The 144,179-nt window shown below is 38.1% G+C and overlaps 7 protein-coding genes, 1 long non-coding RNA gene and 2 pseudogenes across 22 annotated transcripts; 5 read left to right on the forward strand and 5 right to left on the reverse strand.

Moving 5' to 3' along the window:
- The first annotated feature begins 6,424 nt into the window (after positions 1-6,424).
- On the forward strand, positions 6,425-8,196 carry LOC143881060 (protein JINGUBANG-like; annotated as a pseudogene).
- A 6,514-nt stretch (positions 8,197-14,710) lies between these two features.
- Positions 14,711-33,303, forward strand: LOC143881061 (glycosyltransferase-like At2g41451). Of its 2 annotated transcripts, none has more exons than XM_077384046.1 (11): positions 14,711-15,047; positions 22,763-22,912; positions 23,019-23,071; positions 26,890-26,998; positions 27,353-27,487; positions 27,615-27,659; positions 29,692-29,879; positions 30,044-30,185; positions 32,286-32,332; positions 32,746-32,833; positions 32,939-33,303. In XM_077384046.1, exons 1-11 carry the CDS (start codon positions 14,727-14,729, stop codon positions 33,236-33,238), a joined length of 1,578 nt encoding a protein of 525 aa, XP_077240161.1. In that variant the 5' UTR covers positions 14,711-14,726; the 3' UTR covers positions 33,239-33,303. The 2 variants fall into 2 exon arrangements, with proteins under 2 accessions (XP_077240161.1, XP_077240162.1); XM_077384047.1 differs by lacking the exon at positions 14,711-15,047 and adding an exon at positions 18,343-18,647.
- A 3,012-nt stretch (positions 33,304-36,315) lies between these two features.
- Positions 36,316-57,300, reverse strand: LOC143882102 (uncharacterized). Of its 7 annotated transcripts, none has more exons than XM_077385508.1 (9): positions 57,053-57,300; positions 46,228-46,299; positions 46,066-46,140; positions 42,363-42,443; positions 41,119-41,188; positions 40,945-41,036; positions 36,830-36,871; positions 36,656-36,736; positions 36,316-36,573 (listed from the first exon to the last, which is right to left on the reverse strand). In XM_077385508.1, exons 2-9 carry the CDS (start codon positions 46,249-46,251, stop codon positions 36,502-36,504), a joined length of 537 nt encoding a protein of 178 aa, XP_077241623.1. In that variant the 5' UTR covers positions 46,252-46,299; positions 57,053-57,300; the 3' UTR covers positions 36,316-36,501. The 7 variants fall into 7 exon arrangements, with proteins under 7 accessions (XP_077241623.1, XP_077241619.1, XP_077241620.1 ...); XM_077385504.1 differs by lacking the exon at positions 57,053-57,300 and adding an exon at positions 46,474-46,631; XM_077385505.1 differs by lacking the exon at positions 57,053-57,300 and adding an exon at positions 46,474-46,618 and having other exon boundaries at positions 46,228-46,302.
- A 4,065-nt stretch (positions 57,301-61,365) lies between these two features.
- Positions 61,366-75,571, forward strand: LOC143880627 (uncharacterized; annotated as a pseudogene). Its single transcript, XR_013251769.1, has 10 exons — positions 61,366-61,515; positions 61,602-61,661; positions 62,101-62,205; positions 62,738-62,822; positions 73,608-73,786; positions 74,047-74,130; positions 74,209-74,304; positions 74,411-74,461; positions 74,923-74,983; positions 75,199-75,571. The product of XR_013251769.1 is annotated as an uncharacterized LOC143880627 (transcript).
- On the reverse strand, positions 65,943-67,317 carry LOC143882104 (uncharacterized). The gene is made up of 3 exons (XR_013252109.1): positions 66,669-67,317; positions 66,346-66,576; positions 65,943-66,261 (listed from the first exon to the last, which is right to left on the reverse strand). It is a non-coding gene; the product is annotated as an uncharacterized LOC143882104 (long non-coding RNA).
- On the reverse strand, positions 67,320-68,717 carry LOC143882101 (uncharacterized). Its single transcript, XM_077385503.1, has 2 exons — positions 68,166-68,717; positions 67,320-68,075 (listed from the first exon to the last, which is right to left on the reverse strand). The coding sequence occupies exons 1-2, from the start codon at positions 68,523-68,525 to the stop codon at positions 67,494-67,496; spliced, it is 942 nt and encodes a 313-aa protein (XP_077241618.1). The 5' UTR covers positions 68,526-68,717; the 3' UTR covers positions 67,320-67,493.
- A 2,500-nt stretch (positions 75,572-78,071) lies between the features above and the next one.
- On the reverse strand, positions 78,072-81,039 carry LOC143880628 (uncharacterized). The gene is made up of 4 exons (XM_077383610.1): positions 81,021-81,039; positions 79,988-80,276; positions 79,093-79,900; positions 78,072-78,986 (listed from the first exon to the last, which is right to left on the reverse strand). Exons 1-4 carry the CDS (start codon positions 81,037-81,039, stop codon positions 78,072-78,074), a joined length of 2,031 nt encoding a protein of 676 aa, XP_077239725.1.
- Positions 81,040-81,519: 480 nt separating this feature from the next.
- On the reverse strand, positions 81,520-87,068 carry EMB3131 (Pentatricopeptide repeat (PPR-like) superfamily protein). Of its 2 annotated transcripts, none has more exons than XM_077385513.1 (2): positions 84,397-87,068; positions 81,520-83,449 (listed from the first exon to the last, which is right to left on the reverse strand). In XM_077385513.1, the coding sequence occupies exon 1, from the start codon at positions 86,576-86,578 to the stop codon at positions 84,410-84,412; it is 2,169 nt and encodes a 722-aa protein (XP_077241628.1). In that variant the 5' UTR covers positions 86,579-87,068; the 3' UTR covers positions 81,520-83,449; positions 84,397-84,409. The 2 variants fall into 2 exon arrangements, with proteins under 2 accessions (XP_077241628.1, XP_077241627.1); XM_077385512.1 differs by lacking the exon at positions 81,520-83,449 and having other exon boundaries at positions 84,196-86,656; positions 86,812-87,067.
- A 2,028-nt stretch (positions 87,069-89,096) lies between these two features.
- LOC143881063 (alpha-galactosidase 1-like) lies at positions 89,097-95,247 on the forward strand. 2 transcript variants are annotated; one of them, XM_077384049.1, is made up of 15 exons: positions 89,097-89,301; positions 90,332-90,390; positions 90,729-90,785; positions 90,875-90,909; positions 91,900-92,003; positions 92,267-92,342; positions 92,769-92,827; positions 92,912-92,977; positions 93,067-93,150; positions 93,256-93,320; positions 94,029-94,111; positions 94,212-94,302; positions 94,545-94,594; positions 94,680-94,863; positions 94,972-95,247. In XM_077384049.1, the coding sequence occupies exons 1-14, from the start codon at positions 89,174-89,176 to the stop codon at positions 94,857-94,859; spliced, it is 1,137 nt and encodes a 378-aa protein (XP_077240164.1). In that variant the 5' UTR covers positions 89,097-89,173; the 3' UTR covers positions 94,860-94,863; positions 94,972-95,247. The 2 variants fall into 2 exon arrangements, with proteins under 2 accessions (XP_077240164.1, XP_077240163.1); XM_077384048.1 differs by having other exon boundaries at positions 89,099-89,301; positions 94,680-94,820.
- A 4,453-nt stretch (positions 95,248-99,700) lies between these two features.
- LOC143881064 (uncharacterized) lies at positions 99,701-143,889 on the forward strand. Of its 5 annotated transcripts, XR_013251848.1 has the most exons (13): positions 99,701-100,111; positions 111,548-111,635; positions 123,573-123,664; positions 123,805-123,923; positions 136,507-136,622; positions 137,008-137,135; positions 137,234-137,320; positions 142,435-142,495; positions 142,606-142,646; positions 142,759-142,879; positions 143,312-143,397; positions 143,470-143,532; positions 143,632-143,889. XR_013251848.1 is itself a non-coding variant. In XM_077384052.1 (12 exons), exons 1-11 carry the CDS (start codon positions 99,759-99,761, stop codon positions 143,369-143,371), a joined length of 1,266 nt encoding a protein of 421 aa, XP_077240167.1. In that variant the 5' UTR covers positions 99,701-99,758; the 3' UTR covers positions 143,372-143,397; positions 143,632-143,889. The 5 variants fall into 5 exon arrangements, 3 of the variants coding, with proteins under 3 accessions (XP_077240167.1, XP_077240166.1, XP_077240165.1); XR_013251847.1 differs by having other exon boundaries at positions 143,312-143,532; XM_077384052.1 differs by lacking the exon at positions 143,470-143,532.
- The last annotated feature ends 290 nt before the right edge of the window (positions 143,890-144,179 follow it).

Raw genomic sequence — 144,179 nt, forward strand, 5'->3', positions numbered from 1 at the left:
CACATTCAAATGTACAGTATGGCAATAGGTTCTCAGGCTCTTTGATCTTCAATGGGTCTTTATCCAATCCTTTAAAGATCACTTGGAGGGCTGGTAGGTTAGACTTTTAGAGGAAAAGGATGAATCTCTTGGATGCTTATTCCTTTTACAGTTAATTGGGGGATTACGAAGGAGAAATATTGCTGATTTTTTTAGCATAAAATGAACACTCATAATGGAAAGTTTGGGAAGATCAGAGGTAACCTTTGTTGCTAGGCCATTTTGAGAAAAGATTTGAAGGGATATTCCGTTCAAAATCTGCATCAGAAGTGGAAGGAGTTTGTTTTGGATAGAATGGTGAAAAAAAAGAAAGATGAAAACCTCCGGGCCCATGTTCATATTTCGAATATCAAAGAAATTTTCATGATAGGGACTTTCTTCTGACCTAATTATTCCTAAATATTCTATTTCAACGAACCACTCTTACCAGAATTATGGATATTACAATGAGGAATATCAACCCCATTAATGATCTCAAACCAAACTTTTATGGTGCTCCTATAGGCAATTTGTGCTTGACCAGCATAGGCACGGTGTTCAAAGATTAGTTTGGGAAATCTCCTTTCCTTTTCTGGTGCAAGTGGTTGGAAGACTAACAATGCTGAATCTAGGGCATTGTTTACCGAGCTTAGATTGTTTGCTCGCCAGTTTCAAGGCTCTCTTGAAGTGGAAGGGGACTCTAGGAACTTGATTTCGTGGGCGACAATGAAGTCAGTTGGCCCATGGAGACTTGCTAGAGTCATCAACACCTTGATTTCGTGGGCGACAATTAAATTTTGGTTTTTGTTTCGGTTTCAGTCACCACAGAAATGGAAATATTTCAGTTTTGGCTGAAAATTTCGGTGGACATCCTGTGAAATCACATAAACGTATAGAAACATACGTAAATGATAGAATTTTATGATGGAACTTTAGGAAATGCTAGAATAATCACAAATACACACTTATAAACCATCACATCCATGTTAAAAAAAGGGCGGTCCAGTGCACGAGGCTCCCGCCATTGCGGTATCTGGGGAGGGCCAGATGTACGCAGCCTTAACCGTGCTTTGCAGAGAGGCTGTTTCCGTGACTTGAACCTGTGACCACCAGGTCACAATGGAACAACCATCTATGTTACAAATAGAAAAAAAAAAAAAAAAACTAAGAAAGAAAGGTAGATGTAAAACTTGGGGCCTCTTTGGATACCACCAATGTCGGTCTTTATCTGCAAATAAGGCTATTTTCATGTTTAAGTCATATTTTGCAAATGGAACATTAATGACTCCTTGGAAGCCGTAGCTATATAATGTAAAGATAGATGTAAAAATATTATTACTATAACCATCATATTTCGAAAATGGAACATTAAGGACTCTTTGGAAGCCGTAGCTACATGAATGGCACATTCTTGTTTTGATCTGCTATTTTAATTTAAGTGAATTTAGTTTCACTTTGATTGATTTACCTCAGTCTTTCATAGTCTATTTTCCCTTCCAAAAAATATACTATTTTCACATGTTCTTGACCCAAAAAATTTTATTTCTATTTTTTTACCTCAGTCTTGCACAATCAATTTTCCTTCCAAATAATATACTAGTTTCACATATTATTGACCCCAATAAGTTTGATATCTATCTTCCCTGTTTCCCACAGTTGCTGATACTGAAATTGGTCAATTCCTTACTGACAGGTATTACTGTTTGGTGGTTCCATTGAGCCTTCCTGTCATTGTGGTTGCTGTATACTTCCATTGGCTCAGCATGAAACTCTTCAAACATGCATGAATTTACTTTCTTCACGCCTGAAGAATTGTACTCTACTTTGTAAGTTAATCATACTATTTTTTTTTTGTGCCTGTTCCTTCTTAGGCTGCTGTAAACCTTTTGAGATCTTTTGAGTATTGCTAAGTACAAAAGCACTGTAAGTCTACACTCAAGAGACTCATTTTTGCACCTGGAAACCAATGACTTGATCTGGCCCTGAGATGTGGTCCTTTACATTTCTGAAATTATCTGAAAGTTTACGCATGCATGGCTACACTGATTTTTCTTTACTGTGAATAAAATTTCCTGATGTCTGGTAACCCATCTTTTTATTAAATGATTTTACAGGTATTATGTTTCACCAAGAAAAAATGACAAAAAGCAGGGCTGAGTTTTTTTAATTCTTGGGAAAAAATTCAATGAAAAATTATCACCTTAGCCAAAGATGCCTATAGCTAAAGATGCCTTAAGAGGCTGTTTGGTTCTAGGATAAAACTCTTCATGGAAAAAAATTCCCATGGGAAAGGATATTCCGTAGGAAAAAAAGTTCCAGGTTTCAGCAGCTTTAAAAGAGGCTTAGTGCCAAAGATTTTTAAACTTTGCTTCAAAGAAACATAGTGCCCACAAATAGTAGCCTAGGGACTGACTGCATTTTTAAAAACAGAGGGGGATGTTAAAGGATGTTAATAATTTGGGATTTGATAGGGACTTTCCCATAAAGGGATTTTGCAGCTGGCTGTTGCATGAGGAGGAGCCACCTCAGATGAATTAAATGAATAAGACAAAATCTGTTGAAAAGTGAGCTTATTGAGCTGCTCTCTCATGCAACAGCTAGCCACGAAATGGCTTCCTGCGAAAGTCGCTCATAATTTAATTCCCCCAAAACTATCTGTTGCAAATAAAGTGTTTAATTAAGCACTAACATAAGAATGGTTTAAAACTACCCTTTATATTGTAAATGAGAGGGCATCTATTCAAGTTACTATCATCATCATATAAAATTCCTAATCAGAACCATGTTCCATCATCATCATCTCCCCTAACTAGTTAGGCATTGACCTAACCCTAGAGGTTAGATGCTTGTACATGATTAATTCTATTGTTTACAGGCAATATTTTACTTGTTTAGATTATCCACATATAATGGATACAATGTATGTAGGATCTAGGAGGAAATGGATAGTTACACAAACATTGAAAATAGGATCCGAAGTATACTTAAAATAGGATCCGTCTGATGAGTGATCCAAACGGACCGTGACCCATAGATCCGATATGAATTAGGTCATTAGAAATTCCTATTTAGAATTTGGGTTTTGTGCGTAGGGGTGTAAACGAGCCGAGCCGAGCTTGGCCAGGCTCGGCTCGGCTCGGGCTCGGCTCGCGAGCCTTACCGAGCTCAGGTTATATTAAGTTCACACCCCTCATCTTTCCTGGACAGCCCTATCTAGTGTAATTTGACTACTTTTTTTACACTATGGGGGGTGGTCCAAGTAACAAATGGGGTTCCAAAAATGAAGTGACATATTTTGCCTCCCCCTTTCACTCCCTAGATAACCCTTTTAGTGTATATATTAATATATAATATATATATTTAAATATATTAAATTCTTAACGAGCCTTAACGAACCGAGCCAAGTTGAGCCTGGCCTAAATCGGGCTCGGCTCGTTAAGCTTAACGAGCCTGGCAAGCCGGCTCGGCTCGTCTCGTTAAGGATTCGAGCCTAGCTCGAGCCGAGCTCGAGCGAGCTTCCGAGCCCGAGCCAAAATTGACACCCTTATTTGTGCGCCTTAACTTAAACAACATAAATTGTGCTTCTTCCATATTTTCTTCTTTGTTTAAGCTTATTATGCCCTTTTAAAGTTTGGAATAATCATATGAATGATCACCTCGCCACCGCACACACGTCACTAGTTGGATCCATTGATCTAGTGGGCCACAGCTAGCCTGATCACATTGTCCTAATACGTTGATAAACAACTTGATTAAAAAGAGATTTGCTAGGGTCCATCGCAAAAGGCACCAACTCATCTCATCTTTCATTATTTAAACCGCTGTCAAAGGTTATTTTAGTTCCCAAAAAGCTCTTAGAAGCCAATTATGAGAGAAAAAACAAACTGATTTGTACAATTACATGGTAGTGCCAATATCAGTAGCGTTTTTTTTAAAGACACTTAAAGATTCCAAAAAATGTTCTCTTAATCAGGGTGTTTAATTAATCAATTGCTTAGGATCATCTAATTACAATCGGACAGAAGGCGAGCCAGACTAATGGTGGTTCCAGACAAAGCCTATCAACCAGAAAGTGCCATCTATATATTCCTCCTGGTATTGGTCTAGAATTTATTAATAAATTTAGCTTTTCCATGACATTATTTGAATGCTCAATATTTTTAGGGGTTTTTTCAAATGAAGTCTTCTACTTTGCTTTATTTGCAAAAAGAGTATTTTAGTTCCACAATTTGCAAATAGAGTCATCACTTTTGGGTTGATTTTGCAAATCAGGTCATACCATCAATTCATGACCAAAATACTCAATTGTAGATTTTTTTTTTAACTCTTAAGAAGCCCAAAATGTCGTTGCATCTGAAAAGATGAAATTTATCTTTTAAAAAGACCTGATGCTCACGGATATGCTTTGATAAGGAAGGTCACACCGAGTCAACTCAAACCCATGCATCTGGTTTGGCCCGTCAATTTGCCTTATGTTTTTATGGGGTGGAGCCCATGTATAGGGTAGGTTATGTTGTGATAGGCTGGGCTCATTTTTTATGCATAGGCCAAGAATGCTATGATTGGGTACGTCCCATGATCTCCACCAGAGCCCATGTATAGAGTAGCGCCTGTAATTTTTGTCTTTTCATGTATAAGAATGCTGGTATATACAAAAGGAATTTTGGTCTTTTTATAAGGTAGTTTGTCTTTTTAAATACAAAGACATTTTGGTCTTTTATGAGTAAAGAAATCTACCATTGGCATTTTGGTCACAAACAAATGGCATGACCTGATTTGCAAAATTCATTCAAACGTTACGCCTCTATTTGCAAAGTGTCGAACAAGAAGACTCTTTTAGCAAATAAAACAAAGTAGATGTCTTCTTTTGCAAAAACCCCATATTTTTATATTTTCTTTGTTTGCTCCTTGTACAAGTCAAAATTCATTCTCCTATGTGTGAGAAGCGGTCATAAGAAGAAGGTAGAGGGTGTACAGGCGGTGGCATCACCAATGAGGACAGGTGATCGCTACTGAACTAGGCACCGTAACAGAGCAACGAGACAAAATTACAAAAATACCCAAAGGATGCAAGCACCTCTCCATTAAAAAAATACCTAAAATCAATTACAAAACATTAATTTTAGGGATTTGCTAGGGTCCATGGCAGAAGGCATTTCTCAGACCGGTTGTTGCATGAGGGCAGCCACATAGGCTCAGATTTTGGCTTATTCATTCATCTTAGGTGGCTGCTCTCTCATGAAACAAAATGGCTTGTGAGATGGTCCCTAGGCAAATCCCTTAATTCTATTATTTGATTAATAAGGTTTTGGGGTGGGTTCTATTGTTATTTTGAATATCTATCAAATTGTGAGAAGCATTGCCATTTTCCATGAGTTTATCATAAATAGGTTAATGTTATCAGCACAACCATATTTTGATATTTGCACAAACCTAGCTGTCTTTTCTTCTTTAATTGGGTATTGAGAACTTTTTAATGTAATGACCTTTTGACAGCTCTTTAAATACCAAAAGACAAGATGGTTTGTGAAAATATCAGAATATGGTTGTGCTGATATCATTTCCCCAGAAATATTGTCATTATCTTGTACTGATAAGGGGCCTTCAACTTGAAAATATGACCTTTATTTAATCACAGCAAAATTAAATTTCAAAGATACATGTGGAGAATAGGGAAATTTTATTGGAATTTAAAATAGGCTACTGATATTTGCACTAACGTGTTTTGATAATTGCACTAACCCATATTGTCTTTTACTATTTAAACAGCTGTCAAAAGTTATTACAACTCCCAAAAAGCCCTCAGAAACCAATTAAAAATAAAAGACAAGCCGAGTTTGTGCAATTATTAAACATAGCAGTGCCAATATAGAAATATAGCTTATTTGCTAAATGGATCTCCTTCCCCTCACCACTTTTCATCTAGTTGTAGAACCAGTGGGTCTAGACTACCAAGATTGTAATTTGTTGGCCCATCTATGGACGGTCTAGATCCTCCGATCATACAGCCAAATGTACGATGATGATGATGATGAACATTTTTTTTTATCAGTCCAAAAAATGATATAAGGGCAATTCAGTCATATCCCAAAAGGGGTGTATATAACTAATTCAGCACTTAGCCTTTGACAGCTTAATATTCCTCCATAAAAAAGTTTGTGGTCCCCACCAAAAGCCCTTATTTTCAATGTAGCCGTTGCTCCTCTCCCAATTTAAATATTGTTTTTGAAGTGATATATTCTCCCCCTTTTCTTCCCTGTGGCAGCCCACTACAGTGTATTTATAAATTATAACTACTTTTTACACTACACCCGGTGGCCCAAGTAAGAAAGAGGAGCGAATATATCATTTCCTTTTTTAAATAAACAAACACAGACATGAAGAAAACCTCTCTTGATGATGCGCTCCTACCCACCAAGACCATTTTCATTATTTCTCACCAATTCTCTCCAACGGCCTTCTCTGTTTTTTTTTTCTATTTCGTCTTCTTATCTTTGTCTCTAACCCATACCCAGTATTTCCGGGCTTTGTTACAACAACCCACATAAGAATAGCCATCTCCCTTCTTCTCACTCTTCAAAGAAACAAAAACCCATTTGCAAAATCCCCAAAATGGTCTACTCAAAGAAGAACTCTTCTAGTCTAGAACTCACATTATCATTCCCATTGCTCTCCAAAACTAGTATGAAAAGCAGCGACTCTGATGACAGTCCTACTTCGCATCGAATCGTTTCTGATGATACAAGTAAGCAACTTTCTGACACGCCTGGTGCTTCGTACCGGTCTCTGGCGGTTTTATCTGGCCATGTGGGATCTGTCTCTTGCTTGGCACTCTGCGGCGAATTTGTCCTAAGCGCGTCCCAAGGTAAGGACATTATAGTGTGGCAACAGCCCGACCTTCGCCAATTTGCCAAATTTGGTCAGGGGATGGTGTGGTGAAGGCCTTAGTGACAGTTGGAAACAAGGTCTTCACCGCGCATCAAGATAGTCGGATTAGAGTTTGGAAGGTTTCGAGGAGCTGTGAGAATATATTTAGGCTTATAGCCACATTGCCCACTACAAAGGACTACTTGGGCAAATTCATGAAGCAAAGCAATTATGTCCAAACTCGGCGGAACCATAGGAGGTTATGGATCGAGCATGCGGATAGTATCTCGTGCTTGGCTGTCTATAATGGCTTGATATATTCGGGGTCGTGGGATAAGACTTTGAAGGTGTGGAGGATTTCTGATCTTAAGTGTTTAGAGTCTATACGGGCGCACGATGATGCGATAAATGGGTTGGTCGCACACAAGGGGATGGTTTATTCGGTGTCTGCGGATGGGAAGATTAAGGTTTGGGGTAAGGGAAAGAGTTCACATTGTCTAAGGGGGGTGTTGGAGGGACACAAAGATGTGTCACTTAATTCAGTGATTGTTTGTGAGGATGGGAGGTGGGTTTATGTGGGTGGTTCAGATGGGTGTTTGATGGGTTGGGAAGGAGATGGGGTACTTGAAACATGGAGGTTGGTTTGTGATTTAAGGGCACATAAGATGGCTGTGTTGTGTTTGTGTTCTACGGGGGAGTTTGTGTGTAGTGGTTCAGCTGATAAGAGCGTTGGAATATGGAAGAGAGAGGCTTGTGGTGGGCTTTCTAGTGTTGGGGTAATAAGGGGGCATGAGGCACCGATAAAGTGCTTGCAAGCCTCATCTTATAATGTTGGAGGTGGGTTCTTGCTCTATAGTGGGGGTCTTGATAGGAGCTTAAGGGTTTGGTGGGTGCCCAAGGAGTACTATTCTATGGATAAAGAGGGAAGCAATAAAACAGAGTTGGCAGAGAAAACATGTATCATGCTATGTTAGGGGTTTTCATGTTTGGTGTCTAATTTAAGGTTTGAAAGGGTAAAATGCATTTTTCAAGCATTTGATATCCTATTAAATTGATTTCAGAGTTGGATTCTTTGTCTAGATACTAGTGTTTTGAGTGTCTAAAGAGTTTTTTTGGTGTAAAGAAATGACGCAGCACAAAAATTGCTGGTCTATAAGAAAATATGTGATTGGTGTAGTACTCTTATTTTGAAAATTCATTTGATTTTTTGCAAATGCTGTAATTGGGGTGTTGGGGGTTCCATTCAATAAGAAAAATAGTACTTTGAATGTAAGATTGTTGTTTTGATGCATTGTAATTGTCTTTCTAGTGATGTGCTTCTGCGTGCAAGTCGCATTGTTCTACAAGTATAAGCAGTTTTCTTTCCTCCATTGCTTTCATGAAAATCCCATTTTACAGCTCTAACCATGATTAGAGATTTACATGAAATTCAGAACAGTGATTATTGTTTTTGAAGAGTTTTCTTTTTCTTTTCTTTTTATAAAAAGAGAAGGCAGACCAAATTGCTACTGGTCTAAGAACAAATGTTACTAGTGTATAATTAACAGTAATTATGGTGTTTGAACTTTGAAGAGAGTTTTTTTTTTGGTAAGAGAGAGAAGGCATCACAAAGTACTATACTGGTCTAAGAGAGTGTCTAATTCTTTTTTTTTTTATGACATGGGGTATCCCCACGCCATTTAGGGCAGGACTAAACCCTACGGATGCACGCAATCACCCGAAAATTACTTGCATCTCAATGCTTCCAATCAGAAATTGTTGCGTTTTTCTTAAGACTGTTGTTCTACAAGGATAACCAGTTACTTGCCTCCCTATTTCTTGCATGAAATCCCTTTTTACAGCTCTAAAGGTGATTATCATGTAGTTTTGAACTTAAGAACCCAAGAAGCAGCTATCCTGCCAAAGAAATAATCTTCAATAATAAAAACAAACTTGTATTTGAACTCTCTCAAGAAACAAAAGGAAACTTGTGCTTGACCCATCTGCAGAAAGCTTGCATCCATCTCAAGAAACATAAGGAAAAGGGATACCAACAATAGTATCTTGCAGAAACCGTGTCTTGCAACTTGAGGGACCACCTGATTTTTAGCCTAGTTGAATTCTTTTAGAAAGGGAGGTTTCATATGTATTGATCTAGAAAGGAATTAGGAAGACAGATTACTAAGTCTGCAGAAAAAGAACATTAATTTAACAAAAAGTTGGCCAAAGAACCACCGTCCTAAATAAAAAGAAAAGAGAAAAAGATGGTCCAGTTTGAAAGCATAGGCTGTGGAGTCTAAAGAAAGTATATAAACTTCAAAGAAAACTGAAATCTAATATTATCTCCTTTTCTCTTTTCCCCTGTTTCAATGACTGATTAGATCGAAGCAGTGCTTTTGACCCATAAAAAGTGAAAAAAATGCTAATTGTTGTAAAGGAGAAATAAACAATGGATTGGATGTTTTTATACTGCGTAGTACGTACTAATGAACATTGACTTGCGATCAACAAATACTTTGTGACTGTTAAAAGAGGTAATTTGGATCATTGGATGATAAGGAGATCTTGCTTAGATTGCTGGATAAAAACAATTGTAATTTAACATGTATTCCTTGAGCTTTGTTTTGTACCTTTCAAAGTTTGCTTTGTTTTGTACCTTTCAAAGTTTGCTTTGTGTTCAGGATTAGGTTTGTGGTTCACAACTAACATATGAACCTGGTTCGTTTGGGATAGGCTTCTTTGGTTTGCTTCGGTTGATTTATTGTAGAAAACTGAGAAATCTTTAATCTCATAAAATAGGATCAAACATGATGTGAAACAAACATCACGAAGAGATGCATGAAACACAATCACACAAAGCAAGAATATTAGATTTACGTGGTTTGGTAGTGTGCCTACGTCCACGGGAGAAGAGTTCCTCTATTTCAGTTTACGGTTACAAAAGTATCCTTCTTGTCTCCCGTCGCACACATAAGTCCGTCAGGGTGAATGCAAGACATTTGCACAACATTTACTCTGACTCCATATTTGAGTGCAGTTTGCGAATCCAGTCCAATCTTTAAATCCCTATATTTATATGATCTTGGCTGTAAATCATATCTTTTACTTAATCTTCACATGTAGTAGAAGCCCTTGCATTGCCTTTGCCTATGCATAATGTGACGAACCATATAAATCTCTTGTATTCTCCATTGGTGCTTTCATTTGATTTCTCCATTTACTTGGATTTTCATCGAACTCTAGATTGTTGTTTTTACAACAGAAACCATTTCACAATTTGATTTGAGTGAATCGATATCTGAAACTATCTAAAACAGAGAACCCAAAATAATATGACACTAACACTAAGGAGCCACTGTATGAGAATTCAAAGCGTTCTCTCTGAGGCGCGTGTGGTGTTAGATCTATCATCTTCCCCATCAAGATCTTTACTTCTAATTTACTAATTATCATGATGGATTATACAAATCATAACTATTTATTCCATTAATGACAACTCAACTGACGTCACTTTATGTTCGATGTCTAAAGTGAATCACAATCATGACATCATGCTAGCAAAGTTCTATGGGTTATCCAATTTTTAAATTGAACATAATCAAGAATGGATGATTAATTCATAAAATTCATTTCAATGAGGGAGACAGTCATTTAAATATGATATAATTGGAAGAATTGCTAATAAGTGTTTGCTTATAACCTATAAACCATGACATTAAATTGATCATGACCTTAAGTTCTCTTAGACATTAGTGTGGCCTTCCACTCAATTTTAGCTATATGTATGAGAAATGTCAAAGGATGATATTGCTCATTATTATGTACTTGTAATGGAGTATGATTTTTATCTGCAACTTAGACAGTTAGATAAGCTTCATAGAGAAACATAACATGATTGTTATTTGCATTGATGTAGAATATTTCATAGTAGAGAAGTCCTCGTATATTATGTTCTTGTTGATATGCAAGAGACAAAACTACGCTACTTTATCTAGTATTTTTAGGGAATGTGCAAGTTTGGGAATTGTGAGTTTCAGATTTCTGGTTAGTTTTGCTTCTGATTTGTGATATAGTAATCATGTTCACGTGAGGAAATAGAATTTGAGATTGATAAGAATACGGTAGAAATATAATGAAGCATCCATAGAGGCATCTTCTCCATTTCTCATAATGTAGCAATTGTAAAGAGATCTAGAGGTTAAGTGTTTCTTGGAGAGTGCTCTATAAAATACAATGAGCACGATATTAATCAACAAAGGGGCTTTGGAATCTCTTCTCTCAATAGTTGAATGGTAACAAATGGTCCTCTCATTTAAACAATTGAAGCTTCTAACAGACAATGGCCCAAGGATCAACACTAGTAGTTGACAGGGACAAGGACTACCTCATAATGTTGATCTGCATTGTCTTGAGTAGGGCTGCAACAGGGTTGGGTTGAGCCGGGCTTTTCAAAACCCTAGCCCAACCCTAGATACCATTATCTTAGCCCTGACCCTAGTAAGGGCCTAAGAAACCTCAACCCAATGCCCGCCCTGCAGGACTCAGCCCAGCCCTGGCCCGCCCTGATTGGCCCTGATTGGGTCGGGTCGGGTCGAGCCGGCCCGGCCTGGCCCTGATTGACCCTAGTGGAAGGGTCAATTTTTGCTTACGCCATCCTTTTTTGCGTAAGTCAATTCTTGAGTATTTCTTAAGTTGGTAGCATTAGATCTGTTATTCTGATGATAGTTTCTTTTAAATTCATTCCATGTTTAAATGAAGGTAGCATACACATTCAAAAGAAGGGACTTATTTTTTCTAAAGATTTCTGCAACATCAGGTGAATTAATGAATAAGACAATTTGCTAAAAAATCAACCTGTGTGGCTGCTTTCACATGCAGAAGACAAACACATTAAAATAAAAACAAAGCAAACACAGAGAAATTAATGTCAAAGCCAGACAAAGTGTAAACAGGGCCGGGTCAGGGCGGGTCAGAAATAAAGTGTAATCAGGGCCGGGTTGGGCTGGCCCACGGCATCAACCCTGAGCCTGACCTGACCCTGACTCAAGGCCTAAAAAATGAACCCAAGCCAGCCCTCAGGGCTGGAAAATCCAGCCCAGGCCCTATTTGGGCTCAGGGCAGGTCAGGGCTCTCAGGGCCAAACTTGCACCCCTTTGAGGTTGAAATCCCTATATTATGTAAAAAATATATATTGGGATTAGTGACTTGTTTCCATGCAAGTAAGGACTCTTGTACTTTCTAAGAAAATTGAGAGAGAGAGAGAGAGAGAGAGAGAGAGAGAGAGAGAGAGAGAGAGAGAGTGTGTGTGTGTGTGTTTGGAGCATTTTTAAAATAAAGGGATTCTCTTGTTGCTTCCTAGTTAGGCTATGAGAGAGAGACTTAGGTTTAGAAAAACCTAAATATATAAGGTATTGCATACCTTATGTAATGTGAGGAGAAGATATAGAGAGCTTTTTATGTGGAGAAGAGAACAACTATAGTTTTCTCTTGGACATGAGAATAGTTTGGGTTTGATCTTCGGGTTGTGAACATTGAGTGCATAAGGATTGATTGGCGATTATCTCTGTATAATCTCTTGTACTTGTTCCTTGTAGTGGAAGATGGTTTCAATGTCAAATCGCGTATAGTTATGTCTTCATCGTGAGGGTTGTAGTTATTTTACTTTGTCCGCAGTGTATGAGTCGTGTAGATCTTAGTAGGCTTGATGAAATGTTCAACAAAGTGGTATCAAAGTTGTGGTTGGAGGTATCATTGGCAAACAATGATCAAGGGTAGTAGAGTTTTGAAAGCTTGTCGGTGGTAATAGCATGAGTTGAAGTTTCATGGAGTGTAATCAGGACATAACCTTCTTTTTAGATCTCCGTGTGGTTTAGTTTTGATTTTGGAGTTGGGTGGATCGATCAAAGAATGTACAGGTTGATTAAGAGAAAAAAAAACGAGCAAAATCCGATTGGATTTTTATAACTTCTTGTTGGATTATACTTTCTCTAACCGATCAGAGCATCACTTGACTGGTTGGAAAGTGTATAGTTCAGTGGCTAGGCGTTGCTCTGATTGGACAAGTAGAATCAAAGTTGAGCCTTTTGCTTTCAAAGTTTGTGGATTTATCTAGGATTCATATGAAATGACATCAAGTGGATCAATTTTGAAATTCAAAATTGAAAATTGTGATGGACAATGATAAGTTTTGGGAATTTCCACTAAACTTGAGGATTTACAAAGAGAATCAATGGTGCTTATATAGAGCACTTACATGATGAACATAGAAAGAAGATCCTGGTAAACATGGAAAGAGATAATACAAGAACATTCTAATTTAACCTAGTTACTAATTTAATCTAGGTGTCTAATCTAGCAAGGTTCCTTCTTTAACCAACTTGCCTAATCTTCCACCATGATGATCCAACGGTGTGATTTTAACCCAATCCAACCGTTGGATCCCACATTCTAACATTAAGGTAGTTTTACCTGTGGCAAAGGGGATTGGAAAACATTCTTGTTTAACATGAGTATCATTAAACTTTCCCCTTCTTTCGTGTTTCTAACATAGATGTTCGGTTCCTCATAAATAAAAGCTACTGACATTGGCACTACCATGCTTTGATAATTGCACTAACTCATCTTGTCTTTTCTTTTTAATTGGCTGTTAAGAGCTTTTTGGGCATTTTAATAACCTCTGACAGCTGGTGAGTTGGTGCAATTATCAAAACACGGCAGTGCCAATATCACAGAGGCCTAAATAAATATAAGTGAAAATTGGAAAAATGTCATCAGTACAACCATGTTTTAATATTTGCACAAACCCAGCTAGTGGTGTCAACGGGTCCACTTTGGATCGGATCCCCCAATGTCTTGGTCACGATCCATTCAAATTTCTTATTAGTCGTATCGAATCCAGAGTGCTGTTGGATCCTACTTCCTATGTCTCAATCACGGTCCATTTCAAATCGGACCATCCTAATAGGTCCGACATACATTTTACACCGTTAAAATTCTCAAAAGAGGGCAAATACGAACATATCAGTAGCTGTGAGGGTGAGCCACAACGGCCGCCATGCAATGGGCTAGGGACTTAGGGTCAAAGGTTATAGAAGTAAGAGAAGAGGGTGACTCAAGACTTGAGAGAGATGAATAAAAAAGATACTGAAAATGGGAATCGTTAAAAAATAAATAAATAACCATTGGCTTATTTTTACTAAAATACCCCTAAAATAATACTTTACAATTATAAAAAATTAAGGCCAACATAGGGATTTTGCTAGGAACCATCCCAGAATGCATTTCGCTGATGGTCTGTTGCATGAGAGAGCAACCACATAGGCTCACTTTTCAACACTTCTGTCTTTATCCATGATGTGTCAGCTCTCTCATGCAACAGGCCGTCCACGAAATGCCTTCTATGATGGTACCTAGTAGATACCTAAAACTTATTTTACTTTCTCAGTCGAATTAAAAAAGTTACCGAAATGATGTGGATCCAATCAAGAGCCCTTTTATGGCTGTTTATACAAGGGCTCCCTTGCATTTAACATTACTCTTGGTATAATAAATTCAGGTTTAGCATTTTCCTATGATTGTGTCCCCAAATGTGTCCATTGGATTCTGGTAATATGTCTAGATTTTGTGCATTTAAGTTCGGATTTGGATGATCCATCGGGTTCTCTCGGTTGACCCACTAAACCAGGTGTCAAAGGGTTATTACATATTTCAAAAAAGTTCTTAGGAAAGGATAACGAAAATATCAAAATATGATTCTGCTGATGTCATTTCTCAATTTTAAAACTTTACCTCCATTTCAGATTACACATTTAAAAATATATACACTCTCTCTCTCTCCCCGCTCACATTCTTCTTCTTCTTCCATGGCGGGTAGACTCTCTCTCTCCTATCATAGCTTGGCTTCGAGGCTTCTCCTCTTTCTAACCGTTGTTCCTCTGAGCCTAGCTGCCTTAGCCTTCCTCCTTCAATGGCGTGGGAGTCTCGACGATCCCTCTCGTTGGCCCGCAGACAATCACCAATTCCCCGCCAAGGGAGACAGCCCTTTAAGCGCAACCCCCCTCAATTCCTCCTCTTCTTCTTCTTCTTCTTCTTCGTCCTTGGATTGCTTGGATTTTCTAGGTCGAAGCTCCTCACCTTACTATCAGGGATGGAAGTTCGATTTCAATGCCAATCTGCACCCCAGGGTAAGCTTCTACCTCTTCTTTTAGAAATTTAACTTTATTTTTTTTATGGATTTTGTTACTAACCCAGCTTGGTTCTTAACGTGATTGATCTCCTTAGAGGGAAGGTCAGCCTCTTGACCTGCTTCCAAGGAAGGGTCGGCCCTCCTCTGTGCGCAAATATATACTTTCTTGAATAAATTTATTCATCCGTTGTTTTGAAAAAAGACTACTCACATGTTATTTATAGAAAACTCACTTGACCACTTCCTCCGAATCTGCTACCCAATCCGTATGTTATGCCCATGTCCCTCGATTTTTTTATGACATTGGGGTATCCCCACCCCATTTTTAGGGCAATGTCCCTTGATTTCTTAATTGACTGAACAAAAAATACTAGATTGGGGTAATGAATGGAGTCTATCTTTTGCTAAAAAGATGAAAACTTCATCTTCCAAGAGCTCACAAATTCAGGTCTCCATCCATTCTTGGATAGATTAAGGGTAATTATAAACAAGCTAATGCCTAAGACATCAATATGCAACTTGAATGTAAATCTGTCAAATTAAAAAGAAAGAAAGAAGAAAGTATAAAGTTACTTTTATTATGAATTTTGACCTTAAGGCATAGTTTTTTTTCCCCAATTATTAATTGTTCATGATTTTTATGTTATTTTATAACATTTTAAAGAAAATTGCAAATTGGTTTCGATCATTTTGTTCGAAAAATGATCGAAATGAATAATCTAGGGAATTTAGCATCTTTCTATTTTTAGCTTGATTAATTTAACATCTTCCTATTTTTAGATAATTTTTGGAAAAGAATAATCTAGGGAACCAAGGTTCTATAATAATAATAATAGAGAATTGCTAGCGTCCATCATTGTCTCCATTCACGAGGTGGCTGGTCGAGACTCTGAATTGCAACAGACCAGCCGCGAAAAGCCTTTTGCGATGGAGCTTAGCAAATCCCATATAATAATAATAATAATAATAATAATAATAAATTGATGGGAAGACGATCCAACCGCTCACCTTCATCCCTCCAGATTTATGGTAAAATATGCATCACATCTTAACATTATGGGGCCCATATGTTGCATTAGATTGGATAATGCATAATTAAACAATTAAGAGCTGACTAGAGAAACATCATCATATGTTCATTTTTCCTTGTTTATCTCAAACAAACCATGGGGAACATTTTCCTTCCTTATTAAGGTAACAGCAAGTCTCCTTTTGAACTTTAACAAATGGAAAGTGCTACAAAGAGGATCGGAGTTGGGATTTCTTCCTTATGGTCATCCTCGGGCCCCGCACGCACTGCTACAAGCGTGATCGGGTCCGTTGATCAGGTTGGTAAACACAAGTTCAGCTGACTGTCGCTGGCCCCACCTTGATCGGGTAGTCCTAAACTTTTGTTCTGTTAGGCCTCATTTCAGATTAGGCTAAGAGAAGACAAGTCATTGATTTTTTGTAGGCGTTGATCTTATAGATGTGATGAATGTACCGCGTGAATCACAACCATGCATTTCCTAATGATGTTCACCAGATCAACGGTCTCAATTACACATGTACATTCAATGTGAGGCTCTGATCCTATCGGATGATTCGATCCTTCAATCAAGAATGATGAGAAAGAGTTTTTAAAATCTTTGACAGTTTGCACCGTTAGATCTTCATATTGATCATGGATTTCGACTAAGTTGCCTCTGATGGCCCACACTATAAATAGGCTAGACCTCATCATGCATGATCAAAAGTCTAGGATCATCGGACGAGGATGGGGCCTTATGATGGCACCCACAATCAGTTCACATGATCTTAAACGAACCACGGCCTAAAACAAAGAAGGCTGTTTGTTTTGGATTTTGAGAACCGGTTGTGAGTCCAAAAATAATTATTAGACTCAAAATTAAACGTAAGTTTGACGCCAATAATCAGTTTTGGACTCAGTAATTGGTTCTCAAAATCCCATTCTTTTGTTGGATTTAGATAAAAAGTTGCGAGTCGAAAACTGATTATTGGACTCAAAGTTAAAAGTAAATTTGTGTCCAAGAATCAAAATGTATCTACAAGAATCAAAACTTATTTATGGTACAAGGCATTCCTATTTTCTACTCATATTGGCACTACCATGTTTTGATAATTGCACTAACTCTTGTCTTTTCTGTTTTAATTGGCTTTTGAGAGCGTTTTGGGCATTGTAATAAGTAATAACCTTTGACAGCTGATGAGTTGGTTTAATTATCAAAACACATGGCAGTGCCAATATCAGTAGCCCATATAAATATCATTTAAAATTGAAAAATGTTATCTGCACAAACATGTTTTGATATTGGGATTTGCTAGGGACCATCGTAGAAGGCCTTTCATGGGCAGGCTTTGCATGAGAGAGCAACTACATAGGCTCACTATTCAACACATTTTGTCTTATATCTAAGGTGGCTGCTCTCTCTCATGCAACAACCTAACCTTGAAATGCCTTCTGATGGTCCCTAGCATATCCTTACGCAGTGTTAGGTTGCATAAAAGCTCGGCAGCCATCCAAATTTGGCTTGGATTTGAAATGTTATTCCATGTTTGGTTGCTAAAATAGCATTGGACTCTCCTTTAGCTCCCTTGAATGTCTCCTATGCAAAAATTGCATTCCTGCCGAGGTGAATTTCTTGTCCCCTTCTTATAACTTTTAAACAAAACTCTTATAAAAGCCAAGAATTTTACTTGAATTTTTTAGAGAATGATGCGCTCTCTCTTCCTCCCTCCCTCTTCGCCTTTTCTGGTCTCCTTATATTCGTGATGACACACTCTGCTTATTCTTCTACACGCCAAGTACATGCTGGGCAAACACGCACTTCTCCCTTTTCACTTCTTATTCTACTACTCTTTGAGCCGCATATAAACATATGCTTCAATCATGGTTTTAAATTTTGGCCGAAATCTTTCGGTTGAAACTGAAACTGAAATTTTGGTGGAAATTTTGGTCTAAATGTTGGGAAATTGAATTTTTTAAAATATACAGTACTGTTCCCAAATTTTAGTAATTTCGGCTGAAATTTCGGATATGATAAAATATTACTTTTTTTTTCTATTATAAGATTTAGGCCGAAACTGGGACCGGGACCGAAATTTTAAACCATGCCTTTTTAATATCTGCACAAATCCAGATTGAAAAAGGTTATAACATTTCCCAAAAAGCTCTCAAGAGCCAATTAAAGAAGAAAATATAGCAAAAACATCAAAATATGATTGTGCTGACTTGTAAGTTGTAACTTCACCTCCCTAGAAAATTCCGTCTCAAGGAGAAAAATATACTCTCTCTCTCTCTCTCATGGCCTCACCTTCACAGAGCTTATCGAGGGTGCTACTAGTTCTAACAGTTCTTCCTCTGTCCCTAGCTACCTTGTCCTTCCTGCTTCAATGGCGTGGGGTTCTTGATGATCTTTCCTCAGCCAATAACCAATTCCCTGCCATTGGAAATAACCCTTTAAGCACAACCCACCTCTATTCCTCCTCCTCTTCTTCTTCATCTGATTGCTTGGAGATTCTATGCCAAAGCTCTTTGCCTTCCTTTCCTTACTCTCGAGCACGGAATTTCGATTTTGATGCCAATCTTCACCCCAGGGTGAGTATTTAGTTTTATCTCTTCATTTAGAAATCTAACTCTAATTTTTATAGATTTTTTTGGACATTTTAATATCAAGGAGTGGTGTGTTTTGAACCCAGTTAGCTCCGGTACCATGTGAAACAACCAATTACTCCAAAAGCTTAAGCTGTTAAGAGTTGGTGATTTTCATCATTTATACTTCAACATAGCAGATTTTCCCATGAATTGGAGAGGCTTGGGGATGTGAATTACGGTCCCGAATGGGAGCCTGCCTAGGTATGGGACTAGGCGGGACCATAGTTAGCAAAATGTCATTAGGCAAAACAAAACAAAAAAAGATGTGGGGAAAATTTGAGTTTAATACGGTATTGGTTCAAAAAAGCATAGTAAAAAAATATAAACACAAAAGAAAATCGATTAAAATTTTGTAATTTACAAAATATAGTGGGCATAAAGTTGACCGAAAATGCATTTAATACATGTAAAATGCAGTTTAAATGTGTTTTAAACATGTTTAAAACGTTTTTTTAACAAAAAAGGAGTTTTTTTTTTCACCGTAAAAGTTTTAAATGGAGTGTTAAATGGCACACCAATAAAACGCGTCTTTAAAAAAATGGTGTTTTGCTAACTATGGGTGGGACCCGGCTTGGTATGGGACACGTTTAAAAGAACTTAGCCTAATGTGTTCCATCAGTTCTAGAGCTTTTGGCTTATTGGTTAGGTCCCTAACATTTGGTACCAGGAGCAGTGACCACTTCCCTTGTTCGAGTCACAAACGGGGTGACCCAGGACTACTTGGAAAGGCTGCCTGGTAAAAAAGCCAGAGTGAAGTTGCCACAGAGTGGGCCACCACGGAAGGGGCAACTTGTGGAAAGGGCTACCTGGAAGAAAGGCCAAAGTGAAAGCCATCACAGATTCACAAAGTGGGCCACCGAGGATAACAGATGCAGATTTTCCCATGAATTGGAAAGACTTGAGATTTGGGTTATCTTAAGAAATGTTGACAGCTTATGCTTCTTCTTTTCTTTTTCTTTTTTTTGCCTTTATAAGTATATATTGTGATTAGCTTTTATTTTCTTTTTCTTCTCATTTGTAGTTTTTGGTAATGAGAAGTTATTTGATTAGAAGTAATAATGCAAACATTTTCAAGAAACTTCAGACTTCATTTATTTTTTCCTATATTTATGGGTTAATCTGTGTTGGATTTCCCATGTTTTGGGAATGAAATAGGATTTGGAGATTCGTCTTCTGTTTATAAATGCTTGATGATGTACTGCATTTCATTTAGTATATAATTTTTATATTTCTTTTCTTAAAAAAGTATATTGTTATTTGAGAAATTATATGGTGCCCGAGAGTGAAGTCCATTGTAGGCGGTACAACAGAAGTATCGCCCTTGATATCAAGGAGGGTACGGCCTACATTGGACTTCATGCTCGGGCACCATATAAAATCTCATTCTTATTTAGTTTAGTTTTTCTTTTTTTATTTTTCATTTGGATTTAGTTGTAAATTATTTTATTACAAATAATGATACACGGTTTTATTACAATGGCGGGAGCCTCGTGCACCAGGCTGCTCTTTTTTTATATATATATATGTGGCTGATCTTGTTGCTCTCTGGGTGTATTTTCCATGTATTGGTGTTGTTACAAACCTAAATCGATTCACAACGGATTGATCTTCTTAGAGGGAAGATCAGCCTCTTGACCTACTTCGAGGGAAGGGTCGGTCGTTCTTCCTTCATGAGCAAAAACACAGTTTCTAGAATAATTTCTTCATTCAATAATCCTTCCAATTACAATCAAAGCAATATATAGTGGACTCTCTAGCTACTAATAAATCAGGAAACAAACCTACCAAATAGGAAATTACTTTTCACGTCCTTGACCTTCTAAATAAAAACATCATCCTACTAATTTGACTCTTTATTAATAGCAACATCAATCCTAATAGCAACTTACTAACTTTATTCTCCTAATTAATCGCATCAACCAATTCAAATTGAAACCTCATAATATTGTCATTTCTAACGTGGCTTTCCCATCTTAGGCATTTTGCCCTTCACGTAAGATTCCACAGGCCTTGAAATCAACCTTGTCCCCAAGGTCGAAGATCACACGATGACCGTTTGAGGAGATGTTCTTGTGCAAGACTTTCCAAAATTCTGCTCTTCTCCTTTTCTTTTTCTTTCGTCCTCCCTTTCTTCTTCTTTCATCTTACGATTAGTCGTCATTCTGTATGTTGTCATCAATGGTTTAGACAACTCCATTTTCAAACCGATCTCATCGTGCCGTTCATCAAAGCTCCTTCATTGTGTTTTTTTTTTTTTTTTGAAATATTTGGATGTTAACGCACGGATGGCTGTGGGTGAGAATATTTTCAATGGCATTGGATAGTTTGAGAGGAACTGTTCTGCGACATCCTTTCTTTTGTGGCTTTTTCGCCTTTTCTTCTATATGATTTTTTTGCTATTCTTCTTTTCTCCCCTTTTTCTATTTCTTCTTTTCTTTTTCATCACACAAGCCTTCCCGACGATACTCTCGACTTCTTCAAACATGGGGTCTCTTCTATCTTCACGTCAAATGAGAGTGCCATCTTGTTAAAGTTGACATTCATAGAAGTTAGATGCCTTTTTATCTCCCTCAATGACCTATGATTTGTGGACACGGACACAGATGTCGCGTGTTGACACAGTCACGGGTGTCGGACACGGTGAACCCCCAAAATTTAGAAACAGGGACACGGCTAAAATAGAAAGTATATATATGATACAACAATAAATATTAGTTTGAGAAGAGCTAAAAAGAGTTTATAATAAAAGAGGTAAACACAATATGCAATAATAAAATAAAATGTCACACTTGACAACAAAAACGTGTCCACACAGCCAAATTAAGTCTAACACTTATAGCAATACATTTAAAAGTGTCGAAAGGAGTGTCGACACCGGTGGACACGCGTGTCGTGTCGGACACGGCAGGACACGTGTGTCGGCAATAAATTCGAGGTGTCGGCTAAATCATAGTCAATGACTCATCCCGCTTAGGGGCGGAGCCTGGAATTTATGGATCGTGCCGCTCTGATACCAATTATTACGAACCGAATCGGATCGCAACGGATTGATCTTCTTAGAGGAAAGATCAGCCTTTTGACCCACTTCAAGGGAAGGGTCGGTCCTCCTTTTGCAAAAAAACACAATTTCTAGAATAATTTCTTCATTCAATAATCCTTCCGGTTACAATCAAAGGAATATATATTGGACTCTCTAGCTACCAATAAATCATGAAACAAACCTACCAAATAGGAAATTGCTTTTCATGTCCTTGAGCTTCTAAATAAAAACATCATCCTACTAATTTGACTCTTAATTAATAACAACATCAATCTTAACAGCACCTTACCAACTTAATTCTCCTAATCAATTGCAGCAACCAATTCAAGCTGAAACCTCCTAATATTATCATATCCAACATGGCTTTCCCATCTTAGGCGTTTTCCCTTGCACGTAACAGGTGTGAGAAAGGAATTGGGTTATGTCTAGAAATGATAGATGATGTATGCGACAGCTTGTGTTTTAATTTTATTTTATTTTGTCTGCGTAGTGTTTTAGCTTTCTGTTTTGAGTTTGGTTTGCAATAATGATGTAGTTTTTCAGCTTGCTCTCTGTCGAGTCGAATTGGATTTCTGTATGGGCTGGAGTGGATTGGGGTCAGGATATTTGTGTTCTCCTAGAAATACTCTGTTTATATTTTTTATCTTACTTTATATGTTCTTTTTAATTTTTCTTATCTGTAACTATCGCACATTTGGGTTGAATCAACTTAGAACTGGTGGATGGCTGTTCGTGAATTTCTTATTTTTCAAGTTATCCTTTTTTGTTTGGGCTTGTCAGTGTCTTCTGATATATATCTTCTGATTTAAAAACAAATAACATGTCAACTGTCTTCTCAAAATACCGTTAACATTTTATTTGTTTTCCAATATGAACCATGAAGGCATATTTAGTTCTTTGAACTTAGCCATGCCTCATGATTTTGTATAAACTTCACATATTCTATTTTTAATTGCTTTCTTTCTGCATGACCTGTGTGCTAATGTCCCTGGTGACTAATTATGATGCTAACAAGCAGATATGCATTACGACAAGCACTTCAGCTGGTTTGGAGCAGATTCTACCATGGATCTTTTACCATAAGTCCATTGGTGTTGCCACCTTCTTTTTGTTTGTTGAAGGGAAGGCCGCGTCTTCCAGTGTATCAGCAGTCCTAGAAGGCATTCCCGTGAGTTGTTTTTTAACCTTTTCTTTTCCCTATTTCTTTTTCAAGAGCTTGTAGTACCATCTTTTTGTGTTCTGAATAAGGTATTGTTTCCAAACTTCTTTGGCAGGGAGTGAAAGTAATTTATAGAACCAGAGAGCTAGAGGAGAAACAGGCTAAAAGGTGAGTTCATTCTGTGAGTTGGATGGTGGATCTTGTTTGCTAAAGAAACTAACCTGAGAGCATTTTTAAGTTCTTTCTCTTAGGTTGCAAATATTGTTGATAGGCATACAACATGGTGTCAGATATTTTGAACATTGGATACGCAGAATTCCTACATTTCTGGACTGTTTGAAGTTTGAACAGGGCTTTCTGAAATATATGTAGTTGTATGTAAAAGCAATTTATAAGATCCGTGAAAATTTATCTAGAATTAATTATATTATAAAAACATTGACCACAGACTCATAAGTAACCTTGTATGAGTTTGGCTTGTCGCATTATTGATTATTCTTGTATTGACTGAAGAGAAGTAGCAATTGTAGGACCGTTTCATAGTAGCAAGGATAAAAATTTGAAAGACATTGGTTTTCAATTCTCATTAGTCTTTATTGCTATCCCTATAGGTCTTGTACAATCAAAATCCACCGAATCAAGTTGTGATGAGATAAAAATTTGATTAAAAGAAGTATTCCTAAATTGCATTTTAGTACCATCCAATGCCATATTTTCCTTCAACTCAAGCTTACCATTAAGTGGACTCACTGCATTTAGGAAAATGGTTTGTGGAGTAGTGCTGCTCTTAGTTTCAAAACTCCCGTGGGTCGTTGTTGGCTAGCCCGAGTCGACTCCTTTTTAGCTTGGCGCGTTCTTGTTTGATTCCACATTTCCATTGACTCACCCGAGCATAGTTTTAAAACTCCCCCGCATCATCGTTGGCTCCCCGAGTCGAGTCTATTTTCCCTTTGCTACGTTTTGCATTTTGCCGTCGCGTTCTTCTTTTTTCCCTACAGGCAATAAAAACTCCTTTGACTCTCCCGAGTTATGACCACGACAACCGAGTACTCAACCGCGCCAACCAAGTACTCTACCGCATCGTGCCGTTTTGACCCGCATCTGCATTTTGAAACAATGGTGCTGTGTATCATGTGATGTAGGAGCTTTCCCTTTCCTATATGCAACATTCAAGGTTTGAAGAAAGAAGAGAGAAAAGAGAAGAAGAAAGAAGAAACGAAAATCAAAATTGGAGGTTTCTTTGGTTTTAAGAGTACATAGAATTGTTTTTAGAAGTCTTAAATGAAGCGTATTTAAACAATTTGAAATTTGTCACTTAAGTCTTGAAAAGGGAGTTGGAAATGGTGTAACTTGCATTTTTAGAAGTCTTCAAGGAGGGAAACGTCAGGGGTTTTGAATAACTCACTTCAGTGAAAGGAAATGCCCCATGTCACATAAGTCTTAAATGTGGGATACGTCAGGGGTTTTGAATAACTCACTTAAGTGAAAGGAAGTGGCCCATGTCACGTAAGTCTTGAAAAGGGGGTTGAAATTTGTGTAACTTGCATTTTGAGTTAACAAGTTGTGAATATGGTGGAGAAACCAAGTTGTTACTTTTTTATGGGAATCATCCTAGGGCCCATATTTTAATTTTAAGTGTATTTTAAGTACTAGAAGGGGTACCTTGGTCTTTTCCTACAAATATCACTTGGTTTCTTTGAGTTATGAGGGAATTAAATAGGCCCCACACTTGTAATTCTAAGTGGGGAGGGTTTTAAGTCATTAGAGGGTATTTTAGTCCAAAAGTGTTTGGTTTTTATTAGGGTTTTAGAACTTTTTAGTTCTCTCTTTTTTTTTTTTAGAAAATCTTTGAATCAAAATGCTTGTCTTGTAACATATTGATCTTTTGAGGCAATAAGAAACCAAGACAATCTATCATTGAGGGAAAACCAAAAGAATCGAGAGGGGTTAAGCACAAATGTAATTATTAACATAAAATTAGCATATATATGCTTAGCAAGTTTGACGATCTTTGTCTTTTATTTGGATTTCTAAAAAGTTATTTACTTGGCTCGTTAAGGCACTACTGCCCCAAAACCAAAAGTGAGCGAAACTGAGGAACCTATGATGTGTCTTGTAGTTGTTTGATTACCTGACTACCTACTTCTGATCAACAATGATATGCTCGAGTTCATCTGTTTGATGAAGTGTCCCATCCTGATCAGTGATTCCCCTTTTGATCAGATTGTTGTGTCCAATTTCATATTTCAAAAGAGGTCAACGAGATGGCAAATATTTTGGCTAGTAATCGGTTTCGTTTGATTGCTTATGCGAGTGGGCTTGTTTCAACCCTTACTTGGCACCAGGAATTTCGCTGATAGCTAAGTTATATATTTCGTTTCGTTTAGGCCGAAACGGGCAAAAATTTCGGTTTCAGTTCGGAAACCGGAACGAAATCCGGTCAGAATTTTTTTTGTTCCGTTTCGGTCTGTTTTGGCCCGTTTCGGCCGAAATTGTCTGAAAAGGCAGAAAAATTTTAAAAATTACTGGAATGCCATTATAGCCATTGGGACTATTTTTGGACGAGTCTACCCTCATTTTATGACTGTTTATGACCGTTTTATAGCCATTGGAAGGGTATTTTCCGTCTTTTCTCATCCACAAGCATTCACACCACTATATATACCCCATTAACCATTGTTTTTCCACACTTTTGTCTTTCACCCTTCTCTTACAAACTTCATTTACACACTTTCCCACCAACTAAGATCTACTCTAATCTTTTTTCAAGCTCTTCAAGCTTCTCTAATTTTCTAACAATTTCTTTTTTTTTTCTTTTTTTGCATTTTTCATATTTTTAACTATTAAAAAAAAAATTCCCTTTGGAAAGCAGAAAGAAAAGTTTCGACTGAAACATGGAACGAAACGGCCGATACACCGAAGCGTTCCGTTCCGGTCACCAAAACAAAACGGCGAATGAAACGTATTTTACAACCTAGGCTGATAGCGTTATTGCTTATTGTTACCTTTCATGTCATCTGCATTTTTTTAAATTTCTAACGGAATCTTATTTCGTTATGACGTAGTTATACAACTATCTGCTGATTTGTGTATGCATTTAAAGTAAGATGAAGCATGGTTTTAAATTTCTACCGAAATCAACACTGAAATCAACCCGAAATGACCGAAATTTTCTATTTTCATCCTCACCGAATTGCATACTGAGGCACTAACACATACTAAAATCAAAACCTAGTGTATATGTGTTGCATAATTATACTTATATGAATTGCATGTGAAATCTGGTGCATATATTATGTATAAATATTTATATAAATTATATGTGAAATGTGGTATGTATTGAATTATCAGACATACGCGGCAACACATGTCACTAGGCATTCGATGTTTTCAAACCATAATAGGTGGTTTTGTTTTTTTAGGTGATGATTTTTAGTGTGTGTTTGTTCTTATTCTAGCACTTCCCGAGGTTCAATCTTAAATGCTAATAAATTCCTTATGTTTCCATCATTTTTCATGATTTTACAAGAATTTCACCAAAATTGCTATTCAAAACCGGCATCTTTCCATTTCAATTACGATCCAAACGCATACCAAAACCAAAACCAAACTGAAACCGAAACTTTGACATGAAACGGCCTGAAAGTTTTAGGCAGAGATATTAAATGTTCAATGCTGTAGAATTACGCTACCCACTTAGGTTTTTCACGGACCCATGTTTAATAATTTAAAAAATAGATCATTTTATTTTTCTAGGCATATTAAATTTTTCCATGGCACTGGAAATTTATCATTAACTAGATCACTGGTGTACATCATGACTGATCTGGTACTTATTCATCTGAAAATGTCTTCTAAATCCGACGAAATTCATAAATGGGATTGCAGTCTCATTGACTAAAACCAACTTGTGGCACTTAAATTAGTTGTTATTATGAACTTTTATGCATGTGCTGATATGTTTTTTTTTTTTTCTGGATCTGCAGCCGAATATGGAACGAGACTTGGCTATCAAGCTTCTTTTACAAGCCATGCAATTATAAACTCTTTGTCAAACAATCGCTTAATATGGAGATGGCTATTGTCATGGCACGGGTGCGAATAATTCTTTTATCGTTCATGACATTCGATTGTTTTCTTTATATATGTCAATAAATTTAAACCTTCTTTCTGTTGCTGGCATACTGCACTACACTGCCAGCAAGGGTTTCAGTTTTCTTGTCCTCACAGTTTGATAGTGTAGGCGAAATTTGTCTAAATTGACTTGGTTTATAATTTTTTTTCGCATAGAGCTATTCCACCAGGATATGCTTATCCCTGCTCTTGAAAGTTGAAATATGGCTTTATATGATTTTTCAGAGCTATTAATAAGTTTGTTATATCATTAAAAAAAAATCATTGTAGATATTCTTATTTTGAAACATGAATAGGGTGTTACTTGTTTCACAGGATGCAGGCATGGAATGGATCATCCATATTGACACTGATGAGCTAATTCATCCGGCAGGTGCTCGGGAGTACTCTTTAAGGCAATTGCTCCTGGATGTTCCTGGCAATGTTGATATGGCTATTTTTCCAAATTATGTGAGTGAAACAACTAGTTTACTTGATACCATTTCCCGCAAAAAAAAAAAAAAAAAGATAAAAAAACTAGTTTACCCGAGAACATTTTTGTTTTTAGCAGATCCAGTGACACATTATCATGTTTCAGGAGAGTAGTGTTGAACGAGATGATATAAAAGAACCATTTAGTGAGGTAAATGATCTCATGCTGTTTTCTCATCAACGTTTTTGGTAAAGAATCCGAATTTTGAAGTCTGAAATGGATGATATTTGGAAAATTGCTTTCCAGTTTTTGTTCCCCTTCATATGTGCCATTATGACTGCTATTCAAATCCCTTGAAATTGTTTGCGCACCAAGTTATTTTGGTTTGAGAGTTTTTTTAATGAACGAACTAGTTTCTTCATTCTAAATTGCAAATTGCAATGTCAAAGGGGAAATGGTAGATAGTGCACTTTTGGGGAGCGATGGTACCCACCTGACATGATATAGAACTTCCTTTATAGTGTCGCAAGTCCCATTGACTTCATAAAGTACAACAGTGCATTATGCTCCCCTTTATTGTCATTGTATCATCATCTTGTTGACCATTGTCATTATGCTCCCCTCATCATTTAGCCCAAGGAGTGTGTATGAAATGGTAATAAAAGGTGGCGATATGTATATTTTTAATAAAGTACTTGACTTAATTTGAGTTATTGTAAACCTATAAGAACTTAGGTTTTCAACAATGTTAAATTGCAGAGTTAAAGGTTTGCCAATGGAATAGGGATAGAAAGGTGTTAGTGAGAGAAACATCTAATATGAGATATGTTGGCACAGAAAACTCTCAAAGTTCAGATAGTTTGTATACATTTGTTGTTTGAATATCTACAGAATTGGATTTATTAATTCTCTATATTATTAAATTAGTTGCTTCCTTTGGATACTTCTGATCTATGACTCTATTCATTGTGAAACGTGCGATGTTACTCCTTTGATGGATGCATGGAGATGGGGTAACAAGCATATTTTATCACTGGGGGTTTTCAGAATTTTGCATAGAGTTCTATGGAAGCAAGCAAAGATTGCCTTGGTTGGAACCTGAAGGACTAATTATGAATGTTGACGTATGGATGATTTTTTCTTATTCCCGCCCAGTTTTGCAAGAATATGTAGACCAAGAATAACCTTGACATAATCTTGTAGACACCTAAAACAAGACTTATTGCTTCTTTTGCGTTCTTTGCATTTCTAGAATTTGGAATAAAGGCAATAGAGGAGGCATTAAAGGTAGAAGTTAAATGGTGCAAGAGTGGAATTCTTCCATCACCAACATTATCCCTGCCTCTAAAATCTCGCATAATCTAGAAAGAAGCCATTCTTATCCTTCTGCTGGTTGAACACCACTTCTTTGACTTTCTCGATGCTTAGAGAAAGGGCTTTCAAGTATTCTACATTGGTTTGCAAGGAAAACCTCATAAATCCATAAGCGAGTCTTCCACTCCATAGGGAACTGGAATGGAAAGAAATTAAGTCATTTCCTTTGTTCGTTTTTTGGGAAGATGCCAATCTTTTGTGAAAGTGCCCCCACCCACAGTCTGACCAAGAACCTCCTTTCTTGATTCTGACCTCAGCCCTAAACATTGACTGCCGCTGTCAAAGACTCGAACCTGTCTGCACCTCGGAGTGTGAGACTTAAGTCATCTACCCATAGAAGAGCTATTGACAATTGTTCAAGGAAGAAGTTATATGTGAAACTTAATAGAAACATACATGTATCCCAGACAACTGAAAGTTATGTCCTGTGGCTAATGGTAAGTACAATGCATTAAACAAATACAAATCCACTATTCTTTCTTGCTAAGTGTTGATTTTCACTACTTGGATAGAAGAAAGCCTGTTTATTTTGAAAACTTCTACTTGCTGTACTCATTTCTACTAAACACCATTTCAAGATTTTCAAGATTTGTCTTATAAGTGCATGTATTCTATCCATGGTTTTAAATTTCGGCAAAATACCGAAATTTAGGATTTCGATTGGGACCGACAATGAAAGTACATAAAACTGAAATTTCAGGATTTTTTCTGAAATTTACTTTTTTCCTAAATTTCGGCCTAAATTTTGGCACAATATTGAAATTTGTTTTTTTTTTAACTGAAATTTCGGTTTCAGCTATGTCCGAGACCAAAACTGAAATTTTAAACCTTGATTCTATCTGTCTCAGTCTAATATCTGTTCCAATAGGTCTCAATGTTCAAGAAGAATTATGATCATCTTGCGAAGGATACATACTTTGGCCTGTATAAGGAAGCAACTCGCGGTAACCCAAACTACTTCATGACTTATGGAAATGGGAAATCTGCTGCTCGTATTCAAGATCATCTTCGCCCTAATGGAGCGCACAGATGGCACAACTATATGAAGCCTCCAAAGTAGGATATTTCAGTCTTAATTATATTAAAGTTACATGCTTAGGATTGTGTTTCATAGTCTGTTCTATTTCATTAATAAGTGTTTATTTATTTGAAACTAGTTAGTTTAGCATCTGTGCACTATAAACAGCATTTCTAATTATAAGACACGGTATCCTTGATAGTGAGATCAAATTGGAGGAGGCTGCAGTCCTACACTACACATACTCTAAATTTTCGGATTTGACTTCAAGACGTGATCGGTGTGTCTGCAAACCTACAAAGGAGGATGTCAAAAGATGCTTCATTTTGGATTTTGACAGAGCTGTGAGTGTTAATGCTTATATATAATTCCATTATCCTCTCTCTCTCTCTCTCACACACACACACACACACACCTATATTTAGAAATGACGGCAAGTATTTATATATAACTTCCTGTTTTACTGAAATGGTTAGGGTCAAACTTTGGCATCAATAAATAGGAATTGGATGCAGAAATTTCTTAGCAAATTAATTTTAATCTTTGTAAGATAACCTGTAAGTGTTGTATCAAATGCAGTTTGAAGCTTTGAATAGTAGTTCCAATCCGAAATAAGAATGAACTTGTGATATGCATTAATAGAGGGAAGAATACATGCTGTTTACTGAACGTAGTTATAATAAGGGCATCAAATGTGATAGAGCATATGGTCCTAGCACTTGAAACTCTTTCTAGTCTCTTTCATTCATGATGCCCCCTTCAAATCTCCAATTGTTCATATCGGATACGTCAGCATGATATCTTCATAGGAAACGTGTTGTCATTTATTTGTTGCACATCTCATTTGCTCAGGCATGGCTGTTTTAAGTGTCAAGCCTTCACATATTTTTTCCTTTTAGCTCTCTCTCTCTCTCTCTCTCTCTCTCTCTCTCTCTAAGGTGCTAGCTTAAGTATGCAGAGCGGATGAAGAAAGGCAAATTTCCAGGATTGTGCATTGATATAAGGTGCCATCTAATTCTAAAGTATTGGTGGAGGGTATGAAGATAGTCCTGCGAAATATTATATCCAATAATCAATCAGCTTTTATACAAGAAAGGCAAATTCTGGATTGTTTAATGATAGCTAACGAGCTGGTGGATCATGTCCTTAAGAATGGAGACATGGGAATAGTATGCAAGCTAGATATGGAAAAAGCCTATGACCAAGTGGAATGGGACTGCTAGGATTATTTGCTCGGTAGAATGGGGTTTGGTAGCTGTTGGAGAGCTTGGATGAGGAGATGTGTATCCTCTACGTGGTTTTCGATTCTTGTTAATGGAACTCCTAAAGGCATCTTCAACTCTTCCAGAGGTCTGAGACACGGTGATCGTCTCTCTCCTTTCTTATTTGTAATTGTGGCCGGTACATATAGTAGGATGATAGAAAAAAAAGGAAGAAATTGGGGCTGATAGAAGGGTTTAGAATTGGGATGTTCATTTGGGATGGGAGCCAGGCCATGTGGGAGCACCTTGATTGATTAGCTGTTCATCTTTGACTGAAGTGTACTTATAACTTCTATTAATGCCTAAAAAGCTAAAAAAAAAAGACTCCTTCCTGTTGGGAAGTCCGATCGAATGATCCTAAGCCCATTAACCATCAATCCTCATTTTTGTTTACGCCAAGAAAAGCTAAACCATTGATTTTTTTAATCCTTTATCCTACACACAGGATGTTCATTTGGGATGAGAGCCAGGCCATGTGGGCTGTTTAATTATACTCTACAAGATCAATGGTCTCAATTTCACATACATGTCAACCCATGGGGCCCAAAAAATTGCCTTTCCCATTTATTGTGAAAGTGACATTTTGCGTAATCGTACATTCTTTATTTCATTCTTTCATGTGCTTTCTGGAATCCAAATTTTCCTTATACCATTGCTCAAAGAGCGGATCCGCTCTTATTACCATATATTTGCCCAATTTCTTCTCATAATTTTCCCTTTATCTTGGACTTCTATAATGGAAAAATCTAATTTTAAAGTAACTTAGCCAACTGAGTTGCAGTCTAGTATGAAATCTCTTGCTCAAGCACAAACACTGCACACCTAGTATGGTTCTTTTCATTCTTTGGACCTGATGAATAAGCTGAAGTTCTTTCATGAACTTCGCTGTTTCACCCATTTACTATGTATACTTGATTCCTTCATTCTGACCAAGCATATCCATTCTCCGACTCAGAGTGATTGGTAGAATCTTTCATTACCATATCATCACGAGCAGATATTAATTATATTTAATGTGCTTCTGCTGCCTACATATAGAAATGACATCTGCATTTGCTAACAGAATGAATCTTAATATACTTGCTATTTTCTCGATGAAATGCAATCCACTGTTTCATGTTTTCTTCAAATGTTTACTTCCCTTTATCAATTGCTTTAATTAACTGAGCATTTGTACTACAGGCATACATAATTGCTTCAACTGGTACAGAAGAGGAAATGCTGCGCTGGTAATAATCAACTGCATAGACTATATTTCTCTCTAGTGCCATGGGATCTATAAAATGGGTATTTAATGTGTGATTTTCCGGTCTCTCGTTTGCTGGTTAAAACCATAGCTTGTTATTGCCTTTTGGTTCCTGGTGTCTTGGGAAAAAAGTCAGTCTAGTGTGTCAGTGTTTGATAAAATAGTGATTCAATGTCTTGTGCCTTATTTTCTACTCTTTAAGATCATCGATTGTTTCCGCGTTGTGGTTCCTGGTGGCATGGGAAAAAAATCTGAATCTTTCTATTTTTGCTTGGGCACCTTCACTTTGGTTCATAATAACTCAAGTTTGAAGCTTGATGACCATGGATATTATGGAGACAAAAGTAGTCCATGTTTCTTGTTTTGTTTGCTCACATCTTCTATGTGCTTCTGCAGGTACCGTGAACACGTTGTATGGACAGATAAAGAACTAAACATCAAGCTTCTCAGGAAGGGCATCTTGACCCGTATATATGCTCCAATGGTAACTTTCAGTACTTGAATAACTTAAAAATAAAATTAAAACTGCCCAAATATTCTTTCATCAAGTGCCCGTGTCTATGCTCATCAACTATCTGTTCTCCCACAGGCCATAGTTCGAGGTTTTAGGGAGTCTGGCATTTTCAGTTCTGCAATTGCTTCTGCGCACACACTCTCAAAGGAGAACTTTTTATCATCCATTGAACAAAACCCGCAAACCAGCAATTCATCCGAAATCCCTAGTGCTAGAGCCAGCGGATCCGAATCACTTCTTTCAAAGAGTAAAGAGAACAGCAGCTACAGATCTCAGGCAGCTTCAAGGAAGGTCTTGGAGATTGGTGATGCTACTCAGAAAGCAATTCCACCATTGTCTCCTCCAGGAATGAGCGACATTCGCATGACAACATGATAAGCTTTATTTCATGATTGCCATTTCTGGTTCAAACTTAGTTATAAATTCAGTTTTGTTCGCCATTTCGTTTCGGTATTTCAGTCGTTTTGTTCGGTATTTCATTTGAAACTATTCGTTCCGCTACGACGGCCAAAAAAATTTTATAGTTAAAAATATGAAAAAAAAATCCAAAAAATCAGAAATTGTTAAAAATTGGAACAATACAATCAATCATAACATCAAGGTTGTAAAGATCCAACATTTACTTAAAGGAAAATCATTATCAGCAAATGCCTTTGTTGATCAGTGGCCAGATAAGAAAAAATTTTATAGACCAAATTATGAGATTTTTTTTATCAGACTTTTGGGATTTTATAATGTTTGGACATGATAGAGTTTATAAATTTTTAAAATTGAAAAAATACCGCATCGTTTGGAAGATAAGATTTGATCCAGTCCAAATTTTTTTCAAATTTTGTACTAGAACTGAAAGTTGACTTTTTATCCTTTTAGAATTGGGTCTTGAAACTATTTTTAATAAATCCAAATGAGGGGTATTTCCTTACTTAAATGTAAATACTAAGAAGAGGAAAGAAATTGAGAAGAGACAAGAAAAGTAGGAAAAAACAACAACTAAAATAGAGTATTTTCAAACGAAATGGCGAAATTCGCCATTTCATCTGGATTTCTTCCGAAATTAATGAAATGTACTAAAATCTGTTGGAAAAATATTGAGGGTACTGTTGTTGATAGAAAACAGAAACTTGTTGCTTCAAGGCGTGATATCACTTTCCTTAAGACAAGATTCGCCCCCACTAATAGTGTGCAAAGGGGATCCACGAATTGCCTCCAAGATACAATGAAGCCTAGTAGGGAAGCCCTATTAATGTTTGATGACGCGTAGCACTAGCGGAATCAAACCCGAAATGCCGTTCCGAAATTTCAAGCCTTAGAGAAATTTCTAGATAATGTTTCTGTAGAAAAACAGTATCTAGAACAGTAAACAAAAGAAAAACAGTATGTAGAAATACTTGGGGATTTTGTAGGAGTGTAGAAGAGAGTGTAAAGTCTGTCAGAATTGTCAATTCGTTTTCATATCTTAAATGACCGAATTCTGCACATTTTGTAGACCACTGGTGTCTTTTCAGTGTGAAAAACACCTCTACAGGGCACCTTTCAAGAATGTTTGAAATCTGATCGTTAGATCGCACCTATTGAAATTGAACGGTCCTGATCGATCCTAGAGGTGACTGTTGGTTTGAGTAAAACCTCTCTCCAACCCAGTCATCGTTAGATCAACCATCTATGGTGTGGATCGCACCCCCGTGGCACTTGACCGTTGGGGGAAGGGACACAACCCATTTGATCACACTCTTTGACCATTGGATTTATGGGCCCGTTAGGCCGACCATTAGGCCCGAACCGAAGCCCAACCCAACCGAACCATTCGGCTTGATGGGCCTACGAACCATTTGACCCATCCATCCGACCGGTCCACCTTCATCTTGATCCAACGGTGCTGCGTACGTGCGAAGTGCAAAGTGCGCCTAAAAGAGCGCCCTATAGCCCATTGCCCACGCCGCGCTCGAGCGTGGGAGAACGGTGCGTTGCACCGTCCCGCGGGTCCAACCATGGGTTCAACCCAATGTGCAATCAAACAAGTAATAGAAAAGTGTAGTGCTTTATAAGCCATTCTCTTTCTTTTCTCTCATCTGGTACGGGACTATCTTTTTAACTACACTTCTACGTCCTTTTGTAAAAGCAAATCTTTCCAAGAAAACATTTTCTTTTTCCCAAACGCTTTTGATAAAACATTTTTCAAAACACTAAAACATGCAAAATACATGATTTTGAAAATCCAAAATCACTAACAAAATCCAGAGTGAAATGCCAAATATAGCCATTCTGTTCTGGATTTCAGTTCGGAACAAAATATTTCGTCCCACGGATTTAATAACTCAGGGTTCAAATTGTTTGAAAGTGCAGATTTCATAGTCTGTTTACAGTGAAGAATAAGGAGAGAACTCTTCTGGTATCTATGTGAATTCTTCCCGTTCATTACCCAAGCACCGGTGTACATTTTCAAGTTATGTGATAGTTGAGGGAGTGGAGTTGGATTCTCAGTACGTGATCCTCAAATTGAAAATCTTTGCCTGTTTCATTATTTCATGTATAGAAAACCAGAAGGGTAATGTTGTTTCTTTTACCACGCACTGATGACTCTTATGTAATGACAAAGTCCCATTTTTCATTTCGAAATCTCTGTTAACGTGCGAGAGAAGGATGCTAATGATGTGGGTTGTGGTTGTAATCTGAGTTCTCAGAGGAATTAAAGGTCATTTGTAGAAAAATCAAAGGTGTATGAATCTAGCTATAAGTTGAAATTAGAGATAATGAGGTGTATTAAGGATCATATAGAGGAATTATCTAGTTATACGTTTGTGCTTGGTGTACAGATGCGTGATCTGATCGGTGTAAGTACTCATCTAGCTTAGGTATTGCATTTGATCGAATGATCTAGACAGTCAGATCATTGCACTCATTCTTGGGCCATTTTTTTAGAATGTTACATCTAACTTTGATCTTTTTAGTTTTTGTTGGTGGGTCTTATAACTAATGGTGGCTAGATTTCTTATTTTAATTACTGTTTTTATGGCATTTTGGGTTGTCAGGATCTTCCAATCAGAACCGTTGTTGGGCTATGGACAATCCACAGTGGGGCCTACTTGATGGAAGATCTAGATGGACCATCCAACCATTCATTTATCAAGTTTAAATGGTCTGCACTACAGTATGATTAGCACCAAAGTATTCCTCTTTAGGATATTTATAAAAAATTAAGCATCCAATCAGAAATGCAAAATAAGAAGCAATGAAAAGTAAGGGGTGCTCAGCAACCATTCTAAGCAGGGCTTCTCTCATTTTGTGGCTTGCAAAATCCAAAGCTTCTCCTTGATTCTCATTCTTCAATCAAGAATCAGGAATTGTGTTCTGTAAACTTATGCCCAAAACTCAATTTTCATATTTTTTGAGTTGAATGATGTTTCGTTGTAAATAAAATAGATTCTAGATTTCGGAGAGTTCGAGCAAATGAGTAGGGGTCAAGAAAATTACTAGATCAGGTAGTGCTTCCAAGTAGCAACCTTGAGGTTGTTGGTTCAGCCCCAACTAACATACCAAGTAAATTAGAAGCTAAACTGTTCTTATAGACATTTACCGAAAAAATGGAGCTCAGATTAAGCACAGATGAAGTCGAAAAATGGAGCTCAAATTAAGCACGCTTAGAGGGCCTCCTCTATAAGTTTTTCCGTAAGCGCCTTGGAGAGACCCATTACACTATCAGCTGCCCCCACCTGTAAAACCATTAATTACCATATTTGTTAGCAGGGTCATTAACAGCTATGCGCAAGTTTGAGGAAGGGACATGTAACTAACCACTGCTTCCACAAAGGGTAACGTCAACGGATGTTCAAGCAGTAAACCACCAGCAACGTTGAGAACAACTCCCTCCTCGATCTAAGCACAAGCAGCATATAATACCCCTTCATCAATGGATAAAAGAACTATGTATAGCGAGAACAAGCATTTTTTTTTCTCTTTTGTAATTACCATATTGTCAATGACTTCATCTGGTATGTCATGGAAATAGACCTGCAAAGTATCACAATAAGATTACTCCAAAGTCATACATAATGCATACACTAGAGAAATTAGAATAGCCAGTAGATAACTGAGTTGCAATTTGTCATAATCAATAAATGGTTTATTTGGGAATGAAGGTCACTGGGAAAGCATGGAGGTTCTATATGCTTTGTTCTCTAAAATCAGAGTTACAATTTAAATCTTATGGTGAAATTACACAGGCACGAAAAACTATTTATGGTTTAACCAGAATCCACTTTAAGAAAATTGTACATCAACGCATAAATTACCCAAAAATTGATTGACATGGACTATAAATGGTTTCCAAGTTAATTTTAGTAAGGTTGACCTAAGGCTGGAATTGCAGGTAAACAAAGACTTCTCCAGGCAATCAGTTCACCATACATGAGTAAATTTGATGACTACATCCACCTAGACCTAATCATCAAAATAACAATATTTCTATCTATTTAGTCAATTATAACAACAAAAATGTAAAATTTTCTCCCATGTAATAATTCAACAAGTAGATTTGTTTTTGTTCATACGGTGGCTAGCCAACGCTCACAGAAATTGCAGTCTACTAGCTGGAAGCAATGTTCAAGAAACCCCGAATCAGCTATGGGCTGGACAGAGACGACTTTGTTTAGCTACACTCCGGGTATCAAGTCCTTACTCCAGTCTCTTATCAAATCAGCAATTTTTCATTGACTTCACCTACTAGTTGTCAATAACTCAAACTCCATCTTTTGAGCCAAGACAGTCAATGTGCACTAAGTCACAAATATCATTCTCAGGATTTTCCGTTTGACAGTTTAAGCTTGGAGGAATCTGCTTGGCTGGAATCTCCTTTTTCTGAGGAGGAAATTAGGAAAGCTTTGTTCTCTCTAGCGAAAGATAAAGCTCCTGGTCCAGATGGTTTCTGTTTGGCCTTTTTTCAACTATGTTGGGAAGCTGTTAGATCTGACTTACTAAGATTTTTCCATGAATTCTTTGAGGGAGTAGTTCTTGACAAAGGGACAGGTGCTACTTTTATTTCCCTAATTCCAAAGATCGAAGGGGCGTCAAAAGTTTCGGATTTTCGTCCGATTAGTTTGGTGGGTAGCCTGTACAAAGTTCTTGCCAAGGTTTTGGCGGATCGTCTCAAAGTGGTTTTACCATCAATTATTTCGGACTGTCAAAGCGCTTTCATAAGTAAGAGGCAAATTCTTGATTGCTCTTTGATAGCTAATGAAGCTATCGATTATTACAGAAGGAATGGGGAAGGAGGGATTCTATGCAAGCTTGATATGGAGAAGGCCTATGACAGGGTGGACTGGGGAGCTTTAGATTATCTGTTGGGTCGAATGGGCTTTGGTGGCCGTTGGAGATGGTGGATCCGAAATTGCTTAGCGTCTGTTTGGTTCTCTGTTCTGATCAACGGCTCTGCCAAAGGTTTCTTCAAATCGACTAGAGGTTTGAGGCAGGGGGACCCATTGTCTCCATTTCTTTTTGTGATAGTAGCAGAATCCCTTTGCAGATTGATGAAAAAAGGAAGTGAGTTGGGTCTCTTCGAAGGGTTTCTAATAGGCAACAATAGGGTAGAAGTATCGATTCTTCAATTTGCGGACGATACTCTCCTGTTTTGCCCTCCGGTTGTCTCCCAGATTCTAAATCTTAAAGCAATCTTAAGGTGTTATGAGATGGTCTCGGGCCAAAGATCTAATTTTACGAAATTCAGGCTGTATGCGATCAATGTTCCCGAATGTGACGCTTCCTCCTTTGCAGGTATCCTGGGTTGTGCCTTCGATTTTCTTCCAGCCTCTTATCTTGGCCTTCCGCTAGGAGTGGGAAGACCAAACAAAAATTTATGGATCCCCATTATTCACAGAATTGAGCGAAGATTGGACACCTGGAAGCGTAACTTGGTATCCAAAGGTGGTAGGTTGGTTCTCATAAAGGCAGTTTTATCAAATATTCCGATATATTTTCTCTCTCTTTCTAAATGTCCTGTGAGTGTAGCTCAGAGAATTGAGCAAATCCAGAGAAGATTTTTGTGGGGAGGATCGGGCTCATCAAAAGGGATTCCTTTGGTTAAATGGAGTGCGATTTGTCTCCCTATAAAAAATGGAGGATTGGGTCTTAGGAGGATTCAAGGTTTTAACAAGGCTCTATTGGGAAAGTGGCTTTGGAGGTTTGGCGAAGAACAGTCTTCTTTGTGGGTTAGAGTTATTGGAAGTAAGTATGGGTTCTCAAGGTGCTCTGCTGACAATTATAAATTCAAAGGTGTCTCGGTGTGGAGGGATATTTTGAAGGTGGAGGTTCTTTTTACGAAAGGCATTCGTTTCAAAGTCTATGTGGGGGATAGGATTTGTTTTTTGCTGGATCCTTGGTGTTCGGCTGTGCCTCTCAAGGAGCTTTTTCCTGAGTTATTTATGGTGTCGTCTCAGAAAGGGGCATGGGTCAAGGACTGCTTTGAAAGAGTGAATGCGAAAGTGGTTTGGACTCCCAAGTTTAGAAGAGCATTTTTTGATAGAGAATTAAATTATCCTCAAGGATTCCTATCTCTATTAGAAGCTTGCTACATCAAGAAAGCGGGCGCAGATAGACGAATATGGATTTGGAACCCTTCTGGCTTCTTTTCAATTAAAACTTTTTATCATCACATGATTTTTAGTATAGCGGAGCCTTTATCTTCCTCAATATGGAAGTTCTATTGTCCGCCGAGAGTTGCTTTCTTTGGGTGGTCAGTTTGCAGTGGTCGTATTCAGACAATGGATTTTTTGAGGAAGCGTGGAATGTGGTTGGTAGATCATTGTCCTCTCTGCTTATCTGATGGCGAATCAATAGATCACCTTTTCATCCATTGCAAGGTAGCTAGAGGCATTTGGGGTCTCATTTTCACTCGTTTTGGGGTCTGTTGGGTCCCATCCAAATCTATGGATGACTTCATCAGGAGTTGGGAGTGGAATCCATGGAGAAAGAAAGGCAGGATCCTCTGGAAGATGTGCCTTCTGGCTACGTGGTGGTTCTTGTGGAAAGAGAGGAATGCGCGAGTCTTTGAAGGAGAGGCTAGGTCTCCCTATTGGATTTATGTAAAGCTGATAGCTGCTGTTATATCTTGGGCTCGGAGCCTCCCTTTGTTTCGTTTTGTTTCAGCTTTTGACCTTTGGGAAGGATGGGCAATCATCTGTAAGGAAGGGGTCAGCAAAGTGAAAATCATCCAATATTGGCAACCTCCTTCAGATGGGCTAATGAAGCTTAACTTCGATGGTTCGTCCCTTGGTAACCCTGGAGAAGCAGGAATTGGGGGTTTATGTAGAAATGAAAAAGGGAAAGTTCTTTGGGCTAACTTGGGTCCTATCGGAGTAGCAGATTCAAATGAAGCAGAGGTCAGAGCTGTCCATAGCGGGATCAAGTATTTGGATAGATCGGCTTTTGACAAAATTATAGTGGAAGGGGATTCCTTAAATGTAATTCGCTGGCTTTCGGGTAAAGCGATTCCCCCTTGGAGATTTTTGCCTTTTTTCAAGGAGATTGAGGATCTGGTTCAGGGTTCTTCTATTGTGTTTGACCATGTTAGGAGATCAGCCAATGCTGAACCAGATTCCCTAGCCAGGGGAGGTGTTTTTAGGGCAGTTTTAGAGTGTTTTGATCATCTTCCTCCTTGACTTATTGTAATTTTTCTCTTCTCTTTGTTTCTCTTCAGGACCATCTCGGTTCTGTTTTTTAATAAAAAACTGCCTTATTCAAAAAAAATCATTCTCAGAATTTTCTCAACAAGGGAAAATCTCGGGATATATTAAATTTGTATTATTTTCTTGGGTTTATATTGGGAAAAAAGATAAAAATAAAATTATTTAAAAATAAATAAAAATATATAAATTAAGAAAAAAAATATCGTCAAAATACCGTAAAATTATCATGATATTATCATCGTAAATGAAAATATTGCTATATTTTTAAAATTCTTGGGATTATTTCGGGATTTTGTCTTTTTATCAAAATGTCGCAATAAAATCGCTATATTTTGAAAATATCGGAGATATTTTCAACATAAATTGTGTGTTGGTTGCACTGAAATGAGTATGACCAAAGATTACCTCAACAGTATCTGTCCCTCCTCTTCGGGTGCCTGTCTTGAGGTTGGTAACAAGTACTGATCCCACTGTTGATACATGCCCCCCAGAATAGCCTGCAAACAATGTCGGAGTATTACAACTTGCCGTATACCCAACCAACCCTTGTAACAGAAAAGAGAAACCCATTAAACGAACCTTTGATGAATTGGCGTGCTTCTTCCTTGCTGGATGGCTTTTCTTTGATTTCCCCCTCATGTACCACCACCTAAAATTCAATTATATTCTAGTACTAAGATACGACATCAAATAAGCTTGATTTCTTCCAAAAAAACTAAATCAGCATCCATGAATATGTTTACTATCACAGTCAAATATGTTTACAAGACAAAAAGATACCCAATATGTGTAAGATCATATAACTACAGTTTTTGAACACAGATCTGTTAATTCAGACAACATAGAATGTGAATTATTGTAGTTGAACTTATTTTAATCAATTTGCTGATATTGGTAATAACATTTTGAAACCCAAATTCCATATATGTTCAAGCAACTACATTTTAATATTAAAATATTTCTATAATAAAAACATAAAGGGGCTTTTGCAAAAGAAGTCTTCTACTTTGCTTTATTTGCAAAAATAGTATTCTAGTTTCACAATTTGCAAATAGAGTCATCACATTCACATTTGAGTAAATTTTGCAAAGCAGGTCATGTCATGGCCAATTTGTGACCAAAATATCCACGGTGGATTGTTTTTTACTCAAAAAGACCAGACTGTCCTTACATGTAAAAGACGAAAATTACCCAATAAAAAGACCAAAATACTCGTGATGCTCATTAATATGTTTTGATCGGGTGGGTCCCACCAACTCAACTCAACTCAAACTCATGCATCGAGTTGGGCCTACCATTTCACCTCGTGTTTTGATGGGGTAGGCCCCACGATCTACACCCGAGCCCATGCATAGGGTGGGGCCCACCATTTTACACCTCAAGTTTTGATGGGGTGGGCCCATTTTTCCACCCATACATAGCATGGGCCAAGAATGCTAGTATATATAGAAATAATATTCCCACACCCTTGATTCAAAATTCATCGTGAGTATTTTGGTCACAAAGGGATGGCATGGCCTGATTTGCAAAATTCACTGAAATGTGATGACTATTTGCAAATTGTGAAACTAAAAGACTATTTTTGCAAATAAAGCAACGTAGAAGACTTCTTTTGCAAAAACCCCAAACATAAATTAACCATAGTGATTTTTGCATATAGAAAATCCTCTGGGTATATAAAACGTACTATAATATTTACAAGATCAAACATGCATCTGAGACAAGTACGCCACAACAATTTTTAAGAAAATGAAGCATCCTCATTATTATACTCGAAACACCATTGGTAGAACTGGGGATAACAATAAGGAATTGAGGATTACTATGTCAGCTGTAATCAAGAGTGTTGGTTCAGCATCCATCTTGTAATCAATGGTCCGGAGCCTCGAAATGATGGCATCTGCCTAAAATGAAATTTCCATGAAACTGAAGTAAATAATTTAAAATCAAAATCACACATAATGCAATTAAGACAAACAAACTATGGAGTCACAAACTAAAGACGTTGGAAGCACTAAAGAGATTGAACAACAACCGTTGGCACATATTTAACAATGAAGACTAGAAGAGTTAGAATTTAGGTATATTAATGCTATGCGTGAATGAAACTAAGGGATAGATAAGCTTGACAACGGGCAACAAATAATACATCATACAGGCTGGCTTTAAAAAACCATCCCCACTTTCTTAGTCTTACAGTGCTGTAGAATCTATCTTTCAAAATAATGGAAAATGGAGGATGGTTAAGAAACCAACCTTTAGAATCCCTAGTTTAATGGGTAGAGCCGTGGAGTCAATGAGAAACTCACAGATATTACAAAAATTTGTCCAACTCAATCATTTACTTGATTTTCCATAAAATTGAAGTCGGGACTTGGTGCCCAGCAAAACCAAGTTGATATAGCTGGCTTGAATTCAACCATGTTAATCTTTTTTTTTTTTTTGAAATGGATGTTAATCTTTTTTTATTAAATGAAAAACCAAAGTTATCATTAACATTGCCAAAAAGGGAACTGCAACTATTCAAGTTTGAATGTGTGCAATCAAGTTCCCGAGATATTAAGAAATAGACCTGCAATGCATGTCCAGGTACATCCCACTATGCAATGTTTTGAAAATAGGAATCGAATCATAAATCGTAATTGGGGTTGATTAGCATCGAAACGGAAATCGTAAGATTCATTTAGATTTACATATATAGGGAAAACTGTTCCAGCACTCGAGTGCAAAAAACAGGGCGGGCCTACATTTTTGGTGTGATCCAAAGCATTCATTTGAAAGGCCATTACCTAGATAGGGTGTCCTCAAAAAATCAGATCCATAGGATCATCCTAACCCATCCAAAAGTGGAGGGAAAAAATAGGCAGATTTGTGAACAAACAGTGTCTGTCCATTTTTCCTTCCACTTTTGGATGGGTTAGGATTCTTGCCGAAGGCCGCAAAAGTCCGTTGGACTTCATGTTCTCCACCTTCGACTTCTTCTTAATCCTCGCTGGACACGGCAAGCCACTTGATAGTGGTAGGAGTAGCCACACACAGCACTGCGGATATTGGCACACCAGACTGGGAGACGCCAGCTGCTAGAGAAGAGGCGGACATCTCAGGGGGACATCGCTAGGGGTGGTTATTCGGTTATAACCGAACCGAAATAACCGAAATTTGATAACCGAAATAATTTCGGTTACCGAAACCGAACCGATTAAAAATTCGGTTATTCGGTTATAACTGAATAAACTGAATAACTGAATAGTGGGAAAAAAAGAGGGAAAATGCAAAATCTTGGTTTTGATCGGAGGGCTAGGATCATCCAATCGAAATGATTTTTGGAGCACAACCTAATTAAGTTGTGATCAATCAAATGGACGGTTTTGATCATCATTTGGAGTGCCCGTATCACACTTTTTTTTGAAAAAATAATGATTTTTATCATTATTTCGGTTATTTCGGTTAACCGAATTGTTTTTTGAGATAACCGAAACCGAAACCGAAAACCGAAATTTGGCATCCATGAAAACCGAAACCGAACCGATTGATCTTCCAACCGAACCGAAATAACCGAACGAATTCGGTTCGGTCGGTTATTTCGGTTAAACCCGAATAATGAACAGCCCTGGACATCGCGTCGCTAACCTTAGCTTGAACCTGAGATCCCCTGTCAGATCCCGACTCCGAAGTCCCAGACACGCCCGACACCATGACGAAAAGAGGAAGGCCTCGGAACAAGAAAGTGACCAACTGACGAGGATGAGAGCAAAAGACCACCTTGTTTGTACCTATTTTCATATTAATAAATTTTCGTTACCTTCCAAAAAAAAAAGAGCAAAAGACCACATGAAACCCCATCAAGCAGCGCACTCAGAGTAGTGAAAGACCAACTGCAACAGGATTAGAAGCGGAAATGAAAGGATGACATGGGAGAGCCAGACCCCTGCCGACCGACTCAACGAACCGGATCGCAGCGCTCCTGTTCCCTTCTTCCAATCGATGACACGTGGACTCCACTCACTTCCACCATAACTACACACTGTCAACACTAGTCATTACGTCACAATTGCACGAAGGCCGAGGCACGGACTCTTAAGTAGCGTACATGAGCACGCTCAAATGCTCTAAATCCCACGAAACCCGCCAATCACAATAAATTACGAAAACAAAAGGTGAAGCGTCCTCTACACGCTCCCTTATGGACCTCTTGACGAACACGTCCATGAACGGAAAGAATCAGCTAAGGAGTCCCCACATCTGGTCGGCGGCTGTCGAAAAGACATCGCCCAATTCACATAGTCTACTTCAACCCGTACTAGCTCAAAGAAGTGGGGAGGGGGGTATTATGTTGAGAGTAAAATATAGCAACCGACCAGATGACGACACGTGGCATTGGACCCATAGAAGCGGAAAGCCCCTGGATCTCCACACAGGGAGAGATATCCTTGATGTCAAGACCCGCGGCCGGATGGAATCACCCGGGTCCCGTCATCCTCGCGAGGAAAAGCAAGCCCTCGGTTGGCTGGGACCCTATTGCCTCCAGCCGAGTGCCTGACCCTTAGTAGGGGAGATCCCATCACCATCATCCAACAGATCGTCCGCCAGATCACTAGCACATCGCCACCTTGGAGCACGTCGGGTCAACAACACATGCCCGTACACTAACAACATGAGACCTCTCATTGCCCGCCAACTCACTAGCATGAGCACTCCCTAGGGTAGATGTCCCATCTGGCACCTGCTCAAGTTAAGGATATTGCCAGAACTTTTCAATCGCCCTCATTCCTTGTACCAACCACCGCCAATAGCCATACCACATCCCAAAAGCCTCCAATCACCCTCATCCCATAGTGGTCGTGCATTGACAGATATTGGCACCCTTTTATCAACGATTAATACGGCGCCAACCCCGTCACATCGTGCTCTGGAATATGAAACCCCCGTCTATAAAAGGGAACCCTCCACCTCAAACCCAACGTAACACACAGATTTTAGTGCTAAGTTATCATTCTATTTGCTTCTATCTGACTTGAGTGTCGAAGGGTTACCCCAGAGTTTCACACTCCGGGTGCCCCTAACCGTTTGTCTGGGTGCAAGCTACAGGTTAGAGCAACCTCCCTACCATCGAGATAAGATAGAGGGAGGGACCCAGCACATCTTAGCCCTTTGTGCACTCCCCGGGATTTGAGCAGCAACAAAAAGGTGATAAGGATAGAAATCCTAACTACAAAATCTAGCTTAGTTTCTTAATCAATCCAAACTACCTAGTCTACAAAAACCGAATCCAACGGTCAAGGTTTCCTTACAATCAATGGTCAAGATCTCACCTACTCTAACAATAAGTACCCTGCTACTTACAAGTTACAATATAAAAAAGGGTTTGCATAATTGTATTCATTGGGACATGTTGATTTAACAATGAGTAAAGAAGCCCTTTGCCCATTCAAAAAAAAAAAAAAAGCAATATAAGACATTACATAAAGAAAAAATCAAAGATTTCATTAAAATTGTTCAATTCTTAAAGAGAAAGGATGCATATACCTTTGCCTCCGCGAGAACCATTACCAATTCGTCGGGTTTATCCCTTCGAATTTCCTTCTCATCTATGTCTGCAGTCTAAATCAGACATTGCAGTGCATGAGTCCAGTTAGAAAAAAGCTTGATAAAATGTTTGAAAGAAGATGAGAAAAAAACAAACATAACCATGATTGTGAACTCATATCCCATTTCAGATAAAATGTTTCGACGAGCCACTGATGAAGATCCCAGGATTATCTACTAATCATCAAAACAAAAAAAAAAACAGATTCAAAAGAAATGTGTTGAGGAATCAAAAATGGAAACAAAGTATTCATTGGAAATACAGAAAGACAAGAGATAAGATGAAAATTGTACTCATGTCTCACTAGTCTCGTCTCGTGTTATAAACCCTAGGTTCCTGTATTTTACCTTGAAAGAAGAGGAAGAGGAAGAGGAAGACGGATTAGAGGGCATTCTCCCCTTGGATTTTGTTTGCCTTATCTCTCTTTCTTTGTCTCTGCTTGAAACTGCTTCACTGCTAGATATTAGATGGGAATTTCTGGCCTACGATAGGGTGTGTCATTATTAAAAAGGGGATCATACCGCTTTTTGGCCCTTTTCAATAGGGTGCAACTTGGGTCAGTCTCAACCCGAACCCGGATTCGACCCCATTTTGGCTCGGGTCGGGTTGCCATTTCCTCAGGTTGGGTTAGGGTTAGGGTTAGGCCTTGGCAACTTGACCCAACCCGAACCCGACCTCCATCCTCTAATTTTATCTTGATTTTCTTTGGGTAATTAGATTTTTCTGTTTTACGCAAGAAGAACCCGACTCAACCCGACCTAATTTCAAGTTAGATGGGTTGGGTTAGGGTTGAGAGATTTAGAGGCGGCTTGGGTTAGGGTTGACCATCCTCAATCCAAGGCTCGGATTGGGTTGGGTTGGGTAATGGTTGAGGGAATGCTATCTCAGGTTGGGTTAGGGTTGGCCTCGACACAATCCAACCCAACCCATGCTGCACGCCTGCTTTTCATTGTGTTCTCTGTCTTTGGAGATTAGATGTTGTTTCGATGACTGCATTCTTAAGTACCCTACTACTATTATTATTATAAAGACACTCCTTTTGGGGAGTGGGGACTCAAAATGAAGAAAGGAGTGTCGTTATTAAAATGGGGACTGCATATAGCAATTCCCTTCTTAGTTTTCTTCTTTTTTTTCTTTTTCCTTTGTCTTTGGAGATTTTAGATGCTCAAAATAAAATAGTCCCTGAAAAGGCCACGTTAAAAATTAGGCATTACTCATACAAGAAAATATGGATTGGCACTGCCATGTTTTGATAATTGCACTAACAAATCTTGTCTTTTATTATTCAAACGACTGTCATAGTTATCACGGTTCCCAAAAAGCTCTCAGAAGCCTACAAAAAAGAAAAGACAAGCCGAGTTTGTGCAATTATTAAAACATGGTAGTGCCAATACAAGTAGCCTTTTTTTAATTGGCTGTTCTTAGTGGTTTGGGAATTATAACGATATCAATAGCTAATTGGAAAAGGACAAAACGAAGGAGTGCCATTATTGAAAAGGGGAGTGACACTATTGAATGTTAGTCATCGCCAAATCAATAACGTTTTGTTCTTATTATGATGTTTCCTGCCCCTCTATGGCTCTATCTCTCATTTACATTTTGATTAGCAAGCTTTTCTTGATCAAATGTTCCAACTACTTACCTATGTCTTTTTATTCTCACAAGAAATCTCTTCACAACTTCTCTAGTCTCGCCACTGCTTTGTGAAGATTATAAATAGCGACATAAAGGACATAGATAGATGAGAAGCATGACTTGGCCCGAGCACATGATTTCAGCATGATCTAGACCCTTCATTTGAGGAAACCTAGTTTGGAGATCACATTAACTTAAAAACACTCCCTGCGCTTCTCATAATATCATTCCCAAAAAAAAACAATAGAAGGTAACTTGCATGCATGGGCTCAGAGCTTTAACTGTTATATCTGAACCTCTCTAATTCCTTGAAGAAAATATAAAGGAATTGGAGAATGAGATGAGGGGACAAGACAAAGACAAGACAGAATGAAAAGGCCATCAGTGAAAATTTATGTAGTTAAAGGTAATAGGATGCCAACCAAGAGAGTTAGAAAAGTTCAAATAAAAATCAAAACATGCAAGCTTAATATACTGGGAAAAGTTCAGTTTACAGAATCCTGCATAGTGATAATATTCATGTGTTGATTAATCAAATACAAGCAAATCACCAAGCAAAAAGTATCTAAAACTTCAAAAAACACAACCATCAGAAGCAAATCATAATCTGACTCACCATCTTCTATAGATTCTACTCAGACACCGTTGTTCGGAGAGGCAGAACACTTTCAACTTCATTAAGGCGGGAACTCCTCTCAGCAACAACCTTTGACATTCCAAACATCTGAAATAGGCCCAGAATATCCAATAAAAAACAAATGAATTTAAGCCAGTCTGGAAAGAAGATGCATATAAAATAGCATATCGTGTATGGATTCTTGTGGGTGGCAAGTTACTACTAACCTTTTGAATGGTCTTCTGAAAGCATGTTTTGTGTTCATCCATAGAAGCATGAACAAATTCATCCATGTGATCCCTCAAGTCGGCCAAGAAACTGTTGTCCTCAGATTTCTTCTTTCGACAAGAAGTTACGGTGGCAGTTGACACAGATGATGGTTGAACTACAGATTGAGTTTTCTGGGACTCCATCCTATTAGCACTTTCTGTATCCTACCAGAAAGACATGATGCCAATATAAAGCCTATTATCATCATACCAATATAAAATGTGAAATTTTAACTAGTTATATAGCTAGGTAACATAGAACAAACACATTTATCAGTGTCAAAGATGGACCAGAGGAGTCAGAACACACAACACTAGAAGCCCAGTTGAGACACACATACAATTTGTGGACAAACTGTGTCTGTTCATTTTTCCCTCCATATTTGGATGGGTTAGGATGATCCTATGAATCTGATTTTTTGTGGACACCCTTTGTGGGTAAGGGCCTTTCAAATGAATGGCTTGGATCACCCCAAACAATATGGGCCCCCACTGTTTTTAGCTCGACCAAGTAAATAAGCTTATCTGCTTGACCGAGTAGATAAGCTTCTCTACTCGACCGAGTACGGTCACTTATCTACTCCCTACCTTAAAAATACAGTTGGGGCCACATTGTTTGGGAGATCCAAAGCATTCATTTGATGCGCCCTCACATAGATAGAGTGTGCCCAAAAAATCAGCTCGATAGGATCATCCTAACCCTATGAACTGTGGGGGCAAAAAATGGACAGATTTGTGCAGGTTTATACACGTCCATTTTTTCACCATATCGGGCTCTCTACTATTCTCTACTATTTTCTCTTTGAAACCCCAAGTAGTTTTATTGGGGTTTTGAATTTAATTTCAAAATTTATGATTTCTATTCTAGTACAGCTACAACATAATTGCTATCGCAGCAGGTTCAATCTCAAAACTTGTATTTAGTAACATGGCTTCAACGAATCATGTCCATGGAAATCTTGGCAGAAATTGAGGAAATATTGATCAAGGTTTTGAAGGAAACTCCTTTGCGAGTCCTTTGGCAAATTTTGGTGTATCTTGTTCTTCGTTGATGGTTTGAGTTGTAGCTTGATGGGGGTTTTCTTTTTTTTGAATGATATGGTTTTTTTTCTCTTTTATCTCTTTGTTTGTTTGGCTCTCTGTATAGGCTTTGCCTCTTATCTTTTTACTGCACTTACTTGTTTGGAAAAAAAAAAAAAACATAATAAATGGTTTTTATTGGATTTCTCAAAGAAATGGCTTTTGAACACATTACTGATAATCTATGATTTGGCCAACACTTCGAATTTATTGCTGACTCACATGTCCGACACGACTCGCGTGTCCAAATGTGTCGACTTTCCTTTGGACACTTTTACTTGTATTGCTGAAAGTGTTATGTGGGTGTGTTGACATGTTTTTGTACCGTGTCAAGTGTGACATTCTGTTTTTTAATTGAATATTGTGTTTACCTCATTTAGACAACTCATATCCATGTCGAAACTGGACACGGGAATCCATATCCACAAATCATGATTACATATACTTTCTATTTTAGCCGTGTCCCCGTTTCTAAAGTTTGGGGGTTTGCCGTGTCCGTGTCGACATGCGACACTCGTGTCCGTGTCCACAAATCATAGCTAATAATGCTCTTATGAACTTTCAAGAAGATGATATGCTTATTAGGATAATACTTTGACAAATGGTTCTGATGTATATCCACGGCATGGTTTTAAATTTCGACCGAAATCCGAAATACTGAAATTTCGGATTTTGGTTGAAACTGAGACCAAAATTTCACGAAATTTCGAGTTTACCAGATATAATAAAATTTTACTTTTTTCCTATTACCGGATTTCGGCCGAAATTTTGGTTTCCGCCAAGGCCGAAATTGGGACCGAAACCGAAATTTAAAACCATGATCCATGGAGGATTTATGACGGTATGGATCTCTACTCCGAATGCCTCGATCGGTGGAAACAACTCTCCATAGTTATCAATTTTAAACTTGAAGACAATCTGCCAGGTTATCAATTTTCCGGAATTGCATTTTCTCCACCTAGGAGGGAATTGATATAGCGCAAATCCAGTCATTACTTCTATGAATTGGTTAAGATGGCCTTTGACGGAGAAAATCATTAATATTGGTGACTTATTTTAATATTCGGAATTTTTTTGGGTTTATAAACTCTATGTTAGAATTATATTCAAAATAGTCTTTTTGGTTTGTTTAAAGTTGGAAAGTGTCTTTAATTGTGAGTCATGTGACAAAGTTTTGGAGTAATAAAGGCCAGGTGTAATTTTCTTTTGAATGATAATAATGGTCAGGTAGTCAACATGAAGTTTATGGAAGTAGTTTTATCTTTTTTCTCTATTATTTTCTCTTTGAAACAACACCATACACTGCTCTTCTTCTTGTCTTTTATTGAGGTATGTTTTCCCCGCGTCACCCCCCGACCCCACGGTGTAAATATTGTCAGGTTCTGGGTCTCCTACCCTCCTCAGTTATGTTTTCCAGCAGTAGTACTGTGCCCGACCCACCCCGCAGCGGCCCACCCCTTGGGGATGCTGAAAGCGTGTCTACATAAGGAGAGTGATAATCCACATATATAGCCCAGGAATCTTCTCTCCCTTTCCGATATGGGATCTTACAATACACCCCCTTTGTGGCTCAGCGTCTTCGCTGGCACCTCCCCCTTCCTCGGGGTCCACTCCCTCGCTGGCTCACCGTACCGCGGGAGGTCCAGCTCTAATACCATTATGTCACACCCTGACCCCACTCTAAATATTGTTCGGTTCTGGGTCTCCTACCCTCGATTTTGTTTTCCAGCAACACTACTGTGTCGGGCCCACCCCACAGGGCCCCACACCTTGGGGATGCTGAAAACACCTTTACACAGGGAAAGAGAGAATCCACTTATATAGCCCTGCAATCTTCTCTCCCTTTCCAATGTGGGATCTTACGCCCCTCTTCTTAGAATATAAAACAAAGCTTTTGTGACGTCGTCTTCTATACGAAGTCTACCTAAAAAAGCAGAGAGATGGTAGTGTTCGTGAGGGGGAAAAAGAGAGATGGTTATCTCACTCTCTGCCTTCTGATGAGCACAACCCTGTGAAGGGCTTCTCTGGCTACCCGTCCACCCTCAAGCTTCCTTCCATTTTGGGGTCTTGGTTTAGTAAGGTCCTGCTCTTGCCACTTAAGCTTGGATGCAGTGATATGATGGAAAACATCACGGGAGAAAGAGGAACAAAAGTTCGGAGAGACGAGAAGAACTGGAAAAAAGGTGGAGTTCATTTTCAGCATTTAGGCTCCATTTCCTTTGAAGTAGAGGCGCAAAGCAAAATTTTGCGTTGAAAGAAACGGAGCCTTAAGAAAAATTGCGAGACAAACACATGTAAGTTGGTGGACATGCTGTAAAAGGGGCCTGGGATTTTTATTTCCCATAAATGTGCATCTACATATGCTGGTATTGTCATCCACTTTATGTATCATGGGTCTTGCATTTGTTATCAGTTGTACAAACCAATGGAAAAAATCCTGAACAGTTGTATATATATATATATATCGGAAAAGTGACCGTACTCGGTCGAGTAGATAAGCTTATCTACTCGGTCAAGCTAAAAACAATGGGGGCCCACATTGTTTGGGTCATCCAAGACATTCATTTCAAAGGCCCTTACCTACAAAGGGTGTCCACAAAAAATCAGATTCATAGGATCATCCTAACCCATCCAAATGTGGAGGGAAAAATGGGGAAAAATGGATAGACACAGTTTGTCCACAAATTGTTTGTGTGTCTCAACTGGGCTTCTAGTGTTGTCATGTTGTGTGTTCTGACTCCTCTGGTCCATCTTTGACACTGATAAATGTGTTTGTTCTATGTTACCTAGCTTTATAACTAGTTAAAATTTCACATTTTATGTTGGTATGATGATAATAGGCTTTATATTGGCATCATGTCTTTCTGGTAGGATACAGAAAGTGCTAATAGGATGGAGTCCCAGAAAACTCAATCTGTAGTTCAACCATCATCTGTGTCAACTGCCACTGTAACTTCTTGTCGAAAGAAGAAATCTGAGGACAGCAGTTTCTTGGCCGACTTGAGGGATCACATCGATGAATTTGTTCATGCTTCTATGGATGAACACAAAACATGCTTTCAGAAGACCATTCAAAAGGTTAGTAGTAACTTGCCACCCACAAGAACCCATACATGAGATGCTATTTATATGCATCTTCTTTCCAGACTGGCTTAAATTCATTTGTTTTTTATTGGATATTCTGGGCCTATTTCAGATGTTTGGAATGTCAAAGGTTGTTGCTGAGAGGAGTTCCCGCCTTAATGAAGTTGAAAGTGTTCTGCCTCTCCGAACAACGGTGTCTGAGTAGAATCTATAGAAGATGGTGAGTCAGATTATGATTTGCTTGTGATGGTTGTGTTTTTTGAAGTTTTAGATACTTTTTGCTTGGTGATTTGCTTGTATTTGATTAATCAACACATGAATATTATCACTATGCAGGATTCTGTAAACTGAACTTTTCCCAGTATATTAAGCTTGCATGTTTTGATTTTTATTTGAACTTTTCTAACTCTCTTGCTTGGCATCCTATTACCTTTAACTACATAAATTTTCACTGGTGGCCTTTTCATTCTGTCTTGTCCTGTCCCCTCGTCTCATTCTCCAATTCCTTTATATTTTCTTCAAGGAATTAGAGAGGTTCAGATATAACAGTTAAAGCTCTGAGCCCATGGATGCAAGTTGATGGGCCCTATCACATTACATGATTCCAACACTAAAACTTGTATTTATTAACATGGCTTCAACGAATCACTTATATATTACATAAGTGATGCAAGTGATGGGCCCTATCACATTACATGATTCCAACACTCCCCTCAAGTTGGAGTATGGACATCACTAATACCCAGCATGGAACAAATAAATACTCTCTGACTTCGACTAATTGCTTTGGTGAAAATATTGGCGCTTGATAGAGTCAAGAGGGGTAATTGACAAAAATAAAAAATAAAGCAGAGATGGAGATTGTAATGAAAATCATAAGGAGAGACTCACCTTCACCATATGTTAACATCGGAGAGAAGCATTTACAAAGACTAAATTACCATTATTAAAGGGGAAACAATAATATGGACAAAACACACGCAACTCATACATAGCAGATGTACATAACACATGACAACAGTCCCCCAAGCTGGGCTATACAAATTGAACATGCCCAGCTTGATACTTGTATCCTAAAGAAGAGAAGACCCTACAACTTTAATAAAGATATCAGCCAACTAATGTGATGATGCAACATAAAAAAGCACCAAGGATCCATCACATATCTACTCCCTGACTAAGTGGACATCCACTTCAATGTGCTTCGTTTGCCCATGAAGGATTAAGTCAGATGCAATACGGATAGTTTGCATCCCAACATTCCAGTATCCTTCAGGAGATCAATGGCATACTTCCATGGCAGAAAGAAACCTTTACTAGATTGAGAAACACCACGACCCGGAAAGAACTTCATGTTGCTTAAGTCTTTAGCTTCAAAAATCCTGCCAAGATCCCATTTCACATGGATGACAAAGGTGATATCCTACCCAGTGAGAATAATGGCATCAACATACTAGAAGAATTGCCCAACCAAATTTGATAAAGTAAAAACAGTTATGATTCGACTGAAATTCGTGAAATCACAAGTCACGCATCACTTTTGAAACAATGAAACCATGCTCGTGGTGACTACTTCAAACCATACATAGACTTATGAAGGTAAGAAACCTTCCAATCCTCCTCTTAAAGTAGAGAGCTAGGTGGAGGAATCATATACACCTCCTATGTGAGGGTCTCATGCAAGAAAGAATTCTTTACATCAAATTGGTGAAGAGCCCAACTCTGGTCGGAAGTAATTGAAAGGATCCGAATTGATGCCAACTATGCCACAAGAGCAAAAGAGGCATTGTAGTCAAGACCATATTTCTAGGCTAGGCCACAGGCAATGAGGTGTGCCTTTTACCTGTCAACAGTGCTATCAGAGTGATGCTTCACTGCAAAGAACCATCAAGACCCCACATGTTTCTTTCCAAGAGGAAGAGAAACCAGATCCCACGTATGATTGTGATAAGGGCCCCCATCTCCTCAATAACAACTCCCTTCCATGCAGGATGACTTAGAGTAGCATGAGCGATACGTGGAATAGATATAAAATCAATAGATGTGAGAAAGCCTTTGTAAGACGGAGAAATGGTATGATAAAACACAGAGTTGGCAAGAGGATGTGCAGTAACACACTGGTCCACTCCATTGTGAAGAGCAATAGGAAAATCAAGGTCAAATACACATTGGAGCCCTCCCATTGCAAAGAGCAATAAGCAATGAAGGTCGACACAACAGGAAGACAACCATATAGCAATATGCAAATCAAGCTCAGATACACATTGGCAACCCCCCCCCCCCCCCCCAACACGCGCGTGCGCGCACACACACACAGCGAAGAGCAATAGGAAAGTCAAGGTCATACACAATAAGAAGATCAACATGAGGGTCGGTATAAGGAATGGGAATCAGGTAAAGAATGTGAGATACCTAAAGGAGCTACCTTCACGGAGGAGTGAGGGAGAATCATGAGAGAGGAATGCTAATTCTGTCTAGCGAATATAAGTAATGAGCTCCCGAAATGGAGGTGCGATTCTTAGTGCTGGAGATGGAACTGGAGCAATAATATAAGTAACGGGCAGACACATAGGTAAATCACTCTCAGGCATAGGAAGATTAGATCCGTGCAAAACATAAGGTGTGTACTCATGAACAGTAACATCCATGGTGGTATAAAACTGATGAGAACAAGGATCAAAACACCAATAGACCTGAAAAAGCTAGAGTATCCAACAAAGAAACAACAGACATCAGTATCATCAAGCTTGTGCTAGTAAGACGAAGGTCATGGACAAAACACACATTCAAGGACACGAGGTTCAACCAAAAAACAATGATCAAGAGCTTGCAGGGTTTGAAAGGGAGTATGACCCTGTAAGGTACGAGAGAGAGTGATTAATCAGGTAACATGTCATAAGAAGATCCATTGACCAAAAAGAATTTGGAACATGCATACCATATAACAAATACCGAGTAGCATCTATAAGATACGTATTCTTACACTCAACTGCCCCATTCTGTTAGGGGGTGTATGGGACAAGAAAATTGATAAGCAAACTCGTGCTCCTGAAAGAAATAAACAAAGGAACGAAAGATGTACTCACCTCCGTTGTCATATCGGAGTGGCTTGATAAGGCCCTCCATACTAAGACAGAATTACGGCATAAAACATTTGAAAAATAAAAAATATCTCACCCTTAGATTTCATAATATACACCCTAGTAATACGAGAATGACGTCAGTTTCCACCTATTTCCCAGGGATGCACGATTTTAGTGACAACCAAACGGACCTGAGAGAAAAATAAAACTCTCCGATGGCATTTCTTTATACTATTGCCTATTAGGCAGCACCACCAAGAAATCACTATTACTAACAACATAAAAGGGTTAAGCGTAACACTAAATAATCCACGGATGAAAAGCTCCACCCACCCAAGAGAGCTTCAATCTCTGTGTGTGTGAATAACAGAAAAGTAAAATCAATCCCTTTTTGTTCCAGATAAGACTATAGCCATCCCGATTCTCGAAAAGACTACACTCCCTTATGTTGCTTCCATTGAAATTAAGCTTCAATGATTTCAGATAATGAATGTCAAGCCGGGGAGAAGAACCAACTTGTGTGAAACTCTCACCAATTGGAAATTACTTGATGCTAGCTTAAAGAACTCCTTTGAGAAACAACAAATAATTGCCAAGAGATGTCCACTCAAATCAATGTTCCCTCCTATCCCTTGCTATTCATAAATAAAAAAAATAAAAGAGATACAGTGTTTTCCTTGCTACCCAAGTCATCAAATGAAAATAGGAAAGGCCAAAGGAAAATTTTCACAATGTGATCCTTTGAGTTAGAGGGAGATGGGTTAGCCCCAAAAGTGAACCCATCAAGGATAACCCAATCCCTCATCTCATCACACAGTTTAAGCACTAATGTCCAAATAATGGGTGCATCAATCGTAAAATCATATAATCTAATAGATAGGACCCTTAACCTATATCACAAAGGCATCAACCAAATCTTTGTGGGTCACAAAGAATTCAACATTTGATTCTAAATTGATATCAAGGGATTGAGTATTTATTCAACACATAAAAGATTACATGCATGAAGATAGTAATATATTCTCTTCTGAGCATTCACAATAAGGCATACATGAAAGCAGAAAGAGTTCTATTTATCGCAAGGATCTCATCATAGATTGTCACTAAAAATAAGAACAAAAATCATAACAAAAAGAAATTCCAATGATAGATTATGTACCTTCTGAGAAGAGGAGAAAGGGATTGCAGGAGAAAGCCAATGTCTCGGTAAGCTAAGCTTCAAGAGGAATTTGGGGTGTAAATATCAAATTATAAGTCGGTTTGGCAGTCTTGACTCTTGAGTTTGAGTTGGCCTTTTGAACTTTCACGGAAAGAACATTCCAGAGTCTTGTAGGGTTGAGAAAACAGGGGAATTTTTCGGCTTTGGAGAAGAGGATTCCACGCAGGAAGTCATTTTCTAGGGAAAGAAAAAAAATTCCAATAAAATTTTTCCTTGCTGACAAATGATAATATATGTTTGTTATTTCATCAAAATATTATGGGTATTCTTGTTATGAAAAGATAATTATTCACGATTTGCTAGGGAGTTTCGCTTTAAGGCATTTCACGGCTGGTTGTTGCATGAGAGAGCAGCCACACAAGATCACTTTTTAGCCCGATGAGGCAATTGAAGTTTTGATGCATGTTGTTACTAAAAATTTGTAGGGAAAAATATAGTTACACCCCTCAACTTTCTGACAAATTCAACAATTACCCTATAGTTTCAAACTCAACGACTAGATCCCCTGACTTTTTAATGTGTAGAAGGTAGACCCCCTCTCGAAACACTATCATTCTATCAATGCTAATTAAGATCTATCTCGGTCGACTAGAGAACCTTCTCTATTCCGCCGACCAAAAACATAGTGGGCTCACATTGTTGGGATGATCCAAAGTATTCATTTGATGGGCCGTGACATAGATAGGGTTTGCCCAACAAATCAGCTCCATAGAATCATCCTAACCCTTCGATCTGTGGACGAACCATCAACTGAGGGGGTCTACCTTACACAAATTGAAACCAATGGGGGTCTACTTGTAACTTTTTAGACATTAGGTGTTAAGTTGAATGTGTCAGAAACCGCAAGGGGTCTAAGTGTATTTTTCCCATGAAAATACTTCCAATTTAGAAAACAATGTCAACAAACAGATGATAAAACCAACTCAGAATATGCTATCCTGATTACACATAAGGACATGTTTGCCAATCATGAAAAGCCCTTGAAAACCTGGGAAAATACTCAAATTGAGTAATTTTTCTCATACTCTCACCACTCCCACCGTCTAGAATCTTTTCCCGCTCCCTCATTCTTAGCTCCTCTTTTGCAATTGGGACCACCAATATAACAAAAATCAAGTTATATTCGAATGGGATTTGCTAAGCAATTTTGCGGAAAGCCATTTTGTAGCTCACTTTTGCAGGAGGAAACAGCCACACATGCTCACTTATTAGAGGATTTTGTCACAATCATTTAAGGCATATGAGGTGGCTGTTGTCTCCTGCAAAAGTGAGCCGCAAAATGGATTTCCGCAAAATTGGCAATGAGCTGGGTGTTTTTTTTTATGAACGACCAGATCAACGGATTTGATTACCTTAGAAACAAAAATAATTAAAAGGGAAATTTTAATTTATTTATAAAATGTGAATAAAAAGTTGATTCCGATTGGGGCGAAATTAGATTACCATCTCTTGAGGCAGGAAACTGATTCCAGAAGGTGTTATCAACCGCATTTGACTAGACTTATATGTCTACAAGTTGAGATCAACGGACTCAATCACGTACACGTGGCAAATGTGGCCCCCAAAAAATGGTTGAGGTCTTCATGGTCGGTAGGGTGCGCCATTTTCTTACCTGCAATCTTTTCATTCGGCTTTCATCTGTATTCTCTTTTCTATGATTTGCAAATCTATGCTTGTTATATTTCTTGAATTTTCCGCGCTAGGTTTTATCTTTTGAGTGATATGTTCTTCGTGTTTCTTGTGTCCTTGGCTCTTACATTCTAAATGCTATGATTTGCCCATGTTTCTATGTTCAATCCTTCAATCACTTTTATTTATTTCATTTGGATCGGAGGGCTAGGATCATCCTATGGAAATGATTGTTTTTGGGCACAACCAATTTACGCTGTGGCCCACTATATGGATGGTTTGGATCATCCTATAGTGTGGTGTGGTCCGTACAGTACTTTTTGAAAAAAAAATACGGGACTATAAGGACTTACACCATATAAAATCTCCTGTTTTTGCATCTATTATATTCTATAGCTAATCCTTTGGGTTGGGAAGCCATGGGAACAGAAAATATAGAACAAGAAAACCCATAAAAACTTTCCAAGAAAATATTACTCCGTAATTTTGTTTTTCCTAGGTCCAAACACTTCCTCACTCAGGAAATTCTGCATTATATATTCTATGCATTCATGTATAGGCCATCAAATTACTTTTTGGGAAGTGATATTTCTGCCCCTTTTTTTACTTGGGACAACCAGCTCCAATGTATCTATGGCTGCAGAGGGGTTGGTGTACTTCACGTGGGAAGGATTCAACGGCCCTGATTGCCACCTACACTGGAGCTGGCTGTCCCATGTAAAGAAAAGGGGTGAATTGATCATTTCCCTACTTTTTTAGTTGCCTATCTGTCCAATTCGCCTTTTCTTGTGAGATTGCATGGTATTATTTGGTACTTGTATTCTTTAACCATTCATTCAATTTGGCATATTGGAAATGTGAATCTTAGCACATGAGTTTTATCTCATGTACATTGTTCTGATTAACATTTTTCAACTATGTTAACATAGAACTTCTTTGGATGGTCAGATAAGGTAGACTATATGAATGGTACCAATTTCATATTTTCAAGGGAGCTTACCTTTGAAGTTCAGCTTAATTTGACTGGGAGGTTGGATGACCCATCTGGACCTAATTTTATGCTTAAGGACTCTTCCCAGAAGGAGTTCACTCCAATTTCTAAGGATTCTCTCAAATGAACCTAGATGCCCTCAAATGTTTAACCTCAAAACTCTATCCTAATCGATGTCCAGCTAACCATCTAAAGCTTGATCTTCCATGTGATTGATGAGTAGCACTGAACCTGTCCTCAAATGTTTGGTTATTTCTCTCGTTCCGTAGACCACAAAAAACAAAAAGGGCCATGGGCCACAATGCCCTTCCCATAGGGCCTAGATGATGACATTGCCAGCCCTCCAATAGCTTTCCTCTCGAGTTTGGCCGAGTCCACTCCAGCCGAAACTACTCAGAGACTTTCGAGCAGGTGAAGGCTGCCTCCTTGCAGTAAACAAATAGATGGCTACTGTCTCTTCTTCCTCGTTGCATATGTGCACCTATTAACCATTTGGAACTTCCTTTATTTCAGCCTTCCCGTTGTGTTTATTTTCTGCCGCACTGCTGTCCAGACAAATGCTTGTATCTTGCTTGGGACCCGTGCTTTCAACACTTTTCAAGGGAAGGACATAATCTCATGGGGGGTTGAGGAACCCAAAGCATGATTATACTTAATTACTTATACATATGTATTCATTTTGATTAACAATGAGCTAGCAAACATTTTCACTAAGGCACTTTGGTGGAAATTGTGGCGAACCATATTCAGTTGTATTGATAAAAAACTATTTCACCAATGTCGGGGACTCAAAAGTATCTTCACGCATATATTTTCATATATACTGTACTTACTGTCACTTTTAAAGCAGTCATTCTTTTATGGGATTATTACATTTACACCCTCTCTAGTTTGTGACACAGCCATTTCAACCCCTATAGTTTAAAAAGTGACAAAGACATCCCCTCTAGTTTCGTTTTGTTTAAGGTTTACCCCCTCAGCTGAAGGTTCGTCCATAGATTGAAGGGTTAGGATAATCCGATGGAGCTGATTTTTTGGGCACACCCTATCTATGTCAGGACCCATTGTTTGGATTCTGGTATGGGCCCACATTATTTGGATGATCCAAAGCGTTCATTTGATGGGTCCTGACATAGATAGGGTGTGCCCAAAAATCAGCTCCATCGGATCATCCTAACCCTTCAATCTATGGACGAACCTTCAGCTGAGGGGGCAAACCTTAAACAAAACGAAACTAGAGGGGGTGTCTTTGTCACTTTTTAAACTATAGGGGTTGAAGTGGATGTGTCAGAAACTAGAGGGGGTGTAAATGTGATTATCCCTTCTTTTATTCTTTTCACTTGTCGACCTTTTTGTTTGACGTGTAACCTTGTCTCTCCTACGTGTCTTTCCCATTGATCTAAAGCCTTTGAAAATTCATTCCTAAAAAATTTTAGCAGCTAAGCACTGATAACTTATTTTGCTTCAGATTTTGAACTAATTTTTGTTCCTAAAAATCATCTGTTGAGACACAAAAATAATATATGACTAGTGCTTCTTGTCTTGCATGCCTACTCATATGAACTCCCAAATGCACAGATAGGAACCCAAAACACAATCCAATGTTGAGAAGATTAATTACTAGTCAGAGACCATGTGTTTTGAGTTCATTGATGGTGACTATGTTTGTAGGTCATTGATAGAAACTAAGCTACGAAGTGGAACCACGCTTGTTGTGGATCGTTATTCTTATTCCGGTGTGGCTTTCTCAGCTGCAAAGGGACTTGACATTGAATGGTGTAAGGTGAAGTTACCTTTAACAAGCAGAGTGCTACTAGCATGGAGCTTTTTTTTTGCTTGGTTGAGTCATACTATACAACAGGTTTGCAGGCAACGGAGATGGGGTTGCTGGCTCCAGATCTTGTCTTGTACCTTGACATAACACCAGAGGTAGGATATGATAGAACCCTCATTTTCTGGAACTTCCAAAATGCCTCTACTCTCAAGAACAGTGCTCCAAATATTCTTGCAAATTTCTAAATTTTTTTCGCATTTATATTTAAAAATTTAAGTGCTTCACGTTTGTCATGTTTTCAGTGGTATATTTGATGCTGATAGTGGGCAAGCATTCTTGAGAATAACCGAAATACCTGCTTTGCAAAAAAGATTTCATCAAATGCTAGTTTCTTCCTTTGTCTATTTTATGATTTTGTCTTCTCATTGACTAGCTGCCTCTAGCCCGTACTTTTCTATCTACCATTTAAATAGAAAAACAGATGTTCTTTATATCCTTATTCAAACACAGTTCTCTTGATTTTTCTGGTTGACTGCTTCTTCCAATAATTTGTATTTTAATTCTGAATTTTCTTCTAAAATTGATAATATTCAGAAAGCAGCAGAAAGAGGGGGCTATAGAGATGAGAGATACGAGCAGCTCGAATTCCAAAGGAGAGTTGCACAACATTGTTGTATCCTCCATGATGAAGCATGGAAGGTAATTCTCGGATCTCTATCTCTGATCAAAACCTATTGCAATGTTTGCTTGTTAATTCATCTGCTCATGAATTCTGAAATGGATTTGTGGGTGGTTGTTTACTTTTATCTGTTCTTCAAAGACAAAAATCTGACCATTTTTGCCTCCTTAGGCCCTGTTCGTTTGAGATTGTGGCAACAGACCATCACCCCACAATGTAACTTTGGGTCCAATAATCGGATTGGGGGGGGGGGGGGGGGGGGGGGGGCAATCGGTTGTCATAATCCCAAACAGACAGGGCATTAGTTTAATGCTTACCGCTATAATTGATTAAGCCAAGACAGGGATTCAAACCGACTCTTTAGTTGCTCCCTTCTGACTGGGCTTGCCAACTCCATCATTATCAACACCTTTGTTTTTCTCTTGAAAACTTTGCTTGGTGGTTAATTTTATTCAACTTGAGTATGTCAGAAGCCAAGGAAACAGTATTTTCTATCATCATTTCCCCTTTTGTAGATCGTCTCGTTTAGGTATTTGCCCCTTTAAATTGCAGGTTGTTAATGCTTGCCTTCCCATAGAGGATGTAGAGAAACAGCTAAGAGAACTTGCACTGGAGTGTGCTACTACATGCCAAAAAGGTAAACCTCTCTCACAGCTCTGGTTATAGAAAATGGCTGCATTACCCATATACTACTTCTTCTTCTTCTTCTTCTTTTTAAAGGTGCATTACCCATTTACTTCAACCAAATGAATGCCTCTCTACCAAACATTGGCCTTTTCCCTTTAAAGAACATCTGTTTTTTTACCCTCTCAGTTTTAGGAATAATTTTTGATATGTACTTTTGAATTTCTCACCAGATTTGCAATCATTTTATGAGAGATTGTCGATTTGTATGTAAAACTTGGGTTTAATTTAAAAGAAGTTGGGTTTATTTTGGGATATTTTCAAGATTTTTTTCAATTATCTGGAGAATTTTGTAACTACGACGGTTAGATCTTCATAGAAATGCCAACAGGAAGAAGCTTTACCATATCTGAATAGTTAGCCTTTCAAAGTGGACTTAAAATTGCAAATAAAATTAAATTAAAATAGTATTGTTTATCAGATTTTAGTGCTACCTAAAGAGTGCCCAAGGCCCTGTTTGTTTTGGATTTTGAGAATTAATTTGATCCCAAAACTACTGGTCATCGGAAAAAATTGGCGTTTGGTTGCAGTGAAAAATCGATTATGGACTCGAATATTTATTAAGGCCCTGTATGTTTTTTATTTTGAGAATTGATTTTTATTCCAAAACTGATTATTAGTCTAAATTAATTATTCATAATTGTTTTATTAGTATACTTGCGAGGTAGTTGCTCAGGCAAGTGTCATCTCAAAGAGAACTAGTACTTTCAATCATTTTGTACTAATTTTACTTGCAACCATGAAAAAAGTTCCATGGAGAAATTGTGTACCCACCCACTAGGCCACTATGAGAGATGCATAGAAGGCTTGTGAGAGAGATTTGAGAGGGGGATGACTGAGGATAGAAGAGATGGGGCTGGAAATCAGATAAACAAAGTATTCACTTTCTATAATTTTCCCTGTTTTACAGCCCTTTATCTACTCACTACCCATTCAAATCTCTCTTTCTCTTCCACCTCATTTCCCTCCTCCCTTACACCAAAAATGTTAAGAGAAAACGGTTCCTACACACTTGTGTAGATAAGTTATCTACACACTAGGTTAAAATACAGTGGGGCCCACATTGTTTGAGTGATCCAAAGCAGTCATTTGAAAGGCCCTCCAATAGATAGGGTATCCACAAAAAATCAGATCCATAGGATCCTAACCATTTGAACTGTGGACGCAAAAAATGGACCAATTTGTGAAGGTTTATATACGTCCATTTGACCTCCACAAATCATAGGGTTAGGATGATTCTATGGATCTGATTTTTTGCATGGTTGGCAGCCATGGAAAAAAAAAATCTTTCAATTTTTTATATACATTGTAATTGACTAATCGGATTGGATCCAAATTTGAGATATTCAATTTTCTGCCGAGAACTAATATATGAAGGATGTGTTTGGAATTTGGATTGCTGAAATGGGGAATTAGAATCGGGGATAATATCACCCGATCAAGGTGTTATCAACGGTATTTGACTCGACTTATACCTACCAGTTGAGATCAATGGACTCAGGCACGTACACGTGGCAAATGTGGGCCCCAAAAAATGGTTGTTACTTGTTAGGAGGTGTTCATTCATTTTCAAATCCGGTCGACAAATGTCAAGGAGGTCTTCATTTCATGTTAAAATCCCGTCAAAAAATGTCAAAAAGATTTTTCTCTCTCAGCTATCTGAGTGAAGAGAGTTAGTTGATTCCTACCCGCATCTTCCGGTCTAAGAAAATCAAAATCAAAATCTCTCTCTCTCTCTCTCTTGTTTTCTTGGGTTTTTGGCAAATCAAAACCCTAGGTGCGCCATTTTCTAACCTGCAATCTTTTTCATTCGGCTTTGATCATTATTGTCCGTTCTATGATCTGCAAATCTATGCTTGTTGTAGTTGTTGTATATTCTAAGCTAGGGTTTATCTTTTGAGTGATATGATTTTCTTGTTTCTTGTGTTCTTGCTTCTTCCATTCTAAATGATTTGATTTGCCAGTGTTTTAATTCTATGTTCGATCCTTCCATCATTTTATTTATTTATTTATTTATTTTCAAGATCCTTACAGGCACAAATGTAATGATTCATTTTATTTTCGAAATCTAAGGGCATAGATATTGATGCTGTTATCGCATACTAAGGGTGCGTTCGGCAACCATTCTCTTCATTCTCATTTTATAATCAAGAATGAGAATGGATTTTTTTTTGTTTGCTTCTGGCGATAGAATTGCGTTCGGCAAACTCATGTCCAAGAATGAATTTTTTGTTTTTTAGAGCAGAATGGTGTTCGGTTGTGACAAAAAAGAATGTATTTTGATTCTTTAACATATTTAAATGGATCAAATCAATAAAATTTTGACCCCTCTAAAATAGTCAATACCATGGTTCTTACTCTGTTAATGGAGACTGCAACTCGAGTTGGGTTGGGTTAGGTTGAGGCCAACCTGAACCCGGCCCGAGGAACCATTGACTCAACCCGAACCCGACCCGACCCCACCATTTTGACTACTAATATTGGGATGCGTATAAAGATGCGTACGGGAAAACATGGAGTTAAAACCTATGAAATCATCATCTTCAAGTTTGTAACATCTCAACTGAACTAATAAATGGAACTGAACTCTAACAAAGTTGGATGAATTCGTAATTATTCATGCTAAACATTCCATGTCCAACATAATGAGATCAAGCTTGGGGTGACTACCTTACCCAAAACACCCTTAAGCCAAAGGGTGAAACAAGATTGCCCAAAAATGCATGCCTTCAGATGAGCAGTGCCTTCTATTTTGATTGAGGTTCAAGAAACTTGGGGTGCCTACCTCACCCAAAACACCCTTAAGCACTCCTAAAAATCTTCTTACCGTAAGTTCATAAAATCCAAAGACTAATAATAATAATAAGAGTAACACATGTTCATAAATTCTAAAACAATGAACAATAAAAAATCACACATTCTTATCATCTTATTGGCAACTGAGGCAGCCCACGCTCTCTAGCCATTGCATTTGCTATAAAATCTCTAAGTCGCGTCATCTCTGTAGGTCGCTCTGGCTCGTCTTCATCGTCTTCATCGTCTACATCTTGAACATCCAAAACGACATCTTCATGACCAAAATGTATGAACTCTCTATCCAACTGCATTTCGTTTCTAATAAAGTTGTGAGTGTACATGCTGCCAGGACTATAAGCCTTTGCGTATGAAGCTTGAAGGTGGCATTAACTTTAGAATCGGAAAACGCTTCAAAGCACCAAAACACCGCTCAATCACGTTACGCAATGATGAATGCCTATAATTGAATAACTCCTTCGCTCCGGTAAGATTTTGACCTCTACGCCTAAATTCTGGTAAATGGTAAGTCTCACCACGGTAAGGTGTCAAATAACCTGGCGTACTTGCATATCCAGAGTCCACGACATAATATTTACCTAATATGATTGAATAAAGGAAACGTAAGAAAGCAAATTATATATGAAATATTTTAATCATACAATATTAAAATAAATAAATACCTTGGGGGGGTGTGGAAATTTCAATTTTTCATTGGTTGTTGCTTCAAAAAAAATCCTACTATCATTGGCCATGCCTTCCCACCCAGCGTAAACAAATGTAAATTTCATATCGAATGAGCATGCGCACATTACATTCCGAGTTGTACTGGTTTTTCTTCGTCGATAACGAATCTGCTTCTTAGCAGGCATAGAAGCACTAATATGTGTGCCATCAATCGCACCGACACAATTCTATAAAGTAAAACATATATAAGTAAAACATTTAACATCAACTAATAGTATGAGATTAAAGGATGATCTAATTGGAAAAAAAAACTCCATACCTTAAACCATGGATAGTACTTAGGATTCGTTAGAATTTCTGCCGGAATGATGTCAAATGAAGGAGGCACAATAATTTATTTTCCTAACTTTAAAATCGCCCTCAAAACTCGTTTAAAATGATGACATACAGTATCTCCGGAACTCTGAAACCGCTCAGCTACAATCTTATTATTTTGGCGGTGCCCTAACACTGTTAAGAACATTGCAACTTGCTCTTCTACTGCTACCTATCGCGAATCGTGTAGGAAACCTTTTATCTTTAGATTGTTGCACAAGTTTTGAAAAACATGTTTTCCATTCGCAAACAACCGTAACATCTATCAAGATGTCCATTAAGCATCTCCCTTACCCACTCTGCACCAGTCAATTTTCCATCCCTACATGGTTGTCGACTGATGTATGAATGACAATATTCATTTATTACAGTGACAAAATGAATATCTTTATCATCATCATAAGCTTCCATAATATTGTGGGAATCAATTTTAAATGCTGCACCAAAAGTAAGTATGTTACCAAAGTTAGAAATAAATCATACAAACAATGTAAAATAATTACCAAAAGAAGAAACAACGTTCATTAATATAATGATTCAGCTATAACATGAAGAATTAAAAGTATTCACGTTATGCATTAAACAAAATAATATCATCATCCAATAGAAACTAGAGAAAATAAATATGACTAAGCACACTGTCATCCATAACATAATATCCAAATAACTAATAAGTTCATAGGGTCATACAACTCTAGAAGAAAACAAGACATAATATAATCAAAAGAAAGTTCCTAACTAATATAAACTAATGATGGCCACTCGTGCATCATAGGAGTTGTTTAAGCAAGAGCAACCTCTTCTGTTGCGTTGCCCTTATGAATACTTGCCTCCAATCTGCATCTCGGAACAACTTCACCCCATTCATCCACTCTTCATCACTTACTTCCATATCATTCAAAATAGCTACACACTTTCCAATGGAGTTAGGATCATCATCTGGCTTTGTGGTTCCAGATGTGGCTAAAAATTTAGCATTATAGTAAGTCGTCCTCGCTTTATTCACATCATCCCAGTTCTCTAGACTTTCACCAAATTCTGCACTCTTATTCCTTCCTCGACGAAGTGCGTTGGGTGTTCTATCACTTCTTCGTAGGCGAGTCCCTCCATGAGAATCATTTTCATTTCCAGTTGGATTGGCATCAGCATTTGGGATTTCATCCACATTTAGTTCCTCATCTGCTCTAATGTCTGTAAATACATGAACATCAACGTCATCATCTGATTCTGGTGGATCCTCGGCATTCCCAATAGCAAACTCCCCATTGGCGGTAGTATCACCGTATATGATTTGCAAGTCCATCCAACGAGGACATCCAAACTTCTTAAATCTTGAAGCAGTTGGGTGTTCCTGAAATATCATTTAAGTAATTAATATTGTTACATACAAAAAAATTAACTAAATCAAATTAGCATTCTATAATTAAATAGTAATATTTACCTGAATATATGTGTCCCACACCGAGGCCTCTGCAGTCACAGTCTTAGTGATTGGGTTCCAACCAAATCCTGTAACCTCAAGAAGTTTCTTAAATTCCCTATAATCTTTCCTCAACTTCTGAAATTTATTCTTAAACTGCATAGAAGTATAGTTATGACTAGTCTTATCGTAAAACTTTCTCCTTATGTCATTCCAAGCCCGTTTTGTAAATGTCGTCGTGCACCTACTTCCCTTCTTCACCTCTTCCACCATTAGGTCTATGAAAACATTAGTATCCCTTACACTCCATCTTGCAGACTCTCGTTCTTGCAAATTTTGGCTATCATCCCTTCCAACAGCAATGGAATGATTTCCGGCCATCTAAAATATAATTAAGAATAAGAATTGTTATGTCATTAAAACTAAATTGGGCATATTGTCTAAATTTTTAAGTCATCTAAAACAGGAAATATTTAAAAATGGTTGCTTCAAAATAGTATATAAAGTTGTGTAATTTCCTATGATATAAAAAATCAACAGAAGGAATACAAATATAAAATTTGGGAAATGATACAAACGTTCAGATTTGTTGTAGAAAGAAAGGAATATATCTAAGCCATTACACAAATACACATTTTATCATGGGCTAGTTTCATGGTCAGCTCTGTAATTGAATAAGAGCAAGCATATAATGCCCAGCTTAAAATCTCTAATTAGCATCCGTATTTCAACTAATTGAAGGCTAAGCAGTAGTTAAACTGCAATTGAAATGTAGGAGTAATTGTGAACATAATCAATTGGCTTAAGTTTTGGAATAGTTAGAGTGCTATGGCAGGCAATTATATGATTCTAGTTTAAATTGGACATCCTACATGTATGCTAAAAGAATGTCTTACATGCATTCGTCTTGTGCATTTACATACTTCTGCAACATTTACAAGATTGTCTTTGAACAGTACTATCCATATTCAAAATATACATTCGATGGAATTTTCACCTTTTTAGATATCAGAATATTATTTTTCGTTATTTAGATAGCTTATGAAAGCTTTTCATCGAAAACAAAAGGTTACTGTGAAGTGGACCTATTTATCCTGCAAACAGATGGAAGAACGATGGTGGATCCTGAAAAAAAGACTACTTTATGTTCTCTTTTGAGGATGGAATTATCTGCTTTAGGGATGTTACTCTCGTTCACTCCATAAAAATGAGGAATTATCTGCTTATAGGCCCTATTTATCCAAAGAGAAACTTGAGGTTGCCATTTCAATGATCCAGATCATCCGTAAACAAAATGAATTAGATATACCCATCTCTAACTAGCATCCAAGGAAGAGAAAGATCTAACCTGATTTTTTGCTCGGCGATTTGGAGATCGATTGAGTTGAGGAGGCTTCAGCTAGTCGGTCACGTTTGAGGAGGTGGAAGAAGAAAGCTGAGGAGAGATATATGCAGAGGAACGTGAGTGGGTAGTTACAAGGGGCTTCACGATAAACTCATTCCAGCTATTTTCGGAAGCAACAAATAGTCGCTCCATAAAATTTGCATTTAGAATGGTGAGATCCCATTAAAATAGGGTTAGTTAATGGATAACGAACGGCATCTTTGGGATTTTTTATTTTCTTCATTCCACGCACCTAAAAAATGGGGTGCAGAATGGTTGCCAAACGCGCCCTAAAGAAACTTTGTAAGTAAGTAACCTTCTTCTAATTTGGGAGAATTTATATGATGGGTGGCCGTGAAAACACGTGAAGTCTAAAAAAGTAGGTACGACCCACTTTTTTTTATGAACCAAACTGTTCATCTGTTTGGGCACAACGTAAATAGGTTGTGCCCCAAAAATCATTTCCATAGGATGATCCTAACCCTCCGATCTGAACTGATCTGAATATGGGGATTTCCAAAAATCATTTATGGAATCTTCTACAGATCGGAGGGTTAGGATCATCCTATGGAAATGATTTTTGGGGCACACCCTATTTACGTTGTGCCCAAACAGATGAACGGTTTGGATCATGAAAAAAAGTGGGCCGTAGCTACTTTTTTAGACTTCACGTGTTTTCACGGCCCCCCATCCTATAAATTCTCCTAATTCGGAATGTAAAATACATCAAACAAACTTCTAGGGCTTCATAATATAACAAACGTCTGTTCCTAACGTAATTTGAGTTGCAAAAGACTTCAAGTTAGACCTTGTGAAGGTCAATGATATTCACCTTTGCTCATATGTGCACACCTTTCCTTTTCTTGTGGATAAGGTTATCCCTTAAGTGGGCCTATCACAGCTATCTTGCTACATGATATGCAAAATCATTTGGACACTTTGTTATTGTACAACTCATGGTTTTGTTGACAAATTGGTTAGTAGTAGCTGGGGATGTGTTAGGCTAGTCAGTTGAAGTTGGGTAAATTCAGTCCATAATCTTTTACAAATTGGGTTAACCTTTGGCAAAGAGCAGCAAGCTATTGACCTATTAAAACAATAAGATTGAAGGAACCATCATTCAAAAATAAAATAAAAAAATTGAAGAGACCATATCATTGTCTAGACCTCAAAAAGTATGGATGGTTCCATGTAGGTTAAGGCAATAAAGTTGAAGAATCTGATGTCTAATATCAACAGTGGGGAAGGATGGTATATGTGTTGAAAAGATGGTAGGGAAGAGGGGTTTCTGAATGTGATAACATGATGATTGTGGCATGGAACATGGTTTAGGAGCAGGGGAGGAGGAAACAACTTTGGACTTCTTAATTTTTGTGGGGTGAAAACTAGAATCCATTGACCTTGCTACCATTCACTGAGTATGGGTTATAAAAAATTGTGGGTGGGTTATTTTACCATCCTTGGGTCTGGTGGAAGGACTTTGATTGTATGGAATAAGGAGAATGCATATTGCAATTTCCATGTTTGAGAATTTTCAGTCCCTAAATCCTTCACTTGTGGAGAACGAATTTCATTTTATTCTGTTTGGAATTTATGAACCTACTAATCCTCATTTTAGGGTTTTCGGAGAAGTTTATTAGCATTAAGGTTTGTAGGCCTAACCTATGGTGCTTAAATGGTGACTTCGACACTTTTATTAGGATTATAGGAAGACGCGAACTAGTAAAAACTACCTCAAGTATGTGAAAGGTCTCTTATTTAGCTTGCATAATGAGCTCATTGTAGCTCGAGATGACAGAGATAAGGTTGTAGCTGAGGGAGATTCTCCCAATGTTATTCGGTGGCTAACGGACCACACAAGCCTCCATGGAGATTTGACAATTTTTTTATGAAATGTTCGACATAGCTAAGTTAGGTGGATTGAATTTCACCATGTTCGGCATTCGGCAAATGAGGTGGCGGATGGCTTGGCTAGAGTGGGTGTATCACTTGAAGTGTTGGCTCTTTGTGATGAGCTCCCTCCTTGAGTTTCTTTGTTGTTGTATTTTTTGTCTTGTTTCTTCTTGTCTCTTGTTCGGACCATCTCGGTCGTCTTCTTTGTACTTTAATAAAATTTGGCTACCTTGTTCCAAAAAAATAAAATAAAATAAAAATAGAATAACAAATGCAATAATGAAAAAGAATGATCCAACGGCTCGGATCACATCATCTTACTTAACTACTTTAACTCTTAATATGGAGAAAAAATATAGTTGTCTACAAATATGGGATAGGTTGGGGGGGATGAGAGTGTGAGGACTGCCCTAGAGGTAGGGGCTTAGGGGAATGAGGTTTATCATAATCGTTGTGTGTGTGTGTGTGGGTGGATGGGTGGGTGGGGGGGGGGGGGTTGGGGGGTCGGGGTAGGGGCTTAGGGGAATGAGGGTCATCAAGATTATGGGAGCATCTTTGGTTTGATAGATTGTCATTGTGTCATGCTTTCTTGAGACTATTTAGGATTGCCAATAATATAAATGTTAGTATTACAGATTGTTGTAAAGGAGAGGGTGCTTTTGGGATGGGTCTTTAAAAGAATCTTAAAGATGTCGAGCTCGAGTTCTTATTGTAGTTTTTAAGGTCTGTAGTCCCTCCCCACTTCTCCCTTTTAAAAAATATGAGAGTTTGGATGTACGATTGTAATGTGAGTGTCTTCTCTGTTAAGTCTTTATTTTCGTATCTTGTTTCAAGTTTGGGATCGGCCTCCCATTTTCTTTCCCTTGGGATGCCTCGGTCCCTCCTTCTATAGCAACTTTCTCTTGGGCGTCATCAGTTAATAGCTTGAAAACTTTTTGATATTTCAAACAAGAAATGTCTTACGTACAAGAATTGTCTTATGTAGTGGCTATTGACTTTGGACATCAAAAACTTTCTAATCTTTATGGCTCTGTCTATAGAGAAGTTTTATGGCTTCTAGTTTAATGAAGTGTTTTGGAAATGGGATTTCTTGTAGCTCCTCATCAAAGGATAGGATTGTGTCAATATGTATCCCATCCCTAATAAATTACCTCAACTTGAACTTTGATGGTAGCTCTAGCAGCATCAAAGGGCTTGTAGGCATTAAGGGATGTTAAGGAATGCCAATGGGAGTTCATCAAGTTCTTCTTAGCCCTATTGGATTTTCACAATGGACTTAACTTATTCAACTTGACTTTTTTGGCGGATTGACAATGACTCTTCGAATGTTATTGCTTGAGCGGCATGATTCAGCATAATCCCTTTAGATTGGCTAACTTCATCTTAGAGATTACTATCATCAGTCCATATAAGTCAAAGATGATGTGGCATCAGCACTTGTTGTCTGTGAGGGAATCACTTGGATGGCATGGTAGTGTTAGGGATGGATCTTGTCGTATTCAGCTTTGTTACAAACCAATAACTTAGTAACAAGGCCGAATAGATTTGGGAAGATTGCAAAACCTGAAATTTTTGATATGATTAATAGAACTTCTGAAATTTAACTTGATTTGTCCTTGATCATTTCAACTGCTGATTGGAGATTTCAAACTGGCAGTTCTTGAGTGGCTGGAAATTTTCATTGCTGTTCATGGGAAGATGCAATGCAAGGGAATCTACTTTACATTTTAATTTTGAAAGAGCAAATGGGAAAAGTGCATCTTGCATCATGAGGTTCCTATATCTGAACTGAATTTTGAAACAATCAAATCACACTTGATTTTTATGTAAGGAAAAAATGGCATCTCTAACATAACTACTTAGTCCACATTTCTCTCTTGATTGACATTTGATAGTTGTCAAGACTATATCTTATTAGGTACTTTCCCTCTAAGGATATTCTTGTATAAAATGTCTCGAACTTACTCTATTTTCACAGAAGTGTACAAATCTTAGATATAATGTTCAAACTGTTATGTAAAATGCACCTACCATGCTGCGGAAACAGCCTCTCTGCAAAGTAGGGGTAAGGCCGCATACATCTAGCCCTCCCCAGACCCCGCAATGGTGAGAGCCTCGTGCGCTGGGCCTGCCCTTTAACCATTTAATTCCTATGTGTGCAAGAACCAACATTTTTACTGTTGCAGGTTCTGTGTTGTACAATAACGTCCAACACAATATGTCAGGCATGGAAGTCAATGATACCAAAGAACATGAACATGTGGAGAATACTGTCGCAGAGCAGGTTGATGGAGAGTTCCCTGAGAACGATCCAGAACATTCAGATGAAAGGAAGGATAATTCCATGCCCTCGTACCAAGAGGAGGTAATATGCATTCTTTAAGTTATTTTCATTTTGATACAATGCAAGATTGTATATGTGCAGTGTTTATGGAAATTCTTGTATTAATCAAGTTCAAATGATCTATATTCTCAGTCTTTAGATTGTTTGTGTGCAGTGTTTATGGAAATTCTTGTATTATTTAAGTTCAAATGATCTATATCCTTAGTCTTCTGTTTAGTCTTGTCCTAATTTCATATTATTGGATTTTAAACTAGTGCTATCTGCAAATATGTCTTCTGTAGGAAACAATAATCAAGAAAAAGTACGGAGGAATGTTACCCAGGAAACCACCACTCATATCCAAGGTAATTCCGCTCTCTTCTTATGTGCAAGTTGAATCACTGATACCACTACATCGTGCATTTCGACTGTGTAGAGCCTGAATGATATGCTAAATGTGGTAGAGTGATGATTGGGCCATAAATAATAAAATTTCATTTTTATTACTTTAGGACCATGAACGTGCTTTCTTTGATTCTGCTGATTGGGCATTGGGAAAGGTACTTATAACATATCCTAGTTTCCTGTATTTATGCTTCATATGTAAATTTGAGTAGGTCTATGTTGAAATAAATGCCTAATGTTTTCCCCTTTAATGTCTAACAGCAAGGAGCAAAGCCCAAAGGACCACTTGAAGCACTTCGGCCGAAATTGCAGGTACTAATGTTAGTTTTTGCTTCTGTCGTGTTTTCTTTCGAGACCATGTACTTAAATTCTCTCGCTTGTGACCCATTTTACCTAACAAGGAAAGAGCGGTTTAGTGCCCCAAACAAGTTGTATTGTGTGTGTGTGTGTGTTTTTTTTTTTTGGGGGGGGGGAGGAGAGATTGTTTCTAAGCTCGAGCGTCAAAATTTCATGTGAAAATACGCCTCTGAAAATACATTCTCACACCACATGATTCCTACCACTAAATGCCATTTTTTTTGGTATAAAAGCCTCTGAAAGCCTCTGAAAAAGCATAAAATGAAATGCACCATCATGTAAAGGAAAAACCTTATCAATACATGTGTAACTCATACATGCAAACACAATTGTAGCATGTGAGTTCATGTACCCATCTACATTTGTAGGTTCTGATATCTCATTTTCTCTTTTTTACATTTTTGCTGTATCTGTAGCCTACGCCACACCAGCAAGTTCGTTCCAGGCGATCAGTTTATGCTCCCGCAGATGATGAAGGTATGTATGACATTTCAGCGTAGGCTAGTATAATCGGCATTTTGAACAACTTAGGCCCTGTTTGTTTTGGATTTTTAGAATCCATTATGGATCCAAAATTGATTTGTGTATAATTTTGAACTCAAACGATTCTCAAAATCCAAAACAAAAAGGGCCTTGAGAAGATCCCCCGCTTTTACTAGAGAACAAATTCATTGCACCTTGGTTTGTTACAGATGGAGGGAATCCTGCTTCCGAGGATCCAATCAGCAACTAGTAGTTGCCAACGGTGAGTTCTTCACTTTACCAGCTCTGGTGATCATTGGTGAGATCTTTCTCATTGCTTCCTCGAATAAATGTTACAATGGCTTTTGTGTTTAATATAAGAAAGAAGTGGTGCAGTTCTGCACCTGAGGCTTGTGCTCCTGGACTCTTGCTAGTGTTCCCAAGTTTTTATACTCAGAATGTACTATTGTTCACCTGTGGAGCTGCAGACATGTTATCCTTAGTAGGGGCTACAAACCTCTGATTTTAAAGATTTCATTTGGGAAATCATATCCACACTCCTATCTTTTGATAATGCAAATACCCTCTTTATTTTACGCTTCACCCGGCCAATCAAAATTATTGAATAAAGTTTCTAAAAATAAGGTGTGCCCATATCTGTTTCTTTTTTTCTTTCAGGCACTTCAAATCCAACTACATAGATCATCTATATCTGCAACATTCTTTCTTTTTTTTCAATGATGAGTAACTTTTATTAAAGGACCAAAAAGCCCAATGACAGAGGTGGTCAAGTAAACACCACTGAGACAGAAACAGAGGAAGAGAGATACGAGAATAAGTGCGATAAATGTGTTAGGAAAATCAAAAAAGTTATACAACTATTGAAGTAGCTCCATCTTTACTCTGGAGCAGCTCCATGGCAATCCCTGAACGTTCAAGAGCATTAACCTCTGAATTAGCATGGCGATCCCTAAACGTTCAAGAGCATCAGCCTCTGAATTAGCTGATTGTGTGACATGTATTTAGTATAATGTAAAATTTTGGAGAGATAGATAGAGATTCCCCATCATCTCAACCATATGTGTACACAATCAAGCATGGTTGTAGATGGTGATCAAAGGGGGATATTATTTCATTCTCGAAAATGTACATAATAGATGTGTGCCTAATGTTTATCTACATAATTCTTCTTATAATACAAAGATCATTATTACTACAAACCGAGGGTGCTCATCTGGAAGAGGCTAGAATGTGGCAGACATCTTCAAAAAATACACAGTAATGAATGTTGTTCGTGCATTGTTAAGGGGCTGCCGTTGATATTTGATCCATTAACACTTTCTAAGAGGCAAATCTGTCAGCAATGAGCGTAGAGCAAGTAATTTCTGCCTTTTAAAGAGTTTGCATTGTTCTCTTTTTAATTTTATGGTGGAGTTTGTTATTTTCCGTTTTCCTTAAAAGAGAATTGAAGTGTACTTTTAGCTCATATTAGTAGTATATGAGTCTTGCATTGCATCTTTTTTCTAATCCCGGCCCAGTTTGTTCTGGTTCTTTGGGAATCCATTGCGAGTCCACAATGGATTATTGGAATCAAAATTAAATGTAAGTTTGATTCAATAATCAGTTTTGGATTCACAATCAGTTTCCAAAATCCAAAACAAATTGGGCCTAAGGCTCCATTCCTTTCGACATAAAATGGGCTTAAAAACAAATTTTAGACTCATTTTTCCACTTAAAAATAGGCATGAGATTTGTTTAACGAAAGAAATATAGCCTTAATTAAAATTAATAGATTTTACAATCCTAAAAAAGAGAAGAAAAATCCTAAAAATTACATAAAACAATCCTAGAAAAGAGAAGAAAATTTGAAAAAACTAGCTAATAGGGGTTGAGCCTCTAGCTCAATTCGTTGAGGCTTTGGTTTTCAACCTTTTCAATGCCAGGAAGGGAAGAAAGAATAATCTCGACTGAACCACTCAAATATCTGATTTTCAATAAGCTACTGATATTTGCCCTACCTGTTCTGTTAATGGAACTAACTCAACTTGTCTGTAATTCTTTAATTAGTTGATAAAAACTATTTTCATTCCAAAAAAGCTCTCACCAGCCAATTAGATAATAAAAGGCAAGGTGAGTTAGTCCCATTATCAAAACATGGTAGTGCTTATATCATTAGCCTTTCAATATCAAAATAAATGGGAATGATGGTCACCATCACTATCCCTGACTAAGCAAGTGTTAGCCAGATCATGTTAGGCCACGTTTGGATACCCACAGCTTTTAGATTTGGATTTCTCACATTTGCAGTTGAGATTTGGAACTGTGTCATATCCTTAGATTTCCAAATCATCTACAACAGTGGGAAAAAAAATCAGATTTTCAGATCTGTTCTGCAAGACATTATTTGGAAATCAATATTTGTGGCAATTACCTTCACCCTTGCTGCAGCAGCAGTCATACGTCCCTCCCTCTTGTCCAACATCAGCATGAGGATGATTGATGTATTTTTTACCCAAAACTCGGATCAAAATACAAATACAAAAACATGAGGTATCCAAACGTGGCCTTACAGAATATCTCACTTTTTTAATCAAAAATCTCCATTCAAGCACCATAGGTTAAGCCTACAAACTTGGTTTTGAACAGTTATTCATATCAATTTGGTTTTCTTAGAGATTCCTTCAACAGAATTGGGAACACCTGAATTGATTGGATTATTGCCAGGGGCTTCTGCTTTTTATAAATATCTGCTGCCTGCCAGAAATTTTGCACAAGGGGGGCAAAAATTATAGTAATTTTTTTCTCCAAACAAATGAAAGCAATATTATAGTTTTCAAAAAAAAACCCTCATATATATTCCATCACCAACATACATTGAGGTAAACAAAAATGACATCTTACAATTTTAGAGTGCAAAACCTAATAACATGACCCATAAGAAAATTTTATAGGCTTCTTCGACGTGGTCTCATTTTTTGGAAATGACACATGTTTACCAAAAATATCCTTCTCAACATATGGAATCAAGCAATCAGCCATAAATTGATCCGACATTCTATTGCGTAATCGATTCTTCAAGATCTTCATGGCAGAAAAGGCCCTCTCAACGGTTGCAGTTGCGACGTAAAATTAGTCCCAATGTAATGAGCTTGTAAACAAGTGGATACAATGCATGCTTTCTCTTCTCAACCATTTTTTCAGCAAGATCTCCAATTCCTTTGAAATTCACAAAGTGAGTATTGGACCTCATATCAAGAATATATGTTTCAAGTTGGTTGTCTAATTCTTTTGTAAAATATTGAACTTCTGGAAATTCTTTTAGATAAAACTTAAAGAGTCGAATCAACTTCTCTTTATCAAATGAATCACTTGGATTCAAACATGCCACACATAGAAGCAACTCTGTATTTGCTTCGTTGAAACGACTATTGAGCTCTTGAAGTTGCAAGTCTATAACTTGAAAAAACAACTCAACTTGAAAATGGTGTAAGACCGTTCTTTTATCTACATGCCGTCGCACTCTTCCGGGAACAACATAAGTATCTACCATGTTAGGGACTTCTATGTCATGTTTGGCACAAAATGAAGAAATGTCATCTAACAAAGAATTCCATCTATTGTCTCGCATCAATTGTAGCCGTTGTTTTGATATTCTCACTAATGTCATGGCATTCACAATATCTTGATCCTTCCTTTGCAATGCTTGCGACAATTCATTTGTAATTCCCAATAAACTTATTATCAAATGAAGGGAAAATGTGAATTCAAAAGTTTGCAATGATTTCAAGAGATTACGTGCTTCATGCCTTTGATCTGAACTTAACTTCATATCTTTGACAATAAGATCAAGCACATCAAAAATAGAGGAAAACATATATTCTAAACTAACCAGTGTTCTATAGTGTGAGCTCCAACGTGTATCCCCCGCACGTTTGAGTGTGGTCTCTTGATTAAGTCCTTGTCCATTTGAGAGCTCACCATTTTCAAGTGCTTCCTTAATTTTGGCAAGTTGAATCTCCTGAAGAATATCATGGCGCTTACAAGAACCCCCAACCACATTTACTACATTTGTAACTAAAAAAAAAGAGATCGGAGATGTTCATATTTTTCTTTGCAACACCAACTAATGCCAACTGTAATTGATGAGCAAAACAATGAACATAGTAAGCATATTCATTCTCCTTCAAGATTAGTGCTTTAAGACCATTAAACTCCCCTTGCATGTTACTTGCCCCACCATATCCTTGACCACGAAGTCTCGATATGCTCAATTTATGCTTGGCCAATAATGCTTCAATTTCTTCCTTAAGGAATGTAACAGTGGTGTTGGGAACGTGAGTAATACCTAACAAACGCTCAACCACATGCCCAAGCTTATCTATATAACGTATAACTATGGCCATTTGCTCCTTGCTAGAAACATCACGAGCTTCATCAACCAAAATAGAAAACAATGAATCCCTGAGATCTTTAATGATCGAGTTAGTGGTTTCAATTGCACAAGCACTCACTATATCCTTTTGGATATCTAAAGTCACTAGTTTGAGATTCCTAGGACACTTCTCCACACAAACCCTCTTCATATCTTCATTAATCATGGTCATAAACTTCAAATGCTGACGAAAGTTTACTTGGTTAAGCGAGTCACAAGATTCATCATGCCCGCGAAAAGGTAAACCTTGTTCTAAAAGGAATTGAGCATTCAAAACTGAAGCATGCAAGCGAATTCGATAGTCACTTTGTTGTTGCTCTGTTTGCTTATTTACCAACGCTTCAATATGTTGCTCTTGATTCCTAAAAGCTTCACATTTAGTCGAAGCTTGATTATGAGCACTATTAGGACCCCCTATATGTTTTTCAAATCTTTCTACTTTCTTCCAATTAGAGAACTCCTTAACAACAAAAGCATCACAGCTTCCCACATGCTCCTTACTATCCGATTTAAAAAGATAGCAACACAAACAATAAGCCACATCTTTTGCAATGCTTTACTCCAACCAAGTAGGATAATCATCAAACCACTTCTGATTAAACCGCCTATTCTCTTTTCCTTGCATAATTTGAGGGAAATCATGATTACGTGGTTGAATTGGATCCATTCCTAAGTATATCATTCGAACTTTTGCCCTATCATTAGGATGATAATCAGTTATTGGCCTTCGTAATCCGGGATCAGCAGGAGGATTTTTAGGATCAAGTTCCAATCGAATTCTATTAGAATTTTCTCGTTCTTTGGTGGGGACACTTGAAGTTGTAGGAGGGGTTATCAACTTTAATGACGGTACTCTCCAAAAATATTTTTCCATACCTAAAAAAACAAACAAGAAAGTAAAAGAACTTCTATCACTATATCACAAAAATATTTAATTATCAATCACTATATCAATGTAAAATAATGCTAAAAAAATTATTCACTAACTATTGATTCAATAACAATTAGTAATGACTTACCCTAAATAAAAAGCTTCCACAGATCAGAACCTAATAGATTGAAAACCCAACAAAAAAAAACTACAAAACTAAAGCAATAAGCAATGAGCCAATAACAATAGTATGAGATGGAGATCCGAACACTAAACATAGAAATCACATCTTCAAATCTTCAATGCCACCCTAAACAATCCATCGTAATAATATAGCCTCAAATCACACCCCAACAAAAAAATAACCGAAAACCCTTACTAAATAATATAAAAAGTATGAAATCTAGTTTAAAACTACATAGAAGATGAAATCACAGCCACAAAGCAATATATGGATGAAAAACTAAAAACGATGAACCAAAAACCCCCAAATCAGAAATTCAAAACCCTACAATGAAATCAGTTGCAAAAAAATCAAAAAAATGAGAGCATATAGTCACATAGATGAAACCCGAAACCAAAAACTCTCAAATCAGACCCAAAGAGATGATATTCCATGGTTCATCTAATCATCTTCCACCAGAAGACTAGAATAGCAGAAAGTCTGCTTTGAAGTTTGAACACAAAAAGGGCAAAAAATAAAAAATGGGAGAGAGAGAGGGAGAGAGAGAGAGGGAGAGGGAGAGTACCTGGCTGCAAAGCCTTCATTTTTGCTGGAAAAATGAAGCCGCCGGCCCGCTGGCCGCCGACGAGCTGCACGAGCAGATGGTGAGAAGTGAGAAGCACAAGCAGCTAGGGTTTTTTTTCGCCAAAGAGAGTCGCATGAACTCGTGAAGAGGTTTCCAGAGAAATGAAAATAAAAGGGGGTAAGTGAAAGTAATTAAGTATAAAAAAATATTAAAAAAATAAAAGTATATTTTTTTTCACAAAACGGTTTCAAGTGCCATCGCCACTGACTGCCTGCTAAGTGTTTGATATAAATCTCCAGAGGTCTCTTTCCACATCAAGTGTACCAAAAATAGTATGTTTGATACCCCTTCCCTAGCTAAGGAGGAAGGAATTCAAACAACTCCAAGACCTCCTTCGATACCACTTCCCTAGCTAACCTATCAACGACCCCATTAGCAGACCTCCTAACATGCTAGAAGGAGACCCTCAAGTCTGCCACTCGATCAAAAATCTCATCAAAGAATGGTGTGAATCTCCATGGAAAGGCAACGTTCAATGAGTCCCCTTCCACCACCACTTTGTCAAAAGACTCGAGAATAATTGATGGAATTTGCAGCTATGATTCCTGTCTTCAAATCATTCATGGAGAAAAAACAACCATTCTTTCGTCCAGTTTTGTTTAACGACGAGACTGCTCTCAAAATATTTAATGCCCTGATGTAATGCTCGCACCTCCACCTCAGTGGAATGAGTTTCCCAAGCTAGATAATCGAAGTTAAATTTAAGAGGCCTGGGACTTGAGGCTCCCATTCCTGCACTATCATCGGCCCCTGTTCAGCGCTAAAGCAAACATCTTTCAACAAGTTCCATAGATCAAAAGCAGACACAAACTTAAAGCATGGGAGGATCTTTACCCATGAAATTGTTGAGGTAATCACTTTTAAATAGAGGAAAGAGGAACTCTTAGTGCATCCTTTAAAAACTCGAGCATTTCTCTCCTACCAAAGGACCCAAATGGTTGCTAAGAGAAAACATTCCATAGGATCTTTCCCTTTTTTCTCCATGGGGCCAAAGACCAACACTGTAAGAGGTCTACGAGTATGGCTGACAACACCCAAGATATGCCAAATCTGACCAATATGCTGCTCCACACCTCCCTGGCGACTTTGCAATGCATGAAAATGTGATTTACTGGCTCCCAAGCCTCAATACACAGGGCACAATTGTCTATGATAAACATATGACGATTTCGCAAGTGATCCACCACCTAATCCCCGCCTAGGAATGAAGCCTAACCAAAGGCACACACCCTAGGCAACACCCGGACAGTCCACACTCTAGCTACTCTGGAAGGCACAGGGCAAGACACATGATGATGGTAGAAGGATTTAACAGTGAACCCCAAGAAGAATTCCAGATCCAACCCCTTTTATCGGCCCATGATATCTTTATGAAGCACCCTTCTAGCAATTCTAATAATCTGGCCACCACATGAAGCTCTCTCTCAAAGAAGTTCCTTCTGGAGGCTGGCATCCACACCACACCGTTTCCTCTCTGTTCAAAGCAATCTTTCATCTAAGCCACGTTCGTTGCCATCACGAACAAATCTGGAAATATATCCTTTAAGGGCGACAGAGCACACAATTTATCCAACCAGAACTTAACTCGATCCCAGAATAAACTTTGAATCTAGCTACCTCTGCGAACTTGTACATGTTCTGTACAATATCCCTCTAGACTGTCACCCTAGGATGTCTGAATCTATCCTTAGTCTACCAATGCCAGGCGCAGAACCATATTTACCTCGAACACTTTAACCTAAAGCTGTGATTCCTCCTCCCCAAACCTCCATAGGCATTTGCCAAAAAAGGGCTTGATTCATTTACTTTAGTTTTCTGATGCCCGACCCTCCTGCCTTCATGGGTTGGGTTCGCAAACCTCATCCGAACAAACTAAGGGGGTTTTCCGCTTACCGTCAAAAGTCTCTCCACAAGAATCTTCGTTGAATTTGCTCCAACCTCTTGATTATGCTTCATAGGACATTTAAATAGAGACAATGGTAGATTAGGATGTTTGCCAACACCACTTTTATGAGAGTTATTCTTCCACCCCGAGAGACAAGGTTTCGCTTCCATGTACCCAATCTTTTCTCTACTCTCTAAACTATAGGGTCCCAATTCGGCTTTTTAGGTCTCCCCACGCCCAGAGGCAAACCTGTGAGCCCTCAATCAACTTGGAATCAATATGGATGCTGAAAACTCTGAATTTATGAAAATTAGACCTTTGGCCCGTCACTAGCTCATAGCATCTAAGGATTGCTTTTAGATTCACAACCTTCTCCACTTCAAGAGAGTTAAAGAGAATAGTGTCGTCTGCAAATTGCAAGTGAGATTGAAGCCTTCTTTCTATCATCCCTAAAGCCCTTCCTTTTTCAATCAGCCTACTACACCTGCCATGTCGATTCCATAAAAATGGTTGTTGATGCCCTCAACGAGAGAAGAGTTAAAAAGATAATAAAAAATAAAAATCAACACAACCGAAGGTTGGGAATAAAAATGTAACATTATATCATCAGAGAATCGCCAGTTATCTTAGATCTGGAAGACCGACTCCGTAGAGATTTAAATTGAAATATGAAAGGTGAAAATGTTTGTCGATTCCATAAAAATGGTTGTTGATGCCCTCAACGAGAGAAGTGGTAAAAAGATAATAAAAATAAATAAAAATCTGCACAACCGAAGATTGGGAATAAAAATGTAACATTATATCATCAGAGAATCGCCAATTATCTTAGATCTGGAAGACCGACTCACATGAAGGCATGGAGATTTAAAATGAAATACGACAGGTGAAAATGTTTGATCTAAAATTTTGCTGCTAATAACAGAAGGAAAGCAACACATACTGAATAAGAAAAAGAAAAACAACCACTAACAAGGTCGAAACATGATATACCAGAATAGATGCTACTGAAAAGAAGTTAGTAACATCCATACTTGCAATGGTTTTTTTTTTCTGAATGGCACCCAGACTTACAATGTTGATTTTATGAGATGTTTGGTGATGGCCTCAACCAGAATTTCCACGATAGTGAAAGACGCAGTAGAAGACAAGTGCTCCATGAAATGGCAAATGGGTATCCAGAAGGCATTCTACTCCAATGGAAAAGTATGCATCCAAGTGGAAAGCATGAGCAACACCAAAGAGTAGACCCCTTAAACAAATTCAAAACTTAAGGGATAATGTGTCTTATAGACTAGTACATTTCACATTTCCTAATACTTGGATTTGAGTTCTAAACCTATCATAGGATACAATCTTTTTTTTTTGAAGGGTACTGTCATAAGATACAATTTTGAAATCTAGTTTACAAAAAATTCATGGGGTGAGTGATACCTGGTGTTTTTGTTCAACAAGGTGAAGTTAAGGGACTAGTTAACTTCAACTTGGATTCTAGACCAAAAAACTTCAAGCCAGAAAGCACCAAGCCTGCCGTCGTCGTCTTCATATGGTCAATAAGTAATTCATCATACGCGATCGATTTAGCTTCTGAAAGAAGATTGCGCTTTCTCATAATTTCAAACACCTTCCTTGCTTCATCTAAACTTCCATACTTACATAGACCATAGATGATAGCACAATAAATGACATCATCTGGTGGGCATCCCTGTTGCATCATCTCATTCAACACTTCAATCACTTTCTCAGCATTGTTAGATTTACAAGCATGGATAACGGTAAGAGTATACTTGAACTCAATAGGTCCATTGACTACATTGCCCAAGCAATCACGAACTAGAGCAATAGCTCCATTTATATTTCCAAATATGCAAAGCCCTTTGACAAGAGAATAATAGGAAGCAATGCTAGGAACCCAAGACATCTCCTTCATCTTGTTATAACATGAACATGCCTCTTTGATATCCCCGGAATCAACAAAACATGGAATTATGGTACTATAAGTAGTAGAATCCGGTTTGAAATCCGAATTCTTCATCTCCTCAAAGAGCGATAATGCTGTTTTCACCTCCTTAATCTTGTGCAGCCCCCCAATAAGGATATTGTAAATTGGAACACTGCAATACCCTTTTGGTTTCAAAGCTTCAAACAATTCTAGAGCCTTCATTATTCTCTCCCCCTTCTCAACCATAAATGAAAAAAACTTTGAAAGATCATCCATAACATTCAAACCCAGTCTATGCATCTCCTCAAGCAATCTAAAAAATTCATCCATTCTGCTCAGTTCTACATATGACAGCAACAACGGATTTACGGTTTCAAAGCTTGGAACGAGACTCTCTCGAGCCGTAATTTGAAAGAGCTTATAAGCTTTATCAACCCTATTCGCAGCACAAAGACCTTCGATCAAAGAATTATATATCGACAAATCTGCCCTATATCCACACACTGTGAGATCCTTCAAAAGATCACAAGCCAAACCAATGTTCCCAACCCCCACAAGTCCCTCGATCAACGACCCATACACCGCCCTATCAATCAAACACCTCTTCTTTCTCATCTCCCTAAAAAGCTCATAACCCCTCTCAACCTCATTCCCCTTACACAACGCCATAACTAGTGTCGTATAAGCCATGGCATCAGGCTCAACCCCATCATTACACATTTCTTCCCAAACCTTCAAACACCCATCCAAGTTCCCCTCCGCAACCAGCACCCTAATCATTGCAGTGTAAGCGAAAACATCTGGCTTGCACAAATTAACCCTCATTCTATTTAGAATTTCAAAAACTTCACTCATACGCCCCGCTTTACACAACCCTTTAACAAGAATCATAAATGTAACACTCTCTTCTACCAAACCATCCTCCTTAAAATCATCATAAACTGACAGCGCCAAATCCAAATGCCCCGTCTTTACAAGCGCATCCATGACCCTATTGTACAAAAAAACCCTAGGCCTAATCCCAAATTTCCTCATCTTCTCATAAACAAAATAAACCCTAAGTCCTCTACCAGCATCAGAATGCATTCTAATCAGAATTTCAAACTGTTTCTCACTAGGGTTTTTTCCCTGCATGCTCATGAGTTCAAGAACCTGATCCGCGGATCGAAAACGGTTACCGCGATTCAAGCAGTAAGCAAATGCATTGTATGAAGTGAAATTGTGTTTGTAACCCTTTTGTTTACCTGCCCAGTGAAAAAATCTGGATGAGATTTTTGGGTCTGTTTGGACTTTGAGAACCTCTGCAACAAGCTTTGGGGTGACACGACGCAGCTTTTGAAGGTCTGAGATTATGAGTGGGCCCCAATTGGAGTGTTTTCTGAAAGAATCACAGATAAATCGAGCGATTGGGGAGAGATTTTGGGCAATTGAGAAGAAGGTTTCGGAGGGGGTTTTTGTGGAGGTGGGTTTTTGTGGGGAGGTGGGATTTGGGAACCATTTTTGAAGATTGAAAGAACCCACAAAGGATTTATTGGGTTTTGATGGGTTTTGAGGCTTTTGGGATTGGCGATTTGAGAATAGGCCGCCACGGACTACGGGGCGATTTTGAGAGGGTTTTCTGTGGCCGTAGAAGAAGTAGAAGGGTTTGGTGGTGGAGGGTTGAGGACTAGGCATGCTAACTAGTTATTAATCCTGTTCTTCTCTTATTTTGTTGCCGTTGTTTAGTGTGTTTCTTCTTCTCTCTTAGTTCATCTGTACATCAAGAATGAGACACGTTATCATTGGATTGATAAAATAAGTGTGCCTGATGTTGGCCCCTTTGCATAATAACAAAAAAGGGCAGCCCAGTGCCACGAGGGTTCTCGCCACTTTGGGGTTTGAGGAGGGCAAGATGTACGCAGTCTTACCTTGCTTTGCAGAGAGACTGTTTCTGTGACTCGAATTTGTAACCACCATGTCACAATCAAGCAACTCCTACCTTTACCCGCTCAAATTTTTATTTTTATTTTTTTGTTTTTTTTTGTTTTTTGGAAAATGAGATCTATGCGAAAATCATCAAATTTCAGTAGAGAGAGACCTTGAAGCTACTTTAACAAAGCTTCGGGGGAGCTGCTTCAACCGGGGGAGAGGAGAAGTGAGGGAGAATGGAGGGCTCAGGATTTTGGGATTGAAGGAATATGTGAAATTTTGGAAGGGTATTTTTGGGATCTCCCTAAATCAACTTTATCTCTAACTTGTTACCCGCTAAAGGTCTATGTGAATGGAAAAGGTCAGATATATCATCTCCCTTAATGTATTGGAAGGGATTTGCTAGGGACAATTGCACTAGGCTGTTATGAACCCGAATCACTTCGCAAAGTAATTAATCTTCTTAGATGGAAGATTGGCCTCTTGATCCACTTCGAGGGAAGGATCAATCCTTCATTGTGCGCAGAAAGACACAATTTCTAAGATATTTTCTTCACTGATGAAATAGAAGATTACAACTTATTTATATCCCACAATCCTACATACTTTTCCACATAATAAGATTCATAACCAAATCTACTTCCCAATTAAATAATAACTTACTATTCTAAGAATACCCAATATGCTAAGAGTCCAATCAAATCTCCATCTCCTACTGAATATAGATAACTACTAAAAATATTGTCTAACAACCACATTAATATTGCCAATTTAGGTATTGCTAAATCCTGAGTGGGACCCATCATAGGCGTTTTGTGGAACAGCTGTTGCATGAGAGTGCAGCCACCCCAGATGAATTAAATGAATAAGACAAAATCTTGGGGTGTCAATGGATCCAGATGGTCCAATGGACCATTCGAATCCGAACTTAAATGAACGGGATATAAGCATACCAAGAGGGTCCATGGGCATATTCGGATTCCCGATCATATGATTCGAAAATTTTCGGATCGGATCCAGGCATGCTATGAAAGTCCTTAGGGACAGTCACGATCCGAAATCATCTTACAGTAATACCCTCAAAATCATTACAACATCAATGTTAAGGTTGCGGTATTCTCGTCAAAATAGTCATATTCTTTTAGTAGTTACCGGTTTCCATCTTTATTAAATGAAATCTCCTTTTCGAAATAAATCTCCTATTCCTTCCCGTGTAAGTAACCTCTCCCCATTTGTGGAATGAACATCTCATCTTCCTATCTGTAACCATAACCCATCTACTCCATGTTTTGTCCCTAGTCATTGCTCTCACCCTCACCATCGCAGCAACCTTGCCTTCCCAGCATCCGAGCAGTAAGCACGGAAAACTTCTACTAAGTTTTTGGTTTCTATTATCTTCTTAGAATACTGGATGGTGGATACATATTTTTCCCTGTTTTTAGTCACTTCTTTGAAGTCGATCACTGCTTTCATTATGGTGGAGTGACATCCTAACTCTTTTAAAAAAAAAATTAATTGTGTACTAAGCTTAGTAAGACATAATAGGACACTCCGATGGACGGTTCGATTTAAAATGGATCGTGATCGTGACGTGGAAAGTAGGATCCGAAGAACGATCCGACCGATAAGGAATTTGAATGGATCGTGACCGTGCATAGGTGGATCCGATCCGAAATGGATCCGCTGACACCCTGTCAAAATCTAAGCTATGCAGCTGTACTCTCATGGACAGCGGGGGAATCCGCGATGGTCCCTAGCAAATCCCTTTCTGAAAATGATCATCTCCCAGGTTATTACATTCCCAAAGAGCTCTCACGAGCTGATTAAAGAATAAATACAGCTGGGTTTGTGCAAATATCAAAATAAGGTTGTGCTGATAATATTTCCCTATTTTTCTTACATTTATGATTTACACGTAGTTCTTATCCAAAGAAGTAATATACAACTTGGCGATAATAATCAGGGAATGATATTGCCCCCTCTGACGGATAAAATCACCCACTTCCCGCTCAACGTTATTAGTTAAGTTTTAAAAGCAAAGAAAAACGTTAATGGGGTGAATTTATCCTCGATCAGTGAACCATTCTCACAGAAACCGTCAAAGGGGGGTGGACATTTCATTTCCCTAATACTAAATTAAAGTCAAATTGACAATTCAGTCAATTCTTTTATCTGTTTTACCATAATTACCCCTACTAAATTGAAAGGTTCCCAAGGGTCAAAACAGTCATTATCCAAAAATATCTAACTCTCAATATTTTTCTTTCCTAGGAGAGAGGAAAAGCTATTTCTCTTCTATAATTTTGGACTCCAATAAGGGTCGGTCATTTATCTTGCTTGCTGAATCAGAGAGCAGTGAAAATGAGTCTTTGCTTTGGTCGTCTCCTCCTCCTGTTTGTTCTCTTTTCTCTTGCCAGTGCTTTAGAGAAAGATGAAGTTTATAGAAGGAATCTCCTCACCAATGGACTTGCCATGACTCCTCCCATAGGGTAATAAAACTTTCTCTCTCTCTCTCTCTCTCTCTCTCTCTCTCTCTCTCTCTCTCTCTCTCTCTCTCTCTCTCTCTCTCTGTGTGTGTGTATCTTATTTTCTTTTACATGACAAATCAGATTGTGGGTATGTTGGCACATTGAACAGATTTCAGCCATGATTGATGTAAAAGTAGAAAATGATGTTAAGTATGTATTAGGTGTTAAAGTAGATATTAGTTAATAGATATAAGTAGGAGATAAAACAAAAATAGAAGAGGATGCTTGAATCATTCCATTTGATATGTTCACACAATCCCATCTGAATGCATTGCATTCAAAGGGAATGGAGATCCTCTTTTGGAAATTAGTAAAGCAACTCTCAAGCTGATAAGCAAAGGGTCGTAAAATATTTACAAATGAATGCGTATGAGAATTAAATGCGGGGATGAGATCGATCCGAGGAGAGTGTGCGGATCAATTCCAATAACTGATCAAATGGACTACAGTGGTAGAGGGTTTTCTCCTCCCTTGAGGGAGCTTTCCTTTTCGCGATTTCTCAATGGTTATCCTCAAATGAGAGAATGGGCTCTTTTATAAAACAGCCCCCCTTAGCCACATTAGGCCATTGCGGCCCACTAACCAACCCACAATAATATGGTGTTACAGGGCCACCATTCTCCTTGGTCATTTTAGCGTTTCTATTTTAAAATTTACTTCAGCAATGCATACAAAAATGAAGGGAAATATTATCAGCACAACCATATTTTGATATTTGCACAAACCCAGCTGTCTTTTTTTTCTTTAATTGGCTTGGGAGAGCTTTTTGGGAAATGTAATAATCTTTTGACAGCTCTTTAAATACTAAAGACAATTGGGTTTGTGAAAATATCAAAATATGGTTGTGCTGATATCATTTCCCTAAATAAATTGTAATGTGATTGTTAAAGTATAAGATAAAATAACGCCTTCTGCAACAGCTTAAGCTTTTGGAGTAATTGGTTGTTTCTCAATTATTAAGTATTTACATTCTATGTTTTTGTTTTATCAGGTGGAACAGTTGGAATCACTTCAATTGCTTAATTGACGAGAAAATGATCAGAGAAACCGGTAAATTTAATCCCTCTGAACTTGACTCGAATATTAAATCAATGTTCTAAAAAATTGAAACTGAACTGGGACAAAGACAGGCCTGAGTTCAATTGGACTCAATTTGATGGAGGATTGGATACTGTTTTTTCGAGTATACTTTCTTTTTTGTTAGTGAATATTGTGTCTTGTTCTCGTTTAAGTCCACTCAATGTATATTTTCGACTACTTGATCAAGTTAGTAATTTTTTTCAAGGTCACATATTTTCGACTGCTCGATCAGTTAAGTTACTAAACTCAACTGGCACCACACCCCCTTTTCTCATATTTATTAATGCTTAAGTGTTTGTGTTCAACAGCTGATGCTCTGGTGCAGACTGGGCTTTCAAAGCTTGGATATAAATATGTTAATATAGGTACTTGTTCCTAACAATCCCACTTAATTATTTGTTAAATTATGCCTTACTGACAGGAGCTAAGTAACACTGAATTTTGGCTTTGTCAGATGATTGCTGGGCGGAGTTAAATCGTGATTCTAAGGTTTGGTTTTCTTGATTTCTAGTCTTTTTTTTTTGTTTAGCTGAGGTCTGTGGATTGTGAAGTACCAAAGAGAGAGCCGAGTTCTCAGTATTAAAAAAAATCACTGATCAACTTCGAGTTTGGCAGAGTTTACTCTAGATGTGTGTTGAAGGCAAAGTCCAAAGACCCAAATGGAGCCGAGTCGATCATTGATTAGTTTGATACTTAACTTCATTTTTTTGAATGGTTTGATATTTAACTACATTGATGAGTCAAACAATAACTTAAGCAAAACAGTTTGATAAAGAGAAGTCTGTCAATTAGTTTCTCTGAAGTTGTTACAAATTCCTAAATTCTTTTCTTATAATTGAGCCGGGGATTTGAGGTAGTTTTAAAATATCTGCTTCATTTGAAAAAAATTTCTAATTAAAATCAAACACTTTTCTTAACAAATGGTTTAGTTACAGGCCTCATTGGATACCTCTAAAAGCGATTTGCATATAATATTATATGCAAATGGCTTTGAAGTTAAATATGATTATTTGCAAATAATAGTTAACATAGTGAAAGAAAATGATAGAGTTAATTGCTTCCAAATAGGCCTTTAATGTCCCACTTACAAAATAAAATTACTTTAAAATAATTTTATTTGCGAATAATGGCCAATTTTGATGGCATCCAAAGAGGCTGTACAAGTTACAACATACAATGCCTTTACCCATCAATTTGATCAGAACTCCTTTGTCTAGCTGGAGTTAATTGAAAAACCTTGCCCAAGTTCTTGTCAGAGTCTGAGTTTTGAAGCACCGAGTTGGATAGGTGCAAGAAAAAAAAAAAAACTAGGGTTTTAGAAGTTTCATGCACTAGTTGGTACTATTGGCCAAGATTCTTTAAAAGCTTAAACCATAGATGGATTTTAGCAGCCCTACAGAATAAGCTCCAATAGACAAACATTACCCTATAGAAAATATTTATGCCTATGGCTATCCCTAACGAGAATCTTAATTTCAGGGCCATCTGGTTCCACGAAAATCGACATTTCCATCAGGGATCAAGGCCCTTGCAGATTATGTACATAGCAAGGGACTTAAGCTAGGAATCTACTCAGATGCAGGGTAAGCTCCCTACAATTTATTGTTTACTTTACTTATGTTATAGTTTCATGGTTTACTTTACTTATGTTATAGTTTCATGGTAACCCTTAGTTAAATCCTTGAATCGTAACTGCGATGGGTGTTTGTAGATGGTATGATTAATCAAAGTGTATACTTTATTGTCTATCCCTTCTAATTATATTGATTTTTTAATAAATATACCGATTTTTTTAAGAACAAAATCTAAGATGGATGTCTTTATTGTAATGTTTTGGTGTGCGTAGGTATATGACATGTAGCAAGACTATGCCAGGATCACTTGGTTATGAAGAGATAGATGCCAAAACATTTGCTTCCTGGGTAAGCATGCATTCTATCCGCAATTTTGTTTAGCTTCGTGTGAAACAACCAATTACTCCAAAAGCTTAAGCTGTTAGAGTTGGTGTTATTTAATCATTTATACTTCAGCACTCCCCTTCACATGTGGCCCCTCCTTTTTGGTTGACCTTACACGTGGATTTTTAATATCAAGGAGTTGTTGGGTTTTGAACCCAAGAGCTGCCGTGAGGCAATCGCGCTGATACCACGAGAAGCAACTAATTACTACAAAAGCTTAAGTTGTTAGAGTTGATGTTATTTAATCATTCATACTTCAGCACATTATAGTTCAATTGCTTTGTGATTCTCAGATATCAGATATTTTTCATTAGTCATGTGTAAATGATGTAATTAAAATGAAAACCCCATGTTGTTTTGAAAGATTCATGGACTGCTTGGGATTTTCAGGGCATTGATTATTTGAAGTATGACAACTGTAACAATGATGGTTCTAAGCCGACAGTTCGGTAATTAGTATTCAATTTCTTCATCTTTCTAGCCACAGGTTAATTCAGAATTGAGATCATTAATTTGATAAGTTTCTTCTACAGATACCCTGTAATGACCCGAGCTCTCATGAATGCGGGGCGCCAGATCTTTTTCTCTCTTTGTGAATGGTATATTCTATTTTCATGTAAACATGATTTTTCTTTAAATATTTTCTCCTTCTGTGTATTGGATTGATCTGTTTTTGTTTTTTGATTAGGGGGGACATGCACCCAGCTCTATGGGGTGCCAAAGTGGGGAACAGTTGGAGAACTACTAATGACATAGCTGATAATTGGGAGAGGTAAAGATCATTAGGAATGCCTAATTATGTTGATATTTTTTAACTTATAAATTTACCGTAATCTCACATAACATGTTATGAATAAAAATATTTTCCGCTCCACAGTATGGTCTCTAGAGCTGACATGAATGAAGTGTATGCTGAGCTTGCAAGGCCTGGTGGTTGGAATGGTTAGTCTTCTCCACTTATGCGAATTAGTTCACTAGCAAAACGATAAACCAAAGAATTTACCTAATCCTTCTATAATTTCAATTCTAGATGTGCGTTTATAAAAGCATTGATGGATTGCTAGGCTTTTGTTGAGTTGGGTGTCTTGAATTCAACCTGGTTGGGTCCGAAATATTGTTTGCGATCCGGATGCGGCCCGTTTACTGGGCAAAATGCCCGTTTTTAAGTAAGTTCGGCCTGATAAGAGTAAGCTTTGGCCTGCTTTATAATAAAGGGGTTTTTGGACTTATTTCTTATTCTTGTCTTTGAAGAGGGTTGAGAGCTCAAAAAGGGGGGAAAGAGTGTTCTAGGGTTTCTTGTGGGTTTGGTGAGAGATACTGATCTTTTCTTGTAATATCTTGATCTTATAGTGTATTTCTTTCTTGTTGCCTCTGCCGTGGATGTAGGCTTTGCCGAACCAAGTACTTTGTGTCTTTGTGAGTTTGCTTGTGTTTGTTTGCACTGTTTTGGTTCGCCATTGAAATCGCAGAGTGCTAAAGAAGGGTTTTTTCATCACAGCTTTTTATAAATTCTTTAGTTCCCCAGAAAGGAGATTGATTGTAGTTTAAACTTTAAAAGCATGCAATTGATTAATCCTACGAGCTAGTGAATTTTGATTTAGTCAACATTCTGCGTTCAGACGTGAACCACCTTGTTGTTTGACTGATCAGATCCAGACATGCTTGAGGTGGGAAATGGGGGGATGACGAATGATGAATACATAACGCACTTCAGCATATGGGCCATCTCCAAGGTATTACTAATACGAAGGTTTCCGCACGTGTGTTTGGCATGCATGGATATAAATATAATTTCTTTGTTTCATTTTTTATTATTTTTTGTTACTATTGCAGGCTCCCCTTCTAATAGGATGTGATGTGCGAAATATAACCAAGGAAACGATGGAGATCATTGGCAATAAGGAGGTGATTGCTGTCAATCAAGGTGATTATGTTAGCTTTAGAGGCTCTGATTAAACAAAACTATGCACAATGTTAGTGATTTGCATTTTATATCCCCTGGAAAAAGAGCAATAAAAACTGAAAATATTACAGATGGAATGACAAAGTTAAATATTGTTCAGTCTGCTATGTTCTCTATCTTATATTTGTGGTATTTTCATGAAATTGTTTTGATACATTACTATTTTATTCTAAACACGGGTACCTTGTTATAATGTTGCATAGATCCTCTTGGTGTTCAAGCAAAGAAGGTTAGGATGGAAGGAGATCTGGAGGTACATATTCCTATGTCTAAGTGGTTGTGTAGCTCCTGTTGTTTGCGAACCAGAACTAGCTAATGGAAATGTTGATCTTTTACAGATTTATGCTGGACCGCTCTCGGGCTACAAAACGGTTGTCCTCTTGGTGAATCGCTCACGTATCGAGTCTCAAATTACAGCCAACTGGGATGACATAGGTCTCCCCCCACACACAGTGGTTAAGGCAAGAGATCTCTGGAGGGTACTTTCAAATCACTTAGTTTATGATTCATTTCTCTAAATGAGTAAGAAAATATCATGAATTTTTTCTTATCTGCTTTTTGAGAATCTCATTTTCCTTTTCAGTCCATAGAAGAATTTTTACTAAGCATTGCTTTCTGGTGTTTGTGCAGCATGAGACACTGAATCATACATTCAAGGACAAATTGATGGCCAAGATGGATTCCCATGCATGCAGGATGTTTGTGTTGATGCCAATTGCTTGAGTTAGATTACTAGAGCAGGTCTTTTGCTGATCATCCTTTTTTATAGTCATATTGTAGGGAAGCACCATACAAACATTGTGACCTGCTTTGGATGATTGTGTCTTGTGTCTACCAGTAAGAAAACCCGTGCGATGCACAGGAAAGAGAAAAATAAATAAATGATATTAAAGGTGAGTTCACAAAGTTTTGGCTTAATTTATGTTTCGTTAGGGTCCCAAAGTGCAAAATGCAATATGAAGAATTTTTTTTAGTTTTTCAATGATTTTTTTTAACTTTTCAAAGAGAGATCGGGTGGATGTGATGCAATGTGCTGCTCGGGTTAGCAAGTAAGCAGCTCACAAAGATAAAAATAAAAGTGAAATAATGGCTATCAATCTAGTAATTTATCAATATATGTAACCATTTATCTATCCATATATGTACATTAAAATGGGTTTGAGATAATAAAAATGGAGAAGAAAGTAATTATGTAGACGTGGCAAACAAAAGTTAAAAATAAGAAAGTTTATGACCCTAAACATCTACATATTCTCAAGATTATGAAGCAGTAAACCCAAAAGTAAAAATATTTGTGTAAATATATCCATGATTTCCAGACATACAACTTCCAAGATTGTATAAAATGAGTCATAGTATACGCAAGAAATGACCCAAACCATTGTCGTGGTGAGATTCTAATTAAGCAATCTAGCTTTATGCAGATGGTGAGCAAATATATTCACAATTCTTTACAGAAGTTGATTTCTAATGAAGTAGAGCTAATTCCAGCTTCGCTATGAAATATAGTAAAGAAAATGCTTGAAGAGAAAGACTGAAAAGAAATACTATACCACTATTATAAATTTTTTTGAATGCCACAAGTATAACTCTTCTTGGCATTGGAGATGACAACTCTTTGATGACCACTGCATCTAAAAGAGGCCCATATGCAGGATCTTCTTGCACCCCATAATTGCAAAATTTGGGGTAGCAAAGAAAATGAGGTGCAAAACAATAAATGAGCAGTTTTTCTTAAGCTTCACCTGAAAGAAATTTAAAGGCATCATGACAGAGGAAAGAACCAAGTCTATAAAAATTACTATCGGCTTGGAAGCAGTGTGGAGGAAAAGAAAGGAGCAAAACCCAAAAATGAACATATTCTCATCAATAAGGAGATGAAATCAATAGCATCCTTTTACGCCATTGATATAGACACATGTAAGCTTAGCAGTTCTTTCATTCGCGGTCTCCTATGTAAATTCTCAAAAGGATGTGTTAGTCTAGGTAAACCTCCCTAACAGATCTGTTTTCCCCATTTATGCTTCAGTGAGACCATTCATATTTGATGGTATATGGTTTATTTATTCAAGAGCACATGTTCTTTAGATTCCTACCTGTAACATTTGGAATACCATAGCAGGAAAGAGAAAACATCAAACCTTCTTCCTTTGGCTCCAATGATCTACAAGTTAGTCCATGCCTCGGATCAATACATATCCTCTGGCTCCAATGATCTTCAATTATGGTCCATGCCTTGCTTGCCTAAACATTCTTATAATGATGCAAGCATTAGTATTTTAAAGATCATATTGTGTTTGGACTTTAGAGTGACCAAGGTTGAACCCTTGGGCTATCAATATCTCATATAGAGGATGCTAAGCAGAAGGGCATCCTTGCAAAAATCAGTGTCAGGGGCGCCCCATTGGATCCATGTCATCAAAGGGTGCTCCATTGGATCCACGTCATCAACGTGCATTAATTTTACTAAATGCATTTTGATGACAGGGATCCAATGGGGCACCATCGTGGCTGGTTTTTGCAAGTGCACCCTTTCGTTTAGCATTCCTCTCTTATCTATGTAATATGGTTTTCCCCTGCATAACAATAGAAAAGGGATCTGAGATACAATGTGACAATAGGGAAAGCGAGTGGGCACGTCTGAGTCATGCGACTCAACAGAAAACAGTGTAGAAAATGAAACAGAGTGAGAAATTCACCCTGTTTCAAGGATAAATTTGCCCCCCACAGCCAATACAACTTCGGTATGACCACCACTCAACCGGTACAACAAGCACACGCACAGTCTCTCTCTCTCTCTGCATGAACCTTTGGTGGGGCCTAACAAGTAAATTATTTAGATCTTTGAAGAAGGGAGGACCCATGTATCCTTATTCTCACAACTATTACTCTTTCTCTGAACAAACTCAGGTTGCCACCATAAAAAGGGTTATTGTTTTTTTTTTTTTAAATCACTTGACACACCTGGTTTGATCAAAGCGTTCATTTGTTGGGCCCCAACATAAACAGGCCTTGTCTATAAAATCATCTCCATAACCCACACCCTCCAATCCAGGGGCGATGCCATAAATTTTGCACAAGGGGGGCAAAATTATAGTAATTTTTTATCTATCTTAAAATTAAGATAGAAAAAATTTCTATCTTGCATAAGGGGGCAAAAATTATAGTAAATTTTGCACAAAAAAGGGAGATAAAATTGGTAAAATTTAAATTTTAAACTTATTTTCTATCTTAGGGACTATTGGAAAGGGGGGCGTAATTTTTAAAAAAAGGGAGTAAGTATAAAAAAATATTAAAAAATAAAGGAATATTTTTTTTTTCCCAAAAAATTAAGGGGGGCAATTGTCCCCCTTTCCTCTCATGTGGCATTGCCCTGCTCCGATCAGCCTCTACAGATCGGAGAGGTAGGATCATAAGAGAGGCCTATTTTTACATTGGTTCCATCGAATGATGACTTTCCCAAGGAAAAATGCTTACAGAAAACAGCTCAGATATTTGAATAACTTGGGCTGTAATGAATTTTTTTTATAGATATGCGTTGTATGGTGAATGTACGTAGGTGCATAATTTTTTTTAAAAACTGATTGGGGCCAACCTTGTTGAAATATCTAAACCTTTCAGTTGTTAGGCCCCCAATGTAAATATTCGTCCCACGAAAATCATCTGATGATCCTAACACTTCGATCTATAGCGATTTCTATATGGTATAGTTTCTCTACAAATTAGCGGGTTAGGATCATCCAATGAATATGATTTTGGGGTTACAATCTAGAAACATTAGGGCCAAACAACTGAATGTTTTGGGTCTTCATACAAGGTGGGCTTCATTGTATTTTTAAAAATTATAGGCTCCCCAACAAACTGACGTAATATACACGGGCCACCCTTTATATGGCACTCCGTACATCTTATAATACATTCTTTAGAAGAGCACTTCATACATCATACAACACATATTCTTTAGAAAATTCACCGGGCCACATTGTTTAAAGATCCAAAACGTTCATTTGTCGAGCCTCAACGTAAATAGGCTGTGCCCTAAAAATCATCTCCATCGGATGATCCTAACCCTCCAAATTAATACAACGACACCTCATATAAAATCTCTACGGTTCGAAGAATTGAGTTAGGATAATCTTAGGGAGATGATTTTTGAGGCAAGGCCTATGTAAGTTGGGTCGCAACAAATGAACAGTTTGGATCGTAGAACAAAATGAGCTCTAAGTGATTTTTTTTTTAAATACACCTTTTATCGTGTCCACCTTCAAAGATCGAAACCATTCATTGCTGGGCCCACTAAGGATTCGTGCTCAAAGGGAGAGTACTGGTTATGAGAATAAGTATTGGTGGGTCTACCTTATTCAATTATCTAAACCATTCTCTTGTTGGGCCCCACAGTGGAGAGAGGAGAGATGATGAATTTATCACCGCCCAAATGACACCACCACTGGGAGCTGACAATGTCCTTCCGTCATGTATTGATAAGTATTTTATTTTATTTTTATTACAAGAAGACCATTAGGCCATTTTCTTTCGCAAAAATAATAAAAATATCCTTACCTTCATAGAGGTGTCTGCTTAATGATGATTTTAGCTGGGGTTGCAACTTGGGTTTGGTGAGGTCGAGTCTTTATGGGAAAACCAAGATCCATAAGCCTGACCCTACTCGAGATAGTTTTTTGGGTTGTATCGGGTTTTTAATGTTTAACTTACTAAAGTGATTAATTTCGAAGATTTTAGAAAACAACAAAGCTTCACACTAAAAATCTCAAAATTTAAGTCGTCAGGTGCATAAATTTAAGAATTGGAAACTTTTTTTTTTTCACGTCACAAACTTGGAAACAATTATACCAATATACTTGAAGATAATTTGACATGTTATTTAACAAAATTATAGCACTCCTGTAGGAGTCAAGTCAGGTTTTGGGTTTTTATTTCTTTAAACACGGCTCATCTCGGGTTTTTCAACTGAAATCCAACCTGGCCCATGACTTCTGAACCCGGCCCATGTTACGCTCGGTTCTGATCAAACCCGACACAAGTTGCAACCTTAATTTTAGGGAAATGTTATCCACACTACTGTATTTTGATGAGGGCACTTCTCACTTAATTAAAAGTACTGTATGGCCCGCACCATAGGATGATCCAAACCGTCCATAAGCATTTCCATAGGCTGATCCTAACCCTCCGATCAGAATGTTAGAGGGTTGATCCTAACCCTCTATTGATGAGAGCACGGCCCGTCTAATGGACGGTTTGGATCATCCTATGGTGCGGCCATACCGTACTGTTAAGAAAGTGAGGAGTGTCCTCATCAAAATACGGTAGTGCGGATAACATTTCCCAACGATCTTCATATATTTCTTTCGCAGTGAAAATAAGAATAGACTTGGAGAAGGAGAGCGAGAGGTGTTTCCATGGCTGCTCGCAAACGAATTTCATCGTCAGTAGCCGCAAAACCTTCTCACATAGCAAATGAAACACCCACTCGAGATCTCTCCTCAAAAGACCCTCCACTCGCTCCTCCAAAATTAGGGTTTATTTTCTTTATTTCATGTGCACTTCTCTCCCCTTTTTTCTACCTTCTCTTCTTCCATTACGAAATCGAATCTGAGCTTAAACGGTCGATCCTTATAAGTGCGACCATGAGCCTTGGTGGGTTTTTTGTGACCGTCCGATTGATCCCAGTAGCGTCTAGTTATCTTCTGAGGAGGAATTTGTTTGGTTATGATATCAATAAGAAGGGCACTCCTCAAGGGAGCGTTAAAGTGTGAGTTTTTCTGCCTTTTTTTAGATATACATCTATTACATGAACTGGGTTATGATAGTTTTTAGATTCTTGTTTGTTTTTAGATTATAGCAATTTGTTGGATTTGCTTAATCCCACTTGGGGTGGAATAAATTTGTTTAGATTGTTACAGTTTGTAGGATTTGCTTTGTTGTTGTTTGGTATCTGTTGGAGTCTTAGAGATAAGGGTTAGGGTTTCTAAATTGGCTTGGGAAGGGGCTTTTAGATGAAGTGGTCACTTGCGTTTTCTATAAATAACATGTAACTAGTTTTTTTTTTTTTTTCAAATTAATGAAGAATTTTACCCCGGAAATTGTGTTTTGAGTATAAAGGAGGACTGACCAAACTCGAGCGGGTCAAGAGGCTGACCTTCCCTCTAAGAAGATCAGCCACATTGTGAACCGTTTGGGTTTGTAACAGATGGGTGAAAGGGAAGGTTTTGAGAGGGAATTTTGTTGGGATTGATAACTTGTTTCCCACTCAAGAGGAGGAGGATTAGGAAAGAGTGTGTGTGTTTTGGACATGGGATTTATCTCATGTTGCATCCTATTCTGACTAGGTGTTTCTCTTTCGATGGTTTCCTTTTATGACTAGGAAGCAAAGATAGGAAATAATTGTTCGTTTTCATGGAATCTTTGATTTCGTCATCGGTAAAATGCCAGCTAGTCTGCTGTTTTGCTATAACCGATCGCCGCTTGAAGGAATTCACTCCTCGCCGCTAGCTGGTATCATTGTTGACCGCATCTAAATCCCTCTTCATTACCGTCTGGATTGGTTTTTACCAGCCTTTTTTTTGTAGCGAAAACATCCTCGAACCCGCCACTTGTGTCGCGCAGATCTGTCTAGTGGATTGCTGTGGGTTGCCATAAATCACAACCGCATAACTTGTCCTCGTCAGTTTTTCCATCGGAACTGCCCATCACTGCTTGGAACTTCCGCTGCCAGTTACTTCCACTTTTGGGTCGCCTATGTTGTTGGATTTTTCGCCATATTCGTCGCAATCTCCGGGCATGTTTGTGTTACCAATTGCCGTACACAACAGTAACCACAAAGTAACTGCAAAACACCAAGTCCACGGAAGGTGTGAGACCGCCGGGCATTAAAGTGACTTGGTAGCCCGAGGGCTACTTAAATTTGAAGGAAATTTGGATACTATTTCAATTGACACACCATCAAACAAAGGGATCTGAATGAGGCATTTCAAGTTGGATTTTCACGGCGATTTCTTCTAGTGAATCGTGCGTCTCATCACTAGCATCGCATCCACACCTTCCAACACTCACTTGAAAAAGGATCGATCTTGGATTTCTGCTCAGATCAAACAATTATTTCTCATTGGAATGAGCCAGATTTCGATATACACTGATAATTGGATGTAGATACCTGATCAGGACCATAAGATCATGCCACGGAATAGTGGGAGCTCTCCAAATCGGGTACTATCGATTCTACTTTACCGATTTACATTTATAATGGCTTCTAAAAGTGCTCTGCAAGATGACTTAAAGAACTTCAAACTCGACGATTCCAACTTTTGGAAACAGAAATTGATGTACTTGTTTGCAGAGTATAACTTTGAGACCGCTTTGACCGATCTTTGTCCTTCAAAATCTGCATCGAATGTACAAAACAATGAGAAAGAAGCTTATAATCTCTGGGAGAAGGTTGATAAATTGACTAGGATTTATATGTTAGAATTTATAAATGAAACCCTAGCCATTGAGTATGAAAAATACTATTCTAGAAATGAATTGATGACTGCCTTGGAAGATAGCTTTGGGGGTTTGTCAGTAACTCGAACCTAGTTGTTAAAAAATGGGGCAGCCCAGTGCACGAGGCCTCCCGCCATTGCGGGGTATGGAGAGAACTAGATGTACGCAGCCTTACCCCTGCTTTGCAGAGAGGTTGTTTCGGTGACTTGAACCCATGACCACCATGTCACAATGGAGCAACCTTACCGTTGCGCCAAGGCTCCCTCTCTTCAAACCTGGTTGTATAGTTAATTATTTTTATAGGAAAATGTCCGAGGTAGCACCTATTAATGATGGCATTAAGAAGATAAACATACTGATAGAGGAACCGAGGCAGTGTGGTTAAACCATACCAGAGGATTTCCTTCCAAGTGATGAACATATTGAATTAATTTCTACCTTGGAAAACGTTCTCCGTATCTTTTTTCACACTCGGAATGGAAATTAACTCCCCTTAAAATGAGCTATCACCTCTAGAGAAGAGGATTACAGAAACTAGAGAAGAAAAGGCAAAGACCAAGGCAAATACGCAGTCCACTTTTATGAGACTGCGAATAAGAGAAAGATTCATAATAGTTAGGGGAATCTGAATGATAACAATATGAAATACACTACCATTAAAAAAAATAAAATGAAATACACCTAGAAATCCGATGGGAAATACTTTGACAAGAGCAAATTCAGATGCCACAATTGCATCCAGTTTGGACACTCTAGATATGAGTGTCCTTAGCTGAGGTTTGATCATGATGCACGAAAGACCTGAGACTACTTTTGCTGATGCACATAATCTTTTGCAGGAAGTAAAACTACAGTTAGGGAGAGAGGAGACTTTATGCTTTATACTTTCTTACTTGATGGACTTTATAAGATCGTAGTTGACAATGTTGATGGATATTAGATTATTCTGCATATTTATGTTATGTTCTGATAATGAAATTATTGATAGCATGTGTGGAAATTTTGGAATTGTCTTTGCAAATACGCAGTTCGCTATTATGAGACTGTGAATAAGAGAAAGATTCATAATAGTTAGGGGAATCTGAATGATAAGAATATGAAATACACTACCATTCAAAAAAAAAAAAACAATATGAAATATACTGAGAAATCCGATGGGAAATACTTTGACAAGAGCAAATTCAGATGCCACAATTGCTTCCGGTTCGGACACTCTAGATATGATTGTTCTCAGCTGAGGTTTGATCATGATGCACGAAAGACCTCAGACTACTTTTGCTGATGCACATAATCTTTTGCAGGAAGTAAAGCTATAGTTAGGGAGAGAGGAGACTTTATGCTTTGTACTTTCTTACTTGATGGACTTTATAAGATTATAGTTGACAATGTTGATGGATATTAGATTATTCTGCATATTTATGTTATGTTCTGATAATGAAATTATTGATAGCATGTGTGGAAATTTTGGAATTGTCTTTGCAAATACGCAGTCCACTTTTATGATACTGCGCATAAGAGAAAGATTCATAATAGTTAGGGGAATCTGAATGATAAGAATATGAAATACACTACCATTAAAAAAAAAAAACAATATGAAATACACTGAGAAATCCGATGGGAAATACTTTGACAAGAGCAAATTCAGATGCTACAATTGCATCCGGTTCGGACACTCTAGATATGAGTGTCCTCAGCTGAGATTTGATCATGATGCACGAAAGACCTGAGACAACTTTTGCTGATGCACATAATCTTTTGCAAGAAGTAAAGCTATAGTTAGGGAGAGAGGAGACTTTATGCTTTCTATTTTCTTACTTGATGGACTTTATAAGATCATAGTTGACAATGTTGATGGATATTAGATTATTCTGCATATTTATGTTATGTTCTGATAATGAAATTATTGATAGCATGTGTGGAAATTTTGGAATTGTCTTTGCAAATACGCCGTCCACTTTTATGAGACTGTGAATAAGAGAAAGATTCATAATAGTCAGGGGAATCTGAACGGTAAGAATATGATACAGTACCATTTAAAAAAAAAAAACAATATGAAATACACTGAGAAATCCGATGGGAAATACTTTGACAAGAGCAAATTCAGATGCCACAATTGCATCCGGTTCAGACACTCTAGATATGAGTGTCTTCAGCTGAGGTTTGATCATGATGCACAAAAGACCTGAGACTACTTTTGCTGATGCACATAATCTTTTGCAGGAAGTAAAGCTATAGTTACAGAGAGAGGAGACTTTATGCTTTCTACTTTCTTACTTGATGGACTTTATAAGATCATAGTTGACAATGTTGATGGATATTAGATTATTCTGCATATTTATGCTATGTTCTGATAATGAAATTATTGATAGCATGTGTAGAAATTTTGTAATTAATGAAATAGAAATTTAATTTATTTTAATGACTTGAACTTAGAATTTTACACAGTGAATGAGATTTCTCGTATGTTAAATGTGACCTTGGTTTTAAATTTCGGCCGAAATGAAACGAAATGACTGAAATATTTCGGTTTCGGCCACGGCCACGGCCGAAATGAAATTTACTTGAAGTCGTTTCTTTACGAAATTTCACCGAAATGTCACTAAATTTCAGTTTCAGCCATTTTTACAAAATTTCGACCAAAATTTTAAAAATGTCCACCGAAATTGCCGAAATTTTAGACATTTCGGTCGAAATAAAAAAAAAAATGAAATCATTATCATAATTTTTACATGATTTCGGCCGAAATCGAAATATTTCGGTTTCGGTGGTGGCTGAAACCGAAACCGAAACCAAAACCGAAATTTAAAACCTTGAATGTGACAACTTAGATTAGGACACATTAGGTATGCTAGAATAAGAGACAAATTGATGAATGGGTTACTAAAGTCACCATATGAAAGGACTTAGGTCAATGTGAAGCCTAAGATGGCTTGAACTTGTCTAATGCTTCTGTTTACCTATCGATGACGTACAAATATATCTTTCTATCAAAGGTTTCACATTGACCAAAGTCTTTCCATGTGATACCTTTGATAACACCTTCACAGATTAGTCTTTTATTCTAGCCTTCCAAATATGCCCTAATCTAAGGTGTCAAATGTATATAAGAGAAATTTCATTCACAGTGAAGGTTCCAAGTTAAAGTCATTAGAGTTGTTTTAGGTTCTATTACATTAATTCCAGAGTTTCTACATATTCTATCAACAATTCCACTATCAAAACATGAGATGAAATAAGCAGAATAATCAAATGCACAACAACATTGTCAACTAAAATCTTGTTAAGTCCATCAACTAAGAAAGCATAGAAAGCAAAGTCTACCCCCCCCCCCCCCCCCCCTCCTCTCTCTCCTCTCTCTAATTGTTGTGTTTCCTCCATGAAACTTAATGGTGAATGAATGGGTATCCATCTTAGAAACTGCACGCTGATTCTTCCGCATCGAAGGTACGTATAAAGTATTTTTCAGTGAAAGCTTTCCTCAATGTGGGAATGTACGTTTGGATTACGATCACTTCCTCTTTTGCGTATGTCCCATGTGCACCTTGAGTCAAGCCACCAAGCATCAACTGGCTCAGTGGCCACAAGGGATTCTGTGCATACACAAGAGTGATCTTTGGTTTTCCATGCATCAGGCTCTACCTCAGCTTCTTCATCTGTTGAGGGCACTCATATTTGAAGTGTCCGAACCGACTGCAGTTACGACATTTGAATTTACTCTTTTCAAAATATTTCCCATAAGATTCCCTAGTGTATTCCATATTATTCACATTCCCCTTACTATTAGTCTCTCTCTCTCTCTCTCTCTCTCTTATTTGCAGTATCAGAAACGTGAACCTGGTTTTCGCCTTTTCTTTCTTGGTAAGACCTTTTCTTTCTTGGTTTCTACAATCCTCTTTCATCTGGAGGTGATACCTCATTATGAAGAGGTAATTTCCAGTCTGAGTGAGAAGAAGATGCATATAATGTTTCCCAAGAAGGTGAAAGTGAATTTAGTAAGTTCATTACTTGGAAATCCTCCAGTACGATGTAATCACATACCTTCTGTTCCTCTACAAATACTTTCATCCTGTTAAGGTGATCCTTTCACAAGTGTTCTTCAGACAATTTTTTGTTAAAGTAATTAACCATTAACAACCATGTCTAAATCATTGACGCACCCTAAAAATTATCTTCCAGGGCATTCACTAATTCCTTTGTTGAGTGGTATTTTTCATATGTGATGGCTAGGGTTTCCTTCTTTGATCATAACAAGTAAATCCTAGTCATCTTATCAACCTTTTTCCACCGATTGTATGCATCCTTCTCGCTATTCCGTGCATTTGATGCAGGCTCAAGACGACTAGGATCGGTAAAGGCGATCTCATAGTCATCTTCTGCAAGCACATACATCAATTCCGGTTCCAACTCATAGTGTTGGAATTGTCCAATTTGTAGTTCTTGTAGAGCACTTTTAGAAGCCGTAATGAATGTAAATCGGTTAAATAGATACAATGTTACTCGATTTGGCGAGCTCTCACTATTCTGTGGCATGGTCTGATGGTCCATATCTGATATCCACTTGTAATAATCGTGTATGTTGAAATTCGGCTTGATGTGCTGACACCTGACGGGGTTAAATCTCCAGCACGAAAATCCGATCTGAAATGCCTCATTTAGACCCCTCCTTTTGATCGCTAGTAACTAAAAATTGTGGTCCCCTTTTTGCCTCAATATTGGGTGGCTCTCGGGCAACCAACCCAAAAACAAGTATGGTGGTTCAATACCTTCACCGTATTTCACTAAAAAACGCAGCATGGGAGAGACGAATGTTGGTAGCGTGTCTTAACTAGTAGCCAAGATGGTCAAGGGACTTTAGGAAGATTCCGAGACTGATGGTGAAGGGCGGCGAAGCGACGGTCTGGCAGGAGGGAACAACCACCTGACGGTGAACGTGGCTGGTATGACGAGAAATGACCGACGGAGACTGGGTGGTTGCTAAGGTGATCCACAAGCGGCGCCGTACACGACAGGCGGCGTCCGGCTAGTAATCAATGACAACCGATGGCAGGAACTGACAATGCGAGCAATCATCAGTGGGTTGGGGAATTTGTTCCGATCGGTGATCGGTGACTGTAGAGACAACTTCCAGTCGTTTTTCCGACGACAATGTACATGCCATCAATTGGCTTTGATTGGGGTAGTTGTTGGCCTTTTGGTTCGTTGCGGTTGATTTGATATCGATCATCAAGGATGGTTTGAGGAGAAAACCCATACTACATACACTTTATAAACAAAAGCAAAAACCTCATGTATGTTGTACGTATTTATTCAAAAAGAAAGTTCTTATCCTAAAATCCAGTGTCCATACCAAAATAATGGGTTCCATACATATTTATTCAAAAAGAAAGTTCTTATCCCAAAGTCCAGTGTCCACACCAAAATTATAGGATTGGAAATAGTACAAAATCATAATCACCCGACAAGTTTGGTAAGTTTGAATAACACAGGAAATGCCAAGATTTCAAGAGCACAAGACAATAGAGGAAGCATGGTATTAGTGTGCAAATTGTAAGCCGAGCAGTTGGAGGAAAAAACCTCAGTTGTTGTTTCTCTCAAAGGGCTCCATTTCGGGTTTTGTTCCTCTCTCAACGTATGTTGACATGCATCTCTCTCTCTCTCTCTCTCTCTCTTCCGCAGGTCGCCATTTTTATCGATCTAGGTTGCAAACGAACTATGTTTAGGGTTGTGCGACCCGTTTCGCTATGCAAATGGACCGTGTTTCTGGGCGTGCGATCAAGATCGTGGGTTGATAGGGGGTAGCGACCCCAGTGACACTGCTGCAAACTGACTGCTCGTGGTGATGTCAATGATGTCTACGGCTAGATGTTGCGATTAGGGGAAAACGATCCAACATTGCGAGCTGCACGATCAATGGGTGACGGTTTCCTCACAGCAGATGATCTTTGGCACCATGAGCAGTAGGTCGATGTATTCTGGCCAATAAGAGGCTGTGAGTAGGAATGGGATGGTAGATAACCAAGGCTTGATTCCATTTCTTCCTCACTCTCACATTGACAAACGAGAACCGAGTTGACTCGGTAATGAAGAACTATATGATTGGGGATGATTTTAACTTGAAATCAAGATGCCTCCCAGGCATAGATTGAGCACCATAAAGGAGAACACCACAGATCTAGAAGATCCAACAACACCAAATCCGAACCAACCTGGTTGCTTTAATACCAATGAAAGATTTTGAAAATGAGAGAGAAGTACCTTGATTTATGCGAGACAGATGTTCGATTGTAGATATGGTTGTTCTTGAATCGTTGAGCAAATCAATCAACTCCTTGTTCACCTTAGAGATCGACGATGCTCTCTTCCAATTCCGAAATTCTAGGAATTGTTTAGTGTCTTAGGTGCCAGGGAGTGGGATCTCTTTGGCTTTTATCGACAATCCTAAAATCCTAAAGCTAGGGCTAGTTCTTATCATTTTGTAATTTGTGAGGGCAAATTGGTCAACCCTTTTACTAGTTTTGTAATTACCAATTTATGCATCATCAATTGATAATCACTATAAAGCTAATGTTATTAAACCCTCGGATAGTTTCCCATTCAAATACATTTATTAAATCCCCATTTTGAATTGAGTTAAACAGAGATTTTGTCCTCAGTTCAAAATGTTTAATTTACTTGATCAACCAAAATGTTTAATTGTTTTGCAAATTTCTGTGACATAATTATTTGAGAAATTAAATATTTAGCAATATGCTAATTTTGTAAAAATTACGCTGCTTATTTTTCTTCAAAAAGAAGTCCGAGAAAAATTATAATTTGGACTTTTAATTATGAATTAGCAATATGCTAATTCATAATTATTTATATTGAATTGAATTTAATTTGAGTGTGTTTAGAACGTTCAATCGATGCACACTAATTAAACCACTCAAAATAAAAATTCTACAATTAATTCCTTAACTTCGATTGACACATTGCAATGAGTTCCTGTAGGGTGTAGTGCCCTATGTTCCATGCCAAAGAGATCACCACAAAGACTTTTCTAGTTAGGTGTAGTGCGTACGAACTATTGTATATAGTGTATGTAATTCAACGTATTCTTAAAAAATGTACATAAGCCCAATTCCGTTGAGTACTATCGGATCCCCCGCACATATGTGTATCTCTACATGTTGTGAATACTTACATTCCAGTGCAAGACACACCAACACACGATCTGTGTGCTTCCTCAAAAACATTGGGTCAACAATTTTCAGGAGCCAATTCCGTTGGAGAAACCCTTGCAGAACTTTCCAAGTACCACATTCTAGCCCTAAAATTCCATCGACAGGTCCCATGGTCCTATAACCACTGCTCAATGTATTTTGTGGTTTTGTTTTGGCACTAATTAGGTCAATTTGCATTCCTGACACCCAGCTTAACATGGAAATATAGGTCCTAACTAGCTAAGATTTTTCCAAGATTCAATCAACAACACGCTGTATATTTGAGTATATAAGAGAGAATTGGATTACTGACAATAAAATGGTCTTGCAATGTCACGACGTCATAAAATCCCAAAAGGATTTGGTTAGTGGATTGTCGATTATCTCTTTGGAATCTCTTGTGCTTGTTGTTCCTAGTGGAAAATGGTTTCTCTCCCATGGATATAATCAGTCTTGCCAAATCATGTAAACTCGCATGCATCTTGTGGCTTGTGCTTTGATTATTATGTCCAACATGTGTGCTCCGTATGGATAATCTTAGGACATGCGAATTATTTTCAACATATAACACTGGGGCCATCAACAAGTTTGACGAAGTGAGACGGTATCATGACATGAGGTAGATAACGTAATGATATTGTGTTTCTTAGTCAAGAAATGAGTCCCTCAGCCGGAGCAAAGTTTTAATCTGGTTTTTGTGGCTGCAGCTACATAGGTGTTGTGATGTTGCTTATTTTGAAACTGATTAACATTTGATGAGATTCTGGTGCTTTGACAAAGATTAGGGGTAGAAGATGATATTCAAGAAGGCCCATGATTTAGTCAGGAGATAATCATTGATTGGTTGAAATTGCGGACTTCTTAAATATTATCATTCTTGTTGAAGCACATGATTTCTGGTAAGATGATTTGGGTGAAGAGGAGGGTCAGTTGAGATCCAAAATAGGGTCGAAGGAGAAATATCATGCTAACTTCAATTGGCACCTCTACATTGCTCCGTTTATCACAAAAAATTGCAGTCTGAATCTATGGTTTATGGAGGATTTTAGCGATTTTACTTAATTTTTAGCTAAGGTTTTGATGGGCCCAACACAAGGAAAATGTGAATAGTTCTTTTAGGTTGGACTTGGACTCTTTCTATTTTTGGAAAGTTTCTCATGTTTAGAGTGTTATATTTCGGCTGCGATAAGTAACTTGTAATAGGGGAAAGAGTCCTTAACTATGTTAAGCAAGTAGATAATCTAAAATTAGAAGTTTTGTAGTTTTAGAAATTAGTGTTCTAGGTTTCCTTGAATGCCTTATTTTGGGCTGCTCTAGAATATAATTTGGGTTGTGTTAAGGGCTGAAATTGATACTAGCCTTACACTAGGTTTTAAGGTGTTTTGGGCCTATAAATATGTAGCAATTTTTAAAAGCTGCTTCTTGCACGAGAACTCGACCAAGGTTAAATGGAGTTGATTCGAGAGAGTCAATCATCGACAATCAATTTTTCATTGACTCGTGCTAGTCAAAGGAGTTTTTGATTGACTTGGTAGGGAAAACGAGAAATCAACCAACGTAAAACTGAGTTGACTTAGGCTAGTCGATTGACTCATGGAGTTTTTTAACAGTAATATGAAGTTTTGATGCACTTTTCAAGAGGTTAATTAATATTTATTCGATTTCCCTTTAGTGTTTTGGGTTTTACCCTACTTTGATCAAGTTTTGATCCTATCTATTACCATTTCATCTCTCTCTAGCATTGTTTTTGAAGATCCATTGGATTGTGTGTGATTGTTTAATTCTCTTGCAGGCTTTTTACTTTCCATGGGTTCCTAGTAATTGATATAGGCATTTTTGGGCTGTTATATGATGCACGGGTATATTTTTCTCGGAAAAATGAGCTGTCAAAAGTGCAATTGAGTTCCACATATTCCATGATCCTTACAATTTATCTGCTTGGCCTTGCTATGGGCTATAGACCAAAATTCTTGCTCATTGGATGATTCTAAACCTTTGATTTGTAGATGACTGCTTTTTCATATTCAACCACTCATGTAAATGCCTCCGCTTGTACTCTGCCTATTCATATTTCTCCAAAGAAAAATATGACTCCATCCTATAACAACTCGAAAATTTGATTGCTAGTCCTTGATAATTGATAAATTAAATATGTTTTTGATTTTTCTTGTGAGTCAAATCTGCATTGCCTTTAGTCTCTCTGTTAAAGAGAACTCAGTGGCTATTAGTCAATAGATCTCAAAAAAAGGACTTACAAGATTGTTCACAAAATAAACTCATGATGTTTTGGTAGTGTTTTGATAGAAAATTTAAGTGCAGCAAACTTTCCATGAGGAAGCAACCTAATTTTTGTGAACAACTAAAGGGCCTTGGGACCTTTTCAATATGTATTATATATAGCTTTTGAATGGTCAATATGTATTATATATTGAACTAGTATGATGTTTATTCATTGATAATTTTCAAATGATTGCATCTAATTTGTCATCATTGCATTTTTGCAGGCCCGAAACATTGGGTATTGTCGTTGGAATTGTATACTTGGTCATTGCAATATTGTTTCAGCATTTTAACTTCACATCAGACTCCAATGTATGTATATAAATTGTTTTTATTTCAAATTGGATTCAAGTCACATATACTTATTTTCCATTGTTGAGCAAATCATTTGATTCGCATATAATTATTTCCAAATTGAATTAAGTCACATATAATCTGACTTAAATTTGTCATATTAGAATTTTAAATCATAGGATTTTAAAGGAATTGACCACTCCAAATCAAAAAATTCATTTATGGTAAGAAGTATGATTTAAACAATATGACATACAAATATATTATTTGATATTTTCATCTGGGCCGCATGTAACACGGATAAAGTAATTTCTAGCTGTATCTAGATTCTAGACGTTTCCATGTGGCAACCAAATAACCAACACTTGGCAATATAGGTCATCAATATTTCTTTTGATATGTAAGTTTAGCTTTAATTATGAATTATGAAGTTAAACCATAAATTGTTTTGAATAGATTGTTGCCACACGATACATAAAAGAGTGTGTTTGATGGGCCTTAATTTTTAATTTTATACTAGGCAAATTACAAAAGCTACTTTTCCAATGCCCTTATATGTTGAACAAAGCCATTTCTTAAAATATTATTTGTTAGGGTTTCTATATGATTCAAAGTTAGTTTCATGAAGTCATGGGCCTTTAGTCTGATGAAGAGATTCGTGAGGTACTTTCAATGTCTCGTGACAAAGCAAGTCACAACCAAGAAAGGTTGTAAGCCTGAAACTTACAAGCATGGTTTTAAATTTCCACTGAAACCGTCACAAAATGACCAAAATGTTTCCATTTCCATCCCCACCGAAACGAAATCTTAATGGTCTCGTACTCTCGTTCCACTTCATTATTTCCATTGAAATTTCGATACTTAGACCAAAATTCAACCCCCCCCCCCGGAGCGCACGCGAAGTAACAGTACAATATAACTGAACACTCTTTCTCAAGCGGGGCATAATGTCAATCATGCCGAGCTTGCCTAAAAATTTTTCTTAGATTTTTTTTTGGTTGGCAACCAAAAATACACCCCTTATGTAAAACATAGATTTTACCACCCCTTTTGTAAAAACATAGATTTTATCACCCCTTTTGTAAAATATCAGCCAACTGGTCTTCATGGGAGGCAAACTTCTTGAGAATCTTGTCGATCCACTTTTCATTGGATCATGTTAAACCGGATTATGAGTGATGCTCAGCAAAGCTTCATAAGACTGTCCACCTTTATCCTCAACTCAAACAACTAGATCTTCGATAAAAAAATCTCTGCAACTCTATGAGCCATATCAATGGACTCCACTCCCACACATGAATTGGCCACCATGGATGTCTTTTTGCTTCTCCAAATAACTAGCTTCCCTCTAACAAATGTATATTATCCTGTGGTAGATCCTACAGACATCTACATATATATCCCAATCAGCATCAATATATGCCTCAATTCGAAGATGCCCATGGTTTGAAAACAATAAAGCTCTCCTAGGAGAAGACTCCAAATATCTTACTATCCTCTTTGCGACCTCAAGATGAGATGGGGCATGCATATACTGGCTAGCCATGCTCACTACATACTCAATGTAAGCTTGGGATAGAGAATAGCATAGCAGACGACCAACAAGTCTCTGAAACGACATCATATTTGGAAGAATATCATTGCTAGTTTCACTTAGTTTGTGATTGGGATCAATTGGTGTCTTTATTAAATGGGCACACTACTTCCTAGTTTCTATCCACAAATCTACTACATACATTCTGTAGGAGAGAAAAGATTTCTTTTATTGACCGAGCTACCTCAATCCCAAGAAAACGTTTTAGCTCATCCAACCCTTTAACTTCGAATTCAGCACCCAAGTGACCTTTTAACCGATCAATGTCTGCAGGATTGTTACTTGTTACAACAATGTTGTTATAAGTATAAAAGATTGCCTTCTCCAACAGCTTAAGCTTTTGGAGTAATTGGTTGTTTCAAATGGTATCAGAGCCAAAGGTCCCGAGTTCAAAACTCCTTGATATTAAAAATCCACATCTAATGGCCAACCCAAAAGAGGTGCCACATGTGCCACGTGTAGGCCAACCCTAAAAAGAGGGGCCACACGCGAGGGGGAGTGGTAAAGTATAAAAGATTAAATAATGCCTACGCCAACAGCTTAAGCTTTTGGAGTAATTGGTTGCAAGGTTTTAAATTTCGACCGAAATCCGAAATTTCGGGTTTCGGTCGACTGTGAAATCGAAATTGGGTAACCTCGAAACGTTACTTTATTTCGACGAAATTTCGCTTTTGGAGTAACTGGTTGCAAGGTTTTAAATTTCGACCGATATCCGAAATTTCGACCGAAATCCGAAATTTCGGGTTTCGGTCGACTGCGAAATCGAAATTGGGTAACGTCGAAACGTTACTTTATTTTTCCGAAATTTCTTTTTCGTGAAATTTCAGGAAAATCCCGTTAAAATATATATATTTTATTCACTATTTAATATTTCCCCGAAATTTCGGGTGAAATTTAAGCCTGGATAAAATATTGCTTGTTTTTTTATTTTGTCAAATTTCGAACGAAATTTCGAAATTTCAGCGAAAATTTCGGTTTTGGTGAGGAGCGAAACGCAATCCGAAACCGAAATTTAAAACCTTGATTGGTTGTTTCACAAATGTCATCCACATATTTAATGAGAGCAGTGGTGACCTCCCTCGAATGCTTCACAAAGAGGGGGTGCTCTAGATGGCATTGACTATCTAAATCTCTTTACTGCTTTGCTGAAAATGTTGATCTGATATCTGGGAAATTGTTTTAGCCCATAGATGGATTTCTTCATATGGGATACTCCCTTTATTTCTCGGTGATCGAAGACTAGGAGATGACTGCATATTCCCTTCCTATTGTAAATCGCCGGTGCGGAAGGCATTCTTCACATCCATCTGGAATGGCAGCCACAATGATTTGCGCCGAGAGAAAGTAACAGCCGAGTAGAATTCATTTTGGCTACATGTCTCATTATAGTCAATTCCACAAGTCTGTGTATAGCCGCTAACCTTGCCTTATCATAGTCACAAATATCTCCGAATTTTTCAATACTGATATTTGCACTACCATGTTTTGATAGTGAGACAAACTCACCTTGTTTTTTCCTTTTTAATTGGTTGCTGAGGGTTTTTTGGGAATTGCAGTTAGACCGATGGTTAAATACTGAAAGAGAAGGTGAGTTTGTGTGGTTGTCAAAACAGGGTAGTGGGAAAATCAGTAGCCTATCTTTATTCTGTATTTTTCTCAAATTTTGTATTTTTATGTCTATCTTTATTCTGTATTTTTTCTCAAATTTTGTATTTTTATATATTTTATTTTTTGTAGTTTTTTCCCAATACAAACCCAATTTACAAAGATATTTAAATTCTCCCGAGATATACACTTGCCGAGAAATTTTCTAGCCAAATATTTGTGATATGCGCTTTATTTATGTCAACTTTTCCATTGGCCTTGTTCTTTACTATAAATACCCATTTACAACCAAGCACTCCTTTTTCTTCGGGTCGATATACCATTTCCCATGTCTGATTTTTTTGTTCTGCAATTCCTTCATCTCTTCCCACGTTGGCTCCTTTCTCTTTGGTTGAGAGATTGCCTTTGCAACAGTGCTATGAATGGACATAGAGGAGATAGAAACAACAAAGGTACACTATGTTGGATACATGAGGATTTTTTTAATGGTGGGGGCATAAGGAATTATGCACAACAAAGTTAAAAATAGGATGCGACGTACTATGGTGTTTCCCTTTGCATAAATCAATTAGAACACCTAGATCACTAGGAATCTCATATTCAATAGGTATCTACTCGATAATAGGAGAAAGAGGAGTAGTAGACAAACCGGTTGGGCCATTTCCAGAGTATGTGATTGGAGTGGAAGATGCTCTGCGAGGTTTTAATTAGAACACCTAGATCACTAGGAATCTCAAATTCAATAGGTATCTACTCTTTTTACCGTTTCATATACACTGGTAATTTTTCATCTTCTTCCAAGGTTTTAAATTTCGACCGAAATTTGTCGTTCGTTTCGGCCGAAATTTTTCCGTTTCGGCTAAGGTCGAAACAAAATTCACATGAAACCGGATTTTTACAGGTTCGCTGCAATTTCGAAGCCGAAATTTCATTTCTACCTTTATGTACAAAATTTCAAGTGAAATCATCAAAATTTCTACTGAAATCACCGAAATTTTAGACATTTTGGTGGAAATTAAAAAAAAAAAACCGAAATTATTATCATATTTTTATATGATTTTGGCCAAAATTTCCACCGAGACCGAAATATTTCGGTTTCGGTGGTGGCCGAAACCGACATTGGAACCATAATTTAACACCTTGGCTTCTTCAAACCCTGTAGAAGGAATATGCTCAACTATAAGAATTGGGAGAAGAAGTGGACACCTCTCTTCCAAGTAACTACAATTCTCCCCCCGAAGACAGGTGACCAATTAAGAAGTGGAAGGGACTCAAAGACAGTAGTATCCTTAGTGACATTATTTCCCAGGCACAAGGTGGAAGAATGGTGGGAGATGTGTATGGCAGAAGGTCCGGCTGACGTGGTGATTGGCAAGAAATTAAGGTTTGTGAAGAAGAAACTAAAGGAATGGGTAGCGGTAAACAAAGAATGTTTGAATGAAAGGAAAAGTTAGCTGGAGCTTAGGCTAGTAGAGCTATCTGCTCTAGAAGAGAGTGGTTTGGGGGGCGAAGATGAGCTTCAAGAGATGGGAAAAGTGAAACAAGAACATCAGGCTATGTTGTTGCATGATGAGATTACGTGGAAGCAAAAGTCCAGAGTTAAGTGGCTTGTTGAAGGGGACAAAAATACAGCGTATTTCCATGCAATGGCAAGTGCTAGGAGGAGGAGGAATAGAATTGTGGTACTAAATGACGATGGTAGGATGGTGTCATCAAAGGAAGGCATCTCTTCAGGCATTATATCTTTCTATTCCAAACTCTACTCCTCTGAGAATTTGCTGCGTCCTATCCCGGAAGATGTGGCTTTTAATTGTCTTTCTTTGGAGGAAAGCTCAAAGATGGAAGTTCCTTTCGGTGAGGAAGAGATTGAAAAAGCCCTTTTCTCTCTTTCTAGGGATAAGGCTCCTGGTCCGGGTGGTTTTTGTTTGACCTTTTTTCAGTCTTGTTGGTCGGTGTTGAAATGTGACATTCTCAGATTCTTCAAAGAATTTCATGAGGGATTGCATCTTGATAAAGGAACAGGAGCCACTTTTATTACCCTGATCCCCAAGATAGAAGGAGCCTCCAAGATTTCCGACTTCCGGCCAATAAGTTTGGTGGGATGTCTGTATAAGGTGCTTGCAAAGGTGTTGGCGGATTGAATAAAAGTAGTGTTGCCTAGCTTATTTCCAATAGCCAAAGTGCTTTTGTGGATGGTACATCTTGGTTTCGAGCCCTGGCTCCGGATCAGGATGTATCTCATTCGTTTTGTATCGCCACTCATGCTATGATGTGAGAGTGGCACATATTTTGAGAGTTCCTTGGTAGAGCTCTCCTTCACATGTGGAGATCTTTGAGGATTGCAGGGGAACCTCACGTCCCTCGTCGCACTCGTCATCTCGGATCGGGGTCCACAGGCTGGTGACTTTGCTGGGGTTTACTCATGGCTATTCTCATGGCCTGTTAAAGCAGCTGAAAAAGACTCAGGCTAACATTTCAGTATGGGGTTTACTCATGGCAGATTTTGGATTGTTCTTTGGTAGCAAACGAAGCCATTGATGATTATTTCAGACACGGAAATAAAGGGGTGGTTTGTAAGTTGGACATGGAAAAGGCCTATGACAGGGTAGAGTGGGATTGTTTGGACTATCTACTACGTAAAATGGGGTTTGGCAATGAATGGAGAGGTTGGATTAGAAGATGTATCTCGTCAGCGTGGTTCTCGGTTTTGATTAATGGCTCGGCAAAAGGATTCTTTAAATCATCAAGGGGTTTGAGGCAAGGGGATCCTTTATCTCCCTTTCTGTTTGTCATCGTGGTGGAAACTCTTAGCAAGCTTATTCAGAAAGGCAACGAAATAGGGCTGATAGAAGGTTTTAAGATAGGAAAGAACAAAGTGGAAGTTTCAATCCTTCAATTTGCGGATGATACTTTACTTTTCGGTGAGCCGGATCAAGTTAAAATGATGAGCCTCAAGGCAATCCTTCAATGCTATGAGATGATTACAGGTCAGCGATCTAATTTTGCGAAATCAAGCATGTTCGCAATCAATTTACCCCCTTTTGAAGCTAGCAGTTGTGCTGCTATTTTGGGCTGTAAGGTTGAAAAGCTTCTTTCTTCTTATCTTGGTCTTCCATTGGGAGTGGGGAGGCCTAATAAAGCTCTTTGGGATCCGATAATTGCTCGAATTGAGAGAAGGTTGGAGACTTGGAAAAGAAGATTAGTCTCAAAAGGGGGTCTCGATTGACCATAGTTAAGGCAGTTATGGCAAATATTCCAGTTTATTTCCTATCGTTATTTAAATGTCCGGTAAGTGTGGGGTTGAGGATAGAGAAGATACAAAGAAGATTCCTTTTGGGGGGGGGAGGGGGGGTGTCGAATGAAAAGAAGGGTATTCCATTGGTTAAATGGGAGAAGGTTTGTGCTCCAATTAAAAAAGGTGGTTTGTGAATTAGGAAAATTAAGGGTTTCAATTCTGCATTTTTGTGTAAGTGGTTATAGCGGTTTGGTGAGGAGGATCAAGCTCTGTGGGCTAGAGTAATTGGGAGTAAATACGGGGTGCTTGATGGTAAATGGGAGTCGGCCGATGCTTTTGAGAGAAGAGGAGTTTCGATCTGGAGGGATGTGCTTCGTTTTTCAAATGTTTTTAATCAGGGCTGTAAGTTCAGAGTGTATTCTGGTAGGCGTATTAGGTTCTGGCTTGATGTATGGTGCGCAAATGATACCTTGGGATCGCTATTTCCAGATTTACTAAGAGTGGCTGCTGATAAGAATGTTTTCGTGTGCGACTGTTTTGAAAGAGTGGATCAGAAAGTGATTTGGTGTCCATGGTTTAGAAGGAAATTTTTTGAAAGAGAACTAGAGGATTTATCTTCCTTGTTTGAGCTACTTGAGAAATGCTATATTAAGAAATCCGGTGAGGATAAAAGAATATGGATTTGGAATTCATCCGGAATCTTCTCCGTGATATCTGCATATGCTAAGTTTGTTCCGGACGTTGAGGATTCTTTTGTGGCTAAGGTTTGCTTTCATTGCCCCCCTAGAGTGTCTTTTTTTGGTTGGTTTGTAAGTAGCGGGCGTATCCAAACCATTGAGTTTCTGAGAAGAAGGGGTTTATGCTTGATTGATCATTGTCATTTTATGTCTGGAGGATGGCGAATCTATTGATCACTTGTTCATACATTGTAAAGTAGTAAGGGTGATATGGGGTTTAGTTTTAGCACGATTTGGTATCCAATGGGTTTTTCCTCAATCAGTACCTATGCTTTTGGACGGCTGGGAATTTGTCCCTTGGAAAAAGAAAGGGAAGGTGTTGTGGAGGATTTGCCTTTTAGCTCTATGGTGGTCGGTCTGGAAAGAAAGAAATGGCAGGGTTTTCGAGGGCACATCCACTTCATCTTTCAGTATTTATCAGAGGATTATAGCTATGTCTATCAAATGGGCGAAGAGTCTTCTTATGTTCAGATTCGTGTCGGCTTATGATCTATGGGAAAGATGGGATGTCATTTGTATGGAAGGGTTAAATAGGCAGAAGATCGTTCAGAAGTGGGTTCCGCCGCCTGTGGGCTTTAGTAAACTGAATGTGGATGGAGCATCCTTCGGAAACCCGGGGTCTTCAGGTGTTGGAGGCCTGATGAGGGGCAATGTAGGGGCTGTGGAGTGGGCGTTCTCTGGACCGAATGGGATTTCAGATTCGTCAGAGGCGGAAGTAAAAGCCGCATACTATGGTATCCTTCACATTGAAAGACCTGTCTTGAATAAAGTTGTTGTGGAAGGGGATTCCTCTAATGTTATTAGATGGATTGCTGGTAAAGCTCCTCCCCCTTGGAGATTTCTCAGCCTTATTGAGGAGATTTTGGACTGGGTGGCAGGGTCGGAGATTTCTTTTGCCCATGTTAGAAGATCAGCCCATGAAGAAGCTGACGGACTAGCCAAGTCTGGGGTCATTAGGCAGGGTTTAGAGTGGTTCGATTATCTACCACCTTAATTGTATTGTGTCTTGCTGATGTGTGTTTCTCTTCTTTCCATTTTCCCTTTGTATTCTGAGGACCAACTCGGTTCCATTTAATCAATATATCTTGCCATTTAAATTTTTTTATTTATTTCCCAGGCACAGGATCAAGACACCAATGCCCTTAAGAACAGGCGAGTAATTGAGGAACACCCCGCAAACAGCCTTGGGACCTAATTTTTATGAATTAGGACCTAAAATATGAATAAACCAGACACACCTAGAAAATAAACAAAAAGCAGACACACCTAAATACACAAAGAAGTAGAAAAAAGGGGTGGCCGAGTCTCCTTGGTTCTCAGGCTTTGCCCCTTTTTTTTCTAATAAATTATTGGTGTTCAGAAAACAAATGAAGAGAGGGTGGCTGATCTAAATAAACAAACACACCAAACACATGTAGGGGTAGAAGAAAGGGCGTCTGATCTGAACACAAAAGGTTAATACTAGTCTACAATTGAAGAGTACGGGATGGCATCCTGTTGATGATATAAGGCATTGTGAGAACCGCATGTGCCCGACACCTTCTAGTAGCATTCGTATTCAAGATCAGGCCACAAGTTTACTTCTAGGAGATGGTGGTTATTTTGAGTTACTTCTAGAGGATGGTGGTTCTTCAAAGTTACTTCTAGAGAGTGGTGGTTCTTCCCCGGAAATACGCCTTTAGATTATGTCTGAACTATTCTTTCGCATTATCAGATCAGAATATTTTGAGTTGCTTTTCAAACTGAGTCAGCACCATCTTGTGAAATAACTTGATTATCTGTGGAGAACTTCATCACGCAAGTGCATTAAGTACTGCCAAGAGTATCTAGAGTAATTATCCACAAATGAAATAAAAGACCCGGCAACATGAATCAGTCGCTCGTCCAACTTTCCCTCGGAGACACAATTGAGAAGTGCCATGCATGGCCCCCCACCCCCCTTATCATCTTTTCTTTCTCTCGGTCCCACCCCAAAAAGGCTCCCTAAAGAAATGGATCAAAATAAGGAGGGACTTTTGTAGTGGACTATGCCACTCACGAGGCAGTCACATCCATCCCATCGTAAGCACCTACATTGCCATGATCATGGTTTAAAATTTTGGTTTCGGTAACTGTTTCGGACCCCACCAAAAACCGAAATTTCGGATTTCGCCGAAATTTCAGTCCAAAATTTGGTAATTTGGTTCCAAATTCCAGACCCAAAATTTGAAATTTTGGACCGAAATTTTGTTACACTTTTTTTTTTAATAAATAATGTCATTAAACCGAACTTTCGGACCAAAATTACCGAAATTTCGGTCTGAAATTTGGTAAATGGCGAAAAATTGAATTTCGGACAATTTCGGTTTCAGTCCCCACCGGTATCCGAAATTTCGGATTTTGGTCGAAATTTAAAACCATGGTCATGATTACATTGGTTTACGCCTTTTGCTTTGGTAATTCAATGGACGATCGCCCCTACAACAAGAAAAGTTAGAAATATATAGAAATATTGAAACTTTCCTGCCAGTTGGATCAGAGAATTTATGGTTGAAATCGGGTTTAAATTTCCAGGAACTGCACAATTATATAGCCAAAGGGAATACTCCGTGCCTAAAATCATCCAAAGCGTTGCTAAAGTGGCTACTGAACTACTGTTTCAAAAAAATGTGGCCGTTGAGCTATTGAGATGGGAAATTCCCCGATGAAGCTGCTAGTACCAGGCAAACTCATATCGCTCAAAGTGGAAGATATGAAAATGGCAGGGAGATTTATTGTGAAACAACTTGATGTCCTGTGGAACTTCATCACGCAAGCGCGTTAAGTACATTCAATGATTCAAGAGTATCGAGAGTAACCATCTACACATGAACTAAAATATCTATAAGCACCATAGCAACAACCGGGGAAAGACCCCACACCAGTGTGCACGATATGAAAAAGATAAGAACTTTTATTGTTTGATGGAAAAGCTAATCCATAATGTTTGGACAACTGAGACGAATCAAAATAATGCAGGAAACAAAGCACATAATGACTGAAATGATGGATGACCCAAAGTGATATGACGTGACTTTATTCAATGTGTACTACACTAAGACGATCACTACTGGACGGAAGAGTTGAAAAACCCAATGGTAGCGAAGCCATAATGTAAGGGTTGGCAGCTTAACGACCATTGCCAATCATCCTCCTCCTCATCAAATTCTGAAACACACACCATTAAGGAAAAGGGTCACACAACAACTCAAACCTTCTGTTATGATTCTAGTTGGCTGTAAATTAATATGCAACTGGTGAACATGCAAGATGAATGAGAGATAGATGATTTCTGATTTTAATATCACCCTTTCAAGCTATGGAGGGGAGTGATCCATCTGCAATTTTCACTTTACCCATCTCAAAGGACAGAATATGTCGAGAAAAGAGTGGGCATACCTGTGTTGTGATTAAATGCTTTCGACTTGATAACCCAGGATGGACTGTAGGAAGAAAGACATAGATGATGGGTTGTAGCTTGTGTACGTGAATGATCAAAGTGAAAGCCGAGACACCTTCAAGCATGGTTTTAAATTTCCTCTGAAATCTACACAAAACGATCAAAATGTTTCGGTTTCCATTCCCTCCGAAACCGAAACAACTGAAAGCCTGAAATGCGTAAACTAAAATCGCAAGTATAATAGTGGTATACTATTCAAAAATAAAATAAAAAATAGCACGTATTACATAATTATATTTTTATGAATAACATGTGAAATGTTCCCTTGATTTTATAGGATTTCTGTCGAAATTTCAAACCTAGACTGAAACGTTTTTGTGTCACTGTCGAGCGAACTGAAACTGAAATTTGAAACCTTGGTTCCAAATGATACTTAATGAAAGATGAAAATGCCCTTGGGTATCACACTTAAACAACTAAAGTTCTAACATAATGATCTCCACACTTTAAAAAAAAAATGATCTCCACAGGTTCTACATTTTGTGCAAGTAATTCCTGTTTTTAAGGCTGAACTTCTAGTGGAAATATATTTGCATGTGTCTGTATCCCTCTATCGCGAGGATTGGGATTTTACTTCTGTTCTGAAGGCTCGTGGGTTTCAGCTATCCAGCTTCGAAAGATTGTGTGCTAGTTGCGAACATGGTTTTAAATTTCAGTCGAAATACCGAAATTTCGACAGAAATTTGGATTTCGGCCGGGACCAAAATTTAAAAATTCCGGCTGAAATTATATCATTTTTACCGAAATTTAAACCGAAACCTCCACCAATATTTCATTTTCGACTGAGGCCAAAACTGAAATTTCAATCCTTGTTTGTGAACCATTAGGTTTTGCTCACCAGGATCTGCTGATATTCAGCAATCTTTAGCTGCAACTAATTTTTAAACCTTTTATATAGTTCACTTAAATATCTTGTGGCCGATATGCTGCATTCGGTTATATTTTTTTCACAACTTAGTTCATCATCAAATGTTCCTTGGCTGCACTGAGTGTAATCCTTAATATCAGGGGCATATTACTATATCTTTCCACGAAGAATCTAAGCTTTAGTTTACTTATTGCATATTTGTTGATCATTGAGCAAATTACTACTCGCTTCCTATTTTGAGCCTCCTAAGACGAACAAAAAAGCTACGATATAACATGTTATTAATAAAAGACAAGCTTGCATGAGCAACAATTTGTAGTTGCTGAGGTACAGTATACCCTTATTATTCTGCACTTTTGACTATTGGTTTGTCATTAAAGCCAGAATACTAGTTGGACCCTCGTGTATTGGTTAAGTGTTAAAATTTAATTTTTGTAGTGGCTTGTTGAGTACAATGCGGCATTAGTATCTGTTTGCTTCATGATTCTACTTGGATTTGTCGACGATGTCCTTGATGTTCCTTGGAGAATGTAAGTTTCTCTAGCATTTTCAAGATCTTTAGATGCCCTAATTCATACATGTTTTTATTGGAGTTGATTTTTTGGCTGGAGGTTCACAATTAATGAATTTTGGGCTATCCTTATGTGATATTACTTAATTTTGAAAACAGAAAATTGATATTACCCTCATTTGCGGCACTTCCGCTATTGATGGCTTATGCTGGGCATACAACTATCATTATACCTAAACCTCTCATTCCGTATATCGGGGAAGCAGTTTTGGAACTCGGTAAGTGGTAACATGGGTGTGAAATAAATGTAATTGTAGTATCAACAAATTTACATGACATTTCTTTCTTTTGATTTTTTTTATTGGAGGCTCTACTTAGATAACCATGATTTTTTCAATGTATTCCTTGCGCCAAGTATGGAATTTTTACAATTTTAAGTAACCACATTTTTTTTTCAATGTATTGCTAGTGATGAGTATGAACTATGAAGTTTATACAATTTTAATGTTATTTATTTCTTTACACGTAGCAATGAATTTCAGTTCTCATTGGTTTGGTTTTTTGGGGAAAATTTTCTTGTAAGAAGCCATACACGATAATATTCCTTTTTCTTCAAATCCTGTAATTTTTTCCAAACAATTGAAGATTATAGAAGCTTATCATACATGAGAGTAATATTTAATAAGGTGAAAGAGGATGATTGTCGTTGACAATGAGGTTAAGTTACTTTTAATGGTTGTGTATTAGGGCAATAAACAAAGGAAAAGAATGGAAGTAAAAGGAGGAAAGAAGAGAGTAGAGAATCGTGAGATGAGAGAATAATAACCCTTACATTGTGGCATTTATATACTAAAATATTATGATGGACAGAAATCCCCGTTCGCTATAAACATATTCCAACACCCCCCTCAAGCTGGAGAATACATATCATATATTCATATCATCCCAGCTTTGTACAGGTATTATACACATGCTCCATCATCCCAGCTTGATACAGGTGGTATACACATGCTTCAACGCAATGACTTAGCAAATAAATTGGCTCGTTTGATCCTTTGACCTCACAAGCACCTCGGATATGTCTCCCCTCTTTGCCGCATTTTGACCTGCATCAGCGTTTTTAAACACTGCCATAAACCGATTAACAATTCTTAATGCAATTGAGATATCTGGTTTGGTGATGGTTAAGTAACTTAGCTTTCCTAAAAGACAACGATACCTACTTGGATCACCTAGTAACTCTCCGCAATCAATAGTAAAATTAATAAATTGATCCCAGAGTTTCAATCACAAGAAAATACCCAAGTGATCCCAAGTCTTTGGTGTTGAACTTTTGCTGAATCTTGTCAAGGCAAGGAGACTGTCAAAATGTTTCGACTCTTTGTGGAGCCTTGACACTCACACATTCATACCAAGTGACCGTCGGTCCATGAGAGTAAAAGGAATGAACGGAGAAGCTCCCAGTAGGATCCCATCTCCAAATTCTCCTATCCGTGGTGTCTTACAAAGACCAAATTGATTCTTCTAAGAAGAGTGGCAACCTGCTCCACCTCGCAGTCGAAGAAGTTCTCTAAAACTAACGGACCACTCAACTTTCTCATATCCTGAAAAGCCTAGGAATGTCAAATTTCAAAGGCCTGTAATCACACCTTTCATCTATCTTGAATCTAGTTTTCTCACCATTGCAAATTTTAAACCTAATACTCCCCTAGAAAAGAAACCTAAACTTTCTAATGTCCCGCCAGACCTAAGATCCATGCACTCTGAACTCGTCCTTAGGCTTCCAACCCCCCAAAGTTAAAACCATATTTAGACTTGATCACCATTTTCCTAAGGCTATGACTCTCGCCAAATCTACTGTCATTTTTCGAGAAGGGCCATGTTCAGTTGTCTTAATCTTCTAAATCCAACCCCCTCTCATTGGTAGGCTTGCACACATCATTCCAGCAAACTAAGTGGTACTTTTTATCTCATTTCATTCGACAGAAAATTCCTCTGGAGTCGTTCAACTCTCTTGATAACTGACATAGGGCATTGGAAGACCGACATGTAGTAGATACGGAGGTTAGCAAGAATGGCCTTGATGAGGCTGATTCTACCCCCAAGAGAGAGAAGTCACTTCTTCCAAGCGGATAATCTCTCCTCTACTGAGCAAAAATCCAAGAGGTTGTGCTCTATACACTATCCACTTGTTGCAAATCACCATGCAAGGTGGTTTCTTCACATCCAATTGATAAAGGGGCCCAACTGTGGTTGGTTCCGCGCGAAAACAATTTTAACCACCGGAGAGAATGTCTTAGTATAGTGTTTGTATCCTTTGGAAACTTCATAACAAAACCACCTTGATTAAACTTGATAGTCTAGGCCTACTGCTATGTAGGTCATGCATCTCAACTTCCATTGTTGTCCTTTACGCCGGATCAGATAGAGCTAGCTCAGTAGTCGATATAAAAGTAAACCAACAAAGAAAGGTAGGCAAAGGGGCATAGAAAACACCTCGTGAATAGGATGAGCAGTAGAATAAATGGAACATATTTAGCCCTCCATTGAGCAATGGGGACATTAAGATCATAGTGAGGAGGAACCAAAATAGAAGATGGTAAGAACTTATTGGATCAAGATCTAGGATCTGCAGGTGTGGCGGACCCGAGGGCTGCACACCCTTCACCCCCACCCCTTTTCTCTTGGCTTCGTCAATTTAATTTCTATGGCTTTTGCCGGGGAGGGAACTTTGCTTGCTTGATGATCGAGTGGTGAGGATTTGCAACCTTTGCATGGAGGGTCACATCTCCGGATAATGGAGTAGGCGTACTGAGTCCTTTTGCGAATTGGACGACCTGTCTCTTTTTTGAGAGTTGCCTCCTAGGAAAATAAGGGTCCCAGGTCTCAGATATGGGTCTCGGATATGGCTCTGATCAAGTCAGGTGAAACCGTTCTGGGTAAGAGACCTCGTTATGGAGCCACAAGGGATTAAGCACCGGCCCGCCCGATCTAGTGATCGATATATACTCAGGAAGGGGATTCCAGTTGTTATTCAAAGACATTATGTTCTACTTTTTGTATTCTCATGCAGGCACAAGAACAAAAGCAATCAAAACTCAGGCAGAAGAATGACAGAAAAAAAGAGGAAAATCTTATTTCCTTAGCTAAACCAGAATATGTTCTGGCTGGACATGGAGCATGTCCGAATGGACCCTAGGGTCAAGCAACTGGAGATTTTGGGAGGTCTGTTCGGACACCATCCTAGAGGAATGGCTTCGAACTGACCGGAGCTTCTCTCTTTGGGAGCCAAACTCAGCCCATGATTGCGGGTGGCGCCACTTCTTGATCTTTTCCTGTGGAATAAACTATTATTAAAAGGAGATGCTACTCTTATTCCATTCCATCATATGTGACCAAATTCTTTCACTGGGGAGCCTTTCCCGTGATGAGAAACGGTTACAAAATCTGACACCCTATTGAACTTTAGGGGCCAAGGTTCGTAACCTTTTGTCTGCTGCGAAGAAGGGACTCCATAAGGAGTTGGTCGGGATGAGGAGAGTTTCAGGAGGGATCACCGGTCCGAAACCCATATGCAGCCGAGAGCCGAAGGCGGTGATCCCTCTTTTTCCTTGCTCTATGGCTAACGAAATCAAAGATGGTAAAAGGAAAGGAACTACAATGTTATTGGATGATGAATGAGATGAAAACCAAAATATTATATCTGCAGGGCAGAATCAGACTCGGAATGATGGTCGTGTTTAGTTTGCACCCATCAAATGGAGTGGCCGACTCGTGTTCTCGAGAAGTGAAGCGTTGAGTGACACTGTGCTTCTTGAACCAAATCTCCTTCTGTTCTTGAGCTGTCCATGGAGGTTGACTAATGACTATAGGTTCAGAAGGTTCATGGGTTGGCTGCAGTTTTGGGGATTTAAGTTGGTAGTGTATTGAGAGTCAAAAGGAAGTCTGGAGTCTTGAGGGTGAGTCATGGGATTTGGTAATGTAGTTGAGACCTTGCAGGGAAATGCTCTATCACCTGAGGCGAGGGGTTTAAGAGGATTTGTGGGCAGAAGCTAGTTCAAAGCAACACATATTTCTTTGAGCTGCTGTCACTAAGTCTCAATTTGTGTAGGAGAAGCAAAATTCATATAAAACTCTAATCACAATCTTTAAATTCTCAGCAGTGATTCACTAATAGCTAACAGGAAAGTGGAAACGTGAACTAGAGGTTTCTGGTCTTGTGATAAATCTAGTAGTTCATCAAGAGAGTTCTGGTTGTTCTCTTGAGTAAAAGACAGTTTGATCAGAACGTTAAATGAATCAAACCAGCAGGATCTGAACTCGATATGAACAACCAAATTTTCAGCTGAACTATGCCTAAAGGCCAGAGGAATTCGGTCTTGGTTGCTCAGATCTAAGTATAGATCTGTAGACATGCAAGCTGCTACTAGTAACTGGAAAGGTCAGGTAATCAAATGATAATAAAATCTTGTAAAATAAAATTGCTTGCAAACCAACTTCGGTAATTACGGGGACAGATCTCCATTAAAATCATTGCAGTCACATGGATTCTTCACCTTGAGCTCGGCAAGGGGATGCTAGAGCTCCAAGATTGTAAAGGAAACTGGCAAAATCAGTTTCAGATCTTACATTCGCTAAGAAAACTATAGAGATTTGAGAGAAAAGTCTAGAACACTACCCGCCAATCTTCTAATCTTGAAAGAAAAAACACAGTTCCAGATCTTACTTTCACCAAGAAAACAATAGAGATTTGAGAGAAAAGTCCAGAACACTACCCACCAATCTTCTAATCTCGAAAGAAAGAAAAACTCACAAGTGATTGAACACCAACTTCTCTCAAACGAGAAGTCAACTCTAATTCAATTCATCATAAAATAAACTAAGAACAATGACATGTTGAGGGCCTTATATAGGTAGCCTGTGAACAGTAATAACAAAGTCAACTAGCAAGTGTAAAATTACCTAAAAGGATAGTTACACTTAAGAAAAAACCAAAACAAGACACTAGCACATCAAGTAACTAGGAAAGTAAACTCCATAAGCTAAGGAGGCTTGTGAAGAGCTGATGTATGGCAAGGGGCTCCTCCTGCATTATTTGGTCAGGGCATCTAAAATGGAAATCCTCGAAAAGGTCCTTTTTCGGAAAAAAAAGGTTTCCTCTTTCTCTTTAGGAGGGGGAGGGGTCATCCCCTATTTATGGCAAGGGGAGGAAAAAGACAAAACAAAACCTTTACGGACGTCTGGCCAGACGGGGCCGTAATCCAGTGTGGCATCCACCTTTTTAGGCACTTTTCAGGTCTGACGACGGCGATTAGTAAGTTAACGATCACCGTCATATGGAAAAAAGGAGAGATTCCTGACGGCCCCCCCCCATGGTCGGTGGCATCCGGCCGGACGCACCAACCACTGGGCGGAGGCCGAATGGACCACTACGGGTTTTTTTCATAAAAGATGTTAGGCTTGCAATGATTGAGGTCGCAGTGTGTGGACCCCGATCCGAGAGAGGGGCGGTGAGGGACGTGTGCCCCCACGCGAGTCAGTCTCAGGATCATCCACGTGAATGGAGAGCTATACCAAGGAACTCTCGAAAGAAGTGCCTCTCACAGCATGAGTGGCGATATAAAAGGTGAGATACCTCTCGATTCGGGGACTAGCCCAGATTCGAGGCGTACCTTAAACAAAGAAGAGTCGCCATCCAAGGAAGTGGGCCAAGGATCCCATACTATGCTCTGTTGCAACGGATAACCAGAGATTATAAAAAGAGGGTTCGTGCCTGGTTACGAATTCGGAAGGTCTGAAGAGCACCTCATCCGCCCAAGTGCAAGCACCTGGTCTCTTATGCTATTTGTTATTGATTTTGAAGAGTTTTGAGCGAAAGTCATATGAAATGGGAATATATATCTCTGAGAAGACGTCTACCTAATCATGCATGTCTCAGAGATGAAAATTAAACACATACACAAAATAAATGAAAGATGTGTCACCTAAGCAAAACTAGGTTATAAGTGACATGCCTAATGGGTGTCTAAGTTCTGGTGTGCAAACACATGCATGTCACAGCTAAATGTATAGGATCTGTACATGAAAGTAAGAAGACACAGCAAAAACATACAACACAAATCAACTCTATACCTGACTGGACAAAATGAGTCATAACTCTAATGCGACCTGACTCGGACCAAGATGGCTGTCCATCCCAGCTGCTCTACGTATCCCGGCCTCGGGAAGAATCGGAGTCAACGTAGTTCGATGCCCTATTCCAAACTACTATGCCTAACCATCTAGAACCGCTATCCTAGACTCGATCCATTAGACTCAACTGATTTTTAAAACTTTTTTGTATGATTGCTTAAATTCAAGTGAATTGTAATTTTCAGGACTCTCTATATGCCCTAACTAATGTAAGTTGATTAGCCTTAAGCTAATGCAGGTGGGTCCTACATCCTATGTGTAACTAGGCTGTGCAACCTAAGGAAAACCATGGGCTAACTATATGCTTCCTAGTCTAGCCATCGGTTCGACTAAATGTCTAACCGATCGACTTGAGGCCTCATAACTCTAGGGACACTCACACGACAGGACACACCATATCAATACAAATCAGGACAGACTCCTAACTCTAAAACACCCCAAACAAACTAGGACGGACTCCTAACTCTATGGGAAGATCTTTTTGAAAAGGTTTTGAAGAAGTTTTGTATTTTTGAAGGTTCGAAATGTTTATTTTTAAAGGTTTGGCTGGACCTGGGATGTGGATCCCAAGCTGCACTACGTACCTCGTGGAAGAGGATCAAGCCAACGTAGTTCGGAAACAGAATTCCCTAACTACTCTGAAAGACTCAAAATTTTTGAGATTTTTGGATTTTAAGATATTTTTGAATTTTTAAGTGTTTTTGAAATGTTTTTTTGTTATTTTTAAGTGTTTTTGACTCAAGGGGGACAAATCCTATCATCATAAGGGGAGGACAGACTCCGGATATCCCGCAAAGGTTGGACAGCATCCTATGCTTTGCGAGGGAATGAACAGAATAACAACTCTGCAAGGGTTGGACAGCATCCTATACCTTGCAAGAGCGGATAAAAAAACACATGATTTGATGAGAGGTAGGATAGAATCCTAACCCCTATGATGATAGAATTTGATTCCTGAACAAGAGGACTGACTCTCTAGACTAAGGACGGATTCCTATGCTAGTGGACTATCAAACTAAAACAAAGCTCAGAAGTAATAAGGAAAAAGAGACCTTGTGCATATTTGGCAAAGGTAAAACACCCAGCCGGGCCGGACAGCTACCTAGCCCTATGGTGCAACAAATGTGCAACCCAATACCCATAAGGGTAAGGGTATGATGCCAAGCCGAGTAGGATGTTCTCCCAAAACCAAATGATGCACAAAGAGGAGGTTTAACAAGAAAATGAGACTGGATAAGTCTCTTAGACATAGAGGTAGGATAAAAAAATGCTAACAAGGAAAAATAGACCTTGTGCATATTTGGCAAAGGTAAAACACCCAGCCGGGCCGGACAGCTACCTAGCCCTAGGGTGCAACAAATGTGCAACCCAATACCCATAAGGGTAGGGGTATGATGCCAAGCCGAGTAAGGTGTTCTCCCAAAACCAGAAGACGCACAAAGATGAGGTTTAGCAAGAAAATGAGACTGGATAAGTCTCTTAGACATAGAGGTAGGATAAAGAAAAATGCTAGCAAGACTGGGCAAGTCTCCTAGGATGGGCTTGGGTTATCACCTTCATCGCCCTTGCAACGAGAGGGAATTCTAGTATCTAAAGAATTTAACAAAAATCTAAAAGACTGTGTTAGTCTATCAAAGAGAGAAGAAAAGTCTACCAGATAATCACAAATTCCATTCTATTCTTATAAAAATAAATCAAGTACTAAACAAAGAAAAATTTTCAATAAAACAATACACGATCTATAGCAATTATAAAATGATAAACAACATTAATTAGTCCAGACCAGCCGCTGGATAGCCTAATAAAGTAAAAACAATATCAAACACTTCAAAACCAACCACAAACCCCAATACGGGGACTCCAATGAAATCAGATGATGCCAAAGTAATCATCTGATATCAAATACACATGATAATATTTCTAATCCCGCCTTGAGATCAGACAGTACTCATGTCGATGATATCGAATAGAGTAGTTATCTGATCTCCTTCTTCCTATTAACAATTCATTTAAATAATAAGGAATGAGTATAATAAGCTTTGAGATAATCTCACCTGAACAATCCATTTATTACCGTCTTCGAACCCTAACTCAAAGCTTAGTATAAAAGAAAAGTAATAAATTCTCAATATTTTACACAAATTTTTCTAATGATATTTCTAATCTATACAAAGTATAAATTAAAAGAGGCATTTATTTAATATATGTAAGCAGCGAAATATAACTAAATCTAAAAATATGATATTTGCTATTGTCAGGGTGAAATAAGGCTGTTAATATCAAAATGGAAATGGCTACCACTATTAAGGTGTGAGAGGGAAAATTCTAAGACTTATTAAGGCTGGATAAGCCTAAAATGAAAAGGGGAGCGCTATTCAGACTATGTAAGTCCTCTAATAATGGGCTTGGGCTATCGCCTTCATCGCCCATGAATAAGCAATTATAACATGTAGCATAAAATATCCTTAGCTATAATCAATACCTAAAAGAATCAATTTTAACAGCTCATCAACATAATTCCCAACTCATGGCTGCAAAAGTTCAAAATCAAAGCCAATTCTCCAAACATGAAAGCAATGCATATACAAAAGCAATACCAACAATGTTACACATGACATCCTAAACCTATAAAGTTTGAATAAAATGACATACAACAAGCAGCATTTTCTTATGGGATGACCTGGACAGTTAGGCTTAACTATATGAGCATATTATCACAGCAACACAGGAAGCAGACTCATCACCTCAAAACACAACCAGATGGTAACTTCCAATTTATAACACCACCCAATAATTGCTAAAATGTATGGCATGCCAAAGTGAGGATACTACAGCAATATCCAAAATGGGGGTGATATTATGACATCAGTAAGAATAATGCAGTATAACATTACATTCTCTAAGTAAGAATATGATTACAGGTTTTATGGTCTCTCCAAATACAAAGGCGTTTTCAATGTCATTTTTATACAATCCTCTGAAGAAAACAATATGAGTGTCATTATATGTGTTGTCTACACTGACAGGTATCATGGAATAAAAATAAAATAAAAACTAACATGATGGAACGACCAAAATAATAATAAATTCTACAACAAAACTTGAATTCTCAAAGAAATAAAGAATTTGGATCTCAGCCTTACAGATACAACCAGTGAATACAAGTATTGTTCACAAAAATCAACTTGAATTCTCAAAGAAATAAAGAATTTGGATCTCAACCTTACAGATACAACCAGTGAATACAAGTACTGTTCACAAAAATCCAAGCAAGCGTAGTACAACATAAGGAAGAGGTGATTCAAGAAACTACTAGGCAAAGAATAACTAAAATTAATCAACACTGGATGAAGAAGTTTATGTAATGAAACTCATTTGCAAAGATAATTAGGTAAAAAATAAAGATTATATGAATGAAACATAAATAGAGATTGAATCATAGAAATAAAATGAAGAAGGAAACAACTTACCTGAACCAATGCCTTTTCGTTTTCTTTCTAAAGACAGAAATTAAATTCTCCTTTATCTGCAACTCTGGCTCTCTTTTCTTTTTCTAACAGAGGATAATGAAATAGACGAACCAATTGTTGTTGTAATGAGGCTAGCAATCTCTTTCTTGCCTTGCAGATCATAGATTTATCTCAGTAATAGCTGGATCTATGGCCCGAAGTTGCAGATCCGAGATACAGAATTCGAGGCCTCATCTTAAAGGTGTAATCCAATCCAGGTAAAGGTGATAACAGAACAACTCAAATCTGAGGCTTATAGTTGCTACTCTAGGATTTTAATCAAAGTATAAGAGAAGATTGTGGACAGAATAAAGAGCAAGGGAGAACAAAAATGAAAATCAAACAATCAAATGAAAGAAACTTGGCTGGAGATTGCCGGAATCCGGCAGAATCCATCGAAAAAGATGATCGGAAAAGAGAAATTTCACGAGAAAGTTAGGGTTTGGTTCTTAGATCTAGGTTTTCTTCCTCAAATCTAGAGTTTCTAATAGTGTAGATCTAAAATCTTGTACGGTCAGATCTAGATGGAGGTGAAGAGAAGAACATAAGGTTTAAAGTGAGGAAAAATGAAAATCTTAGGGTTTATAAAGAGGGAAAACTTAGATCTAATGATGTTTCAAAGAAAGGATAAGAAGAAAATAACCAAAATGTGACCGGCCGGAGTTAAAATGTTGCCGGAGAAGAAGATGCCGAAGAAAAAAAAAAAAAAAGGTTTGGGAGATGATCTCAAAGATCTGTTGAAAAAAAATGGATCTAATGGTGAAGAGGTGAAGGTAGGTGGAAGATGACGGTCGAATCTCCGGCGGAGACTTCCCGGAGAAGATGATCGGATCCCGGAGAAGATGATCGGAATAAGCTCTCTCTCTCTTTCTTTGGAACTTTTCTCTCTGCCGATCCTCTCTGTGATTTTTTTAGAAATTTTCAAACGAAAATTAACTCTCCTCCTCATTTGCCCGACGGATTTTTTATTTATAAGAGAGTGATAAATTCGACCCCTTTTTCTTACTTGGACAACCACCTCTAGGATAATCTACTCCCCTTTTTGGTTTACACTACGGTCTTCTCGCGGTTCGTTCGCTAGGTAAACGCACTCCGATTTTGACGAAATTTTGCAAGGAGCTTGGTAGGATCCTACCCTAGCTTAGGGTGAAGTTTGGGGCCCTATCTCAATGATTTAATGGGGTTTTACACAAAATTGGAATGTTTAGGGCACAGTCAAAATGGGGTGTCTACACAGTGTGACGACGAATTTTTGCGGCGCATGCTTCCTAGAAAGGTGGAGTCCAACTGGCCAGATGCTTGGACTCATCATGGATACTTTGCCCATCTTTTGCTTTGGAAATTTGGTGTTTTTGGAAAAGGGCTTTTTGGGGTTTGTTGTGCCGTCTTCTTGGGGGAGGCCTTATATCATTTTGAGATGACGGTCTTCTGCTTTTGGTTCGAGAAGCACAACTGGGCTCATCATTCGGGTGCTAGACCGTGTTTGGCCGCAGTAAGAGCAAAAGGTGGTATCAACAACAATTGTCGAAGTGGGCAACCAAATACGAGAGGTAGTACCATCTGCAAGGGTAACAGTGAGTAGTAGATAAAGAATGAATACTAAAGCACACGTTAGACACACCTGCCATATGATTAGATGCTACTGAGCAATAGTATTGAAAGATGGATTGGCAACAGATTGGGCAACCAAGTGGAAACACTCCTTACAGATATATATCACATCGCTAGATGGTTGGAGAGTAATCGATTTGCTGAAAGACTGAGCTGTCGCATCCTCATTAGAATGTATGGCGTGGTTAGCAAAGCTAGTGGGTTTGCCCTTAAGGAAATGCTTCATTTCCTATTTTCCAAGCATAAATCATCATTCAATTAAGAATAAAAAATATCAAACATCTAAAAAATAACAATACTGATGCTTTCACTCCATGATGTGTTGTGGCCAAGTGATGCTTAGAGAATCCACACCTCCAGTGAACTGTTATGCATAAAATTTAAAATGAGATATGTTCCTTGATCTCCAATCGCTTCCTGATATATTTCTATGTATATCCTTCATTTTCCACCATATCACAGAGCCAAAAACTCAAATACACCTGAAAGCAAATCAATTAGCTTATGATGTTAGAAAAATGCTCAATAAGCTCCAAAGCAAATTCGAAACAGCACAGAAGAAACAAAAGAACTGAAAAACAAACTCCATTGAAGATATGAAGATCAGAAGTTAAAAGCATGAGAAAAGGGGGTTTTCTACTCATTATTGCTATAATTGCTTTGTCTCCACAAACTCCACATCTAAAATGTAGATCTTCTGTTGAATGGTTGCAAAGTAATCACCAAAATAGTGCTTCTCCAAAAACTAGCCCCTAAAACCTCCAATTTTCTATTTTTCTCATACAAGGTTGTCTTGATTAATCAAAATAGCACCCTACCTTGACTACTAGACTAAACCTAAGTTAGACGAAAGGAAACACAAAATTAAAAAAATAAATAAATTAAAGATGGTTTTTGTCTCTTTATGTTTTATATCAGACATGCTTGTGACTTAATGCCGACCAGAGGCGCTTTGATGCATATGCCTCAATACACCTCAGTGCCTGAGGCGTGCACCTCACAGGCATGTATGCCACTTGGCATATCCCTCTAAGCGTCCAGGCTTATGTCTCGCCTTGAGGCTTATGCCTCATATGCCTTTTAAAACACTGATATTACATTGGCAGATTCTAAAATCCCAAATGACTTTCCAAATAGAATTAGAAGCTTAATCCCCAAAACTTATACGTGTATACCTACCTTTCCACAAAATATTCAAACTAGATTAAAATAGATTGAGTTGAACTAGAAGTCCTTGGAAATAAAACTGACATCTTTGTCCCAACTAAGATATGTGGGCCCCACTGCCGGCATCAGCATAATGTCATGGTTTGGCCTATATTCAGTGTATTCTCTTGTACATCAGTGTCTAGAAAGCATTGCTCGTGTGAACTGAATATTTTACATAGGTACCATTTGCTTGAATTTTGTTAGCACCTTACCTGGTATATGAACTCCAAGTCACTAGATAAATGGCTGCTACATTTCACCTCTTGGCTATTTGGTTAAGTTTCAAGTTGTTAATGCTTACTGTTTGATGATGGCCACAATTACTTTTTTGTGCGAACAGGATGGATTTATAAACTCTATATGGGCCTTCTGGCAGTATTTTGCACAAACTCAATAAATATTCATGCTGGCCTCAATGGCCTTGAAGTTGGGCAAACGGTTGTCATTGCATCTGCGGTAAGAGCAAAACTTCATATTGGGGCTCAGTGCGGAATCCCAAACTTAAGTTAAAATGATGTTATTTTTCTTGGTTGTGGACAGGGTTTTAAATTTTGGCCTACTGCAATTTCGAATTTCGGTTGGGACCGAAACCGAAATCCCCCCAACACCTTAATTTCAGAAATATCCCAAATTTCGGCCAAAATTTCAGAAAAATGATTTTTTTTTTCACAATTATACTAATTTTCCGAAATTTCGAAATAAATATGTAATTCATTTTTTTCCGAACTTCAGCCGAAATTTCGGTTTTGGCCAAGGCCAAAACCGAAACCGAAACTGAAATTTAAAACCTTGGTTGTAGATGATGATATATCTGAAAACTGATCCATAGCCGTGACTACAGATTTTGGTACACAATGTGATGCAAATTGGAGCATCTACAGACCCTGAGTATAAACAGGCTCATGCATTCTCTATTTACCTTGTTCAGCCATTACTGGCTACATCACTGGCTTTATTTTCTTATAACTGGTAATATATCCTGCTACATGTTTATAGTAAATTTATTTTGGAAAGATCCTCATAACTACTAATAAATTCTGAGTTTACTAGCTGAAATGGAATTCTAGGTACCCATCATCGGTTTTTGTTGGTGATACCTATACTTACTTTGCTGGAATGGCCATGGCTGTAGTAGGCATTTTGGGGCACTTCAGGTCGGTTTATGCTTTATATGCTGCTTTTCTTTGTACTACACTTGTATTTGTGGTCTACCAGAAAATTAAATTGTTAATAAATAAGTCTTTTCACTTAGAAGATGATGCCTCATACCAGATAAATTATTGGTGATTTTTATAAAAGAAATACTGCTAATGCCGAACTAATTAATAACTATTGCTTGCAATATATTATCACTACCAGCTGACCAGCTCATTAAATTGCATGTGCGATTTATATTTCATTGTTTGAAAATTCGGACTCCATATTAAATTACCTTTTTCATGAAATTGGTGATAGGAGCCATTTTAGTGCTGAAGTTTCTAATGAACCCCTGATAGAAGTTTGTGAGCCCTTGAAAGCTCCTGACCTCATGAATGTTCATCGGAACTGACAGTCAAGTATTGGCACTTTTTCTGGATCTGCTTACACTCCATTGCTTGACAGAATGAAACCAAGAAATATAACATTGAGGCTCATAAACGAACATTTTTGCAACTTCATGTTGAGCTTCTCTTTACCCATAAAAAAAAATTTAGAGTTTCTCTTGTCACAGAACTCTCATCACTTGATGTGTATGTAATAGGTGATCTTCTTTAGATGAGAATGCCATCAATGTACACAAGGAAGTGGCCTATGAACGAACGAAAGACTTGTGTCACTCACATAAATGTACTTGGAGCCTTGGTGTCGCCGGAAGGCAGCGCAAACTATTCATAAAGTCCATCCTTTATCTTGAAGCCAGTTTTCCATTCAACTCCTATTCTTATCCAAACGTATCCTTTATCTTGAGGCAGTCTTCCATTTATTGCCTAATCTTATCCAAATCTCTTGGTATCAACTTTGCACGTCAATCTTTGTAAAAATAGAAGATCCAAATATTATGTCTAGCATGTCCTTCATTCGTGGGATTGGAAATCTATACTGGACTATTCTATTAATAGCTCAGTTATCCACACACGTTCTTCATGATCTGTCTTTTTTGGGTGCCAGTAATGCTAGCACGGCACACGGACTAAGACTTTCTCGAATGAAATCCTTTTGTAGGTCGTCTTCAACTTCTCGCATAGGAGGTAGTTCATCAGACAATTCTTTAAATCCTTTGAAGAAATGAAGAAAAAGATGTTGTTCACCATTCACCATTCAACTTTTTTTTTTTTTTTGAATGGTTATACAAGCTCAACCACTGACTTTCTCAAGATCCAACGGTCGGAATGTCGGATCTATGTGAATTCAACTTGGATCTTTAATTTTCACTGCGAGCAAGATTTTTCAAATATTTTGGAGGGTTAAATCTGATCTACCTTTAGAATGTCTGTTAAAAGTCACTTTTGGCCCTCACTTTGGACACTCTTAGATGAGTTTGGGATTGAATTGAAGTTCCTCTATTAGTCGTACGTCAGTGGGAATCTTTGGCCCATTTTCCCAGTGAAGAAAAAAATCGGCTACCAGACGAATCGAGTCAACTTGGTTTAGGTAATTGAGATGGTTTATACTTCAGCTAGTGTAAATAATGTTTATACTTCGCCAAGGTTTAGGAATCTTTGACTCATCTGTTACCAATTAAAAAAAAGACCTTGGCTGCCAGCCGAATTGGATATGTGTGTGTGTATGTCTCTCTCCCTCTCTCTCTCTCTCTCTATATATATATATATATATATATATATATATATAGAGAGAGAGAGAGAGAGAGAGAGAGAGAGAGAGAGAGTTATACACACACAGTTAGGGTTCTTTTAATTTATATTCCGGGTGGCATCTTTTTATATGAATTATTAGAGCATATTAAGTATTAGAAAATAAGTCCATCGCCTGATTTTTCTTGCAATCTCACCGCCGCTTATCACCAAGCCTAAAATTTCATTTCTTTTTTAGCATTTAATACTAGAGGGCGAGCCTTGGCGCAACTGTAAGGTTGCTCCATTGTGTCCTGGTCATCACTGGTTCGAGTCAGGGAAACAGCCTCTCTGCAAAGCAAGGGTAAGGCTGCGTACATCTAGCCCTCCCCAGACCCTACAATGGCGGGAGCCTCGTGCACTGGGCAGCCTTCTTAGCATTTAATACTAAGTGAAAGATTGGGAAGAGAGAGATAAGAGGACTTACAATTCTCAAATACAATTCTTCTCATTTGAGAGAGATGAGTTGGCGGTGTTACACTCTTTTGGTTAGAAACATATTGTATATACATAGCATCAAACATATTATACATACATACCATCCAATCCTGTCCTTATGCTAGTGGTATGAAATGTAATTACGATCTATGAATTTTGACACATGCTTTCATTTATATTTTCTTTTTTCTATTACTTGTCCCATTTTGTACTTACATATCCATCTAAAATATATGTACTTTTAACAACATTTTCTAAGAAGGTACTCTCTTATAGCTTATATCACTAGTTTTTTCTATAATTTTTTATTATTGAGTATTAGAAATAAGAGATTATAAATTACCAATGTAGGAACAATGTCGGTTCCTTGTCTAGCAATAGGATATAAGAGTTTATAAATTTATGGATCATTAATTATGAGAGCCACAACTCTCTCTCTCTCTCTCTCTCTCTCTCTCTATCAAATGAATGGTCTGGATAACCCAAACAATGTGGGCCTCCACTGTATTTTAAGCTAGTGTGTAGATAACTTATCTACACTTGTGTGTAGAAACCGTTTTCTCGTATGAGAGAGCGGTTTCTACACACAAGTGTAGATAAGTTATATACACACTATCTTAAAATACAGTGGAGGGCACATTGTTTGGGTGATCCAAACCATTCATTTGATTGGTCCTCACATAGATAGGGTGTCCACAAAAAATCAGCTCCATAGGATCATCCCAACCTTACAATTTTTGGAGGTAAAATGGACGTGTATAAACCTTTACAAATCTGTCCATTTTTTGCCTCTACGGTTTGTAGGGTTAGGATGATCCTATGGAGCTGATTTTTTGTGGACACCCTATCTATGTGAGGGCAAATCAAATGAATGGTTTGGATAACCCAAACAATGTGGGCCTCCACTGTATTTTAAGCTAGTGTGTAGATAACTTATCTACACTTGTGTGTAGAAACCGTTTTCTCATATATATATATATATATATATATATATATATATATATATATAAGGATACGGAATTTATGGAATTTTATTTCTTTTCTCTGAAAAAACTATTAAGCTGACGAGTGTACTTTCACTGCATTTGTCCCGGTCAACCCAGCTTCAAATTTGCAAATGACCTCTGAGTTCATTTCTACATGTCGCTCTCTCAGTTATCATGAGCATGCGAACAACATTCTGTGTCTCTCTTTATCTCAATAGTTTGTTATTGAATTAAACGTATAATACAAAATCTCCAAGATGGTCAACATGTGCGGCTTCTCTCTCTCTCTGATAGAAAATGACGTGTCTCACATAGAAATACAAATATGATGAAAATGGAGTGTTTATCCAATATTTTTCAGAAATTGCTATACTGGCCACACTAGCATGATCCAAACCGTCCACTTTATGGGCAAAACGTAAATAGTTTGTGGCCCCAAAATCATTTCCACATGATGAGCCCAACGCTGTGATCTGTAGAAAGTATTATGCTACCCACACCATAGGGTGATCCGAACCATCCACTTGAGGGGCCAAGACGTAGATAGTTTGTGGCCCCAAAATCATTTCCATAGGATGATGCCAACGCTCTTATCTATAGATATTTCTATAATATGCTGTGATGCAGCACCGCGAAGAAAAATTGAGGAAAGGGGAGAGAAATAGACGAAAGGGGATAGAATTAGAAGAATAGGAGAAGAAGAGACGAAAATAACCTGAAGAAGAGATGAAAATAACCAGAAGAATAGACAAATTTAGGGAGAGAAGAGAAGAAATCATAAGAGAGAAGAAGAAAACCAGAATTAGAGGGAGAAGAATCTTTATTCAATATCAATGATCATCAAAGTTACACAATAATCTGTAAAGAGGCCTATATATAGGCAAATAAACAGTATAAGAACTAGAATCCTACTAAAACATGAGCCCTTAAAGAAGCTTACTAAAATAAGAACTCTAAACAGAATAAACTGCCTAAAATGGAAAATAAAATCCTAAAAACTAAATAACATGGAAAATAAATTCCTAGAAAATCTAAAGGGCAGTTAAAATTTGCATCATTCTCTCCCGGTTGAAAAAGAAGTCGCCCTCGAGTGCTGCATCATGCTGTTTCTCTATAGATCGGAGGGGTAGGATCATCCTATAGAAATGATTTTTTGTGGGCATGCCATCTACGTGGTGGCCCATCAAAGGGACGGTTTGGATCATTTTATGATAAGGTCGGTTTAGTACTTTTTGAACCTATAATATCTTAAATTCAGCACACCTCTTGTTTTTTCGGACCTCACATGTGTGTCATTTGTCTCTCGTGAGCTCTCGCCACAGAACTCTCTACCTAGAAATTTCTTTCTTTATGTGGCACGTCTCTCTTACCCCTCTCTCTCTCTCTAAAATTTTTGCCCTATGTCTCACCGACCCTCTCTCTCAAATTCTTCCATACGTTTCACAGCCCCCTCACTCTTATCTCTATCATAGTATCATAGCAGTAACCTTCTTTCCAAATCTCACCCGGCCTTTGCATTCTCCTGATTCTTTTCCCAAAAAAAAAAACATAAACCTTTCATTTGTTGTCTCTCCCTGTATTTTTTTCTGTATGTATCTACTTTCTTCTTCTAAGTCGGTATCCAATATCTGCAATTTTTTTTTTGGCATAAAAATGCAATGTGGCATCACCTTTTAATGAAAATTCTAGATTACAAATTACTAGTTATCATAAAATTAACTAAATTTTGTCACATCTAAAGCACCCGCATAGCTCTAATAGTAACTTTAATCTTTAAAATTTTAATATGAAACAATGCAATTAATCCAATCGTTGGTGGCGAAAAGAAATTCTGAAAAATAAGTTTTATTTCTTTGAAGATAACCACCTAAATACTAATGAGGAGATTTTGGTCTGGATTTCTCTTTTTCCAACAGCTGCTGCCACCACCACCACCACCACCACTACCACATTATACTTATACCTGTGCATCTATAAGCGTATACATTTCTGAGTTTGTATTTTCTTTTGCAGTGAAACACTCCTGCTCTTCTTCTTGCCCCAAGTACTGAATTTTCTCTACTCATGTCCTCAGGTATACTCAAAATAAATTTTCTTCACATTCTAAGAAAAATGTATTACAGAACCATTCCTTTTTTTTAAGAGGGAAACTGATTTTTATCTCCATTGCTTTCTTCTGGGCAGCTTTTTAAGATCATCCCATGTCCACGGCATCGCCTGCCTAGGTAGCTTATATATTCATTTTTTCATTAGAAGGCTTTTATGCTCTAAATCTTAGTCAGATGTACCTTATATAAATCTTTTGTGTTTCATCTTGAAGACCTTTGGTTTTTTCAGGTTTGATCCTCAAACAGGACTACTTACTGGAACAAATGACGGGACACTCGTGAACCTGTTTTTAAGACTGTTTGGCCGGTGCTCAGAAAAGGCCCTTTGCATCAGACTTCTGGTTTTCCAGGCAAGTTGAGCATGGTTGTGGTTCTTCTCAAGGATTTAAGTTTCGGTTTCGGTCTCAACTTCGGCCACTACTGAAATTGAAATATTTCGGTTTCGGTAGAAATTTCGGCCAAAATCTTGTAAGATTCAGTAAAAAATTTCGGTGGAAATTTACAAAATTTTGGCTGAAATTTTGGCGATTTCAGTGGGAATCTTGAAATCTCAGTGGATATCTTGTACATAACCTGAAATTTTGCCGAAATCCGGTAAAAAACGATTCAATGTACTTTCGGTGTCGGTTTGGACCAAAACCGAAATATTTCGCCCGAAATTTCTGATTGTGGCTGGAATTTAGAACTATGGTTCTTCTTTTAGGCAGCCCATTATTTGCAAATATATTCCCACTTGGGATTGTGACTAAAATTCGTTTTTCGTCCTTTCAAATGTCCAACAGGCTTTATCATGCCTCTTCTGTTTCTGGCTGAGGCATCTCCTTGCTGGTTGGTACAAATAAAAGCAAAACAACAAACCTAAAAACAGGTATCTGTTTGTCACACTGACACACCATAAATCCAGCATTATTCGGTCTGAATATTTTCATGTAATCTACAGTGAAATTTTTGATGTATCATTATTATTTGTGGCGAACACGTCTGATTATATAAGTGGGATTACGTGAGTTTTTAATCCCAATCATTAGATTTAGTATATTTCCTGCAGTCGTATCATCTATTTGCTAATTTACTCATAAATTTCTGCTGTAAACTGTTATAGGTGGTGATTGTGCAAAGTAGATGATCAAACACTGGTTTGATTTTGTTTACTGGCGAGAAAACAACCGACCTAATCTATTTTTATTAATGGGTTATTTTTGTTCAAGTAAATGGCATGGATGGTGTGAGTGATCTCTCTTCTTTAGTTGCAGATTGAGGGCTTCTCTCTCAAGGGTTGTTTGTTACAGTTTGCAACGGCAACATTGTTGCAATTCAAAAGAGATGATGAGGTAAATCACTATGGATTAATTCATTAGCATGAATAGCCCCCACCAATTTCTGCTACTAAGAAATGATGAGTTGGGGAGAAAATTCTACAAACCTAATTATCTAAATACGAGTCGATAGCTGCACGCCTTTATTTTGATAATGGCACTGCTCTATTCTACACTTTTTAACTGAATGTTAGTCTCTGTTATAATTCCTAAAAAGCTAGCAACAACCAATCAGACAAGCACCACAATCAAACAAGGAATGTGGAAATATTTGCCTTTGAATATGTTTGGAGGTACTTCTGCCTTACATATTCTCAAAGTTCAGATTGAAGTA

The sequence above is a fragment of the Tasmannia lanceolata genome, unplaced genomic scaffold (genome assembly GCF_043159265.1).
Source record: "Tasmannia lanceolata isolate RefF3 unplaced genomic scaffold, GAP_Taslan_0.1 ptg000007l, whole genome shotgun sequence".
NCBI lineage: Eukaryota > Viridiplantae > Streptophyta > Magnoliopsida > Canellales > Winteraceae > Tasmannia > Tasmannia lanceolata.

Excerpts from the sequence above, each read along its gene's own strand:
- LOC143881061 (XM_077384046.1), top strand. The coding sequence starts at position 14,727 with ATGGCGGGTAGACTCTCTCTCTCCTATCATAGCTTGGCTTCGAGGCTT. Across the intron at positions 26,999-27,352 it reads TGGCTATTGTCATGGCACGG|GATGCAGGCATGGAATGGAT; the intron begins GTGCGAATAATT and ends CTTGTTTCACAG. Across the intron at positions 32,834-32,938 it reads CCCGTATATATGCTCCAATG|GCCATAGTTCGAGGTTTTAG; the intron begins GTAACTTTCAGT and ends GTTCTCCCACAG.
- LOC143882102 (XM_077385504.1), bottom strand. The coding sequence starts at position 46,518 with ATGCCCTCTAATCCGTCTTCCTCTTCCTCTTCCTCTTCTTTCAAG. Across the intron at positions 46,300-46,473 it reads CCTCTTCCTCTTCTTTCAAG|ATAATCCTGGGATCTTCATC; the intron begins GTAAAATACAGG and ends GATGATTAGTAG. Across the intron at positions 46,141-46,227 it reads GATATGAGTTCACAATCATG|ACTGCAGACATAGATGAGAA; the intron begins GTTATGTTTGTT and ends TGTCTGATTTAG.
- LOC143882101 (XM_077385503.1), bottom strand. The coding sequence starts at position 68,525 with ATGGCCGGAAATCATTCCATTGCTGTTGGAAGGGATGATAGCCAAAAT. Across the intron at positions 68,076-68,165 it reads TGTGGGACACATATATTCAG|GAACACCCAACTGCTTCAAG; the intron begins GTAAATATTACT and ends ATGATATTTCAG.
- LOC143880628 (XM_077383610.1), bottom strand. Across the intron at positions 79,901-79,987 it reads AGGCGGTTTAATCAGAAGTG|TAAGGAGCATGTGGGAAGCT; the intron begins GTTTGATGATTA and ends TAAATCGGATAG. Across the intron at positions 78,987-79,092 it reads ATCAATTACAGTTGGCATTA|GAGATTCAACTTGCCAAAAT; the intron begins GTTGGTGTTGCA and ends GATATTCTTCAG.
- EMB3131 (XM_077385513.1), bottom strand. The coding sequence starts at position 86,578 with ATGCCTAGTCCTCAACCCTCCACCACCAAACCCTTCTACTTCTTCTAC.
- LOC143881063 (XM_077384048.1), top strand. The coding sequence starts at position 89,174 with ATGAGTCTTTGCTTTGGTCGTCTCCTCCTCCTGTTTGTTCTCTTTTCT. Across the intron at positions 92,978-93,066 it reads TTTTTCTCTCTTTGTGAATG|GGGGGACATGCACCCAGCTC; the intron begins GTATATTCTATT and ends TTTTTTGATTAG. Across the intron at positions 93,321-94,028 it reads AAGGCCTGGTGGTTGGAATG|ATCCAGACATGCTTGAGGTG; the intron begins GTTAGTCTTCTC and ends TTGACTGATCAG.
- LOC143881064 (XM_077384052.1), top strand. The coding sequence starts at position 99,759 with ATGGCTGCTCGCAAACGAATTTCATCGTCAGTAGCCGCAAAACCTTCT. Across the intron at positions 142,496-142,605 it reads TTCTCTACTCATGTCCTCAG|CTTTTTAAGATCATCCCATG; the intron begins GTATACTCAAAA and ends TCTTCTGGGCAG. Across the intron at positions 142,880-143,311 it reads TCAGACTTCTGGTTTTCCAG|GCTTTATCATGCCTCTTCTG; the intron begins GCAAGTTGAGCA and ends AATGTCCAACAG.